This window comes from Eleutherodactylus coqui, chromosome 11, assembly GCF_035609145.1.
Source record: "Eleutherodactylus coqui strain aEleCoq1 chromosome 11, aEleCoq1.hap1, whole genome shotgun sequence".
Taxonomy (NCBI): domain Eukaryota; kingdom Metazoa; phylum Chordata; class Amphibia; order Anura; family Eleutherodactylidae; genus Eleutherodactylus; species Eleutherodactylus coqui.
Window position 1 is genome coordinate 129,328,328 of NC_089847.1, and position 144,179 is coordinate 129,472,506.

At 45.6% G+C, this 144,179-nt stretch overlaps 1 protein-coding gene across 2 annotated transcripts; it reads left to right on the forward strand.

Annotated features, from left to right (window-relative positions):
- Positions 1-415: 415 nt before the first annotated feature.
- LOC136582465 (golgin subfamily B member 1-like) lies at positions 416-73,103 on the forward strand. 2 transcript variants are annotated; one of them, XM_066583522.1, is made up of 29 exons: positions 416-551; positions 4,870-4,929; positions 5,011-5,154; positions 7,112-7,258; positions 8,917-9,039; positions 10,089-10,253; positions 11,358-11,534; positions 12,666-12,788; positions 14,213-14,326; positions 16,818-17,127; positions 18,708-18,817; positions 19,040-19,157; positions 21,476-21,567; positions 21,842-21,983; positions 31,853-31,962; positions 33,942-34,029; positions 37,621-37,757; positions 39,545-39,654; positions 41,309-41,477; positions 44,750-44,854; positions 47,346-57,329; positions 58,299-58,450; positions 59,005-59,143; positions 60,775-60,927; positions 61,808-61,960; positions 63,196-63,293; positions 64,661-64,795; positions 69,316-69,427; positions 70,316-73,103. In XM_066583522.1, exons 2-29 carry the CDS (start codon positions 4,885-4,887, stop codon positions 70,472-70,474), a joined length of 13,614 nt encoding a protein of 4,537 aa, XP_066439619.1. In that variant the 5' UTR covers positions 416-551; positions 4,870-4,884; the 3' UTR covers positions 70,475-73,103. The 2 variants fall into 2 exon arrangements, with proteins under 2 accessions (XP_066439619.1, XP_066439620.1); XM_066583523.1 differs by having other exon boundaries at positions 18,708-18,733.
- The last annotated feature ends 71,076 nt before the right edge of the window (positions 73,104-144,179 follow it).

Genomic DNA, 144,179 nt, shown 5'->3' on the forward strand with positions numbered 1-144,179 from the left:
CGGGGGCGATCTCTGACCGGAAAATTGGACGGAAAACACATCCGTGTGCGGATACCCCAAACAGGAGTCACTCACATATTTCAGTTCTACTAAAAACCAGGCGTCTCCCACAAGTGAGTGATTTCTCGCTCAGCGCCGTGTCGCGGCTGCGTGGACACCAGACAATTTGCACCCGAATTTGCTGTTTGCAGCGAGGATTCGCCTTCAAGCTCTGAGTATCTCTCCACCTCCTGGACGACCAGACACATTGCTGGAGTCACACAGCAGGCTCCCTGTATTAGAGATTATCAGAGTCCGTCACCATGACAACTAAAGAAAGAAGGATTACCGCCGCCATCTTGGATTCTGGCAGCCAGCACACTTCAATGACCCCCATCAGAACTAGGCGGGCACCGACCTGTGACGTCATCGCTCAGCTGTGCTGGAGCTTATCCTATTCCAAGATGGCCGCCGGAGCCGAGCTGCAGCCTGAAGGCAACGGGCGAGTGTAATGGGAGCGGAGAGCCGGGGAAGGACGTGTCATGGCTTCACCGTGAGGACCCCGGACCGAGGTGAGGAGGGCGGAGCGCCGAGTGGTGACCCCTCCGTACAAGAGCCCCTCTAGGGGGTGTGATGTCTTCTCCTCCCATCCCCCTCCCCTTTACATCCGTGTCAGCACGTCACCCCCACCAACAGACCACCTGTAGCTGCCCCATGTTGTCAAACTACAAATCCCAGCATTCCCTGCCAGCGAAGCCATTCAGAGGGCATGCTGGGATTTGTAGTTCTTTTTTGGTGCCATTCAGTTTGGATAATTACCTCAGAGGAACAGTTTTGTTTTTTTTTAATTAATCATCCAGTATAACCGATCCTGGGTGGTCCCACCCGTTAATAGAACTTCCTGCAGTCCACCTTTAATCCGGAGTCCAATAATCCGGAAAATGTTCTTTATCTGTCTGATAATCCAGAATATCGGATACTCCGGCGCCTGGTAGACATCCCCTCCGCTTTACTGCCGTTCCTGTCAACGGGACTGCTGGAGACAGCCGAGATGAAGCGCTCCGCTCTCTCTGGCGCCGCCATTGATGTGAATAGAACAGGTAACCCGCGCCATTTGTGTAGTGACCCGCAGGACCCTCGTTCTCGTCGTCCGCCGGGGCCCCACCGATCAGCCGGTTATCACTGGATACAGAATAACGTCTTCTGGTGCGCCGACCCCTTTAATGCCCGACGGTCTGTGATTACTTTAGGCGACGTGTTGTACCGGCCTCGGCCGCCGTCAGTGATTGGCTGCAGGGGTCACATGGGTGTAGGACATGTAATCGCTGCGGCGAAGTAAGCGAAGACCGACGGAGACGGTGGGAGCAGGAGCGCCGGACATTTAATGTTTTTTATTTATTTATTTTTTGCATTTTATCACATATTTTACAATTAGACCTTCTTTTTTTCGGACCCCGGACGACCCCCTCATTGTATCGCCATCCCCCTGTCCGTGTTTATACGTACGCGGCTGGATGGAGGAACGCCGGCTGCCATCATAAGAGCTCATTAATGTCTATTTTCGCCGCTCGCTCTCCCTTTGTTGCTCCGTCCGGCAGCTGCTCAGTAATCTGCATCCATTCAGCTGTCACCGCGGGGGAGACGGCGCACGGGATTAGACTTGCATGAGGCCGGGGGTTGGGGAGCGCGCACCAGCGTCAGCGGCGTCACCGGCCCTTTAAATTGGAATGAGATACTACGGTGGAGGTGAAACAATCGGCGCGCCGTAGAATCTACGGTAGAGTGCGCCGGCGTATTCGCGCCCCGTAGTAGTTCTGTACTTTTTACACTTTTATCGCGGACCGCCTGAACCCCAGTAATTTGCATCGCGGTCTTCAGAGGTTTTCACACGCGTATTTTTTACACGTAAAATCGCTACATGACCGGTTTCGTGTTACGGACTGAAGGAGGACATTAAAGGGTTCTTCCAGAATGTCGTTATCCCCCATATACAGGGATCCTGGGGGTCCCACCGCTGAGACCACTGCCGTTCTCGAGAGTCGGGGGTCCCATGTCCTCCTCGCTGCAGGGTTTGGCCGGCTCACACGGGTTGATTCCAATTGCGGAATCCGTGAACGGCGTCCGCATGGAGGATCATCAGTCTGCCCCCTGGTGCCTTCACAATGGCGATCGCGATATCGCTGCGTTTTTTTTAATGCGAACGTCAATAGGGCTTTCTAATGTTAAAAACGTATTGCACAAAAATCGCAAGTGTGACGGCGCCCTGAATGTCTATGGGACTGTATAAAAACGTAGCGAATCGGCCTAATACTTGTGTATTCGCTGCGGATTTATGCATGGAATTAGGGGAAGTCAACGGGACCTTCTTGTGTTTTTTTTTTTTTTTGCATGAGTAAAAACTCCGTAAATTCACGTGCGAGAACAGTAAAATACGTATTAAATTAGCGCAGTCCCTGTTCGTGAAAAAACGGCGAATTTTACACACCAAAACCGCCCCCACCCGTGTGAATGAGCCCGCATTATTGGTATCCGCACCTCAATGAGGCGGCATCCGTGCAGTCGGCAGTCTCCCTTTATCCTATAGAAGTGACCGTGGCGGTGGTTGCGCACGCGGTTCCTGAAGTCCCGTGGGGGCCATCATCAGCCTCGCTGCGGTCCCAGCAGTCAGACCCCCGTCTATCAGACGTTTATTTCCACCTGTCTTTGGTGGTACAACTCCTTGGGTCTTGCCAAGTTAGAAAGTTTTCCTCTCTGCACAGGATGGGGAATAACTTTATGATCAGAGGGGTCTGGCTGCTGCAACCCCCCACTAGCCCTAAGAACGGGGGTCCGGTTGGATGGCGAGGGATTGGGCAGATGTGCCGCCGCTCCATTCACCTCAATGACCGCGCCGGAGATTGCTGTAATCTCTTGGCTGTCCTAGAAGTTAATAGAGCTGCCGCCTCTCCGTGCACCCGGGGACCAACCTGACCCCTGCTCTTCAGGACCGTGGGGGTCCCAGCGGTTGGCCCCCCACCATTCAGTCACCCCCTGTCCTGTGGCCCAACCCCTGTAATGATTGATACTTCTGCAGCGGAACTTTAAATTGTTTGTCAACTTTTCTGCAAGCGTCTGTCAGAGACGCTACGGCGGTCGTACGGTTTCCCCGGCGCCCGCTGCGCACCTGGCGCTGCTGACTGGGCATCTCATCGGGGAATGCTACTATGAATCCAGACGTGAGGCGTAGAAACTGACTGCACTGCAGATATTAGTATCCTGGAAGAAGGAGCGCCGCTCCCGCACAGAGCTGCACAACCGGTCCGGTGACTTTCTCCATGCATTCCATCCCTTGATCTGCCTGTTTACTGCAAATGGAGGCGGGCGAATGACGCGGAGCGACCACCGCAGAAATGACTGCCGGGCACATCTTCACCCGACCATCGTCCCGTGTAAAGGGGTTTGCCATTTTAACAATCCTTTTAATAGGTTGTGATAAATATGGCGGAGGGGGGCGTTAGAGCGCAGACCGTAGATGTTGGTTGTCTAAACGAGGGTCTGCCAACAAGTCTCCGTTCACACCAGGCTTGGCCGATATATTTGGGACAGTCTTGTATACATTTCTGCTGCTGTCACCCACATAGACACATGTAGGAATGGTGTGATTACAGTTGGGGGCGTCACTGCTGTGACCGCTGGGGAGAGAAGCTTTCTACTCTGAATACTGCAGTATTAGGGGCACTGCGGTGACTACTGGGGTCAGGGCAGCTCTGGCGGTGACTACTGGGGAGAGGGATGGCTCTGGCGGTGGTTACTGGGGAGAGGGATGGCTCTGGCGGTGGTTACTGGGGAGAGGGATGGCTCTGGCGGTGGTTACTGGGGAGAGGGATGGCTCTGGCGGTGGTTACTGGGGAGAGGGATGGCTCTGGCGGTGGCTATTAAAATAGGAGTGATTTCTGCAATGACTACTGGGAAAGAGGCCTCTCTGTTGTGATTACAACAGGAGAAGCACTGCAGTGACTACTGGGGAATGGGGTTGGCTCTGCTGATAGAGATGTTGTGCTGTGATTACTACAGTAGGAAGGGCTTTGCTGTGACTACTAGGGAAAAAGGTGCCTCTGGTGGGGAAAGAAGGCAGCTCTGGCGGTGATTGTTTGGGAAAGAGGACGGCTCTGGCAGGGGACAGGGGACGGCTCTGGCAGGGGACAGGGGACGGCTCTGGCAGGGGACAGGGGACGGCTCTGGCAGGGGACGGCTCTGGCAGGGGACAGGGGACGGCTCTGGCAGGGGACGGCTCTGGCGGCAGGGGACGGGACGCCTCTGGCGGCAGGGGGCGGCTCTGGTGGCGACGGCAGGGGACGGCTCTGGCGGCGACGGCTCTGGCGGCAGGGGGCAGGGGACGGCTCTGGCGGCAGGGGACGGCTCTGGCGGCAGGGGGCGGCTCTGGCGGCAGGGGGCGGCTCTGGCGGCGACGGCAGGGAAAAGGGGACGGCTCTGGCGGCGACGGCAGGGAAAAGGGGACGGCTCTGGCGGTGGCTGCTACGGTAGAATTGGTTCTTTAGTGACTACTGGAGAAAAATACTGATCTGCTATTACAACGATAATAGGGGCTCTGCCAATTGCTACTGGGGAAAGGGACAGCTCTTCCGATGATTGCTGGAGAAAGGGATGACTCTGGTGGTGGCTACTAGTGTAGGAGGGGTTTTGCAGTGACTACTGGGAAAGGGACGGCTCTAGCGGTGGCCGGTGGCTACTATGGCAGGGGTGCTCTGCTGGTAGCTACTATAGTAGGAGGGGCTCTGGGGAAAGGTACGGGTCTGCCGATGACTGCTATACCCCATACACATCAGTGTCAATGATAGAACTAATGTGCATACCACAGCTGATAGATGTGACACTCTGCTTGCTTTACAGCGGCCATCTGACACCATGTGGAATTGGTACTCTGGGGACGAGCCCCAGGCGTCGGGCGCGGTAAGTCCTTGAATTGTTCTTTTTCCCCATCCTTTATGTTTTATTAGAGAAATACAGGCTGAACTTCTCTTGTCTCCGCAGTCTCCTGCCAACCCGAGTGCTGGCACCATGTCCGTGGCAGACCTTACAGAACAGCTGGCACAGACTCAGCAGCTGGTGGCACAGCTGAAGGATCTGATCAGAGAGAAGGACAATGAACTGCGCAAGAAGGACCAAGATCTCAAGGTCGGTGGGATCAGTCTGACAACGTGACTGCGGTTGGAAACTATTAAGGCCTCTTTCATACGGGCGACAGCGATATCGCCGCTATGAATTCCATGATTTTGTAGCCTCAGTGATCGTTTCTTGTGAAAAATCTCGCCTCGCGTCGCTAGTCCCCACGTTTAATCGCCAGAAAGTTAATAGGAGATTCTAATGTGAAAAATGTATCGCATCGCACGAATATCACAAGTTCGTGCGATGCGAGAAACAAGGAGGCTCCATAGGGAAACATCGGCTACAGAAAATAGCAAATCGCAGAAAGATAGAGCACGCCACGATTTTTTTACTCGCAGCATTGCGTGAGTGAAAACGTTGCTAATGTGAAGGAACCCATTGGAAAGCACAGATTTCACAAACACGTGTTTTGTAGCGCTTTTTCAACGCCGGAAAATCGCTCGTTTTTTTGTTTTTTTTTGTCGCCTTTGTGAAAGCAGCCTAACAGGGGTATTTGGGTTAGTGGTGAATTCTTTTATAGGGGGTCGTATGGAGTCTATGGGTGATGGATGCCATTGTGTGCCTCTACAGGGTGCAGTCTATAAGTCGGATCCAGCGCTGTACCTCAATACTGGGATCATATACTGCAATAACAGTAGTATACTTGAATAGGAAGGCATGGATGTGCTACATGATGTTATGGCGCACGGCCCCTGGGGGCCCCGAACATGGGGTTCAACTTCAATCCAATTGCAGACTAGCATGTGAGAAGCAGAGATCCGCTTTCCCCGTCTCTCTACGTCCCATGGGACCGCCGCTATGGCTGAAGTAAGAAAAGCGTACTCGAATATAGGACACTAGTATGGGGATCTGTCTTTTTGATTGCACCCCGTGTAGTCGCATATGTTGGTACATATTGGGAGGAATTCAAAGGCTCAGACGCGACGTGAACAGAGGCTAATATCCGTTCGCTTTTGGAACTGCGGACTGTCATTGAGGGAAATTGTACGGGTTCTAGATAGATTTTTACCTGTCGGTACAGTTGATGCCAGAAGCGTCCGCCAACCATATATCACCTTACGGAAACATCGTAGCACTGTGCCATGCTGTGTCCTTAACTCTCAATCACTTCAACGGGAGTTATGGAAATGGCGTACAGCCATCTTGGCTGTTTTTGTAACACCTGACGATCTCAGCCATGGAACCCTGAGATGGGAATACTCCTTTAAGCATAGGGTCCCACAAAGGATCTGTTGTGCCGCTACCATGTGTCTGAGATGCAACCATAAGCTCTGATGATTTCAGTGTGTATTGTTAATAGCCGCTGGGTTTTATGCAAAATGCGCAACCGTTGGTAATGGACAGTCAGTAGCACTGAGAGTGACCCTCTGGTTTTGGGACAAAATTTTGTCCCGGGACCAGACGGTGGAGGGTTTATATTACTTGCACTTGATCTTTTTTTTCCACCCCTCCATTGCATCGGTTCTGATCTTCTTTTTGGGCGGCCATGATGGCTATCGCCATTTTCTAACTAGACTGTACGCTGCTCTGTGATTGGCCAGAGGTGATCCCATGAGTAGCACTGGCAATTCACAGAGCAGGTAGAGTGCAGCCTTACACTACCTGTGCACTATGAGTTGTTAGGTAGTCTAAAGATGGTGGCGGCCATCTTGGCCACCTGAAAACAACACCAGGGACTGAGAAGAAGATGAAATGTAGGTGATATCCACCCAGCATTTTATTCCAAACCGGAAGGGTCACTTTAAATCATTTGCAAGATGCAGTCCGAGCTTGTGGCCATATCTCAGATATGCGGTAGCCGCCCAGTAGCCACATCATCCGACCTCGCAATAATAGAAAAACCTATTAGCCAAAGGTTCAGGAGAAGGTTCTGTGCGAAGTATGGTTGGCTTCAGCAGAAGCCTGTTGTTGAGCTTTGTATACTTGTCTTCAGTTATTCATTGACTGAATCCTCATGACTTCGCAGGAAGAAAAAGAATCCTCGGAATCCAAGATCTCCAAAGCAAAGCTCCAGAACAAGGCCAAGATTGCATCATTAACATCTCAGCTGGAGGACCTGAAGAAGCAGTTGGCGTCGTCTGGTGCTCAAGTCAAGAGATCCGAGAGTAAGAAGGTAAATGTTTGCTCCAGTTTTTCATCAGTTGTTTCATTGTTTGGAGGCTTTGAAGGTGCCGGGTGTGACCGCTGCGCTGCATTATCAGAACACAGGGGTTATGTCCGGCTGTAGATGTCTACCAAGATATTTGGGGCCCTTTTACGCTGCTCGATTATTGTACAGATCCTCACTGAATTGGGGGAATCTGAACGATAATCATGCCGTGTAAATGCCTCAACGATCTGACCAACGAACAAATTCATTATTTGGATGGTACAGGCATAGAAAAAAAATCAAACAACAATCGACCCATGTAAACAGGCAGTTCATCTACGAACGACTGCCTGTTTACTGTTAATGGAGTTGAGTGGCCGGAATGATCTCGGACCCGCTCCGCCTCCATTCACTGAGCAATGCTCTTTCCTGTGTGAAAGCAGAGGGGCAATCAACGCTGATGACTGTCTGGCACATTTGCGCTCTAAAGTCATCTGTGTGAAAGAGCCCTTATTCTATAGGTTGATTGACAATTTTATCATCCATGACACCATCCTGGCTCACAGCAGTGGCTGGGATTACAGAAGCTGCCAGAAGCGGCATTGTAGCAGAACCCCTGAACAGAAACTAACAGAACCATTCACTGTCATTACTGAAATGGACACCACTTTGGTTTACAAGGTCTCCGTGAATGTGGCTGCACACACCGGATGGTCTCCATCTCCCAATAACATGGCCAACAGTGGCCAAACAATCCAGAAGCTACAATGTTTGTACTGATTGGTTTGTGACATCCCCCACCGCCACCAGAACTCGTTGTCAGCTCTACACCTGGTGACATCCCCCCACCAGACCCCATTGTTGGCTCTACACTTCGTGACATCCACCCACCAGACCCCCTTGTCAGCTTCACACTTGGTGACATCCCCCCCCACCAGACCCCATTGTCAGCTCTACACCCGGTGACATCCCCCCACCAGACCCCCTTGTCAGCTTCACACTTGGTGAAATCCCCCCACCAGATCCCGTTGTCAGCTCTACACCTGGTGACATCCCCCCACCAGACCCCCTTGTCAGCTTCACACTTGGTGAAATCCCCCCACCAGACCCCGTTGTCAGCTCTACACCTGGTGACATCCCACCGCCAGACCCCGTTGTCAGCTCTACACCTGGTGACATCCCACCGCCAGACCCCGTTGTCGGCTCTACACCTGGTGACATCCCCCCACCAGACCCCGTTGTCAGCTCTACACCTGGTGACATCCCCCCACCAGACCCCGTTGTCAGCTCTACACCTGGTGACATCCCACCGCCAGACCCCGTTGTCGGCTCTACACCTGGTGACATCCCACCGCCAGACCCCGTTGTCGGCTCTACACCTGGTGACATCCCCCCACCAGATCCTGTTGTCAGCGCTACACCTGGTGACATCCCCCCACCAGACCCCGCTGTCTGCTCTACAACTGGTGGCATCTGATGGTTTCTGTATTGGGGTCCCCTGTGTGATCCTCTCCTTTATACCTAATGCTCACACATCACCTGACTGCACAGGACTGCTGGGGGGCCAATAGTTTTGTCAACGTAGTGTAGATGGTATTTTTGTTGTTAGCATCCCTTCTACAGACTTCATCCTTCAGTGTTGGTGAGCAGACGACACTCAGTGACCCTCCTTTTTATCTCAGGGCTCTGGGGACGGCGAGCAGGAGAACGCTTCTGCCAACCGAGGCAAGATTCTTGTGTTGAGGAAACGAGTGGAAGAACTGGAGTCGCAGTTAACGCTTAAAAATGAAGAACTCAAGAAAAAGGTACCATGAAACAATGTGAGGTCAGACGGACATTGCTGCAGCCTGTGTTACGTGTCGTGACCCCCGAGGGTTAATCCCGGCCCGCGAGGCTATAAGCGCTCCATTGTTTGTGCGGAATGCATCCACGGATGAGAACCTCTTACCGCCTTTTATAGACGGCCGCTCACTTTCAGCAAACAGTTCTGTAACTTTATAATGTACCTTTGGTTCAGTTTATCTCCATTCCAGTATATCTGCTTGCTGTTACTGATGGGAATCGTTTTTGTCTACATCCAGAAGTTTAACCCTTTAAATAGCAGCCATTTTTTTTTTTTTTTTTCATCCTCACCTTTTCAAGAGAACGTTTTTATTTCTTTGTTGACATAGCCGGACGAGGGCTTGTTTCTTGCGGGGCGACTTGTATGGTACCATTTAATGCACCATATAATATATTGGAAAATGTTAAAAAACAAATTAAGTGGGGTGAAGTGGGTTAAAAAATTGGTGTGTGTGTTGGGGGGGGGGGGGGCTTTTCAATGGTTTGCTACTCTAAAAAAATTTTAAACTCTGTTATTTTGAATCTGCAGTTGTGGAGCATCTTTTCCTCTGTTATTCCTCCTGGAAATGTATTAATAAACTAATAGCTGGGTGTTATTACATGGGGGTGAGTTCTTACACTCTGACACTAGCCAATCTGATTTCACCGCATAGACCATGTACGGTCACACCCCTTACCAAGGAGGAATGGTAACGCCCAGTTGTCCAACTATTCATATATTTCCTAACAGAGGGATGGCACAATACAGAATTATAAGGAAAGGTACCCCACTATTATTAGTTCATGGGGAATACAAGTATTTGCTAAAACAGACATGTTGAGTGCTAATTGGTCCACTGCGTTGTAGTGGATCCACTGTACAGCAGACACCAGCGGTGGCCGTGACGGCCGACCTCTTACCCCTCGGGCTTGTGCTAACAGTTACTTCTCTCTGTGCTGTATAAAAGCACTGTGATATGTTCAGGATTTGTAGTGACTAATTTCTGCACTTTCTTGGTCATTTGCTTTCCAGGAGGGGGAGCTGGAGTCTCAGCGGCTGCGCGGCTCTGAACTGGATGTCATGCTTGCAGCAAAAGAAGAGAAGCTGGCTAAAAAAGAGGCTTATATTAAAGATCTGCAACTGTCTGCTGCATCCAGCGCCCCAGCGGAGGCGACTGCTGCTGAACCAGATGCTAAGGTATCGCTGTCCTTTGGAATAGGTCAAGCTAATGCCATATCTGCATCAGACGTTCTGTTTGGAGCCTCCGGTGCAGATACAGTAGCACGGCATGCCGCACTGCTTTGTGCAGAGCAGAAGCCAGATGGACTCCATTACAGTCAGTGCAGTCCGTCTGGCACTGTTTGTTTCCGTCATGGGGCAGATCCGGCATTCTGTTTTCTTACTCCCGTGTCTGAACAGAAGAACAGAGAGCTGAACTCTTGTGTAAACCCAGCTTGAGGCCGCTCCCACACTGGCTGCTTTTTACCCCGATTAGTGCGGCGCCCCGGGCGCTGCGCTGAATCGCAGTACAGCGCTCCCATTGATTTTAATGGGGCCTCGCAAATTTGCACTGAAACACTGCAATTTTCAAGCGCTGTCTGTTCTATTTTTCTGCGTTTTTGCATTTTTTAACGCTCCTCATTACTCATCACAATGATGGGGTGCGTTAAAAAGCGCTATCAAACACGGTACCATGCATTCAAAAATGCTGCCTGAAATCACAGTAAAATGTTGCGGTTTCGAGCGGCGTTTATCAGAACGCATGTGTGAGAGGGGCCTAAGAACCGTGCTCTGCTGCTGGTGAGAAGCCTGAATGTGAAAAGTCTGCAGCTGCTATACTCTGATCTCATGATAACACTTCCAGGCTTGATTTCCTTCCATTTTGGTGTATTTACAGGGACTTTGTGTGAATCCAAGTCAACGTTCACACTTACAGTATATACACATAGCAATCGCTGTTCAAGTCATTTAAGATGTGAGCATTGATGTTAATTGTGATTTGGATCCTCACAACTTCCCTCCAATAGCAATGAACATGACTGAACTCTGAACATGAAGTGTTGTCATGGGGTCATTGAAACACAGCAGCAGTTAACTTCAGAAATACAACTTGTAGCAATGCTGGAACTGATGAGAAACAGGCTAGACCATAGTGCATATGATATGGATAGTCTAGACAGGAGGCTGCCCCCTATAGGTCTAGCGATGGATGGATGGATATGCTGGCAGTGAGTACTGCATGTACTTAATAATTACAATTATAGCATGTTGTTGTTAATTTGGTCATTTATGTTGACGCAGATGACGGCAAGTGATTCGGCTCAGGACCTTCAGGTGTTAATCAAGAATCTGACCAGGAAAGTTGAAGAAAGCGAGGAGAAGTACAGTCTACTTCATGAGCAGACAGAAAGCCTGAAAGCCTTTCTAAACAAAGAGAAGAGTGGTTTCAAAGAGAAGGAAGCCATGTATACGGAAAATGTGAGTTTCCTATTCCAGGCGCATGGCTTTATACACATAATATCAGCTGACGTCTTCACTTACATAGGGGTATACATACTGTACATACAAATCACAATTACCTGTTATTTTTTGCTTTTGAGGTCTAAAGAGACCCTCTGGTCCTGGAGAAACAAAGATGGCTGCAGCACTTATCTGAATACCTGATGCACACTGTGTATTGGTTGTCTAAAGGCCCATTTACACACAAATATAATCTTTCAAATGACTGAAAGACTTTGTGATCTATTTGCATAAAGTGTTAATGGCCAATAACACTTTATCGTCTTCATTTACATTAACACTTTATGATCTTCATTTGCATGTAAAAGGGCCTCCAGGAGCTGTTTGCAGAGCCCAGCGTGTGATTAATCACATGCCCAACTGTGCACACAGCTGCATTGTTCTCTTCGCGGCTGCCAGCAGATTACAATGTTATCTGCCAGCTCCCGTGGAGATAACAGCGTGTGGTCTGTCGAGAGATACTTTATCTCACACTAGCTAAACGATGGATTTTAAGCTCACCTTAAAATCATCATTGGAACGAAAAGTGCTGATGCCCGCGTTTACATGTAACGATTATCGCTCATTTTCGGTCGTTTGAATGAATTTTGAGCGATAATTGTTATGTGTAAATGGGCCTTAAGATGCCGCATGCTGTTCTGACTAACCCCTGCTGCTCACATAGGCCGCATTCCCCCCTCCCTTTCCCTCCTCCCTTCCTCCATCTTTATAACTGTTAATGCTCTAATCAGGTATTTTACGATGTGAAAATGACAAGCATGGCCGCCATGGGACATGTGTGAGCAGAGAGTTCATGGAACTCTTCTATTCTGTTCTCTGTGCTGTTGACAGCTGTGTTACTAATCACTTTGTAGTGGTTCCTATTTTAGTAATGACCCAGCCTTTCCAGGAATGTTAGTTTCTGCGGTCACTGACTCCATAAGAAATGTCTCTGACAGATAAGATCTGTCCCAATATAGTTTTTGTGCTCCACTGGACGAATCACTATATACAGCTGTTTGTATACATCTATATCAGTGGATAGGTTTCATTATAGTTCCTCAAAACCCCATTTGTGGGACCTCCTATAATGTAACTCTTTGTTTCCAGATCCGTGTTTACCAGAACATCATTTTAGAAAAAGACAAGGAGATGAAATTACTATCGGAGAAACATGAACAGGAGCTCTTCAGAATCGCTGCCAAGTCTGATTCCACTGCTGAACTTCATCAGGTAGGTTGAACGGAAGCAACTGGTTACTTGCAGTGGAAGACAAAGTTAGGGTGGCTTTACACAGGAGAACTATCGTCTGACTAGTCGCTAAAATGTACCAACAAATATTGTTTGTGCACGTTTACACAGAACGATACTTATTCAATTTGTGTTTATAACCCCGCGCCAAAAGTATATGCCAAGTAGCTGCAACCGTGAGTAGGCCCCTATCCCAGCCTGCCAGGATATATAAATACAAAACAATAATGTGCAAACAGTACGCTAAACTTGAAAGGTATGCCAATAAACAACAATATGCCGATGTAGAAAGCACTCATCGAGCAAAGGTGGGTGGAGGACGGGAGCAGAAAGCAATGACCAACAGTTTAGGAAAAAAAAGCACAGAGCACACATGTCAGACACAGCCAGTCCGGCTGGTAGTGGCTACATACACAGAAACTGCAGGCTGGGGGTGACATTGCCTAGCCTCATTACTGAAGTAGGAAGAAAAGCCCAAAAAACTTCTCCCGGAGGAAGAGACCATTGTTTAGGTCTCAATACGCGTCAGGGTAGCTGCGTCTCACACGTGTGCTCTGTGCTTTTTTTTTTCTTTCTTAAACTGCTGGTCATTGCCTTCTGCTCCCGTCCCCCACCCGCCTTTGCTCGATGAGAGCTTTCTACATTGGCATATTGCTTATTGGCATACCTTTTTAAGCTTAGCGCACCGTTTGCACATTATTGCACTGGTTCAAGTTTGTGATTGCTGAATAAATTGTTGGATCATTTGCTCAGGCTAATATAACGCACCCAAAGATGGTGGAATTTCCTTTGTTTTTCAGTAACTTATATGATACATTAAATAGTACCATTAAAAATAGAACTCGTCCTGCAAAAAACAACCCACAGACCTCTACGTTGATGGTTAAATAAAAAGGTTATGATTTTTTAAGAGGGGGAGGGAAAAACTAAAATGGGGGAAAAAAAGGAACTGTCCTTAAGGGGTTAATGTCGGGTATATACAGAGTAGCTATTGTTACAAAAAAAGCTCTATCATCCCTTAGGCATCTGTAGAAGAATATTTAGTGTATTGCAGCAGAAATGCTCATTTGTACTTCCAGGTTTCTATCTGCTGATTTCTGCACATGTGCTTTTTCTTTCTCTGTGCTTACCAAATGTCGGCTTCCTTCCTGACATGACGTCAGAGCTGCTCTATCCCCCTCCTGTGATTTGTCCATCTCCTCTCCCCCTCATGCCGTTTCATACAGACTGCAGCTGCATCCCCCTCCTCCCCTCCTTAGTATTTGCTCTTTTACATTGGACACATTTTTGAAGGAGGTCTTGGAACATTTACAACACAGGAAAAGGGGCAACTAGAGGCGGTGGGTAGGTGTGCAGAATATCGCATTACTTACAGGTATATAAATGTGACCTACCTCTGTTAACAGCTGCTGAAGGCTCTGAAGCAAAAACTTCACGAGGATGAAGAGGTATTATCAGGAAAGAATCAAGTGATTGATGTTTTACAGAAGGAGCTGGACAGTAAAGATCTGCAGATCGCTGTAAGTCAGTACATAGAAATTGTTACTCTTTTCTATGGTGCACACATATTCCGTAGCGCTGTACAGAGATTCTCTCTCAGATCAATTCTGGCCCTATTTAGTATGTGTATGGAGTGTGGGAGGGAAACCCATACAAACGCAGGACCCCAGCACTGCAAAGTAATAGATTTACATTGAGTTCTGGTATGAGAGCTGAACTTCCACTGTTGCAGCCGAAAGTGTCATTAAGGCGGGACTTCTTTATATAAAGTGCCCTTGGCTCTGATTGACAGCTATAGAGGTTTCCTGATTAGATGCTACGGCTGTCGATCAAAGCTGTGTAGCAGCTCAGTGGATAGTGCTGAGGGCACTTCAGGAAAAACTTTCTCCCTTATAGCACTTGCAACGCTGTGGGGGATTAAGGCCTCATGTCCACGGGTAAATTAATATTTAAAATCCACAGCGTTTTTCCCGCACGCGGACCCGTGCCCTATAGGGATGCATTGGACACCCGCAGGTAGTTAAATACCTGCGGATGTCATTTTTCCCTTCAGGCGCGGATCCGTGTGCGGGAAAAAACCGCGACATGCTCCATTTTCGTGCATATGTCCCGCGGGAACGTCTCCCGCAGGCTTCTATTGAAGCCTATGGAAGCGGTCTGGATCCGCGCAACACCCGTACCAGAATTAAAACTCACCTCTCCGGACGCTGCCGTTCTTCCTTCCCGGCCGGATCTTCTTTCTTCGGCCCGGCGGATGTGCCCGGCGCATGCGCGCGGCATGCTGCCGGCGTGCCAATCATATTCACCGGGCCGGGGAAGGAAGAACAGCAGCGTCCGGAGAGGTTAATTTATTTTTATTTTTTGGCCTCATGTCCGCTGGGCAGGAGGGACCCGCTACGGGTTCTCCATGAAGAATCCGTGGCGGGCCTGATTTTCCCCGTGGACATGAGGCCTAAAGGGCTTGTACCACAATAAACTTTTATCACCTATCCATAGTTATACAAGGTATGATCAGTTGGGACTCCTGCTGAGATCCTCACCAATCCCAAGAACAGGGGTCTTTGCTGCACCCACCCGCAGTGATGTCAGATTGAATGGAGCAGTGACAAGCTTGAGCGACACCACTCTATCCATTTCAATGGAAGCTGACGGAAATGGTCCAAGCATTCAGCTATCCCCAGCAGTCCCACTAACAATGAATAGAGCAGCACTGCACATGTGCGCCTGCCAATTCATTCAATCTCCTCCTCACTGCAGGGGGTGCAGTAAGCCCACAGTGAAGGGGACATGGGACTGTCCTTGGAATCAGTGGGGATCTCAGCAGTAAAGACCACAGGATAGGTGATAAAAGTCTATTCTGGTACAACCCCATTAAATTTAAGGCCCTTTTACACGGGACAGTTATTGGTCAAAAAATTATTCAAACGGGCAAAAATGAAGGATTGTTCACTTTTCATTTGTGGTTCATTTTATGTAGGCATCAAAATCACTGTTGGCTCGTTCACTAATTGGTTTAAATCCCAATCACTCAGTCGTTCTCATTCACGTATACAGTAAATGTGAACGATGGAGCGATTTCTCGTTTGAACAAGTCAGCGATGTATCTGCCCTTATAAACAGACTGCCCAAGGGAACTCTGACATCATTCACATGACAAATCGACAGCTCTAAATGGACCCTAAGGCTGGGTTCCCACAGGATGGAGATGTTGCAGAATGTCCGCAGCGGGAGCAGACCGAAATTCTGCAAGATTTCCAAAGGAAAGACTTCTTCAAACTCTCTCCCCATAGAGAGAAGAGAGTCCACAGCGAAAACAGTGAAAAAATTGACATGCCGCGGATTTTTATTCTTCGTCGCATGTTCGTTTCCATGCGCTTGTCCGCAGCAGTGTGTGAACAAGATTTTTGGAAATCTCGTCAACTTTGCTGCTTAGTCTCAGTTTTAAAAATGTACACGGAAATTCCACGGCAATTCCGACCCGTGTTACCCAGCCTAAAGTCCTATTTACACGCGACGATTATCGCTCAAACAATGTCTTTTGAGCTATAATCGTGTGTAAAGGCTACCATCGTTTGCTTTTTGGCCGAACAATGATTTTTAGTTGAGCTTAAAATCAATTGTTCGGCCGGCCAGCTGATAGCAAGGACCACACGCTGTGTTTCTCCATGGGAGTGCTGATAACATTGTATTCAGCTGCAGTCCCCTAGGGGTACAAAGAGGCTGTATGCAGAGACAGACCACCTGCTCATTTACATGCAAATAAAGCTAATAAGCTACTAATGGGCATTAGTGCCCATTAGCAGCTTATGCAAAGTGGTCACTCAAACTGTCAATCATCCTATCTTTTGAACAAAATTTGAGTGTAAATGGGGCTTAAGAGTTCTACAAGCTGGCAGTACTGACAACATACACAGAGGTATCCTCTACACCTGACCCCCTACATTGAGATGTCAGCAGTTTTGCAGTGTGAAAACTGCTAACAGACTCCATGATTTTTTATGTTTTTTGCAGGAGATGACTGAGAAATGCCGTTTGCTTCAGTCCGAGAAGCAGAACTTGCAGTCAAAGCTGGACGCAGAGAAGCACGTAATGAGAGCGCAGCTTAAAGACATGATGGAGAAACATGAGACAGCAATGCAAGCACTGAATCTCCGACACAGCACGGACCTGCAGGGAATAAAAGAGAAACATGAGGGGGAAATGCAGGAGAAATGTCAGACCATACAACAACTGCAGAACCAGCTTCAAGGCCTGGCGAGCCCGGGAGATGTCAGCGATGGAGCCGCCACAACTACAGACTCTGCGGTTAGCAGACTACAAGGTAAACCTACATAGAGTGTTAATAATTGCCATTGTTCTCAAATGTAACTACTGTGACATTTCTTCAGTCCAGCATCTGGAAGTCTGGGTAAAACACTAAGTGACAAAAATGGTAAGACGCTGGAGTATGGCCCAATGCACATGGGCGTATTAGCGGAGCTCCGGGGCCCGCAGCATATACAGCCCATTGGACATGCATTGAAAAATGCATTTCCATGCCCACAAGCGGAAATCAACTGAGATATTCCGCTCGCGGGGTGGAAATCGCAGCATGTCCTCTTGTAGTGCAAGCCTCTGTGAGGCTTGCATTATCCGTGTCGTCGCCAGCCCGACATCTCTGCACTGCGCATGTGCGGCTGCCGGCACATACGCAGAGTAGAGAGATGATGCCGGACAGGTAAGCTGGGGATCACTGCAGGGGCATATGGTCGCATCCCGCTGCGAGGATCTCAGTCAGAAACCGACCCAGCCGCCTGCATTCAGCCTATCAGGGAAATTACCCAATGGTCTCGCGTAAGCACAAGCTGCTGTATTTTACTAGAGTGGTTGCAAACAGCATGTCTAGCTCTGGAGAACTAGTCTTGTGCAGCATTACACAACCTAGTAATGTGAATGGATGTGGTGTAATGCTTAGTATTTCCTGCGGAGGCGCTGCAGGTAAACTGAACACTTATCGTCAGGTTTCCCTAAACTTTACAGCTGTTTGTTGCAGATCCCTTTTAAATCTCTATACCTCCCAGCAGGTGCACCATCTCCTGTTTAGTTACACCTCTGATGATTGGGCAATGCACGATGCCAGTGTGGTGTCACTGTATACATCAGCCGAGGAAGCTTATAGCTGTCAGTGACCTGAACCAATCACATGTATTTATAAGCTGATTGTAAGGACTTCTGCTGAGAGACGCATAAAACTCGCACAATACAACCCGTTATTTGCAATGAGTGTATTTACATGGATGAGGTTTCTCTTGCAGTGATGCTGCGAGATGGAAAAATCGCTGCCTGTTCTACTTTCATGTGAATCTCACACTAGAATAGAGCATGCAGATGTGCGGTCCCCCACACAGCACACAGATGGGGTGTCTGTGCAATGCAAGTCAGGCGCTACTTGCTGTCGCTCATGTGAATGCACCCTTAAAGGGGTTTTCTCTCCAAAATCATTTATTACCTATCCACTCCTACTAGGGGTCCAACTGCAGTGATCATAAGAACCGCTCTCCGAGTCCCCCGGTGGATTGGAGAGGTAATGCACATTTGTGATCTCGGCTACATTCACTTTCCATGTTGATGGCTGAATACTGCGCTGTGCTGCACTACAGCGGTCGTGTATGCTCTGTATTTACTCGGATGACATGAGGTACGCCCTTCCCATGATTCCAGTGGTCAGACGCTAAGAAATCTTACATTTACCCCGAGGATAGGTGATAAAATGATTTTGGTGGGATAACCCGTTTTTATAGCCTATAGAGCCAATAATCCAGCTGTACATGATGTTAGGAAATAAAATGCAAATTGTTTTACTTGGCGCTCGTTCGCTTTGTTATTTTTTGCTTATAATATTTTTTAAATTCTTTCTTTCAGATGAAGTGAAGTTGAAGACCGAAGAGGCAAGTAAATCCGAAGCCAAATTCCTTAAAATGAAGGCATGGTCAAAGTCCAGAATCAGGGAGTTGGAGGAACTACTAAAAATTGTACAAGTACCGCTATCATACGGCTGTCTTAGATCTTCTCTCTTCTCCCACCTCTGCCTGATTCTCAGACCTGGCAGATTCTGCATCATGACTGTCCTCTAATTCCCACTTCCGTCACCATCTACCCTCCGTGCTTCCGTCTTGCCTTTCTGTCCTGGAGATCAGAGAATCCTCTTACGCCTTCTTTCTGCTTTTTAACATTTACGTCGTTTTCTTTCACAGTCTGAAACAAAGCAGCGGGATCTGTCCGCCTTGAGTGTCCGCATCAGTGAGCTGGAAGGCGAGAAGAAAGATTTGGAGATGAAGCTGGAATCTGTCGCAGATTTACAGTTTATTAACGGTAAAAGCACAGGAATTGTAAAAATGCCAGGTATTTTTACTGTGTTTGCTGAAGATTTTTTTTTTAAGGTATTTCCGTTTTGCACAATAAAATCCTGTGTTCCTGCGTTGCTATACTCGCAGTGATAATACATGGCAATACTTCTTTACTGCAATGTATTATCAATAATAATAGCAATCATGGGTCATTGCAGACCCAGATGCCATTGTCTGACATCCGGTTACCATGGCAGACTATTGGCCCTCCACGATTATATAATGAATGGCCAGTGACATCCTAGAGGGAGCGCCCACCCTGTGTGAACACTTTTATATGCTGCGATCAACATGGATCGTGGCGTGTAAGGGGTTAGCAGCAGGGAAATATTTTCTCACCAATACCCACTGCGGCAGCGGACGGCAAGCTGGCTGCCAGTGACAGCCAGCTCCTGCTGCGGATGACATAGCCTAGCCTTATCGTAAATTTATGTCCTATGGATTAAGCCTGCGTAATCCATAGGACATAAATTTACGTTAATTTGCAAGAAGCCCTTCCCAGCCAGAATGTAAACCTACGTTGTATGTTGGACCACCCCTTTAAGTGTGAATTTCAGCTGTGAATGTGTAGTGAAATCTACCACAGATTTACATGCGGATTAACCTCATTTAATGGGGCCAAGCCGCGTGCAGAAAACCTGATGCAGAATCCGTGTCAAGGAGTGATGTGTTGGTTACTGCTGTATTGACAACAGTTCAGTTCTCCATTGAAAAGGTTATGCCAAGATTACACTTTATCCTCTGCCCACAGTATAGGGGATAACTTGCTGATCAGTGGGGGTCTCGTTGCTGAGACGCCTGCTGATGTGGAGAATGGTGGTCTGGTGTTCCCCTCTTTTCGTCACTGCAGGGATCGCTTCTCCCCCACAGTGACGTCAGTATAAATGATGTGCTAGCCATGTATGCGTGGTCCGCACTCCATTCATTTAAAGAAAAAACCATCTGCTTGCCGCTCTGCTATCTCCGCAGTCCCATTGAAAGTAAATGGAAGGTCATTGCGCTTCATTTAGTTTCCTTCTCACTGCGGTGAGGAGGGATGACACTGTACCCCCATTCTCTAGATTGGTGAGACCCCCACTGATCAGCAAGTTATTCCCTAGAATTGTAATCTTGGTATAACCCCTTTAAAGTAAATGCTGCACTTCCAAGACCTGGATTTTGCCACAGATTGGATGCGGAATCCACATTAAATTCATGGCGTAATCTGCTGTGCGACCAATGATGGTTTTTTGTCGTATTTTTTCACGCAATGGGCTTTTACTGCTAATCATCAGATAGTTCCTGAAAGAAGGCATCTGGCACAATGTGAAAATGCCACCCAGCCATTTCTAGTCAAGGATAAGAGGAAGATAGGAGGTCCAAGAATACGCAGAGTTTTCTTGAACTGAAACTCTGCATATTTCCTACGTATCTGGCCCTGCTTGCGTTTCTTTTTTTGCTCTTGTATTAACAGCGTTTTTCATGCACACAAAAAAACCCCCCCAAGCACGTCCGTTGATTTCATATGTAAATACGCAGTGATGCATGCTGTACACATCCTGCGTATTCACTGTGCATTTATGTGGGACCGTTGACTTTTTAATGGCCTATTTCAGTCTTTAATACAGACCAAAATTGGGCATGCTGTGTCTTTTCATGTCCATATATATAGTAAGGTCTGCATGTCCCAATGAGAATCGATGGGGATTCAGCAATGCGTATTATGTGCCTAATATGCAGCGTATTTACACCATGTGAAAGAGTCCTTTAGGCAGGGTTCACACATGGCGGATTCCCGTCGGAAATCTCGCGGTGTGGCCGCAGCAAGATTTGAAGCGGTCCGGCCGCATGCATTTCCGTTGCGGCCGGCTCTCCCATAGAGGAGAGCGCGGCCGTAACATAAATAAACAAAAAAACGTCTGTAAACAGACATGCTGCTTCTTTTGAAACTGCGGCGGCCGCAGCTGCGGTTTCAACCGGATTTACCGCAGCGGATTAGCTGTCCCGTGTGGATGAGGTTTCTGAGAAACCTCGTCCACATGGCTGGCTAATCCCGAGATTAGCGGCCGCGTGCGGTTTTGCCGCGGGCGGATCTGCTGCGGCAGAACCGCGGCAAATCCGCCCTGTGTGAATGCAGCCTTACTGTAACACAGAATCTTCTCATGCTGCTCCCCAATGTAGTATATATGTCCCTGAAGCTGAAAGGGTTAAGGATTACAGAGGTGCGAATGGCTGGAAATCATCATCTTTTGACTTTGTCTAAGTTTGACGTAATTGAATTGTAATATTTTCTCAACTCCAAAGAACAACTACTGACCAAGCTTGTGGCGTACGAAGAACAGCAGAGGATACTGCAGGCAGATCTGGAGCAGGTCGCAAAAAGAGCCGATTCCCAGGTGCGTACGGCGCTGTTGGGTGTCTGTGCCCTGGTATGTGAGGGTGACTTCAAGAGTCACAGATATACATATCAATGCCCAGCGAGTAGTCACTGTCACACCAGGGCTCATATAATTGTACATACTAAGGTGGCAGTCGCACTAGGGTGTGTGCAAATGCCTAGAAGAATAGCATCCGAACACTTTGTGTTTGATGGAAACCGTTAATATCATTATTTTAGGATTCCCAGAATTCCTTGCTCTCTATTTGTGACCTTTTGTGCAACCATTTCAGACAAGCGAGTCCGGCAGCATGGATGATATACAAAACCCTCTCCTGGAGTGGAGCCGAGAGACTAATGTAAGCCCAGATCAGGAGAGAGAAGACACCTCAGTTATGGTCCTGAGAATGGCGCAGATAGAAGAGGAAAGAGAAGGTAAATTCTCCTATTACCGTCAACAGATACAATGTCATTGTCTAGTTACCGTGGCTGGCACAGCGCCGCAGACTGCCTATTCTCTGGGATTGGTGTAATGATGGGTATCAAGTTTAAAACGAGTCTCCCAATCAGCTAATTGTAGAGAGGAGTCAGCATCCACAAGTAGCTGGGAAGGAATAAGTTACTTCTGTGGTAATTGACTGTTCGCCCTTGAAGATGTGTTTTGCTTTTTTAATGTAAGTGTGTGAACAATTCTATGCTGATTATTTGCATATTTATACAGTTAAGTAGTAACGAGGGGGTGCTTTTAACTTGCTGCAAACAGCTTAAAGTGTAGCTAAACTTTCAACAAACATTTGACACGTCTCTGAGAAGTTTTGATCATCAGGGGTCAGGTGCAGAAACCCGCACTGATGGCTAAAACAGAGAGGCAAAAGCACTCAGCCGAGTGCTGTGATCGTCGACCGGTGTATGGATTCATAGACTTTCTATTGAGCCCACATACCTCTCCGAGGAGAGCTAGTACTCAGCAGAACACTCCAGCTCATTTGTTTTAACGATTGGTGGAAGTCGCAGCACCCAGCCCCCCCCCACACGCACACTAAGCAAAACTTCTGACACTATATGTGTCAAAAGTTTGTTGAAAGTTTAGCTAAACATTAATCTGTATGCAGTAAGTTAAAAGCGCCACTTAGTTATTAGTTTAGTAATTGAGATTAAAGGGGTTTTCTGGTACCAAACTATTGATGATGTAGGCTCAGGATGGGTCATCAATAGTTGATCAGTGAGGATCTGGCACTCTGTACCCCTTCCAATTGTCTGATTGAAGTGACAGCGGTGCTTGTGTGAGCACTACAGCTGCTTCAGGTTATACCAACCACAGCACTGTATACTATATAGCGGCTGTGCCTGGTATAGCTGTTAAATTCCATTCACTTAAATCATGGCATGTCATGTGCCTCATAGCACCGTGGCCTCTTCAGAAAACGGATCAGTAGGTGTCCTCAACGTTGAACCCATGATGATCAATTATTGATGGCCTAGTATAGGTCATTAATAGTTTAATCAAGCAAACTCCTTTAATAACTGCAGGCAGCTATACGTATATCATTAAAGGGTCACTCTGGGGAAATGTTTTGTAATTTCCCTTAAGTGCAATTGCCTTACAGTGCCTACTAGGCGAGATAACATGCTCATCAATTGCTATATTGATTAGCCCCTCTGGTTCGGTCCGCCATCGTACCATGTGACCTCCACTGCGACCAGTTGAATCACCCAGGACGCTGTGCATCTACAAGTGACTCTCACATTGCGGCTCTCATAGGAATGAATGGAGATACGGGAGGGGGAGAGGGATATCTCTCTCTCGCCGGTACCCGTATCTTTTCTGACGAGCAGGCAGGTACTCGAAAGGTACGAATATCTGCCCTTAATGAGTTTGCTCGCTCATCTCCAGTCAGCATGATATTGGTCATCCCTGATAAGAAGGACCGCATGCTGAGTTCTCTGCGGGCAGCACTGATAACATTCTTTAACAGCTGCTGTCCAGCTTGAGAACAATAGTGATGTATTTAGAGAACAGACCACCAGCTGTTCTCTAAATACATGCAAATGAAGCTAGTTAGCTACTAAAGGGCTGATTAACCTATTAGTACCTATGCAAAATGATCGCTCAAAACTGTCAGTTTCTGATGAATTTTGAGCGATCATCTGTGTGTAAATGCACCTTAAGTTTGCACTGTCTAATTATTAGACAAGATTAAAAGGGTTGTCCCGTGCCGAAACGGGTTTTTTTTTTTTTCAATAGCCCCCCCCCCCCCCCGTTCGGCGCGAGACAAACCCGATGCAGACGTTTAAAAAAAAGAAACGGATAGTACTTACCCGAATCCCCGCGCTCCGGTGACTTCTTACTTACCTTGTGAACATGGCCGCTGGGATCTTCACCCTCGGTGGACCGCAGGTCTTCTGTGCGGTCCATTGCTGATTCCAGCCTCCTGATTGGCTGGAATCGGCACACGTGACGGGGCGGAGCTACGAGGAGCCGCTCTCCGGCACGAGCGGCCCCATTCAGAAGGGAGAAGACCGGACTGCGCAAGCGCGTCTAATCGGGCGATTAGACGCTGAAGATTAGACGGCACCATGGAGACGAGGACGCTAGCAACGGAGCAGGTAAGTGAATAACTTCTGTTTGGCTCATAATTAATGCACGATGTACATTACAAAGTGCATTAATTTGGCCATACAGAAGTGTATAGACCCACTTTGTTTCGCGGGACAACCCCTTTAATGAATCTGCCCCAGAGAGTCTTATAGGAATGAACAGAGGCAGTGACTTCCATCTGCAGTAGGATTCAACTAGTCACAAACGGAGATCGGGACCGAAGCGGTTATTTCATCACTATAGGGATCACTCAGTATATCATCGGCACTTTATGGCAGTCGCAACCCAGGAAAAACATTTGAAAAAGTTTCTCTGGAGTCGCCCTTTAATGAGAAGCCCTGGCAGCTAGTTGCCTCCACTGCTTATAAGCCTCCTGTTTCTTCACTTCGCACTCACATTGCTGTATAGAAGTTATGTTTCTAAGGGGTCGACTATAACGGTCGCATCCAGCAATGGCGCCAACTGTTCAGTGTCAGCATGTGAGTGTGAGGATCACCTGCTTTGCATCTGTATAAACTGCTTTACGTCTTCTTTCCATGTTCGCTGTCGCATAATAGGTTTTGTTTTTAGTCCGCTCAGTATGTCCGATTTTGTTGCACAAGTTAATCTAGATCCTCGGTGGTCGGACTTCACAGTAATGGTGTAATTGGTGGGAGGTAGAACTAATCACAGGGTCACTACATTTAGATGCAGATTGTCGCACTCTTTGGTCATTTGCATTCTCTTTGCATTAAAAACCTCTTTAAACATGCCGGAGCCCCTTAGTTATACTTGGTGCACTGACCGACCCGTGTATTACATCGGCTGCCATTCAGTTCAGTGAGCTCCATGTAATAATAGCCTGCAACAGAAACCGGTATTAGTAACCCCTCGTCCACCAGAAGAGGAGTCCTGAGTTTTTTTGGATGCCCCCCGTAAATTGCAGAGTGCCAAAATGAGAATCCTAGATCTGACAGATGGGCTTCAAATCTTAGTTTGTTGCATGCTGTTTGTAAGAAGGTCCCAGAAGCTTCACAGACCTCCTGCTTGATATCACATGGCAACAGTTTACATTACAGGTTATGTTTTCCTTTTCAGGGGGTATTCCTAAACTTTTCGCCACTGGATCCCCTTCGCCTCCTCACTGCGGAGTTACTACTCTCACTGCAACGAGGAGGAGACTGAATGAATTGGCGGTCGCACATGCAAAGTGCCACTCCATTCATCTTCAGTGGGACTACCGGAGATAGCCGAGTGCTTGCACTCAGCTATTTCCGGCAGAGCCATTGAAAATGAATGGAGTGGCGCTGCACATGCTCAACTGCCACTCCACTTAGTCTGCACGTCATTGCAGGGGTTGCAGTGAGGAGGAGAGGGGAACATGCGACCCCCGTTTTTGGAATTAGTGGGGATCTCAGCAGTAAGACCCTCGCCAATCAAACTTATTATCTATCCCATGGAATACCCCTTTAAATCAGCTGATTGGCAAAGATCCCATGTGGCAGACACCACCCATCAACTATTGATTACCTTGAAAACCCCTTTAAAGCAACAGAGGACAAAATTCGTCCAGGGACTGGAGAGGGGAGTTGGACTACCAATCATTCTTTCCATTCTGACATCTGTGTGTTCCTGGGACCCATCTTCATTTTTCCAAGTCGTGGCGGTCCTGTGACTACACATTTTGCATTGGTATTCAGGCAATGCATGCTGCTTTTCTATTGACTAGTGCTGTGCATGTGACCAGCGCTGGCCAGTAGGAATAGCTTGCAATGTTTAAGGCTACTAATGCACCAGTGTGCATCATGTAGGCTAAGATATGCTGCCGCCATCTTGAAAGAATGAAGAAGCAGATCAACAGCTGAACCTGGAGAAAGGACAGCACCAGGTAATATAACTCGTCATCTGATCCCTGGATGAATTTTATCCTGGAAGCATAGAAGCACTTTAACTTTAATGGGACAGAGCTGCAGTACCGGGCACCGCCACTACTGAATGTACAGCACTATGCCTGGTAAATAATGAAGGAAACAGCTGGTATTGATGGCTTATCCTGAGGATCAGTCATCTATATAAAAGTCCTAAAACAAAAAAAAAACAACCTTTGTTATGTAATAACACTTTAGTTTTTCCCACTTTAAATGCCAAAACACCACTTTTGGGTCACCTTAATAGGCACACTCCAAACTATATGTAGCCACCGACCTACAGGGAGTTTAGCACTGTCTTGTTGCTTTCCGTGTGGACTGAGCATGATTCCATTTTCTTTTTTTTTTTTTGTTCTCCACCATCCAATGAGCTTCAGCGCTCAGCGCTCCTTCCCTGCACTCCTCCACCCCACACTGTGATTTGATCAGCCACCAAGAACATAAGTTTCCCATCAGTTTTGTGCATGCAGGTTCCTTTGTACCGGTTAGAGCCGTACTGCTCTCTTGTTCCTCCCAGAGCCTTATCTTGTGGGGGAAACAGTCAGCAGTAGGGTGCGAGCTGGGTTTAGTTTTCAGTCTGGTTTCCATTTTTATGCTACTTCTTTTTAACATCATAACCTGTTTTATGCTGTTTTTATGATTTTCGCCTTTTTAAATCTGATTTAACCAACTCCTCCTCCCTTTCTGTGCTTGATGTGAGGCTGCTGGGTTATAGGTGGTCCTTTCATGGTCTGAGCAAATACGGGAGTGTGTACGCAATGAAGCCACAAGGAACTAATGGCATCACTGTAGAAGGAGCGTCTTGGCATCTGTAATAAAGCTAAGCTAATGGGTGTAGCTGCAAACATGAAAAGGTCCTTGTTAAAGGGATTGTCCACTTTCAAACCATTGGTGGACTATCTTCAGCACTGGTCATTAATAGTACAGTGGCGGGTTTGGTCGTCCAGGACCCTTGCTGATCAGCTATTCACCAGAGACGGCAAGCTCCTGCACTTAGCTGATTTCTGCAGGAAGCAGACAGCGCCGTTCTTACTGTAGTGGCTAGGCTTGGCATTGCAGGCTAGGCTCCCACTTAAATGAATGGAAACTTTGCCTGCAATACCAGGCCTGGCCACTATAGTAATAACAGAGCTGTCAGCTTCCTGCAAAAATCAGCTTAGTGCATGAGTTTCACTGGGCCGACAAACAGCTGATTGGTGGGGGTCCTGAGTGACAGAACCCCACCAATCTACTACTGATGTATCATGTAATTCTGTATATTGGGGATTCGGAGCTCTGTATCAGAAAAAGGGAGATCTAACCACTATTAATCCCTAAGTGTCGCACGTGATTTGGACCTTAAATATCCTGCAGTCCTTAAGTGTGTATGGAGCGGGCTCGGGTGCCAAGTCCACTTCTTACCCGGCCGGCTAGTAGCTGTTTTTAATCACTGCCGGCTGCTGGTAACTTCCGTAATGTAAAAGTTTAAAAAAAAAAAGAAATTCCTATTAAGAAAAACTAAACATCTAAAAAAAATGCTGCATATTTGCATCATAATCTACGTAAAAGTCCGAACTATTAAAATATTTATCCATGAAGGCCATGAAAAAAGGACGAAATGCCAGAACTGCTCATTTTTGCTTTTTGGAATCCCGTCTCCCAAAAACTTTGAATAAAAAGATCTATAAGTTTCCAAAAATGGTAACGTTAATAACTGCTGCTCACTCCGCGAAAAACGAGCCCCACACGAGGTCCCACAATACGGTGACAAGGCGATGTTTGTTTAAGAAAAGGGATTTACTTCTTTAAAAATAGAAAAGCTCTATAAATCTGGTATCGCCGTAATGGCACAATCGCATTTTTAAAAACTTCTCTAAAAATGTTGACACGTTTTTCCATACATTGTATAGTACAATAAATGGTGCCCTTAAAAAATACAACTCATCCCGCAAAACACTCCGGCGGGCGCCTCAATGGAAAGACTAAAACGTTACGGCTCTGGGAATGCGGGGACAAAACAAGGAAAATAAAAGTGATACATTTCTGGTCCTGAAGGGGTTAAGGGCCAAACAAAAGATATTTTTTTCACTTTAGAATAGTCATAATTAGTTTTTTAATAAACTTTGTGGTCTTTAATCTAGATGTGTGAGCGCCTACTTTTTGCGCGGCGCATTGACATTTTTCGATACTACTTTGGGGTATTGATTTCTCGCTCTACAGCTTCTTACAGCGATTAATAATTCCCATCATGCTCGTTACCCTGCGGTAAAATGATCAAGTTAATGAAAACATTTTTTAAGAAAATGTAATATTACAATTAATAAAAAGCGGCTCATGAGAAATCAGTGGGTTGTGTAAGCCCCTCCCAGCTGTCATATTAGCCCACTGGAGTCCATGGACAATGGCTACTTTTTCTTTTTGTCTAAAGGTATCCTGATGTTAAGTGTGTGTCTGGTGTCAAACTGTTCGACCTCCCATAATGCACAGCTCTCAGTGATGTCATCAGTTCCTTGTAAATGAATGGGGGTTTTTGTGGGGTTTTTTGTACTCGCCCTACACTATGGCTTTCCCACACTGCATATAGATGACATGCACACTTAATATTGACAGCTTTGGGGACACCATTCTCTTCACTTGCATGAATTTGGGGCTGACAATCATTTTTGTATTGTGGTTTGATTAAAAGGTTACACTGTTTGTCCAGTCTCCTCCCTCACCTTCTAGGTGCTCTCCCTAAGGAGAAAAGATAGTGTTCCTGACTTACCTCCCAGGCCTCTCGCTAGCCAAGCCAGAAACCTACTGCACAGTGATGAGGGGCAAACACTCCAAAACAGCTGTCTGTGTATGGATTCTGGCTTGGCTTTCAATTCCCAATCATTGTTAAAGAGTCTAACATTGACTTGCAGTAATGCTGCCTTCCAATAGGTGGCGCTGCAGAGATATTGTTCCATCTCCCTTATTTGCATATTACCCAGAGGAGCATGCATGGCCTTCTAAGTCTCCTCACTCACCGTCTAGGTGCTCTCCCTAAGGAGAAAAGATAGTGTTTCTGATCTATGTATATAGAAACTGCAGTCCAAGGGTATGTTTACACGTGCCGGAAATGCTGTGGAATGACCGCAGTGGAAAATTCCACAGCATTCTGCATCTAAAGGGGTCAAAATCTGGTTTTAGCAGATGCAGCACTTGTCTCCAAAGTCTCTGGCTGTTGACGCTTCTTTCACCAGTCAACTGGCAGCCTGTATTGAGCGCAGCGGCGCTGGTCAGGTGATGCAGAAGTGCCAGCAGTTTATTCACAGGAGCCGTTTTTCTCTTCGGCCAATTGTTTAAGATTGACAAATCGCCGCATGTCCCATTTTTCGGTGATTCTGTACCGGCATCACCCATTATTTCCTATGGCAGCACACTCGCATGTAGATGCAGTTTTCTTGAGTGCAATGGCTTTTTAGAAAGTTTTCCCTATGAAAACGTGCAATTTTGAAGATCCCATCTTTCTTGCGAAACGCGTCGCACTTGTCTGGCTGATCGCACCCTGAGCAAGTGATGAACGCCACTCGTTAGCTTGGGTCAAGAACTCCGCTCATCTAAAGGAACCCTTGGGGTATATTCACATGGCGACATCGAATTCAGCCTCTGCGAACAGCGTCTCTTCTTGTTGTGGAGACGCTTGTTTCTTCGTCTGAATTCTGCGTGCGAATTTGGCGCATTGACAGACAAAATCCACGTGTGGACCTGCGGCAGACAGTTGCAGGGTTTTGTCCCGGTGTATAGAGGTGGAATTCATCACTGAAAATGAGAAATTCCGCTGTGATCGCACTCTGAGACTGCAGTTTCTATAAACGGGGATATGCAGAAGCTGCAGAAGACAAACCGTCCAAAATCTTTAATTAAGCCTTATTTAAAAAAAATAAATAAATAAATAAATAACTTTGCAAAAAACAGGTTTGTCCCCAAAGATACCCAAAGCTTTTAAAACCCCTAAGAACTCTAAGACTGATTACCTAATGTAACAATCAGTAGTTGAAGCTTTAACTGACATTGAGGGCCCAGTGTAACCTGAGTCGGCGTTCAGACCTGATCACACCAGGCCCGGGCGCTACGGACTGCATGAGACTTTTTGTAGAGACCGAGTCGCCGACTGATTCTTCTTTTCTAAAGCAAAAGTGAGATTGTTCCAACAACAAAGTTCAGCGGGAGTTTTGGGAATAGAAACCCAACGCACCTCGGGTACCCCAACTCATCGAGAGAACATGTCCCCCCTAATGTAACTGAAGCAAATTGACACCAACTGCAAATCTTGTATGATCAGAGTCTGTGCTCTAGTATGTACATAGTGACTCCACCAGCAGAATAGTGAGTGCAGCTCTGGGGTATAATACAAGATGTAGCTCAGGATCAGTACAGGATAAGTAATGTATGTACACAGTGACTCCACCAGCAGAATAGTGAGTGCAGCTCTGGGGTATAATACAGGATGTAACTCAGGATCAGTACAGGATAAGTAATGTATGTACACAGTGACACCACCAGCAGAATAGTGAGTACAGCTCTGGGGTATAATACAGGATGTAACGCAGGATCAGTACAGGATAAGTAATGTATGTACACACAGTGACTCCACCAGCAGAATAGTGAGTGCAGCTCTGGAGTATAATACAGGATGTAACTCAGGATCTGGAAAAGTAATGTATGTACACTGTGACTCCACCAGCAGAACAGTGAGTGCAGCTCTGGAGTTGATACAGGATGTAACGCAGGATCAGTACAGGATAAGTAATGTATGTACACACAGTGACTCCACCAGCAGAATAGTGAGTGCAGCTCTGGAGTATAATACAGGATAAGTAATGTATGTACACAGTGACTCCACCAGGAAAATAGCGAGTGCAGCTCTGGAGTATAATACAGCATGTAACGCAGGATCAATACAGGATAAGTAATGTATGTACACAGTGACTCCACCAGCACAATAGTGAGTGCAGCTCTGGAGTATAATACAGGATGTAACTCAGGATCAGTACAGGATATGTAATGTATGTACACAGTGACTCCACCAGCAGAATAGTGAGTTCAGCTCTGGAGTACAAAGTCTAATTGGTACGGCCTCTTGCACATGTCATATTGTAAACTCGACGGAGAAGGTCCTTGCTGCCGGTAGCTATATATATATATAATATATATATATATATGCATTATCTGCACTCGGTTGGGCGGTCTCATTTCTGCTTTATCTTTAATGCTTTTTATTAACTTCTCTTTGCATGATAATAATTCCTCAATCTTCGAACATTGTGTCAGATCACAAAACCGATGGGAATGTCCTGGTTGCAAAGTGTACAATTATCTGCTGCGATTCTATCTTCTCCCTAATGTGTGACTTTCCGTGATCCAGTTACATATCAGTCACAAAAGCATCCCATTTCCCATGAGTAATTACCCGGTTTGATGCTTTGTGTTTTGTTCCTGACACTTCCTCACAATTAACGGACATTGTTTTCTGCACTAAACCGAAATGCTTTTATTTACACACGCGGCTGCATAATTGCCCGTATTGATCCGTCCCCGTGTGCGTCCCTTTAAATTGACTGAGACGGTTTAACCTGCACGCTGTAACAATAACACAAACACCATTCCGGATTCGGGAACGGTTGGGTCAAACTTGACTGTTTTTGCGTCTTTTAGTTCTTTTCACACGTATGGAGGGGGGGGGGGTCCATAAGTTGAATGTGGTGGTTTGATGGCGCTTTAATGTAAACTGCTTTCCTGTGGCACAAAACTGATTGAGGATGACTGGTTCTTTCCTGGCTGCTCCGATCCAGCCATGGACTCAGGGCAGGTGGAACTGGAGGAAGAGCTGAGCGCAGCTCAAGAACTCGGAAAAGTGAGGACAGCGCGGAGGAAAGGCAGCAGAGGAGCCGCTAAAATGCAGGTCAGTGCCTCACTATGCATGTGGATTTATCAATGTTACTAGGGTGACAACACAAGCTATTGATAGTCATTCCACACTTAAAGCTGGCATAGGCGTGCAAGATCTGTGGGCAGATTAAGGGTTGTCTCAAGACAGGTTTAACCCGTCATGCAGACACTGCAGACGTGGCTCTGTCCCACGGTGCATGGCAGTAGGTGGTCTTGCATGTGCACCACCACTCTGTTCACTTCAATAGGACCTCTGGAGGTAGCTGAGTTCACTATCTCTGGTAATCCCATAGAAGTAAATGAAGCGATGATGTACCGCCTCCCGCTGCCTTCGGGACTGAGTTGTGGCTGGGGTGTCTGCTTAACAGGTAAAGCCTGTTGTGAGACAACCCTTTTAAAGATATTCTGGACTTGGATACTGATGACCAGGGGTTGTCCCACTTCTATATGTTTTGCAGCAGGAGGCAGACAGCTCCGTAAATTGCGTAGTGGCCCGGTTTGGTACTGCAGGCTGAGTTCCATTCACTTCAGTAGGGCTCTGCCTGCAGTACCAACCCGGGTTACTGTACGATATACAGAGCTGTCTGCTTTCTGCAGCAAAACCGCTAGAAGTGGGACAAACCATTTAATGCCCGTTTATATAGGCCAACAATTGGGCAAGAATATTCTTAGAATCATAGAATGGTAGCGTTGGAAGGGACCTCCAGGGTCATCGGGTCCAACCCCCTGCTCAGTGCAGGATCTTAGGAACGGTAGAGTGCCCACTCACTGAACCATCTACACCTTATCGGCCAATGAATAAGCAAATGCTCCTTGACTGACCACGTCTTTTATGTGGCCATAAAAATGATCGTTATCGGTAGCACATCTTGCCATGTGAACAGGTGGATGTGCTGATAACCGTATTAACACTGTATTGGGGATGAGCGATTGCATTAGGGATCTTTTTTAGTGTCCATTCAGCACCCCCCTCAATCATCTGATTTGAAGGAGCTGTGGCATAGTGTGGCAGCTCAATCCCATTCACTTGGATGGGGACTGAGCTGCAGAAAGGTCACGTGACCAACAAACCTGACATTTCAGCCCAAAGAGGTGTCGGCTCTCTCCCAAGCATTGTGCTGCCTTCAAACGGCTGAATGGTGGGGGTGTTAAGCATTTAGACCCCTGCATTTTGCCACATCTTAAGGCAAACCTCAGTTTTTAGCAAGTTTTCTAAAATACCCCAGGTTCTCCTTACCCTCTGCTCTTTGTAAGTTCTGATTTTCAGGTGGCCTTCCCCATTTTTCTGTTGTTCTACTGCCACTTACTTTCAGGGAGGGCGCTTGTAACAACCTTAGTAATCTGACAGTAGTTCACTGTCCTTACTTCCTTGCTTTTACTTCCCATGCTACATTTCTCTGTATCTGGTCCAGTCAGCAGGGAGGCAGTATTTGAATCCCGACCCTCTGCTTTCCCAGGATGATTCAGGCATTCAGAGACATTCTGGCCAAATGATTAGTAAATCCACTATAATGTGTGCATACAGACACACACCTACACACTGTAACAGCATCGTTTTCACAGTGTCTGCAGCTCTGTCAGCTTACAGCCTGTAGGTGCACACAAGCCGCCTGTGAAGATGGCTCCTCCCTTTATTGCTAAGGAAACGTCCCTGTGTCCTAGTTACTAAGGAAGCTCCGTAGATAATGACAGAGAATGGATTGCTGAGAAGCTGGAAGGGAGCCTCCTATTGGTTACCACTTCAAATCTGATTTACAGCGATCAAGCAACAACATTTATAATGCCAGTATATTAAAGAAATGATGAAACGAACACAAACTAGTAGATGAGCAGAAGTTGTCTGAAAAGTTAGTGCCTGTTTAAAGTAGTGTCGGACTTTTAAAAGCGATTTCCAGTCATAGGGTATTGCAGGCCAGATTACATAACAGCCATGCTGGGGGAGATAAACCTTCATATTACAGCAGCTGATCTACTGATTTATATCGCCATCAGGATGAGTTCGGCTACAGCGACAAGAGCTTTGAAGCGCAAAATCTAACGACTGAAAGCGGCGAAATAGAAGAAGGCGAGAACATGGGAGGTTGGTGGCCTGAATACGGTTCTTCAAACTCAGGTGTGACCCCACTAGACAGTTTATTGACCCCCCAGTCTGAACTGCCTGGCAGACGAGGGGCGGAGCATGCACTGCGTCACCTTTTTATTTTCATTTTTTGTGGCACAATCATCATTTTTCTTCATGGCTTTGAGCTCACTCGTTGGTTCCGAACGTCGTCAACAGTTTTTTTTTTTGTGCTGATTATTTTAATGATTTGCTTGTTTTTTCATTTTGAGGCATGTGCAAGCTGGATGAACTGCCTAGTTTGGCTCTTGGGTTTTGTGCAGCGTTTGGTATTATGTTGTCTTTACTATCTACGTATGTCTTGAAGCTTTTATGTGTTGTCTTCCTCTTATAAAAAGGGGTTGTCACACAACAGCCGATACCTGCGATGCATCCCCGGCGTGTCCTGACTCTGCGCATGCGCACCTCTGCTCCACCCACTTCATTGGGACCGCCAGGCATCGGCTGCCGTGGCACAACCCCTTTAATGTCCTTTATCAACACAGCTCCTTTCTGTACACGCTACTAGGACATATGGACGTCACTGGGCAGTATATAACCAGAGCAGAGAACGGGTGCAAACATGGGACTCTTTATTCTCCCATCAATGCGACTTTATTAGTGCTTCCTTTTTTTTTTTCTTTGCGGGGCGACCTATAGTTTCTAGTCATACAGTTTGGGATACTTACAGCTTTTTGATCACATTTTATTCATTTTTTACTTTCAGATGGGGTGACAAAAAGCACAATTCTGGCGTTTAAAAAAAAATAAAAAAAAATAATTTCTAATTACATTGACTATGCAAGATAAATAGGGCGTTATTTGAATAAATTAGACTTTTATAGTACAGCAATGCCAAATACGTTTTTTTTTTTTTTTTTTTATAGGAAAAGGACTTATAAACTTTTTTTTAGTACGGCAGTTTTTTTTTTTGTAATGATTTACAAATCTTGAGCTTATTTTGTTACTTTTTTCTTTCAGTCCCCATAGGGGACTTGAACTTGAGATAGCCTATACAATATACTGCAATGCTTCAGTATATTGTTCTTTTACAGGCGTTTTATAAAGCTCTACAACAAGTAGGGGAAAATCCATGGCCGGCCTGGGGACGATCGCAAAGCCCCAGGCAACCATAGAAACCAAGCGGGACCTCATGATCTTGGTGCTGGGTGGGGGTTCAAAAAACAGTCACTTGACCATTTGAATGCAGCTGTCAGCCCTGACTGCAACATATAACTGGTTAATGGCTGGGATAGGAGTCATCTCTGATCCTGGCCATCGTGGCCGTCGGACAGTCTTCACCCACTGACTCCATACAAAATTGACATATATGTCCATCAGATGTCCCCAAGGGGTTGTCTTGCTGTCGGCTTGCAATGCAAATGATAAAATGCTGGAAATTCCTTTCATCTCGAATCCCCTGGTCTAGAAATGTCCTCTAGTCCAGCAGGAGTTGGCGACACCGAACTGTGTGGCAATTATCGTCCGGTTCGACGTTCTCTACTCTCACAAGTAAGTTTTAGACTTTTTCTGTCACCATCTGATACTTCGGCATCTTCCATGATCCCGTTTGCTGGATAAAAGGAATTTTTCTGCAACGCTTGTGCTGTCTGATATAAAATTCATGTTCATACAAAAAATTGTTATCATATTTGGCCGCTGAATTAGAGAAATGACCCCTTTATTAGAGACCCCCATCTAGTAGCGTTGGACTCCTTTTGGCCTTCAGAAGCGCAGCACTTCATCATGCTGTAGATTCCACTGGGTGGTGAAATTGTTCTGCAGGAATATCGGCCCCTGCGGACAGGAAGCTTCTTGTAGTTACTTCACATTACATGGCATTACCGACACACTCTGATCAGCTGACAGGATGGGGTCATCGAATCATGCCGCTTGTGCACATCTAACCAATTAGACTGTTCAACAGAAATCTGGATTGATCGGGCGATGTTTTTCCACTGCTCAGTGTGGGCCGCCTACATTGGCCCAAACGCATGCATTGTGAACCTCTTATGTACAGGATACATTGTGATACATTTTTTATATGTGCAACATAAATGCTTTTATTTTTTTTGTACTGTAAACTTTTTTTTCTTTTAAGTTTTGTAGTTCAATCCTTCTTTTTTGTGTATGGAAACAGTCGTTCGGCTCCATCCATTTTCCATTGGCTGCATTGCTAAAAAAAATTGCCTTTTTTTCATACTTAAAATTTTAGTTTTTTTGTGGGACAGAAACGTGTAGAAGGTGACGCTCACAGAAACGTATGCCTTGCTAAACGTAGTCAAACATATATGAATTGTTTGACTTTGTTTAACCCTCTACAGCCTGTGGGCTCGTTAAATGTTACGTTTTCATCAGTTTTTAGGAGTCAAAGGGGTTGTCCCGCGCCGAAACGTTTTTTTTTTTTCAATAGCCCCCCCATTCGGCGCGAGACAAACCCGATGCAGGGGTTTAAAAAAAAACAAACGGATAGTACTTACCCGAATCCCCGCGCTCCGGTGACTTCTTACTTACCTTGCGAAGATGGCCGCCGGGATCTTCACCCACGGTGGACCGCAGGTCTTCTCCCATGGTGCACCGTGGGCTCTGTGCGTTCCATTGCCGATTCCAGCCTCCTGATTGGCTGGAATCGGCACACGTGACGGGGCGGAGCTACGAGGAGCAGCTCTCCGGCAAGAGCGGCCCCATTCAGAAGGGAGAAGACCGGACTGCGCAAGCGCGTCTAATCGGGAGATTAGACGCTGAAATTAGACGGCACCATGGAGACGAGGACGCTAGCAATGGAACAGGTAAGTGAATAACTTCTGTTTGGCTCATATTTAATGCACAATGTACATTACAAAGTGCATTAACATGGCCATACAGAAGTGTATACCCCCACTTGCTTTCGCGGGACAACCCCTTTAAAATATTTATGTTTCACAAATGACCAAGTGACAGTCTGGCCGGGCCCCGACGAAACATTTGCACTCTTCAGTCCGCTGGAGTCTCGCCTTTATTTCTCTTAGACACAATGGCGCTGAAACTCGCCGCCTGCTGTTATAGCCCATTAATGCCTAGGATCAGTGAGCTGTGCATTCGGACTCCTTAGTTGGAGCCCCAGCGTCGTATTCATCCACTCCTGACTGCAGCGCCTGTGGGTCAGAACGATTCTTGATAGCCGCCTGACTCTTTTTAGCGACAAATTGTTATCGTCTATAGGATCCGCTTTCACTGGATTTTTTTCTCGTTCACGCCATTCTCGCTATACTCTCCACACCGTTACATGAGAAAAACACACATTTTTGGCAGGGAGGCCCGGCCTCGGCTAGTCTAGCACTGATGGCCGGCCTCGTTGGAAGTCGCTCCGATTTTCCCATCTAATGTGGATTCACACTGAAACTGATCCACGGAAAACTTGTCATGTGATTTTATGCTGCACTCCGGGGTCACGGGGAGAATGTCCATACAGGGGAGCGCCAATCATGAAAGAGCTGGGGTCTCTAATAAAGGGGCAGAGGCTCTAATAAAGGGGTCATTCAGTATATACTTACACAAGCTGTCTGTCTGATATTTTGTGCATTCTGCATTCAGGTTTGGGATTACGAGCGGTCGTGGAAGAGTTGGAGATGGAAAGAAATCAGCTGCAGGAGCAGATAATGACCCTCGAAGAGCGATGCCAGGAGCTGGAAGACCGGTTACAGCTCCAGCACCGCATTGAGTCCTTGCAGGTTCGTCTTCCCTCATGTCAATAGTCCAAGTAGCACTGAGCACACGGGTGTCTGCAGGACACTTTGGGCATGTAGCCTATTAACTATAGCTTGGCTGGCAAATTAATCGGCCTGCTCATCATCTAAATCTGTTTATTGCGCACTTGTACAGGAACATAAGTGTCATTGTCCATAGCGTTAGTGGATATGATAATGTTTTACAAGCTGACGATTTTGCATCTTGTTCCTTATCTGGGTCTTGTAACCAAGCCTTTTAACACAGGTAACATTTGATGTAGATGAAGAGACTCCATCCCTTCCCCAGGTGTGTGGGGGCTTCACTTGTGTGAGGTGTGAACCGGGGGTCTTAACACTGTTTGGTGTGGCTGTGTCGCTCATCATGTATGCTCTGCTCCTGTCATGTTGTGTTTGAGGTGCTTCTAACACGTTAAATACAGTAAGACCGTTAACCATCTAAGGCTACCCATCAACATAAGAGAGTGTTCGGCTGCAGCTGTCTCACCCGACATCCCCAAATATATACATATCGGCTTTGTTGAGCGCATATGCATTCATGACTGCAGGGAGGGTACGGCCCCGCTGTCCCCTCTCGGCCCCGCTGTCCCCTCTCGGCCCCGCTGTCCCCTCTCGGCCCCGCTGTCCCCTCTCGGCCCCGCTGTCCCCTCTCGGCCCCGCTGTCCCCTCTCGGCCCCGCTGTCCCCTGCCAATCTCCCCAAGAACAAAAGGATCAGGCAACTTGATCAATCCCTGTGTTCCCCAACATCCATCGAGAGGTCACCATAGATGATCGGTTACAGCCGCACAAGTTATAGGATTCTGCCAGTCGACTTCTAATGTTTATGGCCAGACTTGGGTACCTTTTTACGTGACCTATTTATCAGCCACAAGCGTTCATCTGCTGATCGTGTAAATATTCCCCCGATCGGCTGACTAGCAAGCCCAATGCTCATTGGTCGGCTGATTTGGTCGTTGATACTGCAGAAGAAATACATCATTGTTTGCAGCACATCTCTCCGTGTGAACAGAGCATGCGCTGCCGACAACGACTACATTGTATTCATATTAATAGCCGTTCGTCTCCAATACAGCTGGAATCGGCCCGAGGAAAGCCATTTAAATGAGCGCTGATTTTGTTGATCAGCTTTTATATTAAACGTCTGCTGCCGTAGTAACATCATCAATTTAGCCCGTGTAAAAGGGCCTTCAGGTTCTTCACGCTGGTGTTATGGTGACCTCTATGTCTGATGGATCCAAGATATTTCATGGCGACATCATACGAATCACAACACCTCCTGGCCTGATTAGTCATGGGACTCCAACATAATCTTCTGCATAACTTGCATAAAGGCCCCCATAGACATCGAAGGAAAGCATCCGAAGCTGCGAATTACAGCAGAAGCGGGCAACTCTCAGATCTGTGTACAGGACCTGCAAGCCAGGGGCAGGCATGTCGAATTGCAACGCCCGATTCTTTCTTCTTCTCCATGTGTTTGGGAGAGTCGGAAGACATGGCTGTCAGTCGACAGCCAGTGAAGGTCCATGGGGCCCCTTTAGTCCGAGGCTACGAACGTGAGATATTGTCGGTGACTGTAAGTTGCAGCAAGTTCTTAGCTCTTTTTCATGAGTTGATTTTCGAGACTCTACCTGTACTTTGTTTCACGGAGGTGAGAGGTTTACTGTAGATCATAGATTTTCCCAATTACATCCATGGTTTTATTAACTGTTGGAGTGATAACTTAATACCTTTTTGTTTTATTGAGAAACTTTTCACAATCCTTGTATTGCAGAGTGATAACGAGCGCTTCCAGACTCAGTTGACCCAAATTCGTCAACAGCAGAGCCAAGAGGCCGAAAAACACCATGACCTCGTTTCAGCGTTGAATGATCAACTAAAAGGGTATTGTTTCCTTCTAGCTTTAAACGCAGGTTCTGTTCGTCCTCTATACCTTACATGTACAGTTGTGGCCAAAAGGTTTGAGACTGACACAAATTTTAGTTTTCACAAAGTTTGCTGCTTCAGCGTCTTTAGATCTTTTGGTCAGATGTTTCTATGGTACTGAAGTACAATTATAAGCATTTCGTAGGTTTTGAACCTTTTTTTTTTTATCATATACATTAGGTTTAGGCAGAAACTCAATAGTTACAGTGTTGCCCCTTATTTTTCAAGCCTTCTGCATTTCGACCTGGCAGGCTGGATATCAGCTTCTGGGCCAAATCCTGACTGATGGCAATTCATTCTTCCTAATCTGTACTTTTGTATGAAAGTTGTAAAATTTCTGTGTTTTTTGCTTTTCCACCCGCTTTGAGGATTGATCACAGGTTCTCGATGGGATTTAGGTCTCGGGAGTTTCCTGGTCTTGGACCCGAAATTTCAATGTTTTGATCACTGAACCACTTAGTTATCACTTTTGCCTTGTAACACGGTGCTCCATCATATTGGAAAAAGCATTGTGCATCACCAAATCGCTCCTGGGTGGTTGGGAGAGAGCTACGGTGTCAATTACTGTGGGTGCGTGGGGTTAGCAGCGCCTCATGAATATGCCGGACCTATCTCTTGCCAGCTTCACTATGTAAGTGCATGGAGTCTAGCAAACATTACCCTGTAAATGACAGAGCTGTAATTAGCGTGTCTATCACTACTTCAGGCCAGGGCTACATGATGACTTTGGCTACAACAGGAGTCGCACAACCAAAGATTTAAAGGGGTTGTCCCGCGAAACAAAGTGGGGTTATACACTTCTGTATGGCCATATTAATGCACTTTGTAATGTACATCGTGCATTAATTATGAGCCATACAGAAGTTATTCACTTACCTGTTCCGTTGCTAGCGTCCTCGTCCCCATGGTGCCGTCTAATTTTCAGCGTCTAATCGCCCGATTAGACGCGCTTGCGCAGTGCGGTCTTCTCCGTGTTGAATGGGGCTGCTCGTGCTGGAGAGCTGCTCCTTGTAGCTCCGCCCCGTCACGTGTGCCGATTCCAGCCAATCAGGAGGCTGGAATTGGCAATGGACCGCACAGAAGACCTGCGGTCCACCGAGGGTGAAGATCCCGGCGGCCATCTTCGCAAGGTAAGTAAGAAGTCACCGGAGCGCGGGGATTCGGGTCAGTACTATCCGTTTTTTTTTTTTCAACACATGCATCGGGTTTGTCTCGCGCCAAACGGGGGGGGGGGGGGGGGCTATTGGGGGGAAAAAAAACCCCGTTTCGGCGTGGGACAACCCCTTTAAGTGTTGCCCTCTAATAAAAGTTAATGTGAATAGCTCTGACCTGCATTTTGCAAAAAATTCAGCAAGGTTGGATTTTTTGCAATCTGTGGGTCACAGCTACTTTCAAGCTGCACCGTGCCCACATAAGCTTCTATTAGGTTAGGAGATCGCAGGGCTAAACTGTGATCTTTAGTCGAGTGGCCAAAGCTGTGGTGCAGATCTAGGCTTAAGCTGACCTGGGTGAGGACAGCATAAAGTACCAGACCGGTTCCCTTTAAACTGTTAGCCATACTGTCTACTAAAGTGGCTTTGGTTGCTAACTCTTCCAATCTTAACATTTATAGCTTGACAAACAGGAATGCGTTTCTCGAAAATGCTATTGTGGAAAAAGAACAAACTATCCTGGAAGTAACCGAGAAGCTGAATAAGCTGAACAGAATCTCCAAATCCCTGCAGGACAAAGAGGCCCTGAACAAAGAACTCCTTGAGAGACTGGATCACTATGAACATCAGGTCAGAGAGTCATTTAGTTCAGCCCACTTCTGGGGGGGGGCGGCTTTGCATTTTCTTATAAACTATATTTTTGTTCAAGTTTTTGCAAAATAAAATTCAAAAGTTGTTTATTTTTCATTTGTCAGAGCATATAGTAAACTTTTAAGGAAAGACGGCGAGATATGAGAAAGGTTAAACAAGGGAGGTCTAGTAAAGAGTAATCTGTTTGACGCTGTGGGTAATGGCAGACCACACAGATTAGCAGTAATGTGCAAAAGTTTTAGGCAGGTGTGGAAAAAATGCTGCAAAGTAAGAAGGTTTTCAAAACTTGAAATGTTAATAGTTTATTCTTGTCAATTAATAAAACGCAAAGAGAATGAACAAAAGAGAAATGTAAATCTCATCAGTATTTGGTGTGACCGCCCTTTACCTTCACAACAGCATCAGTTCTCCTAGGTTCATTTGCACAAGGTCGGGGATTTCGTAGGATTATAGTCAGGCGTATGATTAACCAATTCTACCACATATTTTTTATATAGGTTGTAATACAGTCATTAACTGAAACAGAAACAGCTGTGTAGGAGGCTTAAAACTGGGTGAGGAACAGCCAAACTCTGCTACAAAGGTGAGGTTGTGGAAGACTGTTTCCTGTCATAGGTCGTACACCACGGCAAGACTGACTATAGTAACAAGACACAAGGTAGTTATATGGCATCAGCAAGGTCTCTCCTAGGCAAAGATTTCAGAGCAGACTCCGTTTTCAAGATGTGCTGTTCAAGCTCTTTTGAAAAAGCACAAAGAAACTGGCAACGTTGAGGTTGGTACACGCAGGGGTTGGTCAGGGAAACTTAGAGCTGCAGATGAAAAAACACATGCTTACTTCCATTCGAAACTGGAAGATGTCCAGCGATGCCATCAGCTCAGTACTGGCAAAAACGGTGGCCAGAAGTGGTCCTCATACAAAACTTACATCATAAAAGCCATTGATATAGAAATAAGACCAAGTGACTCAACAATGCACAAAAACATAAGAACTTGGGTACAGAAAAAACGGCAGCAGATGACCTGGACTGAGGGTCAAAATTCAAAATTTTTGGCTGTAACAGGCAGCAGTGAAGCATGGTGGAGAGCGGTATAATAACGAGTCTGCAGGCAGCAGTGAAGCATGATGGAGAGCGGTACAATAATGAGTGTCTGCAGGCAGCAGTGAAGAATGGGGGAGAGCAGTACAATAATGAGTGTGCCGGCAGCAGTGAAGCATGGTGGAGAGGGGTACAATAACGAGTGTCTGCAGGCAGGAGTAAAACATGGTGGAGAGCGGTACGATAACGAGTCTGCAGGCAGCAGTGAAGCATGGGGGAGAGCAGTTAAATAAGTGCTTGCAGGCAGCAGTGAAACATGGGGAGAGCGGTACAATAATGTGTGTCTGCAGGCAGCAGTGAAGCATGATGGAGAGCAGTACAATAATGAGTGTCTGCAGGCAGCAGTGAAGCATGGTGGAGAGCAGTACAATAATGTGTGTCTGCAGGCAGCAGTGAAGCATGGTGGAGATCAGTACAATGAGTGTCTGCAGGCAGCAGTGAAGCATGGTGGAGAGCGGTACAATAATGTGTGTGCAATAATGAGTGTCTACAGGCAGCAGTGAAGCATGGGGAGAGCTGTGCAATAATGAGTGTCTGCAGGCAGCAGTGAAGCACAGTGGGGGCTTTTTGGAATGTTGGGGCTGCATTTCCGCAAACAGAGTTTGGCATTAGTCAGGATTAATGGTGTCCTCAATGCTGAGAAATACAGGCAGATACTTATATATCATGTAGTACCATCAGGGAAGCCCGTGTTCACAAACGTACAGCCATTGTCATAAAGGAGAACAGGGAGTCCTGGAAGTGATTACATGGCCCCTCAGAGCCTCGATCTCAATGTCATTACGTCTGTATAGGATTAGATGCAGTAAAAGGATTTGAGCAAGCCGGCATCCACAGAAGATCTTAGTATAGTTTTCCAAAATGTGATGCGATTTACATTTTTCTTGTGTTCAGTCACTTCGCAATTCGTTAATTGACAAAAATAAACTATTAATCCTTGTATTATTTATTGAAGGCATTTGTAGTTTCCAGCATTTTTCCACAACCTGCATCTAATAAACAGTTGTGTTTGCGCAGTCTCATGGGGAAGAGACGGCATTGTCCTGTAATGGGGGTAATCCTTATAGAGGGTGGTGTAGGAATCCCAGGGAGACCATGTGCTGCAGACTGAGGACGCCAGGTACTCTGTGTCCATTGCATCCTTAATGCCGCTGTAAAGGTCAATCCTAGAAGGGAGGACAGTATATTTCCATAAAAATGCTATTCGAGGCAGCAGCCTATTACTGGGTTCCCTTAGGCCTCATGTCCACGGGATAATTGTTATTTAAAATCAGCAGCGTTTCTCCCGCATGCAAATCTGCGCGCCCATAGGGATGCATTGGACACCCGCAGGTAGTTAAATACCTGCGGATGTCATTTTCCCTTCAGGCGCGAATTGCGTGCGCAGGAAAAAAACGCGACCTGCTCCATTTTCGGGCGGGCCTCCTGCGGGGACGGCTCCCGCAGGCTTCTATTGAAGCCTATGGAAGCCGTCTGGATCCACGGTACACCCTCGCCTGAATTTGTGCTCTCCACGCGCGGGAGAGCAGGAGTTTTAAAAAAAATGGAGTTCCCGCTGCATGCGCGCAGCACGCTGCCGGTGTGCCGAGCACATCCACTGGGCCGAAGAAAGAAGATCCGGCCGCAACGGAGGACAGGTCCGCAGCGTCCAGACAGGTGAGTAAATCTTCTTTTTTTGCATCATGTCCGCGGGAAAGGAGACACCCGCTGCGGGATTCTCCATGAAGAATCCGTGGCGGGCCTCATTTTCCCCGTGGACATGAGGCCTTAAAGTTTTTTTTTGGGGGGGGGGGGCATTTAAGATGTAATGTAAAAGGATGTGAAATAAAGCTGATAAGTTGCTCTTTAGGTTCAGTGTTTACCTCCTATACATTAGATAGTTGGCCAGTCCTGACAAATTCTGCAAGTCTGGTAACTTGTATCTAATGTTTATAGCCAGCTTTAGCCCGGTCAGCCGTTGGCGCCAAGTGGCCAGATTTTGTACAGTTTGTGTACCGCTGCTGTTTGAATGGCAGATCAAGAAGTAAGCTCCAGCTCTGTATGGACATCATTGTACGGCTGTTCAGTCTTATATGGATGGTTGGCATTCGACTGTGGCTTCACCTCGTAAACCGATTTTGATCTTGTACCTTTTTGTTTTTTCACCCCCAGCTTGAAGAAGTCACAAGGAGACAGCAGGCATCGGAGTCCGAGAACTCGGCCCTAAAAATGACCAATACTGATCTCACAGAGAAGGTGTCTGCGTTTAAGGACAGGGTAAGTAGGACTTGGAGAATTTGCTGATTTGGGTTCCTCACGTGTTCCAGGCTTTATCAAGCCATAGAAAGAAGACCTTGGAAGCTTCTTAGGATTCACCAATGTAGTTCTTCATAGACGGTATTTGCTCTTCATGTGCTAGTAAGGTAACCTAGGACTACTCTAGGTTCTGATGTATGGTACATGTGCCTTGGAGGTGCATGCTATTGGGGGCTCACATTCTCCTATGATCAGAGTCTACGGGGTACTTTGATGTCATTTATTTAAGTAGGGTTTTCTTGTCTTAGAAAATGTTGATTTAGAATATGGATAAGCAGATATTTAACAGGCAAACAATATCGGTCAGCTATACTGTTTATAGTGCGGTTCTCATAATTCTTGGTATCGGGAAACTCAGAATGCTAATGATTGAGGCACAGCCTATGTTATAGACTTATGGAAGTATACACTGAATGACCACTTCATTATAAACCCGGGCCTCTCATCATTGGTGCTTCCTTGTGGACATTCCTCCCGTGACCCCGGAGTGCAGCATGAAATCACATGACCAATTTCCGTGGATCATTTCAGCATGATTCCACATTAGATGGGAAACTCCAGCGATCTGAGTGACTTCCAACGAGGTCTGGTCATCAGTGTAGACTAGCCAGGGCCTCCCTGCCAACTATGTAGGGTTTTGTCATGTATTGGTGTGGAGAGTGTACCAAGAATAGTGTGATCAAGGAAATCATCCAGCAGACTGGATCCGGTAGACGAAAATAACTCCTTGCTGAAAGGGGTCATTGGGGGATGTCGGGAATCGTTCTCACCAACAGGCATGGATCAATCAAGAGCAGCTGAATACAACACTGGAGCTCCAACTAATGTGTCTGAACGCACAACTTGTTGTTCCTTAGCACGGATCGTTTATAACAACATACGACCAGTTCCAGCTCCATTGTGTCTAAGTGTATCAGAAAAATGAGACTCCAGCAGGGCGAAAAAGCACAAAACTTGTATCACTGAGCAGCGGAAAAACATCTCCTGGTCAGATGGATCCAGATTTCGGTCGCCCCGTACTGATGGGAGGTGAGAATTTGGGACAAGAAGCATGAATCGCTGACCCCTTCCTGTCAGCTGGTCAGAACATAGCACCGCCATCTAATCTGCGGCAACTACAAGAAGCTTCCTGTCCGCAGGGGCCGATGTTCCTGCAGAACGATTGCAGCACCGAGTGGAATCTACGCCCTGACGATTTTTGTGCGGTTCTGAAGACCAAAGGGATCTAATCAAGGGGTCATTCAGTATAAATAGTTGATCTCTTTGGATTTATGTCATTTTGCAGGCTTTGCAGTTCCTGAAGGGTAAAGTGAATGTAGTTTCTGGTGTTTTTCTAGCGCTCTGTTCTTCTGCCTTTCCCTGTAGTATATTGTGTGCACAGTGCCCTCTACGGATGACCAGACTGTAATGCGTTGGAAACATCCGTTATCTGGGATGATCATTTATTATTTAGCAGTGATGTCCGCTGTGGAGATTGTAAACACAATTTATCTGGGGCCACTAAATCATTCCAAGGTTACCTGGAGGTATTAGTCTGCAGCGTTTGGTCTTGGGCCTCCAAGGTGACCTTAAGGTGCACATTATAAGACACGTAATATAAGGCTGGAGATACAATTCTTAGTGACCTAATAAAGACTCGTGTGGCGATGAGAAGTATTTGGTTCTTCAGTACATGTATAGAAAAAAAAAAAATTGGCAAGATGTGCTCATGATGTCCCACATGGCAAACTGTTCTTTATTGATTGAGTGCAAGCTATAGGTAGCTTGAGGAGTAATGCAGTTAGTAGATTTTGTGTTCCCTGTCTTTAAATCATGTAGAAAAATCATAAAAAAATTGATGAGACGCAAAGTCTCATAGGTTTTTTTTTTTAATGATTTTTGTTTCTCACAATGGGTTAATGGTACAGAGATGGAAATGCGTGGAGATCATCGGTCTCTAAACTGAAACACAGCGATTAGGCTACCTACATATGGGCGAATAGAATGTTGCGCTCGCCAACATGCATTTTCACAGCGAAGCAATGCGTCTTTCAGGCAGGAACGCCTCCCATCACTCCAGTAAAGTAGCGTTCCCCCGCAGGGCTTTCAACCGCGTCGGAGGGTCTGTAAGTGATCACCGTTGTTTCCAATGGGAAACCTTGCATCACACTCACCTGCACTTCGCATGCCGTGCAATGTGTTTTACTGTCTCATTGAAAACAATGGGCAATGCCTTCTGATGAATACTAAAAAATAGGACCTGCAACGATTATAGATTCATTTAGATAAATCATTTCTGCTATTCTGTACAAGAAAACAATTTTCATATAATTGGGGGGGGAATATTCCAGAAAAATATTCCAAAAATCTGTCTTCATTGACCTTTAATAGCTAAACGTTAAAATGTATATAACCTACTCGTACCGTGGGCTGGTAACTGTGGTTTTTACATCTGTCCTTTTATCCTCTACAGGTATCGGCACAAGATTCATCTTTGGAAAAGCTCCAGGTTGACCTTGATCAGACAAATGACGAACTGGATCGTCTTAATACAAGTCATTTAGAAAAGCAGTCGCAACTTCTTCATGACCTGCAAAGATGCGAAAGAGAAATTGATGTTCTGAATGAACTCTTACAAGAAAAGCACAAAGAAATGTCCTCTCTCTCAGCAAATCTGACTGAATATTCCGAACAGATCACCATCTTAAAGGAGACCATTGATTTTAAGGATCAGCAGATGAGCGAGATGTCCGGCGCTCTTGTAAAAATGGAGAGAGAGCTTCACCATTTAAGAGAAGCTCAATCCTTGGATGTCCACGAACGTAGCACCAAGATCTCATCTCTGTCTGAGCAACTCGGTGAAATGGAGTCAGAGTTAAATAAAGCCAAACATCTCAATGAGAGTAAAAGTAAAGAAGCCGAAGAGCTAATTAGACAGATAAATGAGGACGACATAACAATCAAGAACCTTCGTTTGGAGATCCAATCACAGGCAGCAACTCACAATAATCACCTTGCTGAATGTACTGCACAGATTGTGTCCCTTAAAGAACAGATGAACACATCTGTTGCAAAAGCTGATGAGACCGAAATGAAGTACAGAAAGGAAGTCGAGAGCTTAAAATTACAATTGGAGGCAGAGAACTCGGAAAAAGAAAGGCTTTCAGTATTATTGGATGAAAAGAGCACTCAGGAACAGAGTTTTCACAATGAGCTAAAAACGGCAAAAGAACAATACAACAAATTAGTTTCCGAGTTTTCGAAGAAAGAGGAAGAAATAAAAGAATTATCAGATCAGTTCTCGGAGCACAAGGACCGCTGCCTAAAACTGGACACGGAATTGAGCAGCAAGCAGGAGGAATTGTTGTCTTTGCAGCTAAATCTTGTAGCGCTGACGCAGCATAGGGAAGATCTGGTGAAAAATTTGCAAGAAAAGACTGAAGAATTTCAAAAGAAGCAGGATGAAAAATCTGAAATAATCAATAAACTTCATTCCGAAACAGAAGCACTTCTTGTGCAAAGCAAGGACTTAGAGACATCGCTTGCAGAAAAAGAAACACTTCTAAACTCTGCCATGAACTCTGTTGAAGAACTTGAAAGAAAAGTTCACGGACTGGAGGACCAAAATAGACAAGTTTCCAATGAAAAGGAAAATCTACTGATTCAAGTTGGCCAGAAAGAATCGGAAATATCTGCTATGACACAGACCTTGAAAGATATCCAGAAAACGTTGTCCGGGAAGGAATTGGAGTTGTCAGATCTCCAGAACACAACATCCAGTCTCTTACATGAGAAGGAAACTCTTCATAAAGAAATGGAGTTCATTTCTGCCCAGAGCGTGCAGAATAACAATACTACCGCTGCTCAGCTAGAAGAGAAGACTAAAGAATGTCTCAGCCTAGAGAATCGATTGCGTGATGAGCAAGAAACCCTTCTTAAATTGCGAACCCGGATTCGGTCTCTAAAACAGGATTTGAAGCAATCCAGGATTATTGAGCAACAGAAAGATGAGGCCCTGAAGGTCCAGACGTCCAGCTATGATGCGGCGTGTGAACAGTTAAAACAAAACGAGGAGAAAAACGTGCTGCTGCAAGGACAAGTGGAGGCGTTAAGTCAAATGGTAGAGAGTAGAAAGCAGGTATTAGATGAGAAAGAAACGCTCCTTACTTCACAGTCTGCTCAGATTGAGGAAATGAGAAGGAACTTGGATAAATTGCAGAGTGAAGAACAGGCACTTCGAGAGCTCAATCTAAAAGTCACAGAGAATGTAGAAAAGTTAAATACGGCCCTCAGCAAACTGCAGCGGGATTTTGATGATAAAGTTGCGGAAAATACAAAAATGGGGGAGAAAGTAGAAGTTGGTAGCAAAGAAATCGAAAGGTTAACGCATGAAAGAGAGTCCTGCTTGTTGTCTATATCAGATTTAGAAATGCAGCGTAACGCCCTTCAGTCGCAAGTAATGCAAAGTCAGTCAGCGGTAGACTCCCTAAATCAGCAATTAAATATGTTGATGACAGAAAAGGAAAAACTGAATTCTGAGATTGAACGGCTTAAAACGGCATTGTCCAACAAGTCAGATGAAGTCAGCGTTCTGAGTTCTCATTCGTCGCAACAGGGCCATACCATTTTGTCTTTGAAGGATCAGATTGATTTACTACAAGTAGAGAAACGGGATCTGCTACGCAATGTTGACGAGAGGGACGCTCTTCTTCTCCAGAAGGAGGAACTTATCCAACAAACAGAAATGAAGTTAGAAGGCGAAGGACACTATCTCCAGACTATTTCCACCCTTCAAAATGAACTGCAAAGCTCCGTGTCAGACTGCACTCAGCAGCGGCAAAGAATTGAAGACCAGGAACAGGAAGTGCAGCAGTTGAGTCAACAGATGCAGTTACTGAAAAATAAAAGTGAGGAAGCAGGCTTATTAAAAACTCAATTAGTAGAACATGTGGAGATCATCTCTGATCTCCATTCTCAGCTAAAAAACATGAAGGACAATGTGGAAGAACTGACACGGGCTTTATCCAATAAAGATGAATGTCTGAAGGAAAAGGTTGACAGCTATGCAAATCTGAAGACTCAGTTGTCTGAACTTGAAGACTCTTTAGATGGGCAGAGGAAGACCAATGAAACATTGCAGCATGATATTGCTCAATATAAGGCGGATATATCAGAGAAAGATTTGACCGTTAAGAATTCTTCTTCGGAAGTTCAGGAATTAAAAGAGAAATTCCAAAGTAAGGAAGAGCAGTGCAATATGTTGATAAAACAGGTGACTAGTTTAGAGGAAACTAATACAAGGCAACTTGCTGACTTTAACAAATTAACTGCTTCCTTCGAAGAGCAAGAAACTTTACATTCTGGAACGGAAGAAGCCCTAAACGCAGAATTGGAGCAGAACAAAAATGTAATTTCTGATCTTCATAAAACTTTGGACGAACTTAGTAATAAAGTTAAAGCTCTTGAGCAATCTGTCTCTGAAAAAGAAAACACTGTGCAAAATCTACAAGAGAAATATGCTTCTATGTACGAGCAAAAACGGGAGCTAACCGAGTCCAACAGCCACAAGGATGCCGAAATGTCTAAACTTCTAAACTCTGCAAGTGAAAAGGATGCTAAGCTTCAAATGCTAGAAAGCAACGTGCAAGCTTTCGCTAGTGAAGTTAATCTTCTACGTGAAGAACTAGTCAAAGGGACTTCTAATGTCAAAAACATATCGGAGGCTTTGAAACTAAAAGATGATGTCATATCTCAACATCAAAATGCAGAAGAAGTGTTAAGAAATGAACTACAGAGCATAAAAGTGGAGCACCAGGAGACTACTGCTCAACTGCAAGCATTGACTGGGGAAAGAGAAGAGAATAGAGCGCTCATCGAAACCCTACAGGGTAGATGCACGTCACAAAGTCAATATATTGAAAGTCTGAAACAGGATGTAGAACACTTAAATTCAAGATTATTGCAAGACCAGCAGACATTCGCACTCGACAAACAACAGATATGCCAACAATTAGAATCTGCTGTTCAAGATAAATTGCAACTGGAAAATTTGGCGCAGTCATTACAGGTAGGCCGAGACGACTCCTTGGCCACTTTGCAGAACGAGTTGATTGCCAAAATTGCAATTATAGAAAATTATGAGCGTCAAGTAAAGGAAGCAGAAGCGTGTATTTCTTCTGGTGCCGAAAGCCTGAATTTATTGAAAGCTGAGAACTCTGATCTTCAGAAGCAGGTTAGTGCTGAAGCTGAGAAAAACTGTGCTTTGAAAGTGCTTATAGAAAATCTAAAACTCAATCTTAGTGAACTGCAGCACCAATCAGAAAAAGAGGTTACACAAGTAAATGAGGAAAATGGGAAACTTAGAGAACAGAACGAAAGCTTAGGCAATAACATTAAAGTAAAGGAGGAAGCACTGCAAAATTTACGTAAAGATTTGCATTTTATTGATAAACGGTTATGTACTTTGTGTGATAAGAATGTTTCGGAATATGATGAATTTGACCAACAGTTTGGTTACAGAAGCAACTTAGAGGAGCTTTCATCAATGCTCTGCGTAGCATTGGACTACAAGTCAAATGTAAAAGAGTTAAAAGAAGTACTTGAGGGAAAAGACCGAGAAATCGAACAGAAGACCGAGACTGTTCTCTTATTTGAGAAAGAGAGAGAACTTCTGCTTAATGAGTTACAAAAGGTTAAAGAACAAAAGATGGATAATGAATCATTGATGGAAGAACTCAAAACTGCTCAAGGTACTTCTTCTCAAGTCCAAAGCATCTTGCAAGAAAAAGAAAATGTTGTTATCGAACTTCAGACGCGTATCTCAGTTCTGCAAGAAGAATTAACGTCCTCTAAAGACGATCTGCAAAGAACCCATACATCGCTAGACGAAGAAAGAACGAAGATTAGAGACCTTATGGAAAATGTAAATAAGAAAGATTCTCTCGCCCAAGAACTCCATATACAGCTGAGTCAGCAAAAAGAGTTAATATCTACACTTGGCGATCAAGTAAAAGAAAAAGATGCTTCTCTGATGCAGGTTATGGAATCTATGTCGGGTGAAATGGTTAAATTTTCTGAAGCAAAAAATATTTTCAGCGTGGAACTTAAGAACTTACAGTCTGATAAAAGCTCTTGCCTGTTACAAATATCGGAACTATCTGAGAAGCTTGAGTCTTGTGAAAAAAAATTACAGACGTCAGAACAGATACTGGCTGAGAAGGAGATCTATTTAAGCAAGTTGACCAATGAGAAAGATCTCCAGTCAGAGAAATTCAGTAAAGAAAGGGAGAATTTAAAGAGAAAACTTCAGGCGGCTTTGGTTATACGAAAAGATTTAATGCAAAAAATTGAGAAACTTGAACAAGAAAAACAAAACGAATCAAGAGAACAGCTGAAAAATTCAGAGCTCGGAAAAACTGTGGAAGATTTGAATGAGAAATTAGAATGTATAAGAAGGGAGAACGAAGACCTGCAGTCTGATGTACAGCTCGCTAAGCAAGAATTAGTGCAGAAGGATGCCAAAATAAGTGAACTTTGCAATGCCCTAACTGAAAAGGAAGAGCTCCTGGTACAGCTTCAGAGTAATGTCGCTCAACTGCAGCAGAGCTTCTCCGAGAAAGACAACCTGTGCCAGGAATATTTAAGAAGCGTTCAGGAAAAGGAACAAAATCTGCATCAGACGAAAAGTGCACTCAAAGAGAAATTAAAGAGTCTAGAAGAAGAAAATATACACCTGTTAGAAAACCTTGAAAACCTGAAAACATGTCTTGAAAAGATACCAGGCCAGATGGGCTCCACCATGTCACCGTTGCAAACCTCAAACGTTGATCTAGATTCAACTTCTGCGGAGGCATCCTTTTCCCACGCGGAAAACTCCATCGTTCATAATAATGTCCATGCATCACTTTTATGTAGCCAAGGAAATTCTGAGAATAAAGGAAAGCATGGTCTTCTTTTACAAAGTCTTAGTAAAAGTATCAAAGACTTCGAGGTTCTACAGAAAGCACATTTAGACTTACGGCATTCATATGATGCGAAATTCTCAGACTGTGAACAACAAAAAGAGCAAGTGAATGCTTTGCAACAGCAAGTTCAAGCACAACAACAACTACTGTTGCAGAAAGAATCTGAGCTGAATAATAAAGATTTGGAAGTAGAAAAACATAAAAAAAGGATTGAAAATATTTCGCAAAAGCTACAGGAATTAAAAGAACTTGAAAAGGTTACATCTGAGTTGACTGCCGGTATCCATGAGAAGAACACAGAGTTGCAAAGAGTAAATTCTGAACACTTGCAGCTGTTGAATGAAATGCAGCTATCAAAAGAAGAAATACAAAAATTGACCATGGATATTCAACAATGTCAAGAGCAAATACATTCTCTAAATAGTGTAGTGGCTTCTAAATCGCTAGAGTTAGAACATTGTGAAAGCGAGATAACTTCACTGCAGAAAGAGTTGAACGCAGCTCAAATGATGGAAAGTAACCACATGATCATTCAGCAATTAACCAACGAAAGAGATTCATACTTGGAAAATTGTCAGGTCAGTCAGTCAGAAATCTCCGAACTGAAGCAGAGTCTTGAGTTAAAAGTTCTGGAATTATTACAAAAAGATACAGAAATTGCTGCATCTAAAGATTCCCTTCACTTAAACCTAAAAATCTACGAAGAAGACATGGAAAGAATGAATTGCCAATTAATAGAATATCAAAAAGAATCCGATAAACTGAAAAGTGACTATAAACAGATCAAAGGAGAGCTTGAGGAATCCATGTTGAAATTGGAAAAAGCCAACCATGAATTATCAGATTTTAGAACAAAGTCAAGAGACTCCAGAAAAGACGAAATATTAATGACAAAATCAAGTATGCCGCCTTTGGACAGCCCTGGCCATCACCATGTGGTTACTGAAGCGAAATCCGTCTTGGAGAATTCTCAAGTAGAAGGCTATGATAGCCCACTAATGTGTAAAACTTGTTCTAAGAAACAGACCGAAATTGAGGATCTTCAGAAGCAGATTATGAGTAACAACAAGCTAATTGAGCAACTCAACGAGGATCACGAGAGGAAAGTTTCAGAAGAAAGCAGCTCTAAAGAACAATTTCAGAGAAAGTTACAGGCAGCTTTGGTGTCACGTAAAGATTTGCTTAGGGAAAGCAAAATGCTTAAACAGAAGATTGAATCATTAACGTTGGAAACAGAAGAACTAAAAAGTTCACTTTCTGAAGTTCGGGAAAACCAGCTTTCTGAGGTTTCATTACTCGCAGAGAAGAATAACGATCTCCTGTCTGAGAAAGAACGCCTTTTACTGGTCAATGAGAATCTTTCGGCAGCTTGTGAAAGCCTGAAATCTACAATGGAATCTATTGTCCAAGAAAAAGAAGCATTTTCCTTCCAGCTGAATTCTTTACAGGATTCTCAGACGGTTGAATTGACTGGATGGAAAGCTAAGCATGGCGAATTAAATAAAGAGTACGAGTCCCTCCTTCAAGCGTATGAAAACATTAGTGATGAAATTGATAAAATGCGACATGTCATAGAAATAACAAAGAAAGAGAAAAGTGATGTTCTAATGAAATATCATGACCTACAGACTGAAAATCAAGGTTTGGCAAAACAAATCGAGGAGAGTGATGCGGAGATGGACAAATTTAGAACAACAATGGAATCTAAAGAGATTGACATACAGAAACTAAAATTTGAAAGCGAGAAGCTTATGGATGCAATGGAAAAAACATCTCTTTTTGAGGAACTATCCCATGAAAACCGGAAGCTTTCAGATGAAAACAAACGTTTAAGAGATATATGTGAGAACTTGAAGACCTCTCTAGATAGTAAAGAAAAGGAAAATAAAAGTATTTCTGTTATTAAAACTACACTGGACAAGTTGCAGATGGACATGAGCATGTATAAGTCTGACATGGAGGTTAAAATCTCTGAGCTAAGTACTGAAAACGAGACCTTGTCAAGAACGGTTACAGGATTAGAAGCTAAGGTTCAAGAGACGGAGCAGTGCTTGGAAAATAATGAGCTAGAAAGACTTCATGTCCTAGACAAATTGAAGAACTCTGACCAGTCGCTAAAACTGGAAGAAAACACCGTTCTGAAATTAAAGGATGACATTAGTAACATGGAAGTAGAGAAAGTGAACTTGAACGAAAAAGTGAAAATTTTGGAGGATGACAAGGCCCTCCTTCTAGAAGAGATAGAAAATATACAAGAACAATTTTGTAAAGTGAAAAATGAGAGGGAGAATTTAGAAATGGAGTTGCTTAGGGTTGTAAAAAACAACAGCTTGCTCTCTGACAAATTTAAGTCACTCCAGGCACAAACCAATACTCTAAGCCAGCAGGTCGAGTGCCTCAGGGCAGAGAAAAACACTATTGTGCGTGAAAAGGAAGAACACCAGTTACAAGTTCTGAGGGATCTGGAAGACAGGATTAAATGTGCTCAAGATGACAGCAGAGGAACCAAGACCAAATCCAAAGAGTTACAAGAACTACTTAAAGAGAAGCAACAAGAGATTAATCAACTTCATCGTGATTCTATAAGATTTCAAGAGCTCATATTGGATCTTGAAGGAGCTCTAAAAGAATCAACTAGCCAAAATGAAAATCTTAAAAAAGAACTTGACCTCACATCTGCTTTGCTCACCCAAGCAAGAAACGATATATTAATTTTGGATAAAGAACCCGTAGACCTAACTGGTAAGAAGCAATTGGACAAAAAGCACTTGATGTCCTCTGAAAAATCAGTTAATGCAGAGTCAAACAATACGTTTTCACAACACATAAATGAAAGAAATGGTATTGAAAGTTGCAAACTAAAAGAAATTGAACCAATTTATCAACCCAAAGAAGTAGTTCTACAGAATATGGGAACAGAAAATGGAGTCCATAAACATCCTACCAATGTTGAGTTGAAGGCACTAAAGGACATAATACAAGAAAATGAGCAGGAGATCCAGAAACTTAGATTAGAGAGCGAGAAAGTTAGTATCGATATACAAAAACAGGTCACTATGTCTCAGCATATGAAGCAAATCATCGACAACAAAGATAAGGAGATCTCTATGTTGATCTCCTCCAAAGATGGAGAAATATCCAGCTACTTGGAACAAATCCAAAGTCAGTATCGAAAACAAGCAGCAGATTATGAACGGCGTTTGGCCTCTCTTGAAGCTGAAAAGGCAAAGTCTGATTTCGAGCATGAAAGAGTCGAAAAAGAATATCAAACCCTTAAAGTAACATATGAAAAAGCAGTGAATGACAAGGCTTTGATATCTAGTGAAGTCGGGGCCTTTAGGAAATCAATGTCCTCTTTGCAAACTGATCGAGATAAACTTAGTTCAGAATTACAAACTATCAGTTGGCGCAATGAACAGGTCCTAAGTCAAAAAGACAGCCTTATCCTCTCTGCTGTCAATGAGAATACTAGCCTTAAAGAAGAACTTAGGAATGCTTTAAATAAAATCGATGACCTGAATGCCGAAAACGCCATGTTGGGAGCGCAACTTATTCGTTATAGGGAAGATTTGAACCAAGTGCTGTCTCTGAAAGATGAACAATTAAAGGAATTGCTAAAACAGAAGCTAGAGCTGATTAAAAATCTTGAGCAACACAAATGTGATCTTGAGAAGCAGTCTAGGGAAATGCAAAGCACTAATGAGACTCTGCAAAACTCGGTGGAGTCTGTAGGACTGGAGAATCAAAAATTAATGGCAAAAGTTAAAGATCAGGAAGAGCTTATCGCAGCCCTCAACAAAGAAAAGATACTTTTTGAATCCAGGAAGAAAAAGTATAAGGACGATCTGGCGAATTTTGATGAGGACCTGCTGGGTTTTGAACATAACGATGATCAGTTGGGTTTTGAAAATGATAAGCCAGAAGAAAATGCTGATGAAGCCTATTGGGGCCTTTTTCTGGAGAACAAACAGCTTAAATCTCAAAATGAGTCTTTTGGAAAGGCAATGGCAGCCCTACAAAATAATCGAGATTCCTTGATCGATGACTTTAAAGAGCTTCAATGGCGATATGCATCGGAGCTGAAAACCGAGAAGATCAGAGGAGATGACCTCGAAAGTCAACTGCGTAGCTTGAAATCCCAGATCTATAGCATTCTCAAAAACAACACCCTGCTTAGTGAATCTCTCCTGACCATTGAAGACCAGATTACTGTGGACCAGCTGGTTGCTGCCATGGACTCTTTATGCAATTCCTTAACGAGCAAAAATTTGGAGGTCACCAGTCTGTCTTCCGAATGTGTCACTTATGCTCAACAGATTGATGCTTTCTCCAAAGCTATGGCAAGCTTACAGCATGATCGAGAGCGATTACTCCAGATGCTTAAGGAAGGAACTGTAGTTGAAAAGTCTAACCTAGGTGATGCTTCTGTTAAAGAAGTCATCACAGAGCATGAGCTTAGCATGAATTTCTCACAGCCAGATAAATTAACACAGGTATGTTTCACTGCTGGCTGTGTATATATATATATTTATGTATGTATTGCATATGCAGATGAAATTTTGCATGCTAATGGATCGGAAGTAAAGGTGGCCATGCATGTTGGATTAGCATCGGCCACCAATCTACAAACAATCAGAACATCAACGTACTAGGCTGACCAAGGTGAGGGACATAAGTTAAAAAAGAGAGTGGTTATCTGCCATGTGCAGCGATGAATACATATATGCAGTTTTGGCTTATGACTGGACGCAAACTCCAGCATGACCCAAGACGTTTTTGGCAAACATTGGTTAAAGAGTGGGTGAAATGGTCAAAGTTGGCCATTTTTGATGACTTTTACCTTTGTGTATGCATAGCTTAAGTGATATAATGGTTAGAGTAACCATATATGGTGTCATGTAAACTGAGATGATATTTTACCATAAACGAGTATATATGTGTCAACGTGACTCTCCAACGTGTTGCAAAATCACTTTGTTAAACGTTCTTTGGTGGTCGATGGTATCGCTACATGTTCTGCCTTTACAGAATCCATTATAGAGAGTGAACGTCTAACTGCAAAGGTTCATCCTCTAGTTCAGTGATCGACATCCTGTGGCTCTCCAACTGGAGGGGAACTACAACTTCTGGCATGAGGGCATGCTGGGAGTTGTTTCAAAATATCTGAAGGGCCACAGGTTGGAGACCACTTCTAGAGTTGTTGCGAAAATGTCCCATTAAGTACTTACGGTATTTCAATATGGACGGCCTAGTCATTCAGTGCAATTCGGTTCCAAGTCTTAACTAAAACCTGCTTGTAAGCTATACAGATGAATGATGGGGTCCTGGCTGGTGATGGGTATCTTACTGCAGTGCAGCTTCAGTCATGATCCTGGTCGCGGCAGTTTGTGGGTTTCATCTGCTATGAGTGGTAAATGAGGACTTTCTGTTTATTTAATGGGACTTTTTACTTGTTTTGCTAGATGACTGACCTGATTAACAATTCAGCATCAGAATCCCTAAAACTAAGGACAAGGATTCAGGAGTTGGAGCGACTACTGATAGAAGCCAAATCCACGCCCGAGAAACTGGAGAAAGCAATCGCTGGCTATCAATTTGAGCTGTCCGAGCTGATGTAGGTATTGGTTGATATCTATTTGCCCTGACCCTATTCATCTACAGCCAAACGTAGACATAAAGATATAGTTTTGGGGGAAGATGATAGGGGGAGGAGGGGGAGGGGCACATACTTTTTAAGAAGTGAGTTGTCCCCAATACACCTTGCCTTTTATATGTAATGGGTAACGACTTACAGAAATGGATGTGCTGTTTATATGTGCTTCCATCTAAAGTTGAATAAAGGGCACCTGTCATCATCTTTGAGCCCCATAAACTACTTTATGGGGCTTAAAGGTGAGGCAATGAGGGGTTTAGGTCCTATGTTTCATATTCACCCGCTGCCCCGTTTCAGCGCTGTGTACCTGCCAAGTTGGCGCATGCACAAAGCATGGTTCATGTCAGCTGACTCTGTGCGCACGCTTCTATTCCTTTCTACGTACTTTATGGGGCTCTAAGCTCTTAATGCCAGGTTCCCTTTAACTTCTTTTTATAACCGCCTATTCAACATAATCAGATTTTCAAAGTTTATTTTTCGTTAATTTTTTTTCCATCTCACTTTTTGTGTCAAAGAGCCGAAAAAAATGTTCTTTCGACTGAATCACAAACTCTTCGTCATCATTTGAACACACTCCTTGCAGAGAGAGACCGACAGATTGGAGAGCTGCGAAAAATCCCTGAAACCACAAAGCATGGAATACTTGGAGAAAAGGTAACGCTGTATGCAGTTGTTAGAGTGCGTTCACACACGGTGGATGTTGTTGTGGATCCGCACCAAAATCTGGGTCAAAATCCGCACCATTAGGCACAGATTTTGATGCAGATCCAATTGAAAGGGTGAAATCTGCCACAGATCTGAATCCAAATCCGCTGTGTGTGAGAACTCACCCTAAGGCCTCATGTCCACGGGGAAAATAAGAATTAAAATCTGCAGCGTTTTTCCCGCACGCGGATCCGCCCAACATAGGGATGCATTGACCACCCCTGGGTAGATAAATACCCGCGGATGGTATTTAAAAGTGAATTAAAAAATTTCTGGAGCATGAAAAAAAATGGCCATGCTCCATTTTAGTGCGGATCATGCGTGTGGGAGCTCATAAAGCACATAGCTCAATTGATCTCCCGCATGAAAAATAAAAGACAATTACACTGCATCCGCAGCCCAAATCTGCGTTACAAATCCGCAGCGGATCTGATTTTCCCCGTGGACATGAGGCCTTAGATAGGGATTTAAAGAAGAAGTTACTAGAATTATAGGGGTTGTCTCACATCAGGTCTTACCTGTTATGCAATCACTCCAGCCGCAGCTCGGTTCAGCGGTGAATGGCAGCGGATGCCTGCTCATGCGCACTGCCGCTCTATTCACTTCAATGGTAAAGTCTGAGGTGTAACAACCCCTTTAAGTTTTATTTGGCTGTGCAGATCTTAGGCCGGCTGCACACGACGGGGCCAGATTCTGGATGCGGAATCTGTCCTTGCTGGCAGCAGCGTCTGCGCGTACCTGCTCTTTCATTCTTCACTCTGTACTGCGGATGGTCCGCACGGCGAACTGTTGGATATGTGCAGTACAGATTTTTCTTTTTATGGAAACTACTGCTTATCCCGCAGAATCCATGATCTTTCTGCAATTACATTGCGGAAGGGCCACGGATCGGATGGCTGTTATTGCCTTCAATGGAAGCCGTCCGTGCGGAATCTGCAGAAAATTGGAGCATGCTGCAATTTTTCTTCTACTTGCAGAAACCGCAATTAGTTTCCGCAAGTGTGGAGGAAGAATCAATTCCCCGTAGCATGCTGTTGAAGCTATTTGCTGCTGATCCGCGGTGTCGCCCCCTTCCGTTAATTCCACTGCAAATATTCGGCCGTGGGCGGGAGCCCTTAGGGCGAACTGCATAAATGGAGATCAGTATGCAAAACTCTGCCTTAAGTCCACCATACACATTGGAAAGTATGTCACTCCAGCAGGAATCCCATATAGATACCACAGAGCCCCCCACAACTATCTAGATGGCATAGATGAACATGCCCCACTAGATGTTTTCTTTCCACTCAGGGAATCGATGCCATGCTGAGTTGCTGCACTTTGCCAGGCTCGAGGGAGTCCTACACAATATTAGTTCCTGTCCCATGACTTTTGGCACGTCCGTGTAGTATTACATGCAGACGTTTAAATGAATGCCCATAGTGAGAGCCGCTGCTTGAGATGGGGCTAAGGCAAGGGGGGCCCTCATTTTTGTGCTTATGCTCTAGTAGGACATCTGGACAGGAGTTGTTCCAAGTTTCAAATTATGTTAGGCTTGTCAACAGGAAAATGGTTGTAAGACTGGTGGCTTATTTGCGCAGGGTGTGGAGAGAGTCGCTCTGGTAGGAAGTTCTGTAGCCACCGAGAAGGGAGATCTCGCCATGGAAGATAAAGAGCAGACGAAGAACGAAATCCAGAGATACCTTCATGAAATCCGGCAGAGAGACCTGATAATACAACAGCTGAATACGAAGGTGAGCGCATACGATGTGTTGGTTCCAACAGTCCTACCGCATGGTGAGTGACATGACTCCTGCCCTATAGGTATCATACTGGACTTGCTGCCCATCCTCCACCGAGAACAGTGACAACTCAGGAACCATTAGCAGGACTTTTAAGGGAGTTTCTGGGACTTTACTATTCAGCATAGGTCATTAATAGTTGATCGGTGGGGGTCTGCCATTTGGCATCTCCACCGATCAACTGATTGCCAGACCTGTCGTCATTGCAGACAGAACTGGAAGCGAACAGCTGTGTCAACAATGCAGCATCATGGGTTGGTATTGCAATGAATTCAATGTTAGCTATGCCTGCAATACCAACCTGGGCTACTGCATTATGTACAGAGCTGTCCGCTTCTGGCTCTGTCCACACTCACCGCAAAGGTTATTTTTACACAGGCCAGCAGTCTGTTAAGTGACTGCATGAGTGCGGACATCACCACTAAGGTCGTCGGCGCTCGTGCAGAGCTCTCAAACTGAAAGTCCTGCCGGCGGCTCGCTGGCTTCTCATCTGGGGAGCTATCAGACAGGATGAGAAGCCAGCGAGCTAACATCAGCTGAAACGTCCACGAACGACAAGTTAGTGATATTTTTGCTTGAACGATTATCGCTCTCTTTTGCTTGTTTAAACGAATTTTGAGTGATAATCGTTGTGTGTAAAAGAGCCTTAAGCAAAGAGCTGATCGGCGGGGATCTCTTACACTGGACCCCACCGATCAGTAGTAACGTCCCGGAAAACCACTCTAACAGACAGTAGCGCAGCGATTCCAAGTGTAATTCTTCTCCCTCATCAGTAGGTGTCTTCCTTCCTTCTGCTGCTCATTAAGTGACGTCAATTCTGTCTTCTCTTTAGGCCATGGAATCTATAGAGATGAATGCGGTTTTGTCGGCTCAGCTGAAGAGCGTCTCGCAGGGACTGAAGGATACTCAGATGAGATACACTGACTTGCAGAATCAGTATTACAAGCTCCAGAGAGACCTGCAGGTCACACAAGTCACGAACCAGGTATTAATAATAATCCTCTTTATATAGTGCCAACATATCCCACAGCGCAAATCAGAGGGTACGTGTACAGACAAAATCAGACATTACATGGAGTATAAAATGAATGGAACAATAGGGGTGAGGGCTCGGACGTCTATGCGGAAAGGGGTGACAATGGTCCAACATCTTATATACTATGTGAGCTCATCACCAGCCAGTGTGCAGAAGTACATTCATATGTATGCAGTGAGGGGTATCCTGTGCATGGGCTGTGACAGAGAATCTAGAAACACGATGGATGGGAAATAATTGTCCTCCCTGAAGATGTATTTTTAGGGTACGCTTAAAACAGTGGGTGTTGGAGATTATCCTGGATATACGGGGTAGCGCATTCCAGAGAACTGGAGCGGCTCAGGGAAAGTCTTGGAGATGGGAGCGGTGGGCTTCCGGATTACGGCGAAACTTAGTATCACAGAGAAAGAGAACACTTTAGACAAACCTCTATTACACTCATGTGAACCCGCATGTTACATCTGAAAACACAAAAGCTTGGGTTTATTATATGACATTATTTGGTATCCTATATGGAAACTTTGGACCATAAACGTCTTTGGCCGTGCCTTCTGCATATTGCTAGGGTTTTCGTCTTCAGTGGCTTCAAAGTGGATCAAAGCGCTTTCACTGATGTTAAAGTGTATCTGTCCTTAAAAAAGAAAACTTTTCACATGTCCAAGGTTTGGGGGGTCCAGCTGCTGATACCTCTGCTGATCGCTATGCCCCTTCATCTGCTATCGCTACACGTTGGCTCCACTTAGTGCATTTTTTGACTTGCAAAAACCGCCGCATTTTCCACTATGTGTGAACGTACCTGAGGCCGTGTTCACATTTGCACTGCGGCTTCTGCTTAGAACAGAAGCAACAACACTCTGCCAGATCTGTCGTACAACAGAACCCAATGGCTTATAATGGGGTCCGGCAGGTTCTGCCAGGATTTCCATCGTTACCCAACAAGTATGACAGAATGCACTAGGGAGGCCCCAACGCAGATGTGATCAGAGCGGTTTTATTCTCGTGTGGCTTCCTTGTGGTGGCTGTAATTTGTAATCTAGGAATGAATGTATCCGTATTCTACAACCGCTTCGATACTTGTTTCTTTTTCTGTAGAGTTCTAGATAAATCCACAACAGCCTCTTTATTTCCACTGACCTCTGGTCTGCTCGCCTCTTGCATTGCTAACTCCTAGCGGTTTCTTGCAGAATGACCTCTTGCCGGAGGTTCCTCCCGGAGCTCCCCAGGAGCGGGCAAACGTTCTGGTGGAAATAGACAACGCCGAACTGTCTGACCTGAGAAAAAGGTTTGTTAACGCTCTCGTCTTCCCTCCGGAGACCCTTTCTATTATATAAAGATATAGCAATCTCTTGGTTGTCCTTGAGAAATGATATGCTGTCAAGAGACGGAGCTGGAAGAGATCGTCTCCCTCTCGGGAGGTTCTGGCGGGAGAGAGATTTTCATTTAGACTTGTAGTGCTGGGATTGCATGCGAGAACAGAGGAGGATGCAGCAGATAATGACCGTGTCCTGTGGGTTGGCACAGACATTTGTAGACAATCATTTTGCTCTGACATGTGCTTTTTTTCCCCCCCGCCCCTCTCATGATTGGAGCTTCCCAGTATAGAAATTCTCACTGTGACCCCGAAGTGCAGCATAAAATCACGTGACAAGTTTTCCGTGGATCAGTTTCAGTGGGAATCCACATTAGATGGGAATCCAGCGATCGGAACGACTTCCAACTAGGCCAGTCATCGGTGCTAGACTAGCCGGGGCCTCCCTGCCAACCACATAGGGACTTTTTCATGTAAAGGCCCATTTGCAAGCAAAGATAATCTTTCAAACGACTGAAAGATTGAAAGTTTTAGCGATCTTTTTGCATAAAGTGTTAATGGCCATTAACCCTTTATCATCTTCATTTGCATGTAAAAGAGCCTCCAGGAGCTGTGTGCAGAGCAAATGGGCTTTAATGGTGTGGAGCGTATACAGAGAAAGGCAGGATCGGGGAAAAGCATCCAGTGAATGGAAATAACGAGTCATCGAAGGGGTCAGGGGAGGATGTTAGGAAGTATCCTGAGGAACAGTCTCTGCAGCCAAATACAACGCTGGTGCTCCAACTAACGTGTCTGGACTTACCGTCTTTAGCAAGGATGGATTATAACCCATCGACCAGTACCAGCAGCATTGTGTGTAAGAGAAGCAGAAAAGACGAGACTCCAGCGGGCAAAAGAGCGCAAAACTTGTATCACTGACCAACAGAAAAACATCCCCTGGTCAGATGGGTCCAGATTTCTGTTGCCCTGTGCTGATGGGAGGTCAGAATTTGGCACAAGCAGCATGAATCGCTGACCCCTTCCTGTCAGGTTGATGGAGGTGTAATAATAGCGTGAAGGTTTTCTCGGCTCACTCTGCATCTCCGATACCTGTGAATGGACATCATGATGAAGTGTGGTAGTTCTGAAGGCCAGAATAGATCCAACGCACTGTTGAATGGGGATGTCAAATACAGCGGCCATTGGGTGTAGCATGGAATAGGCGACATTCGTGTCAGTATGTGGATTGGTTACAGTGGCCGCCATTTAGACTTGTGCTTCAGTTTTCTGACTGCTACACTATTGCATCGTACCGCTGCAGCAACTGTCTCATTAATATGGATGTTTCCCGTTGCATGTAGGCTTGCAGATGCTGAACTGCGTCATTACGCCACACTACAGGAAGTGTCTGCAGTGTCTGACAGACTGGCAGAAGAAAAGGCCCAGAGGGAAGCGGCGGAGGAGGCGCTGCAGCTCACCGAACAACATCATAAGAGGTTTGTCTCTACTAGTTGATTACAATATAGGTATGAAGACTTTTGTAGTTGATGTTTGGATTGCTCCAATGTATTTAAAGTAAAAGAATGAAGCAACTTTGCAGAGTCCTGATTGGATGGACACGGAGGGTTCAAATAACTCGTGCTTGTATAATAGCCAGTGTGATAATTGGCAGAACTGCTGTATTTACATGAGCAATGCGATATACAGGTGAGAGGAAATATGACCCGTGTTGCACTCATTTAGTCAGTAATTTTCATGCATCTGTGATGCATCTTGGCGTTAACACGCGATTCGCATCGCTCTACATGCGTTTTTCATACGTGTGTCATTTCCATAATAACATTGGTAAATGCATCTCACTCGCATGCAAATCACATGGCACGCAAGTACGATGCAATTGTTTTTTTCCTGCTCCCATAGGAAATAATGGATACATTTTGCAGCGGGATTGCCCAAAAATAAGACGTGCTGCTATTTTTCGATCTCACACCATCGGTACAAGCGAAAAATCACTCATGTAAATTGACCCACAGGAAATAATGGATTCTATTTATGGACGAATTCTGTTCTTCTCGCAGCGGGATAGAAATCACACGTGAAAATAGTTTGTATAAATCCAGCCTGAGGTTTTTGTGCTGAAAAATCCCTTCAAGGTGAAGTGCTACCCACTGTCTGCTCTCACCTGATTGGCAGGGAACACCCACTGTCTGCTCTCACCTGATTGGCAGGGAACACCCACTGTCTGCTCTCACCTGATTGGCAGGGAACACCCACTGTCTGCTCTCACCTGATTGGCAGGGAACACTCACTGTCTGCTCTCACCTGATTGGCAGGGAACACCCACTGTCTGCCCTCACCTGATTGGCAGGGAACACCCACTGTCTGCCCTCACCTGATTGGCAGGGAACACCCACTGTCTGCCCTCACCTGATTGGCAGGGAACACCCACTGTCTGCCCTCACCTGATTGGCAGGGAACACCCACTGTCTGCCCTCACCTGATTGGCAGGGAACACCCACTGTCTGCTCTCACCTGATTGGCAGGGAACACCCACTGTCTGCTCCCACTTGATTGGCAGGGAACACCCACTGTCTGCTCCCACTTGATTGGCAGGGAACACCCACTGTCTGCTCCCACTTGATTGGCAGGGAACACCCACTGTCTGCTCCCACTTGATTGGCAGGGAACACCCACTGTCTGCTCCCACTTGATTGGCAGGGAACACCCACTGTCTGCTCTCACCTGATTGGCAGGGAACACCCACTGTCTGCTCTCACCTGATTGGCAGGGAACACCCACTGTCTGCTCTCACCTGATTGGCAGGGAACACCCACTGTCTGCTCTCACTTGATTGGCAGGGAATACCCACTGTCTGCTCCCACTTGATTGGCAGGGAACACCCACTGTCTGCTCTCACCTGATTGGCAGGGAACACCCACTGTCTGCTCTCACCTGATTGGCAGGGGACACTAAGAGAGCAGAGCTGGGGATGAGTCCTGCTCATTGAACTGCATGCAGAGAGAAGGGGGAGAGAGAGGCAGACAGACATGAATGCAGGAGATAATGCTGAGATATCTGCTCCTTCTTAATACACGTACAATGCTAAATCTTGCCGTACGCTCCTGTATGATGAGGTTACATCTGTATGTGTGTAACACAGTTAGGGCCTATTCATGCAGGTGTATTTTCTGACTGAATACAGACTGAACCTGTTGAATTAAAGTGGTGTATTCAGATGGGCATGGGCAAGAAAAAAGGGACATCAATTGGGCTGCCTTGTGAACATGAAAAGCGCAGTGAATATAGATGCAGCACGGGCATAACAATTGTGCATATAAACCAAAAACACACCAAAAATGTGCACGCTGTGCGTTTTTCATGGATCAAAATTGCATATGCCCCTATGAATGAGACCTGTTATTGAGAGGACGGAGGACCAGATGTACACCCTGCAGAAGGAAAAGTGGGGGAAAATGCAGGATACAAGCCATATAACGTACAGAAAGCGTCGTTCCACATGTACAATTACTGCAGCTTATTCCGAAAAGTCACCTGAAAACAGGTACGCTCTAAAACCTATACTGCTGTGGTGTGTATACAGCTCCTATGTAGACCAATGTGGCTCCATGGATACAGACTACAACCAAACTTCTTGTGCAATCTGGTTCTGTAGTCAGAACGGACTTAACTCCGGGGTTTTATTGGAGTTTCTATATCGGTCTGCACAGGAGCTGTATACACAAAATGACAAACCAGTAGAACATTTGTAATTAACCCCTTAACGCCAACGGGCATACATGTACGCTGTCCAGTGACGGAGTTTGTATGGAGCTGGTCCAGGAGTAAAGCCTACTCCATACACAGCAGGTGCCAGCTATTTTTGATAGACACCCACCCGCAACAGTCGCAATCAGTGTTCATGCTGATCACACGGCAATTAACCCTTTAAAAGCCGCTTTCCATTCTGATAATGACATTTAAATGCTCAGATTGGTGACTTAAAAAATAAGTGAAAAATTAGAGATGAGCGAGCGTCGCTCGGTAAAGGCAGATAATTGAGCGAGCATTGATCTCTCTCACCCCCGCCCCCAACCCCCGCATTTGCTCGGACGAGTATGCAGTTACTCGAGAAGAGCAATGCTCGCTCAATTATCTGCCTTTACCGAGCGTGCTCGCTCATCTCTAGTAAAAATGTTTAATTATTGTAAAAAAATAAAGGATATTAAAATTTAAAGACTCTTTTTCAATCATCCTAATAAAAATAAGTTTGATTGGTATCGCTGCGTCTATAAAACTCTGATCACTCAAAGTGCCAAATTATTAATCCCGCAAGGGGAACATCGTCAGGAAAAAGAATACACTGCAGTGCCAGGATTGCACTTTATTTGGTCACCCCAACTCCACAAGAAAAAAAAAAATAGCTCAAAAAAGTCTTATGTACCCCAAAATAGAATCAACGAAACCACATGTTGTTACACAAAAAACGAGCCCTCAAACAACCGCATCAACGGGAAGATACAAAAGCTACGCTGGATAGAAGATGGCGGCAAAAAATTATCTTCTAAAGATATTTTTTTAATTTTTTTAAAGTAGTGCAGCAAAAAAACCTATATAAACCTGGGATCGTCCTAAGCGTACCGACCCACAGAATAAAGTTACCACAGTTTATACACCATAAACAAGACCCCTCTCCCCAAAGATGGGGTAATTGCATTTTTTTTCAATGTAGAAATTTTGAATAGTTTTTCAGTCCGTTAAATAGTAACATTGAAAAATACAACTCGTCCCGCAGGAAACAACCCGCAGACATCTACGTGGACAGAGGAACGGGAAATTAAAAGTGCCGCCTCGTTAAAGGGATAAGATATTTGTGAAGTTGCTTATTTTTTTATTTAAGATGTATTGGAGCAATAAGTGTTGCAGCAGAGTATAAGTCCCCGTTACTTATAGAGGAGCTTTCCCATATATATCGGGAGGCTACAAATAGGCCCAGTGTCCACGGGCGGATTGCAATGGCAGATGAACCGCAGATCGAGACGCCCATAGGGAAACCTGGGCCTCCGCACCTGAATTAAAGCATGCAGATTGGATTTGCGGATCTTTGGATGCTTCATTTCGGTGCGGTTCCCCCACTGACAGCTTGCATTGAACTCCGATCCGCGGGCTGTCAGCAGCTGACACTGCAGATGGGCCGCGGATTCCGCGGAAAAGCAGGAGTTTGCAGGAAAAAAAAAAGTACTGCGCATGTGCGCCAGCCGGCACGGCCGCAGTACAGACAGAAGAAGACTCTTGACAGGTTAACAGGGTCCTCGGTCACGGGCAGGGTCAGATTCTGCTGCGGGCGCCTGCATGCATGCGAAATCCAACCCGCCCATGGACATAAGGCCTTACTCTATACTGCAGTGTCAGCAGTAAATGTAGTTTCGGTGTAGTGCTCTCATCTTCTGCTGCGTCCTGTAAAGCTGTGGCTGCAGATTACAGTCTATACTGACTAGATAAGTAGGTCACATGACCTCTGGCTGAGACCTCACTATGGAGACATATTACCTGCGGCTGCTGGTTTCCAGAGAGGGGCTCAATGGGGGATATAGACATTATTTGGAAGTACCCCTTTTAAAGCAGTTGCATTAGAGTGAAAAAACATGGCTGCTTTCTTCCAGAGACAGCACCACTCTTTCCCTGAGGCTGTGTGTGGTACTGCAGCCCACTCCTATTCACTTGAAAGAAAGTAGCCTTGCTTTTTAATCTCCAGCAAATCATTTAAAGAGTTTTTCCAACTTTCTACGGGGTTAGAAGAGAAGTATGCTTTTGTTTTATAGCGTGCCCCGCCAACTATAAAAAGCGTCATAAAAAGAGCATTTTCTACTCCAACAACCCCTTTAAATCTGTCGAACATTCTGCTGTGTCATTCCGAGTTTCATATCTGCTTGTGTAATATGTCTGCAAATGCAACCCAATTATCCAGCCCTGGCACCGCCGGCCTCATTTACAAATATGTTGTGTCTGTCTGTTTTAGGCTTGAAACAAAGTCCTCTTCCAGAGACTACGATTTCTCTCTCCAGATGGAGTCAGACGACGAACGGGAAGCCTTAATCATTGATCCTTCTCAGAATATAGCTCTGCGAACAGTAAGTGGCTGTCCAGTGGCATATAGCAAAAGAGAGGGCCCCATAGCATAAAATGGAGCCCCTTTTTTGTACCATCAGGACTTTGGGCTCTGGTGTGTTTCTGCCTTCATGCTCTGTCCATGACTCTTGGGGTTAATTCTCAACTTCCTTGTTTGCTCACTGTGAAGTTCCTCTGCAGAGGAGGTCCTGCCCAGGTTTTTGCCACTCAGTGGGAACAGGGATGGACCTCCTCTCCCCAAGGGCCACCGAGCACATTATTGACTCTTTGCAATTTAGCTGCAGGAAGCAGACAGCTCCATATATTTCATAGTGGCCCAGATGGGTACTGCAGGCTGGGTCCTATTGAAGTAAATGGGACTCAGCCTGCAGTACCAACCTTTGCCACTGCGCAATGTATCATACGGAGCTGTCTGCTTCCTGCAGAAAAACAGCTAGATGTGGGACACCCCCTTTTTAAATCAGCCCTATGGTCCTTGGACAATATTTGTCCAGGGAGCAGAGGGACAGAGTTATATTATCTGTTGTTGTACTCTTCCCAATTTGGCCCCAGATCCGCCTGTTCCTGAGGCGCCATTTAAGAAGTGTAAAATCTAAAATTGCTGCAATGATACTTATGGCCGATCCAGATGTATTCTCTATTCGTATTCACTGGCCAATTGGGAAGCAGCATGCAGTGTCTGACTACTGGTGCACTGTATAGTAGCACAAGCACCGCCACCATGTTGGGTATATGAAGTGGGGCCCCAGGAACAGGTAGATCTGTGGTGGAACTAGGAAATGATAGCACTAGGTAATGTAACCCCTTCTGTTCCCTGCACAGATTTTATCCCGGGACCGCAGAGTCGCTTTAACAATCAATCAACTTTCTTTTCCAAACTTTTCTTGTAGATGAAGAGCTGTAACATGGCTGTGCGGAGATGGCTGCATGGTCGAAGTCTTTACTGCTCGAAGCTGCTGGCATCCAGATCCAAATCTCGCTACTTGTTCCTCACCTACCTGTTAGGGCTGCATGTCCTCATCTTAATGTGCCTGACCGGGGCGCTATAGCACAGGAGACCTCTCTGAGTAATGCGCCTTTTAGTTAACTCTTCTTATACTTTCTTTGGAAAGAACAGCACAACAAGGCAGCAGATGGACTTCACTAGGAGAGCCTTGAAAGTTGCTTATTCCACCTGGAACCTTGAGTGACATGCAAGCGGTGTATGGACCTGAGGAGCAACTGAGAGGTGGAAGATTCTTGATATGCATGGTGTTATTGTGCAGTCATCAAGTTAGGTCCTCGGGGACCTACCAAACCAAGCCATAGAAGTACGCCAGACCAGTCCAGGGAGATGAAGAATGCCCAACGGCTCCTATGCATGTAGCACCTGGAACCGTAAGTCTGTCTCATCTCTTCAGAATCCTCCTACTGAGACAGTCCTAAACCTAGTCGGGCTCGTAAGACTTGAGAGATACAGCGATACCCAGATAGGTACCACTGGTATTGCTAAAAGCAAAGTATGGAGCTATGCTGGGGTAGTCCTGGCATCTTGTATCCATCAGTCTGTGCTCGGAAGAGATTCTAGAGGCAGGTAGCGATGGCCGTATTATCTGCACTCGCCATTGGACCAGTGTGAACATCTGTGGACTGATATACGGTATGTATTAAATGTATGTGAAAAATAATATTCAAACACTAAGGCCATTTTCATATATGCGCCGAAGGCTCCAGCGCAGATCTGATAAAGAATCCCAGATGAAATGGCGTACCGTGCTGCGCTCATTAGTTCAGGAAAATTCCAGCGACGTGCCGGAAGTCAAACGGACTCCATTATAATCTGTTGGGTTCATCCGGATCCAGAACTTCCTAGGAAGGAGCTGAGCAACACAAAGAGCACTGATGGGAATCCAGGCTAAGATGGATATCAGTTGGGCAGAGATCTTGGAAACCTTAGCAGGGCCTGACTGCTGACTGTTTCCAGGTGAACGGTTAATGAGCCTGTATGAGGTCTGCATTTTTTTTCTCCCCATAAATATTGCCATTCTCCTCACTTGGTTGTGTCGGGTATTGCAACCCACTCCCTTTTTTACTTGAATTGGCCTTAAATGGGTTGTACCACAACTGCAAGATATTTCCTATCCACGGGATAGAGGGATAACTTGTTGATCGGTAGGGGGTCTCACGGCTGAGACCCTCACTGTTCTAGAGAACGGGGATCCCATTGTCCCCAACGTGGGGTTACTGCACCCCCTGCAGCGAGCAGGAGACTGAATAGAGTGCTGGTTGCACAAGCGCACTGGCACTCCATTCACTTTCAGTGAGACTGCGAAGATAGACGAGCGTCGCCTGCTTGGCTATCTCTGTCAGCCCCATGAAAATGAATGGAGTGTTGACCACAAATGCTCCATTCACCCCCACAGAGGGGCAAAGGAGTCCTTCTCTAGATCGGCGGGGATCTCAGCAGTTAGACCCCCACAGATCAGCAGTTATCCTCTATGCTGTAGATAGAAGATAACTTGCAATTGTGGTACAACCCCTTTAACTGCAATGTCAGACACAGCCCATAGACTGGGGTGGCGCTGTTGTTGGAGGAAAAAAAAGGACTTTTTTTTTAATCCCATATGCAGCTTCCTTAAAATAACGCTCTGATCCTCGACAAACAAAGGTGGCCGCACCTCTTCCCTGACTACTTGATACACAGTGCATAGCATGCATCGGTACTCTAAGACATTACATGCCGCTCTGACGGGCCAGCACTGCTCTTATAGGCATCACTGGGCAATCAAAGCAGCATGTAGTGTCTTAGACTGTTAATGCACAGTATGCATCAGGTAATCGGAGTAGTGGTGCACCCATCTCTGTCTGCCCTGGACCAGAGGGTTGCTTTAAAAGGAACACACTACATAATCTGAGCAGCACTCTGTTATACCCAGTACCGGGACCAAGGGACGTTGCATAACATGACTAACAAGAAGGGTCTCTGCACAGCCTGTTGGCCCCTGCACTAGGTATAACAAAGTGGATTCATTTTGCCTGCAAGGTTCCTTTTAAAGGGGTTGTCCCACTTCTAGCTGTTTTGCTGCAGAAAGCAGACCACTCTGTACATTGCAACGTGTCCCGGGTTGGTACTGCAGACAGAGTCCCATTCATTTCAGTAGGACTCAGCCTGCAGTACCAACCCCAGCCACTGCAGAAAATACAGTGCCGTCCGCTTCCAGTAGCAAAACAGCTAAAAGTGGTACGGTCCCTTTAAGATGCTTCCCGCACTGCTGTGTAGGTCTCACTACTGACTTGTGTGTGTATATATAGGGTGAGGGGTATAGAAGGGCATTGCAGTAATTACTCCATATTCTGCTCTGCTCACCCTCATGTTATTGCTGCTGCTGAATCTGCACTGGCCACTGTTGTGTACATAGATCCAGACCGGTCACTGCTACGTCTATCCTAGACTGTATATTTTGGTTATGTAAAATAAGTATATAAGATATATTTGCTAAAAGAGAAGAAAGTTCTTACTGTACATAACTCGCTGCTCCAGATGATCTATTGAGGATTAAAGACTTGAATTGCTGTAAATTGGGTTTTCTTTTCTAGAAAAATGTTATTTTATCAGTTTGGGCTATTTTAGACTTGTTTTACGCTTCTTGGTGTGCGGAAGGGAAGCTCTTAAGTGCAATAAATGAATGCAATACAGAATTCTCGTGTCGTCTTAAAATCTTATGAGCGCCGTCAGACCGGGGAGCCGAGAAAAAATGTCAAGGAGAGCAGCATCCGATGGAGCGTATCAAACAGATTCTGAAGTCCTCAGCGGATAAAAAATCCAATAGCCATCTTTATTGTTTAAAACAACTCCATAAGCAGAGCACAAAAAATGCGACGTTTCGTCCTATGCAAAGGACTTTGTCAAGCCATTTTTCTCGCTAAACTGGGGAGCCGAGGGGATTTTTGGTGACTTAGTTTTTTTTGTTTTTTTTTTAAATATACATATTGACATTGAAAATTTTTAAAAAAAGAATATCCTGCAGATCTCACACTGACCACTAGGCTTAAAGGTGATTGTATACGGGTCGAATCATTCAGATTGCCATGATCCAGTGTAAATGCATGCACCGACTGAACGACAAACAAGAGGTCGTTCGCTCGTTCAGTTTCTGAATGCAGAAAACCAAGCGATGAATCGGTCCGTGTACACAGGCCTGCTTACCAGGAACGGAGGCCGGCCGGCTGGAATGATCCCCGGCTGGCTCCGCCTCCATGCACTGGCAATAATCGCTGGGGCGACCTGTTGTCCATCTCGCGTCCAACAGGTCGTTCCGTGTAAAAGCACCTTAATAATAGTTTGATTCTTCCTGTTTTGTAGAGAAAACTTCTCAGCAGTCGACTTATTACACTGAGAAGTGATGCTTATATATACAGGATCCTCCATTCACAATAGGGGATGGTCACAGCTCACCACCTCTCCCTCCCTGCACAGGTCATAGAGCATGCCCACAACACTCTTTGCTAGAAGTTGTTGGAGTAATTTCGGTGATGCTCATCAGATATTATAGCCTTCAATCAGGTATGCCTAATTATTATTCGTTGCATCGGAGAAGAAGACAGTGAAAAACACTGAACCATTGGAAAGTGATGATTCCAAACTGTTCTGAAGCTAAAGGAAATCTGTCACCAAACGTTAAAGGGGTGGTCCTTAAGGGGGTTGTCCAAACAGTACAGACTTTGTCTATGGGAATTGTGTCTGGTATTGCAACTCAGTTCCCCACTTACTGCAATGGACCTAAGCTGCAATACTGCACCCAACCCCATGGACGAGGATGGCGCTGCATTTTGGTGGAAAGCAGCCATGTCTTTCTACGCCTGGTCAACCCCTTTAACACCATAATCCACACCTAACCAAAGATAGGAGATGAATGGATGAAGCCATTATTAACACGACTAGCATATCTTTATAAAGTAATTTACGGCATCGTAGTACATAAGTTATCAGAACTCATTAAATGTCAAGTTCGCATTTGCTATATCTGTGCAGACAACTGTAAGCGTGCTGTTTTATTTATTCCTGACCCCCAAATCATTGTTTTCATCTTGCGCACATGGTTTGTAAATTACTTGCAACTGCTATGATAGGCGTTTTCATTTGCAGACTCCGGTTCAGGCTCTATCACTTGTTGTTGACTCCTGATTGACATCTCAGGTTCCCTTGAGCTGGAGGCACCATGTGTTGCGTATATTGCTTGTGCTACGCTTCCAGAATCGACGCCTGATGGCAATGTTCCAAAAGGCACAGCAGGGAACATCACCATGCACGCTCCAATTCCAGAGGTGCAGTATAAGCACAGGATGAGGAACGCAGTGTTACAGCTAAAGGAAGCCAGAGATGTCATTAAAGGGGTTGTCTGGATCAGCCATCAGTAGTTGATTGATGGGGGTCCTCTGCTCAGGTTCCTCATCCATCAGCTAATCAGTCATCTGTCCGCAGCGGACAGGGGAGGAAGGGCGAGCACTAGCTCCACTCCCATTGAAATCAGTGCGAGAGCTGTGCTGCTGTACTTCCTACCCAGAACAGGCTGTCTTGTAACAGGAACAGGAAGTGCAGTAGCAGAGTGGCCCTCCTATGAGTTTCAATGGGGGGGGGGGGGGGAGCTGGCGCCCGCACTTTCTCCTCTATCCACTACACAATCAGCTGGTGAATGGGGGACCTCAGTGATGATGCATCAGCCCATCCACAATGGTACAAGGAGCGTCCTCATTGGACACTTGAAGAATGTTCTATAGAGCGATAAATCAGATGGAGGTACCTGGGTGTGGAGGATATCTGGAATAGCCTTTTACCTGAGTGTGTTGTGCCAAGTATGGAGCATGTTCCATTATAGTTTGGGGTCTTAATCGGTTGGTTGTAGTGACAAGAACCATGAATATGTAGGAGTACCGTGACATTCTAGACCCTAATGTACTGCCGACAATGTGGTAATACTCTGGGAATGGTCGCCCATACTGCCAACAAGACAACGTGCCTTGTCACAAATCCAGCACTGTTTTACGATTGGACTCTGCGCAGAGTCCCAACCTGAACTCTGTTGAACATCTTTGGGCCAAACGGGAACATCAGGTCAAGAAATATAAACAGCATCCATCTTCAAGTGAACTCACCAGACATTTGCAGGATGAATGGAGGGAAATACCAGCTGAAGTGTATCAGATATTAGTAGAAAGAATGTCATGAAGAGTGTCCGATGTCATTAGGGCCAAAGGAGCCTCACTAAGTATTAACAAAAGGAAATAAATAGTACTTGTGATTCTTGTTCAGGGGTAGGATAATGTATATGGCACAAGTGGAATGGTGGTAAGAGCGTATAGATTGATTTTGTGCATGACTTTGTTTGCCTTCCTGATGGCCATTGTGGTGCTATTGTCAGACGCCCCTTCTTTCTGCTTTGCAGCAACTTATGTGCCGCTGAGCATGTAATTATGGTGTCTCTATTCCTAAAGTCACCTCTGACTTCGTCTAGCACAAAAGAAAAAGACACTTCAAGAATTGTAGCGCGTATACTGGAGACATCTACATAACATGCGCATCATCCGGTAACGTCTCCTGTGGCAGGCGCGATGAGGTAGAATTTGGAGTGTATATATTAGAAGACATATTGTCATGATGTGTAATGAATGGAGCCCGGAGCGTTGTGACAGATGCAGAATAGAAGCTGCCACATGAAATAAGTCAGATGAGGATTTAATCAACAGCTGATGTGGTTTAACTCCTTAAGGGACATTCAGTCTCTACCGAGAAAAAAACACACATATGCGCACAGAGCTGGAAGGTTGTGTACACCTTTGCACTCTTTTTTTTTTTCCTTTTAATCATTTTTTGAAAAAAAGACTTTTTGTAATTGGAATTCAATAAAAAATTCTGATGTGCGATTTCTATGCTTGTATTATTTTCCAAGACACTGCAGACTGAAATATTAGCAAATTCTGTCAGCCAGAGTGAACTAACAACTCCTCCCATAGCCTTCTCCATGGTCGTCAACCTGCATTCACTGCCTTTCCACTGAGCTATACCAGAGGGGGCTGTATGACTATGCTGAGGGATGATAGAGATTAGGAGGACAGATAGTGGAGAAAGCTACTATTGCAGTGGGCTATACTACAATCCTGGTGAATTATCAGCAGTGAGGGGGAATGACCAGAATGTGAAAATAGCTGTGTAGTATTGAGTGGGTGTGGTCATGCTACACAGCCTCTGGAAGAGGAGAGGGGGAGCTGAGCTTGCTAGGGAGGCAATGAGGGTGACCCTGAAGTCAGGAGATGTGCTGCATCCTGTGTAGCTGCAGTTTGCATACCCCTAAGGCCAGCCCTGAGTCCCCAAACTGTAACCTCAGGCAGCATACAGCTGGACTATTCTATGGACTGCATCCATACAGTGACTTCTGTAAGCCTATGAAATATATTAACTTATTTGCACATGGTGTAAACCTCATATAGCCACAATGCTGCAGCAGCTTGCATATTAAGATTCTTAGCAGAACATAAAATATCACAATTTAGGCATTCTAGTGCTGTATATCCAGTCAAATATAAAGGTTCCTATCATGTACTCCCCTCTCTCTTCTCTCCTCCAGCCTAAACAAATTAAATTCTTCAAGTCTTCCCTGGTCCGTTTTGTTCTTAAGACCTTCCATCCCTGTAGCCATCCCTGGCCTCATTCTGTTTTATCAATGTCTTTCTGTAGATGAGGTCTCCAGAACCGACACCAGTATTCCAGTTGTAGAGTTACCAGAGCTCTAATCAGCGGGATCACAATCTCCCTCTTTCTTCTGGTTATACCCTTAGCTATGCAGCCGAGCCTCCTACTTGCTTTGCAGTGTTGCCCGCATGCGGAGTGTCTCACTGCGAGTGTTCATATAGCATATGAACACTCGTGTCGAGACACCACTCGGTCGCGGCTATAGGCTGCCGAGGATTGGGGATTCCCTGCTAGACGGGAGAGGAATAGGGAAGTATAGAATTTTTTTTTTCTAATGACTGAACCCTTCTAAGGAGAGTTTCCATTTGTTTCACTACTCAATATGTCTAACTAAGTGGCCCGTTGTTCCTGGCCTTCTTATGGATGGGTAGAACATTGTCCACTCATCAGGAACATCGCCTGTTAGAAGAGACTGGTTAAACAATTCAGTTAAAGGTGCAGCAATGCTAGATTGGAGAACTCTGGAGCGGACACCATCCAGACTCATCACCCTGTTCAACTTTAAACATGCAGGTTCACCAACAACATCAGCCTCCAAAAACTGCAGATCTGAGCCCTTATAACTAGAAGTAATAATAATAATAATAATAGCCTTTATTTGTATAGCGCCAACTTATTCCGCAGCGATTTCAGGCATGGATAAATGCAAAACAATACAACAATTACAATGAGGTACATTCGGTTTGACACAAATGGGTTGGGGTGGTACAGGAGGTGCAAGAGGTGGGGGGGAGGGAGCAAGGCATGGGGAACACAGGCAATAGGGGATTTCATGTGCAGATCAATTATTAGAAGGAAAACGGGGTGGGGTGCCATAGGGAGGGGCGGGGGACTAGGTCAGGGGATTTGGTATGCTTCCCTGAAGAGGTGCGTTTTTAAGGCACGTCTGAAATTTCGTGCATCGGGAATTGTCCGGATGCCTTGGGGTAGAGCATTCCAGAGGATGGGTGCTGCTCTGGTGAAGTCCTGTAGGCGAGCATGTGAGGTTTGTAATACAGGGGCGTTTAGTCTGAGTGTGTTAGCCGATCGGAGTGAGCGGGCTGGGTGGTATACTGACAGGAGGGAGGCGATGTATGGTGGTGCAGCGCCATGCAGAGCTTTGTGGGTGAGGTAGAGGAGTTTAAATTTAGTTCTGCAGTGGATGGGCAGCCAATGCAGCGACTGGCATAATGCAGAGGCGTCTGAGTAACGGCTGGATAGAAAAATGAGCCTAGCTGCTGCGTTTAGTATGGATTGGAGTGGAGCGAGTCTAGTGCGGGGGAGGCCAATGAGTAGCGAGTTGCAGTAGTCAAGCCCCAACATATCATCACTCCAAAAACTAGCTTCTGAAAATACAGAACAAAGTAATTATTCACATGGTGAGTGATGGCTTTATCTCCATTAGGAGCAGTTCAGGCTGGGACCTGGTGTTTTAAAGGGGTTGTCCCACTATTAGCAGTTTTGCTGCAGGAAGCAGACATTGTGCAGTGGCTGAGGTTGGTACTGCAAGCACAGCTTCTATTCACGTCAATAGGACTGAGCCTGCAGTACCCACCCAGGCTACTTCACAAGGTATGGTGCTGTCTGCTTTCTGCAGCGAGAAATCGGACAACCCTTTTAAAGAGCCCAAAGTTCCTTCTGCCACATAAGACATCAGGATTATAGTTTATTGCTAATATAATTAAAGTTTGTACAAGTATTATCAGTTATCCCCTAACCACAGGGGGACACGAGGCCCTTGTTCTCAGGATTGGTTGGGGTCTCAGTGGAGAGACCCCCATCAATTAGTAAATTGCACCTATCCTTTGGATTGGAGAAAACTTGTAATTTTGGTACAACCCCTTTAATGGTCAGTGATGACCTTATTTCCATTAGGAGCAGTTCAGCTTGGGCCCTGCAGCTTCTAAGGGACTTATGTGGCAGAAGGTCCTTTTAAGAAGACACATTATAAATGGCTCATGGGAGGTGGGCATCCTGTTACAGATTTTGCATTGGGGCCCAGGGGTTTACACTTTTAATCGGGATGTAAAGAATAACGCTTCCATTCACCGACAACAAGAAAATATCCTTTGCCTACAGCTATGCCCAATGATAATGTAAGGGCGTTACACCGAGAATATTGTGTGAGATTTGTGCGTTGCGGGACGCACAAATCTCGACGAATATGAGCCCCATGCTGCTGAATGGGATCATACACATGAGCACATTTTTTTTCCCGCCCCGCCCCGCCCCATTGAAAAAAGTATAATATAGTATATTTATGCGTTCACAAAAAAGACTTGTTCACGGTGCAAATACATTGCACTGAGATGTACACAATTGCACATACACCCAGGTGAAGGAGCCCTAAGGGCCACACTGATCAAGATGAGCGCTCCATAACGGTCCTGTTTAACCTCTTCATTTCTGGATTGTAAGATCTCCACTCTGCATTCAGCACCACATCGGCTCTCATTAGCACACAAAAAGCCCTACTGATCCGGACAAGGTGACGTTCCACAAGGAAGGCACGGCCACGCTGTGACCTATTCATTTACTGGCCTTTCAAATATCCACTGACATGAAACCAATCATCTAAATGCAGAATATCGGATTCCTCAATTGGAAAATGTCAAACGGTGACACGATCAGAGAGAAACAGTTTCCATATGGTAACAGGGTTGTCAGGCTGGTAATTAAAGGTTGGAAAGGTCCTTTTTCTCTGGTTGGCTCTGATGAGACGGCTCCGCACATTAACAATTCAGCTGATAACAGAGACACTGGCGAAGAGTGTAAACTAGCAAAAGCAAGCTGCCGGCTCTGGTATAACCTGTACAGATCACCTACTGCTGCACAGAGGGGCTATAGTAAAATACAAGACAAGACTAAAGCTGGACATAAACAGAGTCAATCCTACCTTTCTGCTGGTGGAATCACTGTGTACATCCATTACTGATCCTGAGTTACATCCTGTATTATACTCCAGAGCTGCACTCACTATTCTGCTGGTGGAGTCACTGTGTACATACATTACTTATCCTGTACTGATCCTGAGTTACATCCTGTATTATACTCCAGAGCTGCACTCACTATTCTGCTGGTGGAATCACTGTGTACATCCATTACTGATCCTGAGTTACATCCTGTATTATACTCCAGAGCTGCACTCACTATTCTGCTGGTGGAATCACTGTGTACATCCATTACTGATCCTGAGTTACATCCTGTATTATACCCCAGAGCTGCACTCACTATTCTGCTGGTGGAGTCACTGTGTACATACATTACTTATCCTGTACTGATCCTGAGTTACATCCTGTATTATACTCCAGAGCTGCACTCACTATTCTGCTGGTGGAATCACTGTGTACATACATTACTTATCCTGTACTGCTCCTGAGTTACATCCTGTATTATACTCCAGAGCTGCACTCACTATTCTGCTGGTGGAATCACTGTGTACATCCATTACTGATCCTGAGTTACATCCTGTAGATCTTTTTTTATTATAAAATTAAAAAACACAACAAGAGCACAAACATCACTCAGAAAACATAAACATATAACAAAAAACAAACTGAAACCCGCCTTAATTCAGGGAAAACAAAAGGGTCCATCTGGTCCAAACTAATCCCCACACCACACTACAGACAGACCGCACTCACTCACACTTAGCAATACAATATAACACCCCCTGACAGAAATAATATATACAGAACCATAAACACAACCCACAGGATCCAGTCAACAACTGTAACTCCAATAACAATTACCTAACAATAATAATAAAGCTTTTTTTTTTTTTTTTTAATTTTACATACAAACCACCGCACACCCTACCCCTACGATGCAGCCTGGGGGCCACGCCTGCATCCCAAGCCCGTGCTCAATGTCTATGTCCAGGACGAGCCAAGTTGCACTGCATACACACACCCTACCCCCCACAGCCTGAGGGCCATGCCCGCACCAATAGTCCGTGCCCAATGTTCATTGTTCGGGACGTGTCAAGCTATGGCTGAGGCATAAATCCCCACCTCCCCCCAATAACCCACCACCCAACCTATCTATAACCTCTTATACCAAACTTATAATACAGTACCTCACAACAAGAACCGAGCAAAAACACACAATACCACCCGAAAGCCTAAGGTTCAGTTACCTGCAGCCGTACTACTTCATCTTAGACCGAAAACAAAACTCTACTAGCGTCACACACAGCCCTCCACCAGGAGTGGATATGATAAGCCGGGCACCGATAACTAAAGAAATCTATCCCTAGGATTACTGTATCCCTAACATTTCCCTACTCCTTCCCTTAAACTTGCCCTCAGAAAAACTGTCCCTACCTCTTCCTATTCAGCCCCTAAAGTGACCCTAACAATAGAAAAAGAAACTGTCCCTAACGAAAGACAAACCCTCTCCATAGGAGAGAGGCCTTATCGGTGCCCTACCTCTCATAATCCAGAGAGCGCACCTTCACCAGGTCACCCAAGATGTTCCTATTCACCTCATCCACGGGGAGGATTTTCTCTTCCGTCGACACTAAACACTGTGCATTCCAAATGTGAAACCTGACCACTAAGCTGACTAAGAATAAAGTGCAGCGGTCCCTGCCACCAAGGTCCCTGAATGCCCCATAAACCCATTCCGCATAGGAAAGGCTTGCCAACCTGGGCCAACCAATGGAGGCTCCCACCCGATTGTATACCTCTGTATTAAAGGGGCACTGAAGCAGGAAATGCTCCATGCTTTACAGCACGTTGCTGCACTTCCGGCGGGGGCAACCCCTATCCACCAGCGGCCTGCTCTTCAAGTTCCCCCTCGCATACAGTTTCCTGTGGAAACAGCACCAAGTCAAGTCCCAAAACTTCAAGGGGATCCTGTCAGAATTCAATAAACGCAACCCTACCACCAGGTCCCGACTTGGGCAGTCCTTGAGCGCCAGAGGCTTCTGGAAATGGGTCAACAGAACCCTCTTGTCGAGGAGCTTCCTTGACAGAGTCATGATCTCCTACATCCCCAGACCCCACCGGCGTATCAACTTCAGAGCCAAGGTAGCATACGCCGGAAGATGCCCATGCGGCGTGCGAAGGTCCTTCACTTGCCCTCCTGTCTCCCATTCCTGGAAGAAAGGCTGAAGCCATCCCCTACAGGAGAATACCCACGGAGGAGCCCTCTCCTGCCAGAGGTTGCCTATATTCATCTTAACAAAAGTGTTTATGAGAAACACCACGAGGTTGACCATAGACAACCCTCCTAGTCTCCTCGTGCGGTACGTAACATCTCTCCTGATTAGGTTCAACCTATTACTCCACAACATTAGGAAGAACAGGTTGTAGACCCGAGTCCAGAGAGGCTCTGGCAAAATGCATACACTGCCCAGGTAGATGAATAACGGGAGCAGGTATGTTTTGATCAGATTAACCCTTTCCAGAAGGGTCAAAGACCAACCCTTTCACTGGGCCACCTTCCGTGTGGCACCATCGAGCATGACCACCCAATTTTGCATGGGGTAATCTCCCCGGCCATATTCGATGCCGAGAACTTTAGCCGAGTCCTGGGGCACTGGAAGGGTGTCCTGGAGACCAAATGTAGGATCTCCCCTTCCTAACCAGAGACTTTCGCACTTATCCTAGTTGATGCCGGACCCGGATGCTTCCGAGTAGCGATCCACATACTCTGCCTCCCCCCTCGAGGACACAAAGACGGTGACATCATCAGCGTACGCTGCCAGCATGCGGGTGGCTTCCGGCACGCCCGATCCATCCCGACCCCCGCCATAGGCCCACCATCAATCCTTCTACGGAAAGAATCAATGGCAAACACAAACAGCAAGGGGCTCAGAGGACAACCCTGACGGACACCAGACCCAACCTCAAATGTATGGTCGACCCAACCGTTAACTAGTGGAAATGTCTCAGCCCCCGCATACAATGTCCTGAGCCAATTGACAAACCCCACCGGCAGGCCATATCTCAGAAGAACAGACCAGAGGTACTCGTGATTAACCCGATCAAACGCTTTGGCCTGATCCAAGGACAGCAGGTACCCCTTCCAGTGACCCGCCCTACTCTGCTCCACTGCCTCCCGGACACCGAGAACAGCACTAAAGGTGCTACGGCCTGAAACAGAGCAATGCTGGGTCCCCGAGAGGAGCGGGGGTGCAAACTTGACCAGTCGATTAAACAGCACTTTTGCCAGAACCTTCCTGTCCATATTGAGAAGTGCTATGGGACGCTAGTTCTCAATACGCCTCGAATCTTTACCCTTTGACAGAATGATCAAGGCCGACCTCCTCATTGACCTTGGGAGAGTGTCCGAGGAAAGACACTCATTCAATACCTTAGTCAGGAGGGGAATCAAGAGGTCCTTAAAGGGCTTATAGTACTCAGATGTTAAGCCACCCGGACCTGGCGATTTTTTGAGCGCAAGCCCATCAATCGCGAGTTTAACTTCCTCTGCGTTGATCTCCTCTCTCAAAACATTAAGGGAGATGTCATCCGCTGGCTCAGGAACAACTTCAGCCAGGAAAGCTGACATCACATCTCGATCTAGATCCCTCTTTCTCAAAAGGTGCGAGTAGAAGGATCCGACGGCTTCCATAATCGCTGATCTGGATCTGTTCAGAGATTCCGTACTGTCAAGTATGCCAAGTCATGATATCGTAACAAGAGAGCGACTCGTTACGAGTCAAAACGGTCACTCTCTTGACTCCACTCTGGCGGGTTACAACTTGTGCAGCAAAACCGCGCCATCCGGGCTAGTCCTTCATCAACTCATAGTTCCTCCAAAAGAGCTCAAGGCCCTCTGGGCAAACAAAGCTGATGTCGAACTCAGACGTGCCGCAAGGATAGATCAGGGCATAGATGTCATTTGCCCTGAAACCCATCTTCAGCAGAAGCTCCACCACCTTACTCCTGGATGGGCACGCGTCATTGCCTCTCCACTGAAGATGAGCCACATTCCTACGGCCAATGTCCTGCCCGGTTGTTGGCAGGGACCAGACGATCTTCCCCCTTTGTTCTCGGAAGGCACCGAGACCATGTCTCTCCACCCAGAGAGACAAATCCACAACTCTGACCCCTACATTCATCAAGCTCTCCCCCCTCCTCAATGCCTCCAGGAGGCGCCGTTGCAAAAGGCCGTCCCCAGAGCCCAAAGACAAGGAGGACGCATCCCCCCTCCCTTCAGCGGCGACACTGGCATAACTTCTACCAGATGTTGTCTCCGCTGGAAGGGTGACTAGATCCTGGCCCATCCCCTGACTACTACCAGGAGCCCCACCCTTCTGTGTAGCTGATGGTATACCTCCCATGAGATTGGGGGCATCCGGAGCTCCCGAAGCCTCCGCAGGAGCAGGGGCAGCGGTAGCACTAACGGTTATCTCATTCACATCATTCATACATTTCTTCCCTTTTGCTGGACCAGGACCTGCTTCACCTTTGTTCTTAATGTTACACTTTCTGGATCTCCCCGTACAGAGAGGGGCAGCGTATATCGGCCAGGCGTGAAAACCCGACCGATATACGCCCGTCTTGATAAGCCTGAATAGTGAGTGCAGCTCTGGAGTATAATACAAGATTTGTTTTTTCTCACAACATTGCACCAGAGAAAACATTACGCTTGTGAAGGAACCCCTTGTAACGCATGAGCTTCACATACATGCGATTTGTAGTGATGTCACATTGTGAGAAAATCGCATGATTTTGTCGTCCGTGTAAAAGCAGCCTTAATGTGACTCAACACATTCTGATAACTTTCTGTACCACAGTTTGTTCGCCCTTTCAATAGCATTATAATGGCTTGTGTTGTGAGAAGATAACAATAGCTTTTCATAGCAGAACGTTATCCAGTCAAGTTACACTTGGCTACATTTGTACATGCGGACGTTTGCTTTCCTCAATGTAAGCACAACTCCAATTACACAGAGCAGGGAACAACTTCTATGCAGGTTATCAATACAGAATCTCTCATGGACTGCCATTACACACTCGGCTCTGCTACATGTTCCCGCTCTCCTAACCCCACCGGAGAAACTCCTGGATTGATCATGAGAGATTGAACCATTTCTTACTACAATCTCCAACATATGTCGTGCAGCCCATTCTGTCCCCGTGTCTGAATTATTAAGCGAGTCCTTTCTGAAGTGCAAGGCAGTTTCATTAGAAAGGAGAGGAAGAGAGAACCAGTCTTTCCTCGTTTAACCCTTAAAGGGGTTGTCCCGTGAAAGCAAGTGGGGTTATATACTTCTGTATGGCCATATTAATGCACTTTGTAATATACATCGTGCATTAAATATGAGCCATACAGAAGTTATTCACTTACCTGTTCCGTTGCTAGCGTCCCCGTCTCCATGGCTCCGTCTAATTTCAGCGTCTAATCTCCTGCTTAGACGCGCTTGCGCAGAAGGGTCTTTTGCCATCTCTTCGCTCCGGCACGAGCCGGCATTCTGGCTCCGCCCCCTTGTACGCGTCATCGCGTAGCTCCGCCCCGTCACATGTGCCGATTCCAGCCCCCTGATTGGCTGGAATCGGCACATGTGACGGGGCGGAGCTACGCGATGACGCGTACAAGGGGGCGGAGCCAGAACGCCGCTGCTGCTGCTGGAGCGCATGAAGGCCTCCTGGAAGCGCGATGCACCGTGGGACGGGACAACACAGGCGCCATCTTAGCTGCTGAACTTTATAAGTTATTATTTCATCTCAACAGTAAGTAGGAAGCGGTTTTTAAACAGTTTAAAGGGCTGCTTTATGCCGGGGGGTGACTGGGGGAATGTGCAGATTTAAAATTTTGCGGTTTTGGCTCGGGACAACCCCTTTAAATACAAGATGCAGACATTTCTTCAACTTTTTTGAAAACAGCTTAAAGTTTGTAAATTTGGCAAATAAACCCAATTTGTAATGGGGGGGGGGGTTTAATAGTTTTGATTACAACTGTATGTGTCATTGCTCTAGAACACCATTGTCTATATACATAGTAGTCATATTATTATGACCACCTGCTACTTTTGACATTGACAGCACATAGCCCATGAAGAAAGTGACGTGGTGGTCTGGCTTGGTGGGTATATAAGGAGTGCTATAGGCTGTCTGCTCACATATCACTCGTCATGGGTAAAAGGGGTGATTTATCAGAGTTGCAAAAAGGGATGATTATTGGCTAAGGATGGCGGTATTTCTCAAACAGTGCAGCTTGTGATCTGTTCACGTGCTGCTGTGGTGAAAGTGTATCATGAGTGGAGCAATGCCACCATTGGAAATAACCAAAATGGAAACTGCAGAGCACCACGTGCCATTGATGTGGGAGGTGAAAATTGTTTACAAAGGTGGGCAAGGGGCGACCAATACACTACAGTAGAGCAGCTCACCATGAAAATGACTCAGGTGGCTACAAGGCATGTGTACTACAACAGTTCAGCAAACCCTACAGTGTAAGGGGCTCCGAAGCAGACAGAGGTCTCTGCACTTATACTAAAAAGGTGCATCGAATGAAAAGGCTTCAATTTGCACACTAGTTTCGGAATTAGGCCACCACTGATTGGCAAGGTTGCCTTCTCCAATTAGTCACTTTTTGTGCTTCGTCGATCAATGTTGGAATGTCAGTTTGAAACATCAGAGAACAAACACCCTGCAGCCATTACTGGAAGAACACAAGTCGGTGGCGGCAGCGTTCTGGTCCTAGTGTTCACTGGGCCGCTCATCCATGTGAAGGGTATTCCACATTTGGTTATGGATCCATCCTTGCAGGTCACGTCCACCCATAGATGCTGTCTGTCTTCCATGGGGAAGACAAGATCTTCCAGAAAGACAATGCAACTAGAGATGAGCGAGCACCAAAATGCTCGGGTGCTCGTTACTCGGAACGAAATTCCCGCGATGCTCGAGGGTTCGTTTCGAGTAACGAACCCCATTGAAGTCAATGGGCGACCGGAGCATTTTTGTATTTCGCCGATGCTCGCTAAGGTTTTCATGTGTGAAAATCTGGGCAATTCTACAAAGTGATGGGAACGACACAGTGACGGATAGGGCAGGCGAGGGGCTACATGGTGGGCTGCATCTCAAGTTCCCAGGTCCCATTTTTAAGCCGCAATAGCGGCAAGAGTGGGCCCCCCCCCCCCGCACTGTCAGTGTAAAGATCATTCTCCTCTGCCATAGCTGTAACAGCTGTAGCAGAGAAGAACGATGTTTGCCCATTGAATTCAATGGAGCGGCAATACAGCCGCTCCATTGAAAGCAATGGGCTGCCGGCGTGCGCGGGGTGAATTGTCGGGAAGGGGTTAAATATATAACCCCTTCCCTGCAATTCATCCAGAAATGTGTAAAAATAAAAATATATACCGGCGTATAAGGCGACGGGGCGTATAAGACGACCCCCCAACTGTCACCTTATACACCGGCAATACAGTGGAGCAAAGAATAAAAAGCATTACTTACTTCTTCAGACGATCTGCAGCGCTCCTGCAGGCTGTCACTCCCTCCTGGTGTTTGCAGGCTCTTGCTTCCTCCTGGTTCCCGGCAGACTATTGCTTTCTCTACGAAGGGCTTGAAATCCCCGCCTCCAGAACCACAGCCAATCACAGCCATTCAATGACATCATTGTCATTGGCTGTGATTGGCTGAAGGCACGTGTGTTTCTGGAGGCAGGGATTTAAAGCCTTTCGTAGAGAAAGCAATAGTCTGCCGGGAGCCAGGAGGGAGCAAGAGCCTGCAAACACCAGGAGGGAGCGACAGCCTGCAGCAGCGCCGCAGATCGTCTGAAGAAGTAAGTAATGCTTTTTATTCTTTGCTCCGCTATATTACCGGCGTATAAGGTGACAGTTGGGGGGTCGTCTTATACGCCCCGTCGCCTTATACGCCGGTATATATTTTTATTTTTACACATTTCTGGATGAATTGCAGGGAAGGGGTTATATATTTAACCCCTTCCCGACAATTCACCCCGCGCACGCCGGCAGCCCATTGCTTTCAATGGAGCGGCTGTATTGCCGCTCCATTGAATTCAATGGGCAAACATCGTTCTTCTCTGTCACAGCTGTTACAGCTGTGGCAGAAAAGAAGGATTTGTCTTCTATATGTTCTCAATGGGGTCGGCGCTGCTGCCGCCGGCCCCATTGAGCGCATATACAGAAGATTTATGGCCTTTAGAAGGACCGTTGGGGTTCTTGAAGCCTATAATAACTCCTAACGCTCTCACTATAGCAGCTCCAACACGATAGCACTTTCCCTGAACTAATGTCAGAATGCATCCGTAGCGAGCCGCGGGAGGGGCAGATTTCAATACTCGGGTGACACCTAATCTCGCCAGCCACTCACTGCAGGGGGGTGGTATAGGGCTTGAACGTTGCAGGGGGAAGTTGTAATGCCTTCCCTGTCTTTCTATTGGCCAGAAAAGCACGCTAACGTCTCAGAGATACAAGTGAAAGTAACCCGAACATCGCGTGGTACTCGTTAAGAGTAACGAGCATCCCGAACACCCTAATATTCGCCCGAGCATCAAGCTCGGACGAGTACGTTCGCTCATCTCTAAATGCAACATGTTCAACAGTGGTTGACAGAGCATGACTGTGGCTCAGGAATACAAGCCGAGTTAAGTATTTCCTCTAAATCTCCAGACTTGAACCCAATTGAGAATCTGTGAGACCTCGATCGTTGTGTTCGCTCTATGGATTCCCCACCCTATGCACCGACCTGCAACTGTGGGATGCACTGTAGTCAGCATGGCTCCAGCTACCTGAGACAACCTACCCGCATCTTACCGAGTCTTTCCCAGCCCGCTTAGCTGATGTCCGTGCGGCACACGGTGGTTACTCTGGATATTGGCTGGCGGTCATAATGTGACTTGACTCTGTACTATAGTTCTGGAATTGTACGCCCGGGTGACCCATAATTCTGGAATCCAAATGTCATTGGACTCCTGTTCTAGAACATTACGTATCAGTGTTCTAGAACACCATAGTGTTAGTGTTCTAAGATCCCCAAGTATCAATGATGAGCTGCTGATTTATTTTCATATAACCCTAAGAAACCCCAATCTGGATAGATTCCTTGTTCGAGAGTCCTGCAATACATAAAACTGATTTCTGTAACTCGGCTTGTATTCCTGAGCCACAGCTTATGTACCTGTGTGACTGTAACAAACAGCCAGTTCTCTCTCATTGGAAAGCAGGTTGCTGTATTATGTAAGACCTGGAAAAAATCAACAATTTAACAAAAAAATAAAGTTGTTAAATGTTAAGTTTTACTCTGTTTCTTCCCAGAAACTGGCACAGAGCGGTGAAAAACAAGCAGGAGCATATATAGAACCTTTGATGAGTGATGTGGCCGCGGTGCAGTAACGGCATACACCTCAGCGGCCAGAGTTCACATCCCGCTGCTTATGGGATTGTACCAGGCAGGAGTGATCGATTCTTCCTCTGTGGCTGCTTCTTAGAATGCCATAGAGGTCAATATCCATTACTTAGAGAGGGAGAGGGGGTGCAGGGCCGTGACTTACGTAACATGCGGCATCCTTGAATGGCGATGTCCTGCTGGTGGTGACTAATGAAGGAGGCACTTTTTATAAATGTATTAATCATTATACAACTATCCATACTTATTTTATGGGGCCAATGGACCCTACTCAAGCCCTGCTGGACTGCTCAGCTAGCTAGTCATGTAGTTATTTGCCACTTGTAATGTAGCTATATTGGCCACTGTATTAGAGCTCCGGCCCTCTCATGATTGGCGTTTCCCTGTATGATGGGAATTATCCAAGTGACCCCCCGAGTGCACCATAAAATCACATGACAAGTTTTCTGTGGATCAGTTTCAGTTTAAATCCACATGAAATAGGAAAATCCAGGGATATGAGTGACTTCCAACAAGGTCTGGTCATCGGTGCTGGACTAGCCGGCGTCTCACTGCCAACCATGTTGGGTTTTCTTGTGTAATGGTGTGGAGAGTATACAGAGAATGACGCAATGGAGGAAAACATCTGGCGAATAGAGGATCCTGTGGACGGAAGCAACTCATCGCTAAAAGGGGTCGGAGGAGGATGTCAAGAATTGTTCTAATGAACAGGTTCTGCAGAATCAGGAGAAGCCAAATACAACTGGAGCTCCAACTAAGGTTTACAAAACACACACCTCGCCATTCCTTAGCACGGATGGGCTATAACAGCAGATGACTGGTTTCCAGCACCAATGTTTAAGAGAAGAAGAAAGGTAACACTACAGTGGGCAAAAGTTGTATTGCTGACTAGCAAAAAAACATCTCCTGGTCAGATGGATCCAGATTTCTGTTGCTCCGTGCTGATAGGTCAGAATTTGGTACAAGCAGCATGAATCGCTGACCCCTTCCTATCAGCTGTTCAGGACACGCCAGCACCGCCATCTAATATGCGATAAATGTAAAAAGCTTCCTATACAGACATTTCTTGCACAGCCAAAAAGCAGCTTCTGGCAGCATTCCTAAGGAATCATAGCCCATTCCTCGTGGGCAGTGGTCTCCAGATCACTAATATTCTTGGGTTTGCACGTGTAGTGTACAGAAGCTGATGTGCACATGTGTTCAGGAAGTTTCTGGATGGTCTATGTAGTATTGTGTTTCTGTGTTTTTCCACTGTCTTCTATGTGTATGAATATGATTAGAGATGAGCAAGCATACTCGCTAAGGACAATTACTCGATTGAGCATTGTCCTTAGCGAGTACCTGCCCGCTCGGATGAAGAGGGTTCGGCTGCCGGCGCGGGTGAGAGGTGAGTTGCGGCAGTGAGCAGGGAGGAGCAGGGGGGAGAGAGGGAGAGAGAGATCTCCCCTCCGTTCCTGCCCGCTCTCCCCCGCCACTCCCTGCCCGCCGCCGGCACCCGAACCTTTGCTCCCGAGCGGGCAGGTACTCGCTAAGGGCAATGCTCGATCGAGTAATTGCCCTTAGCGAGTATGCTCGCTCATCTCTAAATATGATGTGTATTGCATAGCTGCTGCACTGAACGGGTTATTGCCTGGGTTATGTCTGGGAAAGTATCTATTTGTATGTCATGTGACCTCGTTTTATATATATATATATATATATATATATATATGCAACGTGTGTGAGAGGAGTTCTGTCTTTTGGTTTTTGGCTGTTACCTTGGAGAGAAAGAGAGCCTGACCTGTACTCACACACCTTTAGTCTGAGTACAAGAAGAGATAGAAGAGGCTGAGTGGATACCCTAATAATGCCGCAAACCCATTCTTCTCCTACCCCCTTTTTTGATGGAGTACAAGTGGAGTTTCCTGCCGTGTGGTGTGAGGTGAACGGTTGCAAAGATCCATGAGAGTGGACCGGTGGAGTGTTGGTGGAGTTTCTCAAGAGTCAGTGTCCGGGACCAGGGGACCACAGATAACTAGGCCTGTGTAAGTCACCCTGTTCTCCCGTGTTTTCCTCCCTGTCGCTTCACGTGTTCTGAACCCTTGCTGTACTGCCGGTGGATGTAAAGAGGACTGCTGTGAACTGTTATTTCAAGTTTCTCAGTAAATGACTTTACCGACTGTTCACAATTTGGCCTTTTGAATTCTACCCCATGTGTGGACTCTTATTTATTCTCCAGAGAGATCACCATGGAGGAAGGAACAGTGGCTTCATGAGTGACAATAAGGTCTAAGGTAATCCACAAGTGGGTTTCCTTATTTAAAGGGGTTGTCCCGCAAAAGCAAGTGGGGTTATACACTTCTGTATGGCCATATTAATGCACTTTGTAATGTACATCGTGCATTAATTATGAGCCATACAGAAGTTATTCACTTACCTGTTCCGTTGCTAACGTCCCCGTCGCCATGGTGCCGTCTAATTTCAGCGTCTAATCGCCCGATTAGACGCGCTTGCGCAGTCCGGTCTTCTCCCTGCTGAATGGGGCCGCTCGTGCCGGAGAGCTGGTCCTCGTAGCTCCGCCCCGTCACGTGTGCCGATTCCAGCCAATCAGGAGGCTGGAATCGGCAATGGACCGCACAGAGCCCACGGTGCACCATGGGAGAAGACCCGCGGTGCATCGTGGGTGAAGATCCCGGTGGCCATCTTCGTAAGGTAAGGAAGAAGTCGCCGCAGCGTGGGGATTCGGGTAAGTAATAAACCTTTTTTTTTAACCCATGCATTGGGTTTGTCTCGCGCCGAACAGGGGGCCTATTGAATAAAAAAAAAAACCTGTTTCGACGCGGGACAACCCCTTTAATATAGTCTGGCCTCGCCCCTTGGACATGTCCCTGGTTACCCTCCGGGTGGGAGAGGCACCGTGACAAGTGAACTACTTTACCCCTGGGGTTTTCTAGGCTGGGGCCCGTACCTCAGACGCTGCACATGCTGCAACCACCTTTTTCACATCACACCAAAAACTTGCTATGGGATTCAAGTAATGGCCTCCCCAGAATCTTCCAGGACTACTTCTAGAATCAAGCCTTGATGGAGATAAGCTTGGAATCATCACCAGCTTACTCGCAGAAGGCATGACGTTTACTTCTAGGATTTCGTGATACGTGATTGAATCCATCTTGTCCTCCACACGCTGCAGATTTCTAGTGCCAGTGAAAGCAAAGCAGCCCAAGAGCATCACCGAGCCACCGCCATGCTGCACTGTACGCAAGGGGTTCTTTCATTGTCTGCTTCATTCTTCTCCCCCTGGACATTCCATTGATCCATAGGCACGAAAAGTCCAATTTTTTAATTCATCGCTCCACAGAACAGAATTCCAAAACTTTTGTGGCTTATTTATATGATTTTGCGCACATTGGGAGCAACTTTTCTTGTGCTTTTTGGTCAGTAGAGCTGATGACTGGGATCCCAAGCATGAAGACCTTCATTTTTTAGTATGCACCTTACCGTGCAATGGGAAGTCTCAGGCAAAGAGAGAGAGAAAGAGCTCCTGTGCGTTAGCGAGAGTGAGACTGAGGCTTAATGACAAGATAGAAGGAAAAGTTTTCTATGAAACATGGAGAGGATGCAAATGCTTCCACGGTTAGAGAGAAGTGAAATTAGAGGACCATTCAGTAGTCGAGGATGTATGGGGATGAGGATTATGCAGAGGATCTGTGTAGTCAGCGGTGAAAAACAGAAACGGCCAAATTGTGGGACAAAGTGAGGAAAATAAAAACGGGACTGAGAGACCGGTATCAGAAGCTGTCCATACCGGCATATAATTCTTCAGTACCTCTGTCATCGATGGTTCCATGCAAGGTATGCAGCTGTAAAAGCTCAGGATGAGGCAACTGGACCTACAAGAGTCACAGGGTCCAGGACTTTCCAATGCCAATGCCACTGTTATGGCTGAAGGTGTCCCCTAATTCGATCTGCCAGCAGGCATGGCCAGCACTGTGTCCTCCATGTTGTCTATGGCAGAAGCTGCATCTCCTGGTTTTCATAGAATGCAAGCACACGCCCGGTCTGCCTCTTTAAGGGCCAGCTTTCCAGTTCCCAACCAATCCTGGCAGATCCTGGGCTATTGAGGGCTACTCCACCCATCAGCAGGTATCTCAGTAATCAATCTCAACTGTGCAAAGGTGCTAGCTGTTTGCAATCTTATCTAGTAATAAACCCATGCCTGAACCACCCAGCTTTCCTGATTTTCTCCATTCCTGACCAAGGCTCAATTATTGACTATGCATTTCTCTATCTGCTGCCTGCACTGATCCTCGGACTGTTTCTCAACTATGCAAGACATCTAACTGCCTTGACCTTTGGCCTGTTTCTCGCCCACACAAGTTATACGCCAACCATGTCGTTGACTTCAGCGAAATCTGTAAAGGTCCTCTAATATTAAATTACGTTTTTTCTGACCACATAACATCAGCTGTCTTTATACCGAGATTATTTCTTGCAAAGCAGTCTGGGGAAACCCTGCATCAGAGACCAAATCCTAACTGGTGAGGTTAAGGGGTGAAAATCGGGGAACTCCAAATGCAGCCCCCAGACTTAGCCCAAAGTCAAAATGGTTAGTGACTTAGTGGATCCACATCCCCTGCTGTAAAAGCTGTTCCACTACTTTCTACTTGCACGAGTCCCTGAGCTCTGACAGCATTGGATACGAATCTTAACAGACACCAATCCATTGTTACACCAACCCTGATCCCTATATAGGCCTTAAGTCCCCTCAGAGCCAAGTCCATTGGTACTTTATCACCTACTGATAGCATTTCATCTGGTATAAATTAAAAAGGTTATGCCATCAGACTCCTCGGTCTTGGTAAGCTTTGCATTGACCAAATTTGTTCTATATGTTGTTCAGAAGTTTTGTTCGCAGGTAAATATAAGGGAGCAGAGTAGATCCGTTACTGAAGGAGTCAAAGTAAGTACAATATGCAGTGATGTAGCTGCAGTAAACTCATTAATAGAGCGCTTTCACTGCTTACAAACAGCGTGGGTGTGCTCATTTATATTTTACAGGTTGTAAGAGTGTGAGGCCTCTGCATACGTCACTTAGAGGCTTAAATATTGCATTTGCAGGGTATTTTATTTTTTTATGTCTAAAGTACTAATGTTTTGTGGCCTCACAGCTTGCCGGCATGAATCAAACCCTTCAATAATTGGCACGTGATGGTTAGGGGCAGGGACCTGATATTGGTATGACATAGGAGTCCAGATGTTTTTAAAGGACATTTCCACCATAGACATTAATGGTCTACGATATAAAGCAACTGTGGAGTCAGACAATCACTTTGGAAATGTCACAGTTATGATCAACTCTGCCATCTTTACTTCTGTAGGATCGCTCTAGTGGTGAAACAGTGCTTGCAGTGGACATAGCATCACGTCTCTAAGGCTTTTAGTGGCAGGACTTGAACTCAGGAGCTCCTGTGTTCCAGGCGGTGGTTCTCCCTGCTGAGCTATTCAAGCACTCTGGACAGCTCCTCTGCTGAATCCTGTCCGTGTTTCTGACTCCTGGTCCTGTTTGCTTGATTTGCTCCACCCCGTTCCTTCATTGGACTCGCTATTTAAGCCTGGCCTTCTACCTCCTTCGCTTGCAAGATCATTGTGCTGTAGGTCTGTAGTGAGGCTCCACCACCTGCCTGCTTCTCCGTACTGCAACTGACATTTCCATGTACCGACCTCTGCTGCAACCACTCGCTGGCCTCTTATGTCATGTGTGTATGATACTGCCAGCGATTGGCTGCAGTGGTCATCTGAGCAATGACCTTAATGTCATCATCAGTTTCTGTTTTAGTAGGAAGCAGAGCAGAAGGGATTGAGTGAGCTGCATTGGGCTGGAGGCACAATAGAATATTAATTAATGGCTATTTTATTTCTTTACGCCATACTCCCTTCAACCTCTATCCCCATTGAGGCAAGTTGGTTTTTCAAGGTTGGAAAACCTTTTTAAAAGCGGTTTTATTCCTCAGGTAGTAAAACTATCCAAAGCAACAAATTAGATTACATGTCTCTTTTTTTCCCATGCAAATTGGAAAATGGAAGCTGCTCTCTGAGTAGTTATTATGGCCAAAAAGCCCATTTTGTTGTCTGTCATGGTTAGAGAGAGGGGGGACCTGATTGATCCCATCTCTATCGCCAATTTGTCATGGATTGACTAATCTGAGTGCTCTCACCACTATGACCACTTAACACAGCAGAGCCTCGACCAATCTCTCTATTAGGATTGCAAGCGTGGAGTCGTTAGAATACAGGCGGTTTTATACCCAGCTTCTGACGCTTCTGCACACATGTAAAATGAAATCTCAAATAACTCCCTGATCCAGACTAGCTCCTCCAGCACTCTACAATACCCACACACACTCTGTGCCATCACCAGCTTCCTGTTTCCTAGGTAGGCTGGAACCCAGACTAGGAATTACTAAACCAATCTTCAGAGTTATGGTTCATTTTAAAACGGACAAGGTTTGACTAATAAATTGCAGTTTTATTCTAAGAAAGACTAGCAGTGTTAAATATTTATATATATAGAAAAATATATATAGAGAGAGGTTACAGTGGAGATAAGGTTTACAGGTATACACAACAGGCAGTACAAAAAAAGCAAGGAGAAAATAAAAGAAAGATACCAGATTTGGGATGTTCAGCCCAAGGTTCTGATCGCGCAGTCACTGGAAACAAACAGGAAAGTCCATATGCCATAGCACATCTCTAGAGGTCTGACACTGAGTCTGTCTGATCCCCTAGTTTTAAAGTTTCCCTAGAACACACCTCCCGCCAACCCCTTTGAGGTCATTCAGAGAGAAGAGGGGTAAATGCCTATGTACCTGTGAAAAAATCATAATTCTCCGTTTCGGCCATATCTCTGCAGGAGATCCTCCGATTGGGAACATATATTTGGCATATTTCCGGTCATGATTTTATCTACTTAGTGATATTAAACATGACAGGGAAATTATAACCAGGTATGCGGATACACCGTTTGAGGGTGTTCTGGGGTTCGTACCTCAATGAGTTTAGATGCGTTTTATTCAGCTGACATACCCAATTCCAAAAATATAATTCATATCAGCCTAGGACCTTCACGCAACCAATAGTCCTCATTAAAATATTTTCTCCTAATTTGAATGCCGGATCCACAGCGTCTGTGAGAACCCAGCTTCTAGTTGGATAATTTTCTTTAGACTTCATTAACAAGTAGATGATCACACAATGCAGTTTCCTCGTGCTAATTCTAAACCAACTAAACAAGTGGAGCCAAGAGGGCAAAAAGAGTCAAAGGGGCTTATTCACTCTGGTCCAGGGTAAGGTCATACAATTACCTTTCTAAATGTGAGTATTCAAAAGGCAGGAGGGAAGAAATGGGTGGAGGGGGAAGAACTGAAAAACTTATAAGTGTATTCTAACTACTCAAAGCCTGAATGGATGACACGTAGCAAAATGGCTGATGCCCTACCAGTCTCTTACTAATACTGCATCTTAAAGGCATTGTCCTGGGTCAGAAAAACATGCTGCTTTCTTCCAAACACAGTGCCACCCTTGTCTGTGGGGTTGTCTGGTATTGCAGCTCAGCTCCATTGAAGTGAATGGGAGCCAAGCTGCAATAGCAAAAAAGTCACAGAAAATGTTCATCTACTGATCATTGTACTTACACAAGGGGGCAGGTAAATGAACCCCATCCCTCAACATGCAGGCAGCCAAACTGCTATATGGAGGAGCCCCCGCACAGGTGAAGGTACTGATGAAGAACCACTCACACAGCTTCCTTATATTGAGGGGGGTGGCTTTTTAGTACTATACTTGCACATAAATAAAGCATATACAGGGTGTCAGGCCACATAGTACATGTAGTGCACCATGCAGGCTTACAACCTATTAGTGACGCCATACTTCAATTCAACAGGCTGTAATACCGGACACCACCCATGGACAAGGGTGGTGCTGTGTTTGGAAGAAAGCAGCTATGTTTTTCTAAACTTGGACAATCCCTTTAGGGACATTTTCAATTGCACTGCAGGGTTGGACCTGCCTAGAGGCTCAGGGCGAGTGGGGGCCCACAGTCCCCAAGCCAATCAGAGCACTCCTTTAACAACCATGCCAATTATAGGTCCAGCTGACAGTCTGTTACTTTGCATTTTCCTGCTTATTATAATACCCAGTTTTATTATTTTCTAACTTCACGATTTCACTTTTTCCAATAAAGCCAGGTTTTCTTTTTCTTTAAACAAGCAGTTATTTTATGACTATAATTTCTACTAAAACTACTTTTTATTAACTTTTTATTACATTTATCACCTAAAACCTGAACGGTTGATGGAACTTGAAAGTGAATAGGAGACAAATGTGATATCCAATATACAATAAAACCAAATCAAGGTGTTTTTCGACTGACAAAGAAAGCAAATTCTCAAATAAAGATAAAGGTTTAATCTGCGGTTTGCTGAAAAGACTTAATGATTAGGATTCCTGTAACCGCTGCGCTATTGTGTTCCGTCATCTATAAGGCATTTCATTCATTACTTATACTCATGTACTATATTTATATATTGTACTATAAATAGAAATAGACAGACTGAACGACCCCTTTATTTGACCCCCATCTAGTAATGTTGGACTCCTTTGGCCTTCAGACCCGCAGCAGTTCCCCGTGGTGTAAATCCTATTGGGTGATGATATTGTTCTGCAGGAATATCGGCCCCTGCGGACAGGAAGCTTCTTGTAGTTGCTGCAGATTAGATGGCGGTCTGATATGTTCTGACCAGCTGACAGGAAGGGGTCAGCGATTCATGCTGCTTGCGCCAAACAGAAATCTGGATCCATCTGATCTGGTAATGTTTTTTCGCTGCTCAGTAGTACAATTTTTGCGCTCTTTTGTCTCCCGGAGTTTCTCCTTTCTGTTTTCTTAGATACAATGGCACTGAGACTTGGAAGTGCGAGCTGTACGTTCAGACATATTAGTTGGTGCACCAGTGTTGTATTCGGCTGCAATTTGCAACATCTGTTCATCAGAACGATTCTTGACATCCTCCTCTGACCCCTTTTGGTGATGAGTTTCCATCCACAGGATCCTCTTTCTCTGGATGTTTTTCCCCAATCTCGCCATTCTCTGTATACTCTCCACACCGTTGCACGAGTAAACCCCCCACGGTTGCCAATAAAATCCCAGTCCTGGCTAGTCTAGTGCCGATGACCGGCCTCGTTGGAAGTCGCTCAGATTGAATCTTCTCATTTAATGTGGATTCACACTGAAACTGATCCACGGAAAACTTGTCACTTGATTTTATGCCGCACTCCAGGGTCACGGGAAGAATGTCCATACAGGGAAGCGCAAATCGTGACAGAGTCAGGGTCTCTAATAATAAACAGGATAAGATAATCCGGACCACCGCCATTCATACGTTTCTGTCCTGTGGATTTGCCATGAATATATAATGTGGGAGAACTCCCTTATACGGATGTTATCCTTTTTATATTAACACACATTTTCCTTTAATCCATCCGGTTTTATAATAATATGAGAATATTTCCACCTTCTACACATTAATGCATAAAATTAATCGCCGCTGAGACATCACTAACAAGCAGTAGCGGATGACTCTCGGCGCCATTCGTATTCGCCTGGTTTTGGATGTGGAGCAGCAGTGTGGACAGGAATGATGAGAGAGGTTTGTGTTCTGCAGCTGAGGTCCCTGACAGTCAAATCTCATGTTTTATTCTCTCAGTTATTGTTCATTCGCTATTCTGAGAAGCTCCCAGATATATTCCTCCCTCATTCCCTGTGTGGCAGGTAGGTCTCCTTCACACAGAGCCCCAGAAATCACCGGTGATTACCAGGAGGAGGGACTCCGCTCGTTATTGCTCTCTTCCTGCTCTTTTTCCACCCACTGAGTCCACAGAAAGAGACTTCACGTCAATCATTTTTACTAGAAGCCGTTAAATTTTTTTTTTTTTAATGTCGGTCTTTTGAGAATTTATAGACGTTTAATGAGATATTACGTAGGAAATAAGCATCTTAGAGTGACAGTAAGGAGGAAGAATGCCGAGCTTATACTGCATAATAGGTAACATAGTATGTAAGAACAAAAAAAAGACATGTGTCCATCCAGTTCAGCCTATTACCCCTCAATGTGGATCCAGAGGAAGGCAAAAAAACCCCCAATGAGGTAGAAGCCAATTCTCCCCACTTAAAGGGGTTGTCCCGCGAAAGCAAGGGGGGTTCAGCACTTCTGTCTGGCCATATTAATGCACTTTGTAATGTACATCGTGCATTAATTATGAGCCATACAGAAGTTATTCACTTACCTGTTCCGTTGCTAGCGTCCTCGTCTCCATGGTGCCGTCTAATTTCAGCGTCTAATCGCCTGATTAGACGCGCTTGCGCAGTCCGGTCTTCTCCCTTCTGAATGGGGCCGCTCGTGCCGGAGAGCGGCTCCTCGTAGCTCCGCCCCGTCACGTGTGCCGATTCCAGCCAATCAGGAGGCTGGAATCGGCAATGGAACGCACAGAGCCCACGGTGCCCCATTGGAGAAGACCTGCGGTCCACCGTGGGTGAAGATCCCGGCGGCCATCTTCGCAAGGTAAGTAAGAAGTCACCGGAGCGCGGGGATTCGGGTAAGTACTATCGTTTTTTTTTTTTTTAAACCCCTGCATCGGGTTTGTCTCGCGCCGAACGGGGGGGCTATTGAAAAAAAAAAAAAACGTTTCGGCGCGGGACAACCCCTTTAAGAGAAAAAATTCCTTCCTAACTCGAATCTGGCAATCGGAATGAATCCCCGAATCACCGACCCTTCTGAAGTTATTAATGATTATAACATATATTTTATTGCTCAAGAAAGGCATCCAGGCCCTTCTTGTACTCGTTTATCGAATTTGTCATCACCGTGTCCTCAGGCAGGTACAAGTATAAAAGTGAAAATTTGTGTATTATTTCATTTGTTCTCCATGGATATCAACCAAACTTGCTACATATGGTCTTCATGATCCAACTTAAAGTGACTCTCTGGTTTCAAGACAAAATTTTGTCTTGGACCAGAGGGGGCAGTTATATTACCTGCTGTTGGTCTTCTGTGTAGTTGCCCATCTGATTTACCAGTTCTTGGTCCCATTTTCAGCTATCCAATATAGCTTACACAATCTTCAGACTACCTAATCCCCCACATGGCATTGGTAGTGTTAGACTACCAATGAACTAGATCAGGCTCTCTGATTGGCCAGTGCTGCTCATGTGATCAGGCCAATCAGCAAGCACTGCACAGTGTGCATTAGGTGGCTAGCAAATTGCAGCTGCCATTGTAAAAAGGAGCCCTGCAAATGCGAATACATTTGTGAATATTTGTGTGCCTGTACAAACATTTATTCACTTGCTTTCCCGCGAAAACAAAGCTCCACCTCCGAAACAGGCGTCAGCTTCCCAAGGAAGGGGAAAGTGAAAGAAGCGTGCCAGGGAAAGGAGATGGCAGAGAGCCACCAGGGATCTAGAGTGGGTGCAGCTTAAAGACTTAGTGGACTGCTTACCGTTGCTAGAGCAGTGCTGTACCAGAAGGATTTCAAAGAGCATACTGCTGCAGGAGTTCCTACTATGGGATCACGAAGGCATCAGCCAGAGGTATGCTGTTAGAGCCATTGCAGAGACTGATACTTCAATCTACAGTTTATCGAATCGGGGACTGATGATGGACAATGGAGATTTCTTCAACCCAAACACAGTACAGAGGACACCGAAGTTTGTAAGTGAGGAGGTACCTCAGTAAAAACTAAGTGTGTGCACACGAAGAACCAGAGTCAGGTAGTAAGCAGGCCTGGGAGGTAGAGACCCAGACAAACCACATTATTCAGCCAGAACCTTGTTGAAACTTGGGATGAAGAAGAATTTATTGTTTCTCTTGTTGAATACAAGTTCTCGGATTACCCCTTTTCGAAATACAAACTGTATGTGGCACATAACACCACCAGAAACACTGATACTATATAGTTTCCTAATAATAACTAGTAATATAGTGTACAGTGCCACAAAATGCATTCATAAATACCACCATTTGGTGCTCAAATGATACTAACATACAGTAATCACAGAACAAAGTAATAACAATTCTGTACAGTGTCTAACTAATATTTCTGGAGTGGTTTAAGTCTTCTGTGTGACCAGAAAGCTCACACATCCCAGAGGCTGGCACTAGTTGTAAGTATTTAAGTATTACCTGTGCTAGAGCACATAGTAACCCTTTCAAAAAGGCACCTAGTACCTTAGAAGCAGACCCTGAATAAGGAGTGCCCGCAGAAGTTGGCCTTATACCCCTTCCCAATGAAACTAGTGAACTTGAGTAAAGAAACTGGCAAGTGAGTTAAGCTACTCTTTTCTGCTTCTGTAAGGGACTCATCACCCTAAGGGGTTAATGATATCACAGAGATGGACTGGAAAATTGTGCCAAAAATTATACAGAACTGCGTCTGCACAATGGACATTTGCTCACTTGCTAATGCCTGGCCATAAGGGACTGAAAAAAAGGCTAGAGAAGCTGCTCATTAAAGTGCTGAGAGAGGAGAAGGTGCCAGACAAGGGAACAAGGAGCCTTCTGGCTGAGAGCATGGGGCAGCAGGATCATTACTACCTAGAGAATAGGGGAATTGACCAGAACTGATAAGAAGACTAAGAGACGAACGGAGAGGAACACTCCTCACCCTCCCAGTGGGATTTTTGGGGTCAGTAGAAGTTGTAGCTCTCGCAAAACCAACTGTAAGTGAGGCCGGCCTTATCCCAGATCCTAGGTGTGCACACTGGTAGGGTTACAAACTATTAGCCACCAGGCCTGCTACAAAAGATAAAAGCTGCAGCAAGGTAATTCGACTTTTTAGCAAACTTCTGTTGCTCAAGCTTCCATTTACAGACTGAGATATTTTCACAAGGGAAAGGGTGCGAGCCGTAGATAAAGAGATGCTGCAAGTTGAGCTCTATAACCTGCATTTCTATTTTTGATACTAGTAAAATGTTAACATAATTGCGTAAAAAGTATTACCGCACTATAGTTAATTGTACATTGTGACTAGAGAGTTGAAAAGGAGAGGAAAGTTTAACCATTTACTCGTTGCCATTCTACGTTTTTTTCTTCTAGTCGTACGTTCTTAAATAAATCTTGCACATTTTGGTTACTCCGTCTGCTGCCTCGTATCCTGACTGCTGTGTCACTACCCTCTACCTGCAGTGGTGTACCTGTAGAGGCAGCAGTTGCTACCATGCCGCGGAACCTTAGGGAGCCCAAGGGCTTCCCCACAACTTATGAAGACATCAGTATTATAAATGGCACATGGTAGCTGAGGGGCCATGTTACAGATTTTGCACTGGGGCCTCTAGCTTCTAGTTACACCTCTGCTTCGATGAATGGGAAGGTGAATTCGCCCTACTCCGGCATTACAGGAACCAGCATGAATTATATCTTTCTGTAGGTCATACCACACAATATGATTATATAGACTCTCATTCACCTGGTGCTGGACTGATCATGTTCAATGTCCGGTCCATCCATCACCTATAACTACCAAACACCAGATCCTGTCGCTTTAGGCTATATTCACACTAGCACCTTTCCCTCCATTTAGAGCAGAAGCCATAACACTGTGATGGAACCAGTGACAGGCGCACCCCATCAGAGCCGGACTGGGACTAAAAAGTAGCCCTGGTACAGAAACGCCAGCAGCCCATATGCAAAGTTTGCCAGTTTTTACAATTATGTGCAAGTGTCTCTGTTAGGGGGCATTCACATCACTTTTCTACCAACACTTGAAGGTTCATCCCAACTTACGATTAAGTAAAGTTTCCCCTCAAAAACATAATAACTAGCATTCACGTCCGTGTGTGAGAAGCTCTCCCTCCCCATCCTTCCTGGTCTTTGCTTACAGTTATCCCCTGCTCTGCCACTCTATGGTACTTTACATAGGGGGGGGGGATCTCTCAAATTAGGACCCTTTCACATGGGAGAACCTGTTGATACAGATTTGTTGTCCCAGCAATAATTGTTTCGCTTTATTCACACAGGAAGGATCATTGCGCAGTAAATGGAGATGGAGCGGGTCGGGGATCGCTGCGTAGCTATAAATATGAACTCTGTTCGAAACCTGTAAGCGCAAAATACTTTTTTGGAAGATGTTTTTGATCCATGATGTCTAAATAAAATACTGTTTCTATTCTGGTATCCACGGACGTGCCGGAGGTTCTGTTTTCTACCGCTGCAGAAATCTCGCAGAGTTTCCGTGCTGTCCGGCTGCAGTCATTCTGCGTCTTTGCGGAACAATGCTTTTTGTGCGCGCATCTGTGTATTTTACTGTTCTTTTTCCACCCACAAGGCATGTTCATGTCACATTCCCCATAAGCCCTCACAAAATAACCTCTCACAACGTATACAGGTGCGGGCGTCCCCAAGTGTCACCGGATGTGAGGCCACTTCATCATCAGTTTACATACTGCTATCCCATGACTTCTGGCACATCAGTGTATATACCATGGCCCCTGTATGTAATCAGTCATCTATGGGATGGAGGCGACAGCTTTTGGATATTATACTCTATTTATGAACGGTTATAAGAATTGCTCACTTATACATCTTGACCTTGTTCTGTCTCGTTCCTACAGGGACCTGCTCTACACAATTGTATTTAACTTGGATTAGACCGCAGGCTACTTCTCGCCTCAGGCTCCGTTCTTCATACCTCAAGGCAATGGAAATTAGGCTCTCCAAAAGACTTTAATTCAGTGATGGATAGTATTAACTGGTATAAAAAAAAAAAGCAGACAAATGCAATCAATTATTAACTGGGATGTCAGCATTTTAACCTATATTACACATAAACTCCTTTAAGGGAACCCGTTCCTGATAGATTTGCCCTCGGGCTTGATGACATTTTTAATCCTGTTACATTTAAAACATGCATTTGTTTCTGGCGTCTTTCAGAGCATGCGTATATTGCTGGTTCATATCACGCCATATCCTTCATCCAGCACTAGTCAAACGCCGCTTCCCATGCCTTGGATATATGCTAACATTATAGTGCCTGTGGGCATAGGGAGCTTGGTGCAGGTGCACACTACCCATTGAGAAGGGTGCTAGTGCCAACCAGGGCTTCCTCCTCCATATGCAGCGCCATGTGGCTCTAGGAAGTTGTGTCCTAAAGGGTGAGCCAATATCTTAACTAGTCCCTGGAAAGTATTTTAGACTGTTGGAAACTTTTCCAGAGCATAGATGAGGCATCTGGCATATGGAACACGACCTGGGCAAGGGATCTTTTGTTGCAGGGGAACGATGAAACTGATTTACATATCTTAATTAGTCCAAACATGAACTACTAAATAACTTTAGTAGAGGAATTCACATTAGATTTTTATTTAACATTTAACCATTTCCTGTATGGATCGTGGTAAATAAAATGTCCGCCCTGAATCGCTACTTTTTAAAAATTTAAATACGTCCAAAATTCTGTTTCAACTCACTTCTTGATATTTAAAAGTAGTTGGAGTTCAGCTTTCCTGATAATGTAGTAGTGCCACTTCTCCCAATTGTCCAGGATTCAGTGGGAAATCAGAGGTTACAATTCCAGGAAGCAGTAGATATGGCGATCTGGGCCCTGATAGAGAACAAAAAACGGGTGACTAATCAGAGAAGACAACAGCTGTGATCAGTAGAGCTAACTATACTGTAATCATTATGATTGTGTAGTACTCTGAGGGAGTCATTAACAGGCACCATTACTGTGAGGAGAAAAACAGCAGGTCTACCAATTTGTCTCGGATTCGGTGGAACAGTCCGGAATTTGAGAGTTTGTTTCAGCAACCTTGGAGATCTACTATATGCCTCACCCTCCACCACTTTGCCCCTCTCCTATAAATATTCTTCCAAAGACACCACAATGACCATAATTTTCCTCATACATTGGCAAGGGCCAGAGACCGCAAGCCACTCTAGACTGACTCCAGCAACACAGTACTCAGACAGTAGCCAGGGGGAGGAGTCAGTCTATGTATAAAGTGGTGCATGTGAGTGGCTGGTGCCAATGTGTGAGGTACATAGCGGCCACTGCAGTGCCTGATGAAGTGCCTTTTTGTAGTGGAGTCCGGTGGTGGGGCCACAGAGGAGAGCACTATAACTTAGTGGGGGCACCACTAGTAAATCCAGTTACAGAGGGGGTATTATTACTTTACGGGTCCACAAAGGGGATAGTAGTACTACGGGAGGAGGATACTGAAAGGTTCATTGAGGGAAACAACAGGATGGGGAGAATCTGCAGAAACGACTAGTGGCTGGAAGAAGTCTTCATAGCAATCTGGGCCTGGATAGAGAAGAAAAATGTAAATCAGAGGGGACTCCACCTGTGATCAATGCAGGTAAGTGCACTGTAATCACCTACTGTATAAAGTTGGTATCTATTATTTAGAGGTATACTGTTATGGTAAGGGGCACTATTACTGTGATGGGACATAAAGGGCGTGGCTTAGCATACAAGGGGGTGGCCAAAAAATTGCACACCACTAGAGTTGTCCCTCTTTTCATTGTTCAAAAGTTGGGAGGTATAAAAAATAGCAGAGAAAAATTGTCAAGGCGCAAAACACACGCCACAAGATTTGTCTCTCTTGGTAGATATTGACATGGCACACAATCTTTAGTGTCTCTACATCCTGAGTGAGGGACCCCCCTATGGTGTCTTTATACCCCCAAATAGGGTATATGGGCAGGGGTTGCCAGTGAATGGTTTGATCACCAATGAATATCACTATGGAAATGACACCATTAGAGCGACCCTCCAGGGAAGCTGGTGCCGCCATCTTTGTTTGTCCAGACCCGAAGGGTTGCTTTAAGACCCAACGATATCTAGCTGGCATTATTGCTGCATGTTGCTTTTATGCTGTGCTCGGTGCCGCTGAGATATTTACGGTATTTATCTTGTCACCAACAGCAGCTGATCCGTAGCGCCCGTCAGCCACTGGTATAACTACATATTCCTGCCTTCCTCCGCTTTAATGGGCCCCAGGGGACTGTGTGACCCCTGACACTCACTTTCACAGCAAGTGGGCAACTTAGAGCGAACCCAGGCCTATGAAGAAAAAGTGATTCCTTTGTAGATCTGACGAAGTGTAAATGGATCATGTAGCTAATGTTTACACTTCAGTGGACGCCGGGATTAATATTCCCATTATAAAGGCAATTTCATGTACATTTTAATGTCCACGTTTGAACTCCGAGTAGATAGAAGTCGACTCTGATGGAAGATACCAAGAAATATCCACGTAGTGAGATACAGAACTTCTCTTCACTTTTTACATTTGGTGACATTATTACGGACACCTTATAATTATAACCCCCCCTTATTTCTCAGATGAACCACTTAACACTATGGGGAGGATTTATGGAATGGTCTAAAAGAGAAACCTTTGTTGCCCACAGCGACCAATCACAGCGCAGCTGTCAGGCCGGCTTCACACGGATGAGAAAATTGTACAAGATTTGTGCGTTGCGAGAAGCACAAATATGAACCTTATTCTTTTGAATGGGGTCATACAGATAAGAGATTTTTTTTCTGCATGGCACTGCAATGCGATGCGGGAAACAAATTGCGGCATGTTCTATCTAGCCGCGTGATCTTGCATTGCCAGCCCCATTGAAAGCAATGGGAGAAACTCCGCAGTTCTCTGTCGCGGCTCCTCGAAGTGATGCAAGACTGTTTTCCCATGGATGGCGAGTGCGATATGGGGGGATTCACGGCCCCCTATCACGCTCACCAGTGTGGTTAGCCTCATTCGTAAGTCCCCCTTCACACAAGCATGCAAGTATTTCACTTCAATGAAACGGAGCAGCAATGCCAGATACAACCCACTGACAAGGGTGGCGCTGTACCCAGAAGAAAGTAGTAACACACACACAACGTAAGATCGCGTTGTACCGTTTGGTTGTGAGGGCAGCCTGGGGCCTAGTGGAAGGTTCCCAGACCTGCCATTAATTTCTTCCTATTAAGGGCTTAATAGGCAGATGTTAAAATTACAAGATACTGCAATACTTCAGTATTGCAGTATACTGTACAAATGATCGGACAATCTCAAGTCCATATTCCATAATAGGCCGAAAATGTAAAAATAAAAGATGTTTTAATTTTTGCAAAAAGTATTAAAGCTTAAAAAAAACAAAAAACTGTGAAATAGAGCACGCTGTGATTTTTCTTCTGCTCGCGAAAGACGCAATTCGTATCTGCGAGTGTAAAGGAAAATTTGAAAATGCATGCCTTTCAATGCCCGCACTGCAAGTCTGCGCAGACACTGATCACGGAATTCGCAATTTAGATTCAGTCGTGTGAGACCGGCCTACATGCCATCAAAAAGTAAAAAAAAACCACACACACAAAAAAGCCAGAATTACGCTTTTCGGTTACTCGGTTTCAAAGAAAAATTGTACAAAAGCAGTTCTATGTACCTCAAAAAAGTACTACCGTAATAGAAACTTAGGCCTCCTTCACACGGGCAACAAAATTGTGCGATTTTGTCGCATTGCTAAAATGCTACAAATCGTATGTATGTGAACCTATGCTTTCCTCTGGGTTACTTCTTGTGTGACATTTGTAGCATGCGACATCCCGACACAAAAACCTCGCGGGGCTGCGATATGCTTGTGACTCTTGAGGTTTTGTAGCCCATATTTCCCCTTGGAGCCTTCCTCTCTGTTGCATCGCACGAAAACACTACTGTCACAGCCCTAATCTAAGCCCTGGCTGCAGGAAAAAATGTAAAATACATCACCTTTATCTCTTCTGGCTTCCTTCTGGAAGCGCTGCCTCTGATTGGCTGACGACTAGCCAATCACAGCTAGTGCTTGATGAACCAATCATAGCCATTCATCGAGCGCTGGCTCTGATTGGCTAAGCGTCAACCAACCAATCACAGCCAGTGCTTTCAGGAGGCGGGGATTTTTCAATCCCCGGCCAGAAGAGACGATGCAGACCGGTGCTGGGCACCAGGAAGAAGATGCAGCGGAGCCGGAGAGCGCTTCTAGGTGAAGTATACTTTTTTTCTGCAGTTAGGGCTTATTTTCAGGGTAGGGCTTATATTTCTAGTTTCCCCCCGAAAATCCTCACATGTGGTGCTACAAAGTCACGTGACTTTGTAGCGCTACAAAATCGCGGTATTGCCGCGAGGAGACGCAGCAATATCGCACAGACCAGCGATGTGATATCGCTGCAATTTTCTTGCGGCGATGCCGTGTCACCCTAAGGGCGCCCACCCACTGGCGATTTGCGTTTCTCTGCGTTTTGCGTTTTTTCTCAAGAGCAATTAGAATTGAATGTACTCCCACCCACTGGCGTTTTGCGGTGCGTTGCGTGGCGTTTTTTAACATAGGAACCGGCAGTTGCATATGTGTCCTTATTTTTCTCCTAATGCACCCATGAAAGTCAATGGAAATTAATGGAAACGCCGCGAAAACGCCGCGAAAAACGCGGGAAAAACGCCGCGAAAACGCGGCATTTTTAACGCACGGGAATCGCAAACGCCAGTGGGTGGGTGCCCTAAGGCTCGCCCTGCAGAAAACAAGCCGTCACACAGCACCATTTACTGAAAAATAAAGTTATTGTTTTGTTTTTTCAAACATTTTCTTTTCAATACATAAAAGAAAGATTAAAAAGACCCAAAGTTTGCATCATCGTAATTGTACTGACCCATAGAATAAAGAGAACATCATTTTCACCGCACCATAAATGCAATAACCCCCACCCCCCCCCCCCCCAAAAAAAAAATTGCTTTTTTTTTTTCTTAAGTTTTCCAGTTTTCCATTGATACAGCAGTAGATTAAATGGTAACACTAAAAACTACAACTCATCCCGGAAAAAACACGAGCCCTCATGTATGTATGTTGACAGGGAAATAAAATAAAAAGTTTGGATTTTTAAAGGGGGGAATGAAAAACGACAGCCACAAAGGAAAAACGGTTACAGTAGTAAAGGGTTAACCTTCGATATAATCTGTAGAAAGTAGATTTTCATCTGTCAGTGAGGAGCGTCTCCCACTATAATTATGTCAGTCAGTTAATGGTTTGATCTGTTACAGGTATAGACACTCGCCATAGATAAACCCATTTCTTTCACTCTGCAGGACTGGAGATTTAACGAAGCTTGAAATTAAGATAATCGATCCTTGTGCTAAAGAGAAACTTGACATGGAAGGAAATGGAAAAACAACTTATCTGTAAAGCACAGAAAACACAATAAGGACAAGGTAACAGTATAAAGTATCCAAATCATTGGTTTAAAAGGTACAGCAGGACTAGAATATCCGCCTTGCGGGTTGGTGCACAGATACGTCAGTCTCTGGGACCTTTCTTGCCTGTACTGCGCATGCGCCTATGTTCTTCAGTCTATATTGACTCATGCACAGTACATACGGATGAATGGTCGGCCCTCGGGAACCGATGCAGTTGCTGACATTCCAATACACAGAGCCACAAAGGCTCATGGGTCTGTGTATATGCCATCAGCAGAACTTGCTTGGAATGCGCAGCAGGATCACATTACCATAGACTTGATTGGGAAACTGGTCATAAGTGAGTAAATTGCAACTTTAGGGCTTCTTCACAGGCAGTTTCACGCACAGAAAGTCGCTCGTGCAAACCGGAGAGAGTAGAACCCATTGATTTCATGGGTTCCCTCACATTCAGCATTTTTGCACCATATTTTCTTGTACAAGAAAATATATGCGGCATGTCCTATTTTTGCCCGCATTTGCACACCCAAGGCACCACAGTAGTCTGAATTGTGCATCACTGAATTGAGCGATTTTGCGTGTTAATTGATAACAACAGGGACTAATTAAGCTGCTCAGCCAGTCCAACTGCAACGGCCGAGCTGAGCGTGTTGAAGTGGGGGAGACCATGGGGACTGCAAGATGTTTGTCACAGGTGGCTCTGTAATTCCTCCCGACAGTGGCGATAATGGGACACTGCTCAGCTGTCGCACAAATAACGTATGAGGATACGTTTGGAATCAGTAGTTATTTTGTCACGGGTGACGCCAGTACTCCAATCTGAACTCCCAAGTGTAATGATAGCGGAATAACTTGAGATGAGTCCAGTAGCTTGTGTTAGTAAACTGGGAGCACGCAGTTTTACTGAAGCTTGTTGTATTGACAGATTTTAGCATCACAGAGGTGTAGCAGAGTCATCAATGAAGCAGTTGATTCGTTGACACGAAAAAAACAGTAGATTTACAATTTGGTTCACACTTATCTTCAATGCTCTGTCTCTCTCTCTAGTGCTAGAGGTTACTCAGTTATAGTCTTCCCCCAGTTGTTACTAGCCTGTTGATAGGCTTACTGGAAGTACAGGATGCAGGAGTGGAATGAGAGTTTTAATGGCCGCTGAACTAATCCTGGCTTTGAGTTCACCGGGTAGTTTAACTCACTGTTAGGTGGGACAATGACCTCCAACTCTTTTCTCCTCGCTGCTGGAAAGACAAGGGAGCGGAAAGCGACCTCGCTACCCTTGCTGAACTGCTGAAGCACTGCACACATGGCTGAATTGCTAACACACCTCCTTCTCCAACCACGACTCGCTGCAGACTCTCCTCTCCTCCAACTGCTCTCCACTGATTCCTCCTCCACTTCCTCTCTCTCTTCCCGCACTTTCTCCAAAACTCCACCCCCTCATTATAGAGACTAATGTTAGTGTTTTCCCGCTCTGAACTCTCCCACCAATCAGGGGAGGCATGACAGATAGCCAATAGGCAAACAGCTATTGCCAGCACTAAGCTCTCAGCTTAGGAAGGGGAGAAACATGGTTTCTCTGATGCACGGCACCTTCTAAGCCTAAGGGAAGCGCATAGACAAGTGTGATAGGACCAAATATTAGGGTGAGTATTCTGGAGGACCCTCTGGGCCACTACACAACCACGGCGCGGGTGTGTCCCATGCTGATGTAAAAAGGCCCGGCAGCACAGAAAAGTACAGTGGAATGCACGGATACACGCAAGAGTGCTCCCTTCATAGAGCAATTATGCCATGCATACGCTCGACTGTAGGAGCCCTTAAGGTGCTTTCACACAGAACCTGAATGATTATCGTTCAGTGTAAATGCATGCACTGGCCGAACGAGAACTCATTCACTTCTCGTTTTTCGTTCAGTCACTGGAACGGCATATTGTTCCACGTTAGGGCTTTTACCCACTAGCGTTTTTTCTTTTAACTCTACGATATCGCTGCATTTTTTTCAATGGGACTTTCTAATGTTAAAATCGCATCACACCAAAAATCGCAAAAGCATACGATTTTAACATTAGAAAGTCCCATTGAAAAAAACACAGCAATATCGTAGAGTTAAAAAAAACTCCAGTGGGTAAATGCCCTTAACAGGCAGTTGTTTGCTTATTAACGATCAGCAATGCTTGTAAAAGCACAGGAACGATTATTGCTGGGATGATCTGTTGGGCATCTGTTGCATGAGGACTCCTTAACTTCTATAGAAGAGTTTTGTGGGCACGCTATGTAACCTGTGCAGGTTATGGGAGGAGGTGAGCTGTGACCACCACCTACAGTGAATGACGGATATTATATAAAACTTTTTATGCAGGGGATTGGGAGTCCCAATGTAAGGAGAATTTATGTGTTTACCAAGGAGAAGACAATTCCAGATCTCGTGTAGAAGTCTGGGCCCAGGAGAAATACAAATCACACCGGCCTTGTTGCGGTATCAAATGATTTCTAATGTTCAATAAGTTTTTATTAACATTTTGCATATCATTACATAACATGCAGGTAATAGTCTTCTTCTTACATGTTATTTCTTGCATTCAACAATTAGAATATCATGAACTATTTAACCGTAATTGTATCAAATGATTTCTAATGTATTTAAAGGTGCATGTGGTTTATATACCATAAATGACATCACAGGAAAAGTACATATCTCCAAGATTAATAAGAATACATTATAGGGTACAACTAAAATGTTTAACATAAGTTACACCTTTTAAGGTGTAACTATTACATACAATGAAACCGTTATGAATTCAGTGAAAAGAAATGCAAAGAGGGGGGGTCTGGGAGACTTTCTTATCTTCTGTCTGTCTCTATCCCTACCATTCACTGTTATAGAAAAGGTTTAGTTTAACCACTTCACAGTACCATTCACTGTTATAGAAAAGGTTTCGTTTAACCACTTCACAACTTATACTAGCAGCATCCTATATGTTTCTATTCTACAATCTAATAGAAAAACAATTAACTGATACCTTGATCTACAATTTTCTTAACACCCATACATGGCTGGCCTTAGCTACATGTGACCCACACAGTTGCACAAGGCACCGGCTGTCAGATTTTAGTGGTGGGGGGCTCCAGGCAGATGTATGCTGGGGCCGATCATCCCCCCTTAGGTCTGCCTGACCAGATCATCTTCCTCTGTATGGCAGCGTATTGTGGAGCTACATGAATCATCCTACTCTTGGTTATGTCTTCTCTCCTCCGATGTTCCAAGGTCCATCAGCCCACTGGCATCCCTGCAACACCATTCGCTATGTTCTTTTACTGTATTTATGTTATGAGCTTGGTTCTAGTGTTATATCTTTGTGCTGATGTTGGTTCGTGCTTGTACTTATAAACTTGGTTCTGGTGCTGTATTTATGCACTGACCTTGGTTCTGGTACAGTACTTTACCCTGTATGAATGGAGCGGTAGTTGCATATGTTTGATACCGATTAGAGATGAGCGAACGTACTCGATAAGGCCGATTTCGCAATCGAGCACTGCGATTTTCGAGTACTTCACTACTCGGGTGAAAAGTACTCGGGGGCGCCGTGGGTGAGCGGGGGGGTTGCAGAGGGGAGTGGGGGGGGGGGGGAGAGGGAGAGAGAGAGGGCTCCCCCCTGTTCCGCGCTGCTACCCCCCGCTCTACCACGCCACGCCCTGCTCCACAGCGCCCCCGAGTACTTTTCACCCGAGTAGTGAAGTACTCGAAAATCGCGGTGCTCGATTGCGAAATCGGCCTTACCGAGTATGTTCGCTCATCTCTAATACCGATCTATTCATCTCTATGGGCCTGATTTAGATAGCCAATAACAGTACTCAGCAATCTCCAGTAGTGCCATAGAGATAAATGAAATGGCAGCATGCATGCTCACCACCAGAAACTTATCCATTACCCACTAGGGAATAAGTTTAAAAATTGGCGCAACCCTTTAAATGGCCACTATACACTATTCTACCAAAATTATTTGGACACCTGAGCAAGTGAATCAAAAAGTGTTATTTATTACCATATATTAATACTTAGTGAGGCTCCTTTGGCCTTAATGACATCAGGTAATCTTGGTGGCATACTTTCTACTAACATCTGATACACTTCAGCTGGTATTTCCCTCCATTCATCCTGCAAATGTCTGTCGAGTTCTCTCAAAGAAGTTGGACACTATTCATTTTTCCTGACTCAATGTTCAAGTACATCCCAAAAACATTCAGTATGGTTCAGGTCAATACTCTGCAGACCAGTCCAATCGTGAAACATCTGTGTCCTCAAACCAATGTAAACCAGTGTTGGGGGTGTGACGAGGTACGTTGTCTTTTTGGAAGTATGGCCGACCATTCCCAGAGTATCACCACATTGTCAGCAGCACGCTATAGTCTAGAATGTCAGGGTTCCCCTCCGTGTTCATAGTTCTTGTCACTACAACCAACGGACTGAGACCATGCCGTGTAAAACATTCCTGGACCAAAACAGTACCTCCGCCATACTAGGCGCAACACACTCAGGCAAACAGTGTTCCGCAGGCATCCTCCGCACCCAGGTACATCCGTCTGATTTGAAAATGGAGTAGCGTAATTTTTCGCTCCATAGAACGTTCTTCCATTGCTCAACTGTCCAATGACAACACTCCTTGGACCATTGTAGACGGACTGATGCATCTTTGAGTGAATTTGCCAGACATTTGCAGGATGAATGGAGGGAAATGCCAGCTGAAATGGATCAGACGTTTGTAGAAAGTATACCACAAAGAGTATCCAATGCCATTAGGGCCAAAGGAGCCTCATTATGTATTAACATATGGAAATACATACTACTTTTGATTCTTGCAGGGGTGTCCACATACTTTTGGTAGGATAGTGTATAATGCTACATATCCCCAGCAGAGACTACGGCAGGTTTTATCAGGGCAATATTATCTTCCAGTCTAGCTTGTGATCAATTTGAAATAATAGATGGCTCCACATCCTGTCATCCTTCAGTCTATTTGTCATCTTCTGAATCTCATAAAAAGGAATGAGCCGACAATCACCTGCATAACCCAGAGGCTGTTCAATTCACAGTGGGCAATTTCAAAGGTCCTAACAGGCTAATAATCTGTTTACCTCTGTATAATGAGCCGCTAACCTAACCGCAGCTGACTTGGGAACGGTTCGCTTCCGTTTTTATGACTAATGTAGAAGGAACGCCGCTCTGTCCTTAAACTGTACCCTTCAGACCTCTGGTGAAGAGGAGCGAACATCAGGAACAATCAGTGGGGTTTTCAGTTCCATCCCGGTCTGCTGAAGCATAAATTAAGTGTCACGTTCCTTAATGACTACAGGTGTTGCGCTATATTTAAACAAAGAGGACAATTCGGTCATGGAGGAATATCTGAACGTAGGATTGTGTTCTACATGCTGGGTTCATTATAACGGAGATATAAATAGCAGAGTTGTCATTTGTGATTCACTGAAGAGACGCTTGGTGCAACGCTCTACATTAAAGGGCTTACTACTACAGACATTTATCTCACTAGAAATGTGTCATTGCTGGGGTGCGACTGGAGCATCCAAGCGCCCCATGTGAATGGAACAGCAGCGTACATGCGGGACCTCCGCTCCATTCACTGACATGGGACAAAGGGAGATGACTGAGCTTATCAAATTCTATCTGTCCCATAGAAGTGAATGGCCGAGCATCTGTACCCCTGCTTCATTCAGATAAGGCATTTAGGTGCCACAGTCTTTTGGATCACGCTGTGGTTCCCAGTGATTGGGTCCCCAGCTATTGGACGCTTGTACCCTCCTGTGGAGAAGGGATAAATGTCTTTAATTGGGATACTGCAGGTACTCACTCTGTTTTTCAACCTGCTCCCCTTCTTATCTAAAACAAAAAACTCCACACATGGATTGGCTTTCGAAGTGGGGTGGGCCACAGTTTCTTTAACTTATTTTTACCTTTAACATTAATTTACAACTTTTAAAACCTTAACCCTTTCCATGCTTTAAACCATCAACATTCATGAGTCCAAGAGGCGTCAGAAAGCCCCGATATAAATCGGGCTTGATGAACCGCTATTCTCCTAAGGGTGGCTTCACACTCACGAGGGAATTCTTTTTGCGATCTCGCCCTTTGCTTTCAATGGGGCCGGCGGCAGCAGCACCGGCCCCATTGGAATCAATGGGAGATGCTCGCGATCCTCTGCCGCTGTTGTGACAGAAGTGGCAGTGGACTCTACACGATGAGGATTTTCGGGTGGAGGTGCGGGCGCTTGAAATATAAGCCTCCTCCCCCCCGAAAATAATCAATAACTGTAAAAAAAAAATATATATATTACCTGTCATCCCCGGCGTGTCTTGCAGGTCCCAGCACTCTTCTGCTTCTCTTCTGGCCGGGATTGAAAATCCCTGTCTCCTGAAAGTGCTGCCTCTGATTGGCTGAGCGCTGGGACCAATCAGAGGCAGCGCTCAGCATTGAATGACAGCTGAGCGCTGTCTCTGATTGGTCACAGCACTCAGCCAATCAGAGGCAGCACTTCAGGAGGCGGGGATTTTTCAATCTCCAACCAAAAGAGCAGCAGAAGAAGAGTGTTGGGGACCTGCAAGAAGATGTGCCGGAGATGACAGCGTTACTAAGGTGATGTATTCTTTTTTTTTCTACAGTTACTGATTATTTTCAGGTGGGGGGAGGGCTTATATTGAAAATCCTTGTCGCGAAGAGTCCCCTGCCACTGCAGTCACAGCAGTGGCAGATGATCGCGAGCATCTCCAATCAATTTCAATGGGACTGGCGCTGCTGCCGCCGGCCCCATTGCAAACAATGAGAGAAGATCACTATCTCCTGCCGTGGCTGTGACAGCCACAGCAGGAGATTTCTTTAGCTCTACTGGGATGGGAGGCTGTTTTCCTGCGGAAACGCCTCGCATCCAGGGCTTATGAAGGATTGCGGAGTGATATCGGGGCGTCAATCACATCCTGATATAGTTTCCGCCAGTGTGCAGCAGCCCTAAGAACTGCTGGCATGGAAAGAACTTTCTGCCTACACCTATAGCTGTGATGACTTCCGAAGTCCCAACATACTATGACTCTTAACTCTAGCAAAGAAAATATTCCTCTTCACGCTACTCCTGGCTCCCAAATGTTTCGCTCCTCCTCTTCCTCTTCCTTTACTTCTCACCCACCCCCCCTTTCTATCTCCTCCGGGTCGCATCCCCCCTTTCTATCCTAACCGTGCCCCCTAGTCCCTGGCAGCTGCATTATGCATTTTGCTGCCTTACAAAACCCTTTTAAGGTTTGAAAATTGACTCCATCTTTCATCATCAGGTCATTTTAGGTCCAACATTCTGTATCAATTTCTTAATATACCTTTTCAAGGCGTCATTCCTACAGGTGAGTGAGAATATCACTGCGAGTGCATGCTTATTTTGCATTTTAAACGAGTGTCATCCAAGTGCAATCAGTTTTTAATGTGCGTGAAAAAAGAAAGGTGAAACAAATGATGTAATTTAAAACTCTCATTAAAGTCAATGGGTGTGTGAAAAAAATAGAACACAATCGCATGCCATTAGAGTGCATGCCAGTTTTTTTTCTAGTGCACCCATTGATTGGAATAGGCAATTCTGGTCTGAGAGTTGCACCAAAATCGGACATGTTGCGACTTTTAAAAATAAACCATAAAAAAGGAATGCGTGAATACACGGGAATTTAATGGGTTCAAGTTCTGTCAGTTTCAAACTTGGACAGAACTCAGATGTTAAAATTGTCCATGTAAATAAGCCCTAAAATTCAGAGCTGTTTTTCTGACAGTTCTAAATCCCATGTACAGATAAACGGAGGAATTAATAATCCAAAATGCACCAGAATTTTTGCAAGTTTGGCATAAGTAGAGTTTTGTTAAAAAAAAAAGGGACTTGATGTTTTACAATACATTTGCCAATTTTACAAAAGTAGGTGGGGCTTAGCGAAGGGGTGTGGATAGTCTGAACTTTTGCACCTGGGTCCCTGAGCCTGTAGTTATGCCCCCGATTAAACAAATATGTTGCACAGCCTCATGGAGCTCTCTACATATGTTCTTCCACCATTACTAGCTAGACATCCTGGACTTTTAGGAAAAGCACGCTGGCCTCTACTTTAGAGGTTGTACCAGTGTCGTACGTTATCCTTTATCCACAGGATAGGGGATAACTTCATTGGGGACTTCATCACTGAGACTCCTGCTAATCTTGAGAATGGGAGGTCCCATGTCCCCTTCTGCCTGTCACTGAGGAGTTGCTTCTCCCCCCACAGTGATCTCATTGTGCATGGAGTGCTAGCCAAGCATGCACAGTCAGTACTCCATTCATTTCAATGGGGCTGACGGGAATACCCAAGTGTTTGCTGCTTGGCTATCTCCGCAGCCCCATTGAAAGTGAATGGAGTGGCAGCGTGCTTGCCTGACCGTTGTTCCATTCGTTCTCCTCACTGCTGGGGGTGCAGTGGGCCTGCAGTGAGGGAATCACGGAACATGGGACCCCCATTCTCAAAATGGAGGGGTCTCAGTGGTGCGACCCCAACTGATAAGCAAGGTATTCCCTATCCTGTGGATAGGGGATAACTTTTAATCTTGGTACAACCCATTTAATCTCCCACCCTACTACTATCTTGCTACCGTATATCCCAATTGTATGCACTGCTACGGGATTTACAGGGTATATACGGTTTTGTTTAGTAATTGTAAATAATCTTTCCTTGTAGTCCTGGCAGCAGTGCAGGAAAAAAAAAGCACCAATTTTATGTGATTTTTGCGGGATGTAAAGGGAATGGGCGACTCTAAGCAATGGTTTAGGGATTTTTTAAAATTAAATAGCATTTGTCAATCACACAATTTGTCATCGGGTCAATAGAGTATTTACTGGAAAAAATTACTTTATGCTCATTTCACGATTGATTGCTTTTTTTTTTAACATTACAAAAAAATCACCACCATCAACTACAAAGAGATCAATTTATGGCACTGTGCTACTTAAAGCAACAGGAGCTCACAATTGATCTGTAAGTCAGTGCCTACACGAGATGCTTGCTAGTTATTTTTCTTCGCTATTGCTTCGTGGCTACTTTTAGCTGAGCTCTATTAGGACAGAGCTGTGATCTCTGACTATAGCTGCAGTGCCTTATCTGAAGTAGTCTGAGACACACCCCTTGTTTAATCATTGGTTCAGGCTCCAGATCTGGCAGTCTTAACCAATGATGAGACAGGGGGTTTGTCCCAGACTATTTCAGATTAGGCACTGTAGCTAAACTGTAGTCACAGATCACAGCTCTGTCCTAATATAGCCAAGCTAGAAAGTCACCAAGGAGCAAGATATGTGGAAAATAAATAGCAGGTAATCAGTAGGTACTGACTTATAGATCAATTGTGAGCTGCTGACTGGAGAATCACTTTAAGACCTATTGAGTTATTAAAGGAGCTGTTGAGAATAAAAATAAGGTCTGGTCTTTTTCCTCCAGAAGTAGCACCCCTCGTTGTTCTGAGGCCGTGTCTGATATTAAAGGGTTCCTCTCATTAAAGACATTTATAAATTTCTGATAGCTGGGTGTCCAACTGCTGAGATCCTCATCGATCCCGAGATCTGCACACCCAAATGTCCCACATAAACGGAATGGGAGCGCATGCATGACTGCTACTCCCTTCACTTCTATGGAATAGGAGGAGACTGCCTAGTGCATCAATCTCCTTCTGTGCCATACAAGCATGTGCACCGCCATTCCATTTACATGGGGCATTTGGGTACGCCGATCTTGGGATCGTTGAGGGTCCCTGTATATTGGAACAATTCAAAAAGTATCACCTATCTTATGCATATTGAATAAATGTCCTTCGTCGCAAAAACCCTTTAAAGCTCAACCCCATTCAAGATAATAGAGTCCAGCTGCAATACCAGACACAACCTATTGACAAAGGAAGTGCTATTGCTGCAAAAAAAAGTCCCATTGTTTTTCTACATTAATACCATCCTTTTAATTTTTGGAACATTTCCCACAGTCTGGGTTTAACAAATAGTTTAGCCTTACTATTAGGTTTGATAACCAATATCTTACAGCAGTTCTCCACTTTGGACAATCCCTACTTGTTAGAAGGGTCCCCTAACAATATGATGATCCCAAAGTGTCCCCCTGCTGGGATTTCCAGTGATCAGGTGGAATCTGGGGATTAACCTGACCGGCGGGGCCCTGAAATCCTTCAGAATGGAGCTCTTGACAGAGAAACACTTCATCAGGTATTACGCTATGTAACCCAATTTCTGTCCCTCCCCTTTATTAACTCAGAATTTCCTAATAGGATGTATGAAAATAGGTTTTCTAAATTGGACATCCCCTTTAAGAACCTATTTCTACAGTGATTGAACATCAGTAAATGCAGCATTGCATGCTTGGACTTGTGGTTACATTAGTGCATAGACCCAACCATGCATGTGTCTGATAGAGTAGCTGGGCTCCTCCGATGGGAATAGTTCCTCCACTTGCATTTTAAGTGCATAAAAGGATTAAATAAATGAAAATGTATTACACAATGGGGGCTGAATTATTCATATCTCTCCATGGTTTGTAAATGTGAATTGACATTTGCTAAAAGGGACTTAAAGCCATAGAATATAGCGTATTCTCTCTAGTGTTGAATGCGTTCATATCCAGGGGTGTAATAGGGAGTGCACAGAAAACAGTTGCATCCGGGAACGATACATTGTGTCAAAAACGGCAACATTGGTATTATTGGTAGTTGGAGGGACGGGTTCATGTTCTGCATTCTGGTCCAAGGTCTTTAGGACCCAGTTGAGCAGCAGATGTCAACTAGCGTAAACAGGAGAGAAGTGTATGTTCATAGTTATCTCAATGCAAACAGTGTAGTACAGCAAGCGGTGCTGTTTCGGTAACTCGAGTTATGGAAATAGGCAAACAGCTTAACTCCTATAAACACCTATGGGTGTTACAGAAACAGTGTAGCGAAGCCCAATTGACTGTTTCCTTCCTCCTAGGTATCATGTTTGGCTGAGATATCAACACCCCTTTAACTAATGCTTCATATTAGAGCCACATTACGTCACAGCCCTTGTATTGTGCTATAAGTTGCTTTGAACAGGATTGCTGCCATGAGGTCGTATTAGGTCTGCAGCACCCCTGCTTGCTGTGTATGCTGTGATTTAAAGGTATCTGTCAAGGAGCAGAACAAGGTAGGTGGCTATTACATACTGGACCGTAGTCAGTGCAAGGGGGAAGGTCCTGGAACTTACCAGGCACTGCAGAGGGTGGTCCTTCTCCTCCAGCAAGGTCCTGAGACATACTAGGGACCAGATAGAGATTGCAGTGTGTGTTAGGCTGTTATGTGTCTCGGAGGGCGAGTATGCTAGTCTGAAGAAGTCACAGGGGTCTGTGATAGGAATAGCAGGAGTTGTTCAGCATTGTGTGAGGACTGGGGGACTGCTGAATTATTCATCTTTGTCGGATTTTTCAACATGACCAAAACATGGCATTTTAACCCAGTAACATAGTATGCTAGACTGAAAGAAGAAAAATGTCCATGCAGTTCAGCCTGTTTCCACCCCCTTCTTATCGAACAGGGGTGTGTAGACTTTTTATATCCAATGCATCCTGGCTAGGTTTTGCCAAAACCTACATCATGTCTGCCAAAAGCCTGTGGGAGAACGGGTTATGGTCTGGTGAGACCAAGGTTGGACTTTTTGGCCATAATTTGAAAAAGTATTTTGGCGCAAAGCCATCACCACGCATCACCAGAAGACCACCAACCCGCAGTGAAGATGACGTAGGCCAGGGGTACCCAACTCCAGTCCTCGGGGCCCACCAACAGGTCATATTTTCAGGATATCCTATGGTAAGAACACCTGTAGCAATGCCTCAGGCACTAACAATAATTACATCACCTGTGCGATACTGAGGAAATCCTGAAAACATGACCTGTTGGCGGTCCCTGAGGACTGGAGTTGGGAACACTGGCGTAGGCTATTTTTCTGCTGTTGGAACTGGGGCTTTAGCCAAGGTGGAGGGAATTATGAGCACTTCCAAATATCAGTCTATTTTGGCACAAAACCTTCCGGCCTCGGCTAAAAAGCTGAAGATGAAGAAGAATTTCACCTTTTAGCACAACAAGGACCCAAAAGCAGACATCCAAAACAGCGAAAGAATGGCTTTGCCAGAAAAAGATTAAAGTTTTGGAATGGCCCAGCCAGAACCCAGACCTGAATACCATTGAAGATCTGCCGGTTGACCTGACGAGGGCGCTACACATGAGATGCCCTCACATTTTGACAGATTTGAAGTGCTTTTGCAAGGAAGAGTGGGCAAAGATTGCCTAGTCAAGATGCGCCATGATGATAGACACCGACCCAAAATTACTGAATGTTGTCATAAAGTCAAAGGGTACATCAACAGAGTATTCGTTTTAGGGTGTGTATATTTATGAAACCACATTCTTTTAGTTTGCTTTTTTTTCACCCTAAAACATGTCTGTTTGATTTTCAATGGAATTGTACAGATAACGGGTCCCATTGAAGGTGGAAATAAATCCGATATGATTCATCTTTGTTGGACTTTCTAACATGACAAAAACATGGCATTTTAACAGCAGTGTGTAGACTTTTTATTTCTACTGTAAGTATTATGCATTGTTACATTGTGAATTATACCATATGTGTATTGTTATTTTCCAGGAGTATGGAACAGCAATCATTGTTCTTAGCTAGTGGTATCCAGGAGAGCACAGTGGGGCCTATAAGAAACTAAGTGAGCACAGCAGGGCCTATAAGAAACTAAGTGAGCACAGCAGGGCCTATAAGAAACTAAGTGAGCACAGCAGGGCCTATAAGAAACTAAGTGAGCACAGCAGGGCCTATAAGTTAGTAAGAGAGCATAGCAGGGCCTATTAGTTACTAAGAAAGCACAGCAGGGCCTATTAGTTAGTGAGAGAGCACAGGGGGCCTATAAGTTATTAAGAGAGCACAGCGGAACCTATACGTTACTAAGAGAGCACAGTGGGCGTATACGTTTCTAAGAGAGCACAGCAGGGCATATCAGTTACTAAGAGAGCACAGCGGGGCCTATAAGTTACTAAGAGAGCACAGCAGGGCATATCAGTTACTAAGAGAGCACAGCGGGACTTATAAGTTACTAAGAGAGCACAGGGGGGGCCTATAAATTACTAAGAGAGCACAGGGGGGCCTATAAGTTACTAAGAGAGCACAGCGGTGCCTATAAGTTACTAAGAGAGCACAGCAGGGCCTATAAGTTACTAAGACAACACATTAGGGCCTATAAATTACTAAATGGGCTCAATGGGACTGTCACCCAAGGACCCAGGTAAACCTGGAGTCAGCTCTGATCATCCCAATACCACCTTAAAGGGGACAGTGTGTCATAGTCTAGATTCCACCATACAGATGAATGCTGGAGGAGAATACTGGGAGGGCTAAAACAACAATTCTATAAAGGAGCAATATAATTATATCAATAAGCAGTTATCAGTTATCTTTAACAATCCCATCTATGGGGCTTGCATGTAGGGTACGTCTAAACAGTTCAGAATACATTTAGATGAAGGGTTAACTGCAAATTTTCTTTAAAGTTATCTCTATTCCCAGGAATGACTTTTTTTTTGCAGGTTATACAAACCTATGCAAACATTTCCAACAAAGGCAAATGAAGGTCGCCCCATCAGAAGTGTTGATTAATTGCTGTGCTCTGTCTGCCCCAGAACTGTAAGCTGAAATTGGGACACTGTTCATCCCAGAGCTACGTGCAGGCAAACATCTGGGCTCCCAGAATGGGCTTGTGCTTCAGTACTCCCGCCCGTCAGTACCAGTGATCAGAACGGACCTGTCATGTGCTCAGTGCATGCTGGCGCCAATGCTGAACATCGCAGTAAACACTCATCCTCGCGCTGCCGGCTGACTTCTCAAGTACATACATATTCCCAGAAGACGCTGCGCTGCCGCATCTTGTCAGAACGAGGACATTGTCTTAAAGTAAATTTCTGTTTTATACTTCAATAAATAGCAATGACTATTAGGCTAGAGGCAACAGGAAAACGCATCCTCTACCACCGCAACATAGCGCCTGATGAAATGCATACTACAGTATTGCAAAACCTTCAGTGCTACAACACAGTTACATCTCAGGTGCCAAATGCCTGGCACTAGAGATGAGCGAGCACCAAAATGCTCGGGTGCTCGTTACTCGGGACGAAATTATCGCGATGCTCGAGGGTTCGTTTCGAGTAACGAACCCCATTGAAGTCAATGGGCGACCCGAGCATTTTTGTAAGGGACCTATGCTCCGCTAAGGTTTTCATTTGTGAAAATCTGGGCAATTCAAGAAAGTGATGGGAACGACACAGAAACGGATAGGGCAGGCGAGGGGCTACATGTTGGGCTGCATCTCAAGTTCCCAGGTCCCACTATTAAGCCACAATAGCGGCAAGAGTGGGCCCCCCCCCCCTCCCAACAACTTTTACTTCTGAAAAGCCCTCATTAGCATGGCATACCTTAGCTAAGCACCACACTACCTCCAACAAAGCACAATCACTTCCTGCATGACACTCCGCTGCCACTTCTCCTGGGTTACATGCTGCCCAACCCCCCCCCCCCCGCACGACCCAGTGTCCACAGCGCACACCAAAGTGTCCCTGCGCAGCCTTCAGCTGCACTCATGCCACACCACCCTCATGTCTATTTATAAGTGCGTCTGCCATGAGGAGGAACCGCAGGCACACACTGCAGAGGGTTGGCACGGCTAGGCAGCAACCCTCTTTAAAAGGGGCGGGGCGATAGCCAACAATGCTGTACAGAAGCAATGAGAAATATAATCCTGTGCCACCGCCATCAGGAGCTGCACACGTGGGCATAGCAATGGGGAACCTATGTGCCACACACTATTTATTCTGTCAAGGTGTCTGCATGCCCCAGTCAGACCGCGTTTTTTTATAAATAGTCACAGGCAGGTACAACTCCGCAATGGGAATTCCGTGTGCACCCACAGCATGGGTGGCTCCCTGGAACCCACCGGCTGTACATAAATGTATCCCATTGCAGTGCCCATCACAGCTGAGGTAACGTCCGATTAAATGCAGGTGGGCTTCGGCCCACACTGCATGCCCCAGTCACACTGGGGTTCTTTAGAAGTGGACACATGCAGTTACAACTCCCTGTGGACCCACAGCATGGGTGGGTGCCAGGAAGCCACCAGCGGTACATAAATATATCCCATTGCATTGCCCATCACAGCTGAGGTAATATCATGTTAAATGCAGGTGGGCTTCGGCCCACACTGCATGCCCCAGTCAGACTGGGGTTCTTTAGAAGTAAACACATGCAGTTACAACTCCCTGTGGACCCACAGCATGGGTGGCTCCCTGGAACCCACCGGCGGTACATAAATATATCCCATTACATTGCCCAGCACAGCTGATGTAACATCAGCTTTAATGCAGGTGGGCAAAAAATTAATTGGATTACACTGTAGGCGAGGGCCCCCAAAAATTGGTGTACCAACAGTACTAATGTACGTCAGAAAAATTGCCCATGCCCAACCAAGAGGGCAGGTGAAACCCATTAATCGCTTTGGTTAATGTGGCTTAATTTGTAACTAGGCCTGGAGGCAGCCCAGTTAAAATAAAAATTGGTTCAGGTGAAAGTTTCAACGCTTTAATGATCATTGAAACGTATAAAAATTGTTTACAAAAATTATATGACTGAGCCTTGTGGGCCTAAGAAAAATTGCCCGTTCGGCGTGATTACGTCAGGTTTCAGGAGGAGGAGCAGGAGGAGGGGGATGAATATTATACACAGATTGATGAAGCTAAAAGGTCCACGTTTTTTATGGTGATAGAGAACGTAGCTTCCATCCGCGGGTGCAGCCTACGTATTGTTTAGGTATCGCTGCTGTCCGCTGGTGGAGAAGAGAAGTCTGGTGAAATCCAGGCTTTGTTCATCTTGATGAGTGTAAGCCTGTCGGCACTGTCGGTTGACAGGCGGGTACGCTTATCCATGATGAATCCCCCAGCCGCACTAAACACCCTCTCTGACAAGACGCTAGCCGCAGGACAAGCAAGCACCTCCAGGGCATACAGCGCGAGTTCAGGCCACGTGTCCAGCTTCGACACCCAGTAGTTGTAGGGGGCAGAGGCGTCACGGAGGACGGTCGTGCGATCGGCTACGTACTCCCTCACCATCCTTTTACAGTGCTCCCGCCGACTCAGCCTTGACTAGGGAGCAGTGACACAGTCTTGCTGGGGAGCCAGAAAGCTGTCAAAGGCCTTAGAGAGTGTTCCCCTGCCTGTGCTGTACATGCTGCCTGATCTCTGCACCTCCCCTGCTACTGTGCCTTCGGCCACTAGCGCTGTCGGATGGGAATTTTACCATCAGTTTGTCCGCCAGGGTCCTGTGGTATAGCATCACTCTCGAACCCCTTTCCTCTTCGGGTATGAGAGTGGAAAGGTTCTCCTTATACCGTGGGTCGAGAAGTGTGTACACCCAGTAATCCGTAGTGGCCAGAATGCGTGTAACGTGAGGGTCACGAGAAAGGCATCCTAACATGAAGTCAGCCATGTGTGCCAGGGTACCTGTACGCAACACATGGCTGTCCTCACTAGGAAGATCACTTTCAGGATCCTCCTCCTCCTCCTCAGGCCATACATGCTGAAAGGATGACAGGCAAGCAGCATGGGTACCCTCAGCAGTGGGCCAAGCTGTCTCTTCCCCCTCCTCCTCATCCTCATGCTCCTCCTCCTCCTCAAGGCGCTGAGATATAGACAGGAGGGTGCTCTGACTATTCAGCGACATACTGTCTTCCCCCGCCTCTGTTTCCGAGCGCAAAGCGTCTGCCTTTATGCTTTGCAGGGAACTTCTCAAGAGGCATAGCAGAGGAATGGTGACGCTAATGATTGCAGCATCGCTGCTCACCATCTGGGTAGACTCCTTAAAGTTTCCAAGGACCTGGCAGATGTCTGCCAACCAGGCCCACTCTTTTGTAAAGAATTGAGGAGGCTGACTCCCTCTGCGCCGCCCATGTTGGAGTTGGTATTCCACTATAGCTCTACGCTGCTCATAGAGCCTGGCCAACATGTGGAGCGTAGAGTTCCACCGTGTGGGCACGTCGCACAGCAGTCAGTGCACTGGCAGATGAAACCGATGTTGCAGGGTGCGGAGGGTGGCAGCGTCCGTGTGGGACTTGCGGAAATGTGTGCAGAGCCGGCGCACCTTTCCAAGCAGGTCTGACAAGCGTGGGTAGCTTTTCAGAAAGCGCTGAACCACCAAATTAAAGACATGGGCCAGGCATGGCACGTGCGTGAGGCTGCCGAGCTGCAGAGCCGCCACCAGGTTACGGCCGTTGTCACACACGACCATGCCCGGTTGGAGGCTCAGCGGCGCAAGCCAGCGGTCGGTCTGCGCGACAAAGGTTGCACACCACTGTTCGTCGGTCGTCTGCACTCTCAGTGCAAAACTGCCAGACCTTTGAGCACCTCGGCCTCTGCAGGGTGGCATGGCGCGAGGGGGAGCTTTGGGAAACAGTTGGTGGATTATTCGGTCTGGCCCTGCCTCTACCCCTGGCCACCGCACTGCCTCTTCCAACCCGCCCTGCTGCTGCACTTGCCTCTCCCTCTGAAGACCTATCCTCAGTAGGCGTAGCAAAGCAGGTGGGGTCAGTCACCTCATCGTCCTGCTGCTCTTCCTCCGAATCCTCTGTGCGCTCCTCCCTCGGACTTACTCCAATTACTACTACCTGAGTGATAGACAACTGTGTCTCATCGTCATCGTCCTCCTCACCCACTGAAAGCTCTTGAGACAGTTGCCGGAAGTCCCCAGCCTCATCCCCCGGACCCCAGGAACTTTCCAAAGGTTGGGCATCGGTCACGACAAACTCTTCTGGTGGGAGAGGAACCATTGCTGGCCATTCTGGGCACGGGCCCGGGAACAGTTCCTGGGAGTCTGCCTGCTCCTCAGAATGTGTCATTGTAATGGAGTGAGGAGGCCTCTGAGGAAGGAGGAGCAGCAGCCAGAGGATTCAGAGTTGCAGCAGTGGATGGCGCAGAACTCTGGGTGGTCAATAGATTGCTGGATGCACTTTCTGCCATCCACGACAGGACCTGCTCACACTGCTCATTTTCTAATAAAGGTCTACCGCGTGGACCCATTAATTGTGAGATGAATGTTGCGACGCCAGAAACGTGCCTCTCTCCTAATCCCGCAGCCGTCGGCTGCGATACACCTGGATCAGGAGCTCGGCCTGTGCCCACACCCTGACTTGGGCCTCCGTGTCCTCGCCCGCGTCCACGTCCTCTAGGCCTACCCCTACCCCTCAGCATGCTGTATTACCAGTAGTGCAGAAACAGAACGCTGTAATTAAATGTGCCGCTTATTGGCCTGTGGTTGGAGGCTGACTTCCCTTACGGAACGCACAGCAGAGCCAGGAAACAATTTTGCGCACGCCTGTAGTGAGACGTAGGTGCGTATGACTGAGCTAGTGGAATTCACAGCGCAGAAGCAGTCAAGTGGCCAAAGGCCTTAAGTATTTTGCTTCTATTTTTTTAAAATGCTGAGCTGATACAGCAGACAGATACTGTAGGCAGCGTATAATATTATGTATACTGTTTCCCTCTGGCGGGATGACGGCAATCATGTAACAGAGACAGCAGATCCAGGAAACAATTTTGCACAAGGCTGCTGTAACGCTTAGCTGCGTATTAATTAGGACTACAACCCCCAGCAGATAGATACTGTAGGCAGCGTATAATATTATGTATACTCTTTCCCTCTGGCGGGATGACAGCGATCATGTAACAGAGACAGCAGATCCAGGAAACAATTTTGCGCAAGCCTGCTGTAACGCTTAGCTGCGTATTAATTAGGACTATAACCTCCAGCAGATAGATACTGTAGGCAGCGTATAATATTATGTATACTGTTTCCCTCTGGCGGGATGACGGCGATCATGTAACAGAGACAGCAGATCCAAGAAACAATTTTGCGCAAGCCTGCTGTAACGCTTAGCTGCGTATTAATTAGGACTACAACCCCCAGCAGACAGATACTGTAGGCAGCGTATAATATTATGTATACTGTTTCCCTCTGGCGGGATGACGGCGATCAATTTTTTGGAAAAAGCCCACTGTGTATATAGCCTGAATATCTCTTTCCCTGCCTCACCAGTACTGCCCCTATACTCTGTACAATGACTGCAGACTGCGGACGCAATGCTCTGCACGGCCGATATACAAAAAAAAAAAATTGTGCAACACTGCTAAAAGCAGTCTCAACAGTACTGCACACGGTCAGATGTGGCCCTAAGAAGGACAGTTGGGGTTCTTGAAGCCTAAAATAATTCCTAACGCTCTCTCTATAGCAGCAGCACCAGCAGCAGCACTTTCCCTGAGCTATGTCAGAATGCATCTGAGGCGAGCCGCCGGAGGGGCCGATTTATATACTCAGGTGACACCTGATCTCGCCAGCCACTCACTGCAGGGGGGTGGTATAGGGCTTGAACGTCGCAGGGGGAAGTTGTAATGCCTTCCCTGTCTTTCTATTGGCCAGAAAAGCGCGCTAACGTCTCAGAGATGAAAGTGAAAGTAACTCGAACATCGCGTGGTGCTCGCCTCTAGTAACGAGCATCTCGAACACGCTAATACTCGAACGAGTATCAAGCTCGGACGAGTACGTTCGCTCATCTCTACCTGGCACCTATCAGTATACCACGACCACAGGATTATGTAAGGAAAGAATTAATATTCCCACCTGTGGTCCCATAAGAGTTATATAACCAAAGGTCCAGATCAAAGGTGACATTGTAGTGGCCCAAAGTATATATATCTGGCCCCTCCATAATAGTCTAGAATTGTCTTAAATGTCATGTCTTTAGTGTGGATGCACTGTGCAAATTGTCTTGTCACTAGTTATGTGTATTGCACAGCTGTAGCATGTAAGAGGTTAATCTCTGTGAATGTCTGGGATATGTCTGGAAAATGTAACAATTTGTATTGTCATGTGGGTATGCAAGATACATGTGAGTGCAAAGTGCAAGTAAAGGGAGTTCCAATCTAGTCAGTCAGAGAGTGAGTGCCAGCCACCCTGGAGTATCCTGGAGGTTCATTCCCAGGACCCATACCCTGAAGAAGAGGGAAAGGGAGTGTGGAGAAGAGAGGGAGAGTGAGTCCACCGTGCTGTGTTTAGAAGCTTCCCAAAAAGGAGTGTCAGTGGAGTGTTCTTGTCCTCCTACGGAGTGTGTGTGTCCAGGAGCGGAGTCATACAGATAACCTGGACTATAACCTCCAGCCAGCTCAAAATACTGGAAGAAAAAGTGCTGCATGCAGCGCTTTTTCTTCTGTCCAAAAGCCAGCTGGAAAGTGGACAGACCCCATGGGGTCCAACTATTCTGTTCCATCCAGAGATTGAGCCATTTGGCTGCCGGGATTCCCCTTTCCTGCTCCCCAAACAGACCAAACAGAACTCCGAGCGCAGATGTGAAACCACCCTTAACCAAGGAAACAGGGATTGCAACAGAGAGGACTGAGAAGTGCTGTAAGCAAGTGAACTTTGCAATTGAAGGGACATTGTCTAGAGATTCCAGGAGCAGTTATTGCGCGATGACCAGAGATACTACACAACTACACTGGAACCAGGAAGGACTGTACGGGGGGCATCCACTTTGGGTCGTAAGTGAGGCCAACCTCATTAACAGCTGTGAACACTCAGAGTGACTGTAAAGACTAAGCGTGCCTGCTAGAAGCGAAGCATTGCAAATACTATTTGCTAGAACACTATTACTGACAAGATCCAAACTCTTCGTGAAAGACTGCAATTGTGACTTTCAGTGGGATCAAACCCGGGCCTAGTGGACATTACTATTGGAGACTTTAAAACCATACGGGTTGTGGAGGGACCTATTATTGTTATTGTTTACTGTGTGAGGAACACCACAGTCATTATCTCTAGTAACTGCACTGAGAATTCACTTTATTTTTACTGCTGTGTGTTACTATTGTTATAAGCATCTTCTTCAACGTGTGAAATCTTGTTATTTCTGGTTCAGCAAAAATGTAAAATTTACGTGTTTTAGTTAAATGTACTCAGGATTACGTAACATTACCATGAAACCTCAATTGTTTTCTAAACAGTTTAGGAACTGTACAACACCTTTTTCCTTCTGGTAATTGTTTAATATAAAAGGTTTACTGTTTTGTAACTCCGTCGTCTGCATCGTACTCTGTATCCTGTGTCACATCCCATTACCCGCAACACTGCATACTGCCAGTGTCCAAATAATAGTCCCATACATTGGTCACATCATTGGTCAAATCACGCGGTTATTAGAACCAATGTTTTCCTGTGGGAACGCTCAAATGAAGGAATCTGAGCATTCCCATAGGAAACCATTGATTCTAATAGCGGCGTGTTTTTTAAGTGCGTGATTTTTGTGCGCGTAGCTCCCTATGTAAAAGAGCCCTAGTAGTGCTATACCATGCCAGTGCATACAGTAGTACCTATCTATGTGCCTAACAGTGCCCTAATAATAGCTTTATACATGGCAGGACTTGCGTAAATATAGAGGATGCGGTTGCACCCGGGGCCAGGAACCTTAGGGGGCCCATAAGGCCTCTCTTCTCCATATAGGGAGCCCAGTACTATGAATGAAGCATTATAGTTAGGGGCCGTGTTATCCGTTTTGCACTAGGGCACAGAAGCTTCAAGTTACACCTCTGCGTAAACCTCATTGGGGTCATACACATGAGCGATTTTCTCCAGCATCACATCACAGAAAAACAATTGCAGCATGTCCTATCTTTGGGTGTGCCCTCACATCGCATCTCCCATTGTTTTCAATTGTTTGCAATGGGGCTGGCGGCAGCATCGCCCCATATGCAACTGCGATATCGGGCCGTGATTCACAGCCCACTATCGCACTTGCCCATGTGAAGTTAGCCTAAGGGTGCAAAATGTGATTGTTCTCAGTAAGAGAAACCATGCAATCTTGTAGATATGATATTTTTTAATGGCTAACAAAAATACATGTGTAGTAGCCCAGTACATGCTTTTCCTGGCCCCCTCCATAATGTCATACATGTATGTCTTATGTAGATGCTCTGTGCAAAACTGTCTTGTCACTCTGTTATATGTATTGCACAGCTGCAGCAAGTGAGAGGTTAATGTCTGCAAAGTGTGAGCTGACTATCTGTAAATGTATCAATTTATGTCCTGTCACGTGGTATGAGAGAGGTTATAAAAGTGAGTGTTTGAGAGCGAGAAGAGAGTCCATGTCTTCTGGAGTTGTAGTCAAGTGGTCCAGCTACATAGGGGTACCTTTAGCCCTCATGTAGTGAAGCATGGAAGAGGAGGAGAGGTTTTCCCAGCTTGGATGTGCATGTGAGGAGGAAGGAGTGAGTCCTACCTAAGCAGAGCGAGAACAACAGTGAGTGAGAGCTTGTCAAGGCACTGTGCAGAGGTAGTGTCTATGTGATAATTTCCTACGTGGCAGTCCGGAGCTAGTGGATCACCGCATAGAGGTACACCCATTTTGACTTTCACACCCGGCTGTCCTGAAGTCTTGATCTCCGGGTGCAGGTACTCCTAAGTCTTTTGACTTTCACGCATGGGTGTTCTGAAGTCTGGATCATCAGGTGGAGGTACTACTGTTCAAGTCAATTAACTCCCTGTCATTTCTCTAAATTGTGCCTTGTATTGTTGAAGTTTTCCAAGTAAAGTTTATTCCAAGCCCCGACCGTTCCCAGGGACCTGAGCTACTTCATATCTGTCTGCTCATTTTATTCATTCGGATGTGTACTGGAACGGTGGCGTCACCCGTGACAAACTCTTTCCCTGTTCTACCATCTATTGGCCATCCCTCTCCTAGGGGTGTCTGGAAGAGGCCCAGCGCTGCCCTGGCCTTGGCTGCATGCATCCCTCAGGGAGGTAGTGTGGTAAGTGCCGCCGTGTCAAGCCAGCATCTTGCCCTCCCCGCTCCTCAGCGTATGCCATGTGTCCGGGCTCACCCTATGGGACGCTGCACATGATGTTATAGCGAGGTTTCAGACCTCACAGAGTCTTTCATCAAGGCAATAATAAAACAGATCTGGATGGGGCATATGCCGGAGGAAGGATCCTGAGAGGTCCAAAAGCTTGCAATAACATCATGTATTTTTGTTAGCCATCAATAGGTGTCATATCTACAAGATTACGTGGTTTCTCTTGCCAGGAACAATCACATTTTGATCTACTGGCTAACATGGTACCAAACCTTTTTTTCGTTTTACCTAGGGGTGCATTCAACATGGGCAATTTTCACAGGTGAGTTCTATCCAATAACGATATGGACAGAACCCACACGTGAAAATAAATGTGTTAATTCTCATGTGCGATATTCCTCTTGCAGTGATGTTGAGATTGAAAAAAAATGATAATAAAATTGCTGAATGTACAATTTATGGGTGATTGGATATTGGAATCACCCATTATTTCCTATGGGATCTACGGGGGGAAAAAATAGTAACGCCCTTGCATGCCTTGTGATTTGCATCAGAGTGCAATTTTATCATTGAAACTATTGGAAGCACTTCATATTTTTTCACACGCGTAAAAATCGCAAGTACTTAGATATGATGCGGTTTTTAAAGAAAAAAATGCGCCATGCTCACATCCGGAATCGCAAGTTCAAGAGTACGTTATCGGTCCAACATATCGTAGTCACCTGTGTGAACGCACCCTCAGTGTGAATCCACATTACATGGGAAAATCCAGTTATCTGAGGGACTTCCAACGAGGCCGGTCATCGGGGGTAGACTAGCCGAGAGGGGTTTTCTCATTTAACGGTTTGAAGAGTATACAGAGAATGGCGCAATCAACGGAAAACATCCAGCGAAAGAAGATCCTGTAAACGGAAAAAAATTGTCACCAAAAGGGGTCAGAGGAGGGTGTCAGGAATCATTCTGACCAACAAGTGCTGCACAGTCAGGAGCAGCTGAATAAAAAACTCCAGCTAATGCGTCCAAATGCACAACTTGCCGTTCTTTAGCACGGATGGGCTATAATAGCAGACTCCAATTCTGGCGCCATTGTGTCTAAGAGGAACAGAAAGGCGAGACTCCAGCGGGCAAAAGAGCACAAAAATTGTATCACTGAGCAGAGGAAAAACATCTTCTGGTCAGATGGATGCAGATCTCTGTTGCCCTGAGCTGTTGGGAGTCAGAATTTGGCGCAAGCAGCATTAATCGCTGACCCCTGCCTGTAAGCTTGTCAGAACCTGTCAGCACCTCCATCTAATCTGCAGCAACTACAAGAAGCTTCCTGTCCGCAGGGGCCAGAATTCCTGCAGAACGATTTCATCACCCAGTGGAACCTACAGCATGAGGAATTGCTAAGATTGTGGAAGCAAAAGGAGTCCAACGTGCTACTAGATGGAGATGAAAATGGGGTTGCTTCTAATACAGTGGCCACTTAAATAAAATATTATATATGGATACATTCAGGTAAAAAATAAATCGGCAACTTATTCTGCAGCGCTTTCAGGTAATTTATTTATTACCCCTCACCAAGCTGGGTGCTTATTTTACCAACCTCAGAAGGCTGAGTCAACCTTGAGCCAGCTACCTTAACCATGCAGGGATTGAACTCACAACCTTCAGGTAGTGAGCAAGAGCTTAGGACCGCACACTGCTGCATCACACTAGGCTCAACATAAACACTATATTCCATCCCATAGAATACATTGGGCAAATCAGATTGCCCAGGCTGGAGGATTGGAGGGAGTAGCGCACAGTTACAGATTAACGCTGCGGTATATTGGTTGGGTATTGTGCTCTATGTCTTTACTTTCGTTTCTTGCAACTCTACATATTTCCCCGCACTCCTCTCCTATAAAATCACAATACAGAACATCCAACCCTACACACGGCAGCTCTCAGGGTAATCCTACACAGACATACCTCGTTACGTAGATCTCATTCTAGTCTGTTTAACCTACATTATATAACTGACATAGAAGCAACACCCACACGTCTCGTCCACGTCTACCTTGTTGCTCACTAGCAGTGAGCCCAGAAGAAGAAGAAGAGGAAGAAGGTCTAACTGCGGACTTTAATGCAGAATTGCAGGCAGGTTTAAAGCCATTTCAATCAACGTCATGTGAAGCATTGGATTCCAATGCATTCATTCATATGGGTGATTTTCGGGCACGTGAAAAAAATCGCACTGTTAAAGCATCAAATCGGCGACCGTTTTCGGTTGCCAATTTTTCACGCTGCGTGAAAAGATAGCTCTCGATCTATCTTTTGATGAAAATCACTGGAGGCTCCCATAGACTCCTATGGGAGCTGAAAAAATGGGAAGTTTACCTGCGTCCCACTCTCGGAAATGCAGACAGGTGGCTTTATTTAAGCATTAAAAGTCATTCTGATGATTTCGACAGTCTGACGGAATTCTGGGCTGCAGCGTATTTTTCACGCGATATGTCCGCGTGAATGGACGAGAAAACGCTAATTAAGACTCGATCTCGGCTATTCTTCATTCTTGCGATTTTTGGCCGGCGTTAAATCGCAACGCTCGTGTAAATGAGTCCTAGGGATCCCCAAGGCTATTTCATGAGCGCAAGCGCCTGCAGTTTCCAGGCAATTAGCGGTATCACAGCTTAATAGTGCTAATTGCTGGCCATCACCTATACTTACAGGTGCCACCCGGTAATTGCTGGTAAAACGTGTGCGCCTGCGGCTGCCGGCGGCGCTGGTGTGATACCATTCTTACAGCGAAGTGAATGGGCAATTATTCCGTAATTTTGTATCTGTGTAATTTCATTGAAAAAAACTTTAAAAACAACGAATTCCTCGCAGTCTGCATTTGCGGTCTACGATCTGTTGGGAGTACATACTACGTACAGCAGGGGGGCTTCATGAGAGGAAGGAGGTAGGTTGGCAATCGCAGTGGGAGGCCCAGTGTGCAGCACATATATCACTTCCTATACAGGATCAAAGACGTGTTCCTTGTGCGTGATGTGCGCCGGGCGGCGGCGGGTTATCCCATCACCAGGATACTGACCCTGAATACAAACTATACAAACCGTCAGACCACAGGCGCCGCTCCCCCCATCCCATTCTTCGTGTTGGTTACCGTAGTTTCTGTTGCCTTGGTTACCTTGTGAATGAATGTATATTGGGAGACTGTTAATTAGTGAGGTGACTGAAGACGACCCGAAGAAAAATTGGTTTTGAGAAGCGAGTAAAAAAAAAAAAAAGCTTTTTTCCCCCGTCTTTCTGGAGATTGGCAAGAAATAACTGCACATCAAAGGGTTAAGATAAAAAGAATGAATGAAAATCCTCCATTCCGCCCAGCCCATGGTGTGAATAAACGGTATTGATACAGTATACCCCGCAGAGCTTCTACAGAAGGAAATCCCCTGGTCGTATCGGAGACTATCCCTTACTAGGACTAAAATATTAACGAACTGCGCTCAGGATGGATAGCAATATTAAATGGAGAGGCGGAACACCGACCGGGACCACCGCTGATCAGCTGTTGGGTGAGCGCCGCAACCTCTACTCATTCCAGTGACATCACTTTCTTTCATCTTGTAAACTTTCAGCAGCTCATCCCCATTAAGGTAAATAGAACTGAGCTGCTATACCAGACACAACCACTACAAAATGTACAGCACTGTGCCTGGAATAAACATGAATTCAAACAGCTGATCAGTGGCGGTCCTGTAAGGTAAAAAGAGTTATAAAAGTAAAGGCTCTTTCATACGAGCGTATATCGGCTCGTCGCTTTCACGGTCGGCTGATATACGCTGTGATCTGATGCACTGGATTTCAATGCATCAGATCACATGGCCCGTGATGTAAAAGCGCCCGGTCGAGCCAATATAGCGCCGGTCTTTTTTACGTCGGGCCCAAAAGATAGTCCTGGAACTATCTTTCGGGCCAGAATAAGTTGGCTGCTGTATGGGCTCCTATGGGAGCCAATCACAGCGTCCAGAGAAGGGAGGTGGGAGGGAGTTTAGCAATGTGACTGCTAAACTCCCTCCCTCTTCTCTCGTCCCCTCTGGCTGATTGCAATGGAAAGAGGCGGAGCTAAGCACCGCCCAGTCCCTCTCCTCCCATTGCTGGCTGTGGACAAGGGACGGGTAGGAGACGTTACTTAGCTCTGCCCCCACCCCGCCCCATCCTATTGGAAAAAGCCAGAGAGGAGAATAGAAGAGGTGAGCCAGTGAGGGGAAGGGAAGGGGCAATGGCATGGCGGCCTCGACGTATATGCGATGGGGCCCATGTCGTCTGAACGGGCGCATAAACGTTAGATTTCTGCGCCCATTCACAAGTTTTTATGCCTCAGATGGTAGCGTATAGCTACGCTCGTAGTGGACCTGTCTGCTCTACTAACATGTTTGTATTAGTCATCCTTGTCTTCCCCAAGAGGTAACAATTCTGGAGCATCTTTTCTTACAACTCTGTGTTTTGCCGTTCCTCTGTTATTCCTTCTGGAAATGGATGAATAAATTGACAACTGGGTGTTCCTGCGCTGTCCAATCAATGCTGATAGTGTCAATATGTGTAACGACCTGTGCTTAGCGCCCCTCGAAGGCTGGTCGCGGATGCAGAATATACATAACATTCATATATATCTATTCGGTCACGCTCATACTTTATCCGTCTCCGATCACACAAAGTATTTTCCTGGCAGAGTTATAAAAAGAATGAAAAGCAAAGTAAGCCTTTAATAGGAGTCAGTACTACCGGAGCCGATGCCATCTACAGAAAGCGCGATTCCCGGCTGTGAGTGATCAGAAGACAAATCTCATTGTAGCGATTACTCATGTGTCGCTGTCTTTCAGTTTTGTTAATTTCTATGATGTTATACGAACACTCGGAAAGGTTACATAGCGGTGGGGCGCAATATGGTGAGCTCAGATAAGGTTAGATGTTTAACACTCCCAGATTGGAAAGGAAGATGAATGGAGTTGTTTTGCAACACCTCATTCACAGAGACGGGAAGTTTTATCAGTAGAGACAGAGATGTACAGTAAATATATATATATATATATATATATATATATATATATATATATATATATACATACACGTATGTACATACACTATGTTTCCCTGAGAATAAGGGATGATTTATATAAATTTTTGCCCCAAAAGAGGCACTAGCTGCACGGCTCAAAGAACCGATCAACAGCCATCGCATTGTAGAGGCGGGATTTATGAATTGGCTGAGCCGCGCTCAGCCAATCAATGCAGCACTGGATGAACCAATACAATGGCTGTAATTGGTTCACCGAGCACTGCATTGATTGGCTGAGTGCGGCGCTCAAGAACCAATCACAGCCATTGCTCCCTGGAAGCTGTATTCATGAATCCCGTCACCAGGAAGTGATGGTGTATGAGTGGCTAGGACTGCGAGGACAGTGGGAACAGGGTAGTTATGGTTTTAATATATATATATATATATATATATATATATATACATATACATATCAGATAGTACTTAAAGGGGTTGTCTGTGACTTTTACTATTGCTATCCTGTCCTAAGAGTTAAGGCCCATTTACACGCAAAAATGATCGCTCAGGATTTGTTCAAAAGATAGGGAGATTGACAGTTTTATTGATCGTTTTGCGTAAGCTGCTAACAAGCATTATGCCCGCTAGCAGCTTATTACCTTAATTTGCATGTAAATGAGCCTCTGGAAGCTGTATGCAGAGAACAGCATGTGGGCTCTTCTCTGCATACAGTTCCTTTTTTCTGCCATGGGACTGCAAGCTGAATACAATGTAATCAGCGCTCCTTTGGAGAACACAGCCTGCGGTGACTGCTATCAGCTCTCCGGCCGAACAATGGATTTTATGCTCACATAAAAATCATCGTTCGGATGGGAAGTAAACAATGGTAGTTTTTGCACGCAACAATTATCGCTCAAAAGACATCGTTTGAGCGAATTTTGAGTTATAATCTTTGCATGTAAATAGGCATCTAGGTCATCAATAGTTGATTAGCAGGGGTCCATAGCTCAGGATCAAGAGGCCCTCTGTCAGTGCAGACAGGGTTGAAAACAAATAACGCTGTGTGACCTGGTTTGATAATGCAGTCACAGCTACCATTGAATTCAATGCACTACCAACCCTCATCAATTGCAATCTTGGCAGCCAGATATGCTGACAGTAGTGTCTGTACTTACAGCGGGCCCAGTGATCAGTTGATCCCGAGTATAGCTCATCGATAGGAAAAATCCGGGACAACAACTGCCTGAACACCCCAGAGGGGTGACCCTGGGCACCTGGCTAACGTGAATAGCTGGGAGTGATAAGTGCTGTCGATAAGTGCTGTCTCGCCACGGTGGCACTTACCAGGCTCTGGTCTTGAAGGGATTGACACGTAGCCAAGGCCAGAGCAGTATCGCAGGCCAGCTTTGACACCCCTAGGATAGGGAATGCCAATAAACGGGATGAGGGGAGTAGTATACTTATCACTCATGACACTACAGTTCCCACACACCGGTATTCCATACGGCGGAGAAATAAATACAGAGACTTGTGTTTAGCACCTTGGGTCCCCAGGAACGGATAGGGCCCAGTATAACTTTTACTGGAATAATAACTTGTTTAACAGGTAATGCAGGTACAATTAACTTTACACAGTAGCAGGTTATAGCTCAGAGGTCAGGGAGGATACACAGGATGAATACGGCCCTACAGTCCACGTTATTTGTATGTCACCGGGTCCTGCATTGGGAGCACTCCAGAGGAGGAAGGGGGGTAGGGGTCACTCCGCATACACTTTGGCAAACAATTACTCAGGAAGGCTTAGCAGATACACACCCTGCACAGCAGATGTGTGGGTGTCACAATAAAGTACCTCTGTGTGGGGATCCTAACTACTGACGGCCGCACAGGAAAAGCCTGTGGTGTGAACGGGTACCTGTTTTAGAACTTGGGTAGTGCACTCTCTCTTTCTCTCAGTTGCAGGGACTCACTCCACTCACATCCACACTCCAAACACTACGGGATGTCACTCTCCTTCCTCCATCTTCACCTACATGGAAGCTAAAGGTGCTTCCATGCAGCTCTATGGTAGCGCTATCAGGTGGACAAGATGGATCTCCCTTTCCCGCTCTCAAACTCTCATATTTATAACCTCACTTGTACCACATGACAAGACAAACGGATACATTTACAGGTATGTGAGGATTTTATTACAGTTAACCTCTCAAGCGCCGCAGCTGTGCAACACAAACACTGCATATGACAGGACAAGCTTTGTATAGTGCATCTACATAGGACAAAACATGTATGACATTTATGGAGGGGTACAGGATGGTGTTCTGGGCCACTACAGCTGACACCTCTCAACAACAGCTGCAATCAGCGTTCACGCTGATCATAGCTGTTAACCATTTCAACCCCCCATTGTCCTTTGGGGACCCCAAATATCTCCCCCTTTTACCCGAAGTGCGATAGCGGGATGCTGTTTGGTTGTTATGGCAGCCCTGGGCCTTTTGAAGGCCATGAGAATTAACATGAATGACTGCCTGTGAAGATGTGCTTGTGGCACATCTTGATAGACAGTTTGTCAGTGAGCGGTATAATGCAATACTCTGGTAATGCATTATACCATATGGCTTCCCTCCAGCTGTTTGCAATGGGAGGGGCGGGACGGGGCAGAGCTAAGCCCCACCCACTCCACCTTCTCCCATTGCTGGCTGTGGACAAAGGGCGGGGAGGGGGCGGGAGCTTAGCTCCACCTCTTCCATTGCAAATAGACGGAGGGGAGGAGAGAGGCAGAGAGGCGGCATGGGGGAGGTAAGGCATTGCGGACTCGGTGTATATGCACCGGGCTCGGGCCGTCTGAACAGGAGCACAAACGTTACATTTGTGTGCCCATTCAAGCGTCTTTACGGCGCCGGCGGGCACAGGTAAAAACGCCTACGGCTGTGTGAAAGGGCCCTATAGATAACATGTAATTTTACGGCATACCGAATGTTGTAAAAGCAAATGTTTCCCGAAAATAGCAGTCGCATTTTTTTACCATTTCACAAAAAAACGAGTTTATGAAAGTGGGGAGGGAAAAAAAAAATGAGAAAACAAAAAAGGACTGCATCGGAAAGGGGTTAAGAGTCCCTATATGCTGGCAATGTTACATATCTACCAACTGTTCCAGATGTGGTGGGATAGTCCCAGATTTTGGGGGCTGTCTCAGAAGGCCCGAGACGTGTCCCACAGGAGCAACCTGGCCCTGGTCCGTGCCACTCCAGTGTGATCATGTGCCATCCAGCATGTGTTTACTGTGGCCAATCACTGACCTCAGTCCTAGCAATGCCCAGACCAGGGATTGGTGGCAGTGATCACGCTACCCAGAAGTGAGTGAAGAACTGGAGCGCTGGAGGAGCGAAAGGGGTGAGTATAGGATGTTTTGTGTGTGGTCCTTTTTTTTTTTTTTTTTTTTTTTAAGTGCAGAACAAAGAATTGTGCTTGTTTGAGTTTTTCTATTTTTTTGAAGACATGAAAAGTGCGAAGCATACAAAGACAAAAACCAACACACGGATGGAATACGAAGGTCACACGGAGCTGTACATGTATAAAAAATATCATTCTTTTTTGTGGACATAACAAAGACTCTTTTTTTTTTACGCAAGTGTGCATCTAGCACCTTTATGGTATTCTACGGTAGGCCAATCCCTCATCCTCACCCTGCAGCTAATAAAATGCCCTGTATTTGCTTGGTAGTTTACTAATTTGTGTGTGGCTACCTTTCATTTTACCCCGCAAGTGTTTTATAGGGTGCGCCATATATGTCATAAATTATATTTGGGTTCCCAGGGTAACCACTTGGATCCCTGTTGAACAGCAATGACTTAGAAATACAAAAGGACGTCCTCCTCATTACCTGAAGCCATGAAGAATATTTATTTATAGGCATTCAAGGTGATCTCTCCGCCCGACAACTGGAGGTGGTTAACTTGATAATCTGATGGAAAGCTCCAAGAACAATCCTGATAACCAGCAATGTATTCTGCTGCCCTATGTCCTAGTATGAGGGTGACATTACAACTAGATTTATGCACACACACATCTCCTTCCCGAGCTCCAGGCGAAATCTATAACTATACAGTAGCTCGGGTTATTACAAGACATATTGAACTCTGCAAGTTACACATAAGCCCTTGTGATATGCAGTAAAATACCAACTAAGAATTGTTATTCCGCACAGCATGCGTCACTCATGGCCCAACACATATAGTACATATGGCACAGAAGTTGTGAATTATAGATTGAAAAATCGTAAAGTAAATAATATGAAAAGACGCAATAAGGGCGCATTCACAGATGACGTTTTTGTTCGGGTTTTTTTATGCAGTTTTTGAAGTCAAAACCAGGAGCAGATCCAAAAAAAGAGAAGTTGCATCTGTTCCTTATTCTTTCGCTTCCTGTATAATCTTCCCTTGGTTTTGGCTTCTAAAACTGCAACAAAAAGGCTGAACAAAACCAAGTGTGAACGCACTCTTAAAGAACATTTCCCCGACAATGGAAGCTCATGATAGGGCCTCCTAGACACAGGAGTGTTGCCATTGAAAGGGACAGGAAAGAAGTGATTTTTGTGGTATAGGCTCTGGTCACATCATGTCTGAGGCTACCACTGATGACTACATTGGAAGGATTCCATGATGTATACCTCTGATGTATGCCACTGGATAGCAAGACAGTGATATACACTGACATGTCAAAAGTCATGGGATAGGAACCAATAAAATGAAGGACCCCCTATACCCTGGTGAAGTGCAGCAAATCGATGTGGCATTAATTCCACAAGTGGACAGAAGATGCCTGGAGGGTGCTGATCTGTCTGGATAGTCCACACAGTTCCGGGGTATTTGTAGGTGCAGGATATCAGTTGTGAATAGACTTGTTCACCACACATCCCATAAAGCTCGGTTGGGCTCATGTTGGGTTCACATGCAGGCCCCACCATTCATAGGAACTCTCCAGAATGCTCCTCGAACCAGCCTGCACAGTGCCTTGATGATAACTGGGGTCCATGTTTTCTTGGGGTCTGCTCCACACACAAACACTACCATCAGCCCCAAACAATTGGTACGGTGACCAGTCCTCTAGGGTCCAGTTACAACCTCACAAGCCCAGGTGAGGCGCTGTGTCCAGTATCGTTGTGATAACAGAGGCCTCTTCTGCTACTGTATCCCATGAAAGCTAAAGAATGCTGCACTGACCTGCAGGATATAATACGTGTGGGGTCTTCTGTACTGAATGTGGATATGATATTTGTTCACATTGACAATTATATCCAGATGACACTCGTTGCAATCATTAAGCACCCGCGGGCGCTCTGTCCACTGTGTGTGGTAATGCCTTCTCAGATACACACAGGCAATACCACACACAGTGGACAGAGCGCCCACGGGTGACACTGCAGAATGAGGAATGATACTTGTTTGTACAACTTTAGAAATGGAATATCCCACCCATCTGGCACCCACAATCATGCCTCGTTTCAACTCCTATAATTCACGTCACCTTCACATGAGCCCAATGGGTAGTGTTTAACCTCACTCACAAGACAACATTTGACTCGAACCCAAGAGTTTCTGTACTCCAGGCGGCAGCTCTACCTGATGAGCCATCCAGCCCTTTGGACAGCTCCCCTGCATAACCCTGGTTACCAGCCCCTGCAATGCAGTCTCTGTTTTTATCTCTGCCCGGTTCCTGATTGGATATACTTTAGAAGCCTGGCCCTTCAACTTCCTCTCTAGACAATTGCTGTTACTGACATCTGAATACATCCTGACTACGCTACCTGCCTGCTCCCTAGTACTGCAACAGATCCTTACCCATTACTGACCTCTGGCTACATCCTGACTATGCTATCTGCCTGCTCCCTGGTACTGCAACAGATACTTACCCATTACCAACCTCTGGCCTTACTTGACCATGCTATCTGTCTACTCACAGCACAAGGCTCAAAACCCTCACAGTTACAGCACAAGGCTCCAAATCCTCTCCAGGTCATTACAGAATAATCACACCAAACGTGAAGTCCGTTGTGGCCACCCTGATGAAACAGGTTGCTGAGTGCCAGAAGTTTTTTGCCACCTACCAGGGAAAGGTTGCTGATTTACAAAGAAAAATAGATAGGTTACAGAGCCAACCTTTGGAGGTGCGCAAGGCAGGTTCAGATGTCCACATATCACTGCCTGCGAAATTTGGTGGAGATCGTTGCCAATATCGAGGATTACTTAACCACTGCTGTATCTACTTCCAGATGCAACCTAATCCATTTACTAGTGACAGAAAGAAGGTATTGCTTATCGTCAACCTCCTCCAAGAGGAGGAGCTTGTATGGGCCTCACCCTACGTGGAAACCAACAGTGACCTCCTCAACAGTCTTGATGGCTTTACTACTGCTATGGATCAAGTTTAGGATGACCTGAATCACTGTGC

Bases quoted from the DNA above. Each gene is read 5' to 3' on its own strand.
- LOC136582465 (XM_066583522.1), top strand. From the start codon at position 4,885: ATGTGGAATTGGTACTCTGGGGACGAGCCCCAGGCGTCGGGCGCG. The intron at 44,855-47,345 runs GTAAGTAGGACT...TATCCTCTACAG, and splicing joins TGTCTGCGTTTAAGGACAGG to GTATCGGCACAAGATTCATC. The intron at 64,796-69,315 runs GTTTGTCTCTAC...TGTCTGTTTTAG, and splicing joins ACCGAACAACATCATAAGAG to GCTTGAAACAAAGTCCTCTT.